Source organism: Marmota flaviventris, chromosome 2 (genome assembly GCF_047511675.1).
Source record: "Marmota flaviventris isolate mMarFla1 chromosome 2, mMarFla1.hap1, whole genome shotgun sequence".
Classification (NCBI taxonomy): Eukaryota; Metazoa; Chordata; class Mammalia; order Rodentia; family Sciuridae; genus Marmota; species Marmota flaviventris.
In genome coordinates this window covers 10,717,119-10,861,297 of record NC_092499.1, presented here as the reverse complement: position 1 = coordinate 10,861,297, position 144,179 = coordinate 10,717,119, and the positions used below count along the sequence as shown (strand labels likewise).

General features: G+C 45.5%; 1 protein-coding gene and 1 long non-coding RNA gene across 8 annotated transcripts; one reads left to right on the top strand and one right to left on the bottom strand.

Moving 5' to 3' along the window:
* Positions 1 to 68,641: 68,641 nt before the first annotated feature.
* Dicer1 (dicer 1, ribonuclease III) lies at positions 68,642 to 139,793 on the bottom strand. 7 transcript variants are annotated; one of them, XM_071607566.1, is made up of 29 exons: positions 139,497 to 139,793; positions 124,050 to 124,115; positions 122,827 to 122,927; positions 115,316 to 115,478; positions 114,317 to 114,447; positions 113,247 to 113,381; positions 112,298 to 112,458; positions 109,475 to 109,643; positions 107,035 to 107,507; positions 100,195 to 100,327; positions 97,878 to 98,120; positions 95,744 to 95,898; positions 93,856 to 93,988; positions 93,033 to 93,108; positions 92,071 to 92,210; positions 90,391 to 90,570; positions 89,925 to 90,138; positions 89,578 to 89,731; positions 88,193 to 88,375; positions 87,842 to 87,947; positions 87,237 to 87,412; positions 85,081 to 85,861; positions 81,842 to 81,997; positions 81,201 to 81,329; positions 77,955 to 78,867; positions 76,081 to 76,349; positions 73,519 to 73,681; positions 73,356 to 73,431; positions 68,642 to 72,994 (listed from the first exon to the last, which is right to left on the bottom strand). In XM_071607566.1, the coding sequence occupies exons 3-29, from the start codon at positions 122,878 to 122,880 to the stop codon at positions 72,829 to 72,831; spliced, it is 5,832 nt and encodes a 1,943-aa protein (XP_071463667.1). In that variant the 5' UTR covers positions 122,881 to 122,927; positions 124,050 to 124,115; positions 139,497 to 139,793; the 3' UTR covers positions 68,642 to 72,828. The 7 variants fall into 7 exon arrangements, 6 of the variants coding, with proteins under 6 accessions (XP_071463667.1, XP_071463666.1, XP_071463665.1 ...); XM_071607565.1 differs by lacking the exons at positions 122,827 to 122,927; positions 124,050 to 124,115 and adding an exon at positions 116,095 to 116,283; XM_071607564.1 differs by lacking the exons at positions 124,050 to 124,115; positions 139,497 to 139,793 and adding an exon at positions 116,095 to 116,283 and having other exon boundaries at positions 122,827 to 122,910.
* Positions 139,794 to 139,992: 199 nt separating this feature from the next.
* LOC139704662 (uncharacterized) lies at positions 139,993 to 143,965 on the top strand. Its single transcript, XR_011706528.1, has 2 exons — positions 139,993 to 140,449; positions 143,706 to 143,965. It is a non-coding gene; the product is annotated as an uncharacterized lncRNA (long non-coding RNA).
* The last annotated feature ends 214 nt before the right edge of the window (positions 143,966 to 144,179 follow it).

The window sequence follows — 144,179 nt, the reverse complement described above, 5'->3', positions numbered from 1 at the left end:
AAGACATGGTGGGGGATCCTGAGATCTGGGAAGAAACTGGAACAACGTCAGCTCTTTGTGTTATTAACAATCGCCTGTGTCCCCGCACAGGGACACAAGGAATTTGAAGACACTCAGAACTGCAGAAGCACTGAGGGAGGTGCAGAAGACTCGTTCTGTGGGCCGCCCTGGGTGCCGGGCCGGCTGAGCAGAGCGCTGCGTCCTGCCCTGAGTTCCTGACAGGAGGTCTGTGTGTGGCCTGAGAGTTTGGCTTTGCCAACATGCTCCAGTGATGGCCCAGGGACCACCTTTTAAAAACCCTTCAAATCAGTAGTTTCACCATGTGTTGAAAATTGTTGGGGCACCTTTAAAAATTATACCCTTGTCTGGACTCCCGCCCCAAAGATTCTGATTTTTTAAAAATCAACATTAAAAGAAAGCTCCTCAGGTGATCCTCGTGTACCTCTGAGGACTGAGAAGCACCGTGTTACAGATCCACAAGTGCCCCCTGGGATTTCTCTGCCCGAAGACATTTACTACAAAATCCCTTTGATTCTTCAGCGTCTATAATGGATTGTACTCCACAGTGTTTGGGGTGGGTGGTAGGTTTTCCCCACAATCCCCAGAATCTCAGGAAGTATTGGTTTCATTGAAATTACCCCAGTGCTTCCTGGCAATTCTTTGATGATAGGTTTGTCCAGGTCAACAGCAGGGGTAAGAGCGCGTGGGGCGGGGAGGGGACACGGAGCGCAGCTGTGCTGGTACTGGGAGCCGAGCTGCGCTGGGCGGGGTTGGGGGGGTGTCATCACAGCCCCCACCACGGGGAAGGCTGGGGAGCCCTTGTCTGACAGTGACACAGTGAGACTCAGAAGGGACCTTCTCAGTGACAGCAGCCGACCTGGAGGCAGCCGATACACAGCCAGGACCCTGTGGCCCCAGTCATTTCTCAGGGCTGCCGTGACACCTGACCACACACTTGGCATCGTAAAAAGACCCCTATTCTCACAGCCCCGGAGGCCAGAAGCTCAAGATCAGGGTGGCAGCAGGCCACACTCCTTCAGAGGGTGCCAGGGGAGGGTCCTTCCTGCCTCTTCCAGCTTCCCAGGGCTCCTGTGGCCCTGGGCTCATGGTGCATCACTCCGTGCTCTCCCTCCGCGGTCACTGGGCCTCCTGTGTGCCCGTCTTCTCTCCTGTGTCTTATAAGGACACTTGTCATTGGATTCAGGACTCAACCCAGTAACCCAAGATGACCCTGTCTTGATATTTTAAATTCAACCACATCAGCAAAGACCCTTTTCCCCAATAAGATCCCATTCGCAGGATCCAGGGGCGAGGAGATGGACATTTATTTGGGGCACCACGTCACCTGGGTCTACTCCTAGTCTTTGCAGAGAAACAGACTGAACCTTGTTCCGCGGCTCTTTCTGGGTTGTTCTGTGAGTGGAAGAGGACTTCATGCCCCAGATTCCTTGGTCAGGACCACGAGGGGATAAAGAGTAGGGAAACCTGAGGGGGGAGGGGGAGGAGAAGAGGGACTGGAGCAGAAGGAACATGAGGCACGGCTGCCCCAGAACTGAATCCCAGAGCGTCCTGCAGCCTACCCAGTCAGGCCGCCTGCCCTTGACCTGGCTGCCCCTCTCCCTGCTTCCCTCAGCCTCTGCTTCTCCAAACAGCTCTAGCACCACTTCCTCCAGGAAGCCCACCGACTTGCAGGCGCTTCCCCAGGCGGAGGTGGCTGCTCCTTCTCCCACACCCCAGAGTTCCCAATTTGGGGGAACTGCAGGAAGGCAGGGGTCAGGAGACTGCATTCTGCCAAAAGGCCGAGGATGAAACTTGTCAGGTGGCTCTACAGAAATATTCCCCGCCACTGGGTGAGATTGCTGGAGCAGGAGAGAGGCCGTCTCGGCTGGGAGCAATTCAGCTGAAAGGGGCCGAGGAAAGTCTTCCTCCACGCCCCCTGGGTCATGTTTTTTCACATAAGCAGACAGGGTCCCCACAGAACCTGGTCTGTGGCCATATAAATTAGTAACGATGTAAAGCCATGACAATGACACCCGAGGCCAGGTCACGTTGGGCAGGCAAGGCCAGGCCAGCCCAGTCAAGCTTGGGCACAGCGGTCTCCGCCTGTGGTGGGCAGACCCTGAGGCCCCGGGGCCCATGGCTGCCTGCCTGCCTCGCAGCTGTTCCCAGGTGAAGGGAGGTCTGAGCGCCACCCCCAGAACAGCCACCCTTGTCACATGAGTGGTGGCTGGGGAGGAGGATGTCACCAGCAGGACCAGGGCAGGCAGAACAGGGAGTGGGAACCCAAGCTCAGGACCGTCCCCACACAGGGAGCTCCTCAGCAGGATTCCTGTCCCGGGTGGCTCTGGGGTCTGACGTGGGTGGGCCAGGCTAGGTCCCCACGTGTGGCTCTTATGCTGAGGATGACGAGGGCCACTCAGAGCTGAGAAGCACAGGGACATACGTGATCTATGGACGCTCGGGCAAGGTCACATGGCACATGGTATGGAACCAGTAAAAACTGAGACATTTTAATTATGTGAAAAGAAAACTTGGGTCAAAAGAAAACGAGGTGGGGGAATAAAAAGAAATGAATGACCTCAAAACCAAACTGCAAAATCGAGGGAGATTTTGAAGTACATTCACAGAAACCAAAGGTTGAGTGTCTTAATTTGTAAGAAACTTGAACAAATCCACATTCTGAATAGGAACCAGAACAAAGGACATGAACAAGAGTTCACAGAAGAAATGAAAATGATCTTTAGACCTATTAAAAGAAGTCCAAGCTCACTTTTGATATCAGAAACGCACATAAAAATATAGGATTTTTTATCTGCTAAGCTTATAAAAATCAAAAATGACATTTTTATATACATTGATGGGGAGCAAGGATCTCTACCTTTGTGAAGAGTGGCCTGTCAACATGAAGTCCAAGGTCAATGCATGCACCGAGACCAGAACCTGTCCTTGAGGTCCTTGCCCTGTGGCTACTCACAGGCACATGGATTTGTGGGTAGGAAAAGTCCGGAAACAACAAGAAGGAAGAGCAGTTATGGAGAATGGATGTCCAGAACCCATTCAATAAATGGGCAAATGAACTAAGGGACATGTCTCAAAAGAAGAAATTCCAAAGGCCAACAAACCAGTGGGGGGGTGGGGGGAATGTTCAGCATCGTTAGCACTTAGGGGAATGCAGAGCAAAGCACCGCGGAGCTTCCATCTCACAAATCAGAATGGCAGCCATCAGAAATCCAACAATAGTAAACACTGACCAGGAGGCAGGAGAGGAACACTTGTCCACTGTTGGTGGGATCGTAAATTGGTTCCATTAGGATGGAGCTTCCTCAGAAGGCTAGGAATGGAACCACCACCTGACCCAGCTATGCCACCCCTTTATATCCTAAAGAATTCACGTCACCGTACTCTGGGGCTACATGCCTACCCACATTTATAGCAGCACAACTCATGCCTACACGATTACCCAGCACAGTTCACAGGAGCCAAACTATGGAACAGGCCTAGGTGTCCACCACAGACGACGGATAAAGAAAATGTGTGAACACAGCCATAAAGAAGAATGAAATTGTGTCATTTTCAGGAAAATAAATGGAACCTGGGAACATTATGTTCAGTGAAATAAGTCAAACTCAGAAGGTCAAGGGTAATATGTTTTCTCTCATGCATAGAAAGTACAGGAAAAATAAGGAGAGGAGGGGAGCATCTCATGAAAAGAAAAGGGAGCTGAGTAGAGTGAGGGGGTTAGGGGAAGAGGAGGGAGAGGGGGGTAGTCAGGATGAAATTCACCAAGTTTTGTTACATGCCGGTGAAATATGTCACATATGTCGCATTGTTATGTATGATCGTAAGGCACCAATAAGGTTTTTAAAAAGAATACTTATAGATTGAAATGCATACCCCAAAAAGATATATTGAAGCCCTAATCCCCAGAACCTCAGAATGTGACCTCATCTGGAAATACTCATTACAGACATAATGAGTTGGGACAAGACGGAGCAGGATGGGCCCTCGATCCGATAAGTCAGATGTCTGTATTTGAAGAGGCCAAGAGAGGCTGAGAGAATGTCATGGGACAGTAGAGACACATGAGAAAAGATGGCCAGGTGACAACGGAGGCCGATATTGGAGTGATGCAGCTGGAGGTAAGGGACATCAAAAATCCCCAGCCACCACCAGAAGCTAGGAAGAGGTGTGGAATAGACAGTGTGTGGGGTCTCGGGGGAAGCATGCGCCATCTTGGCCTGCCTGAGAGTCTGCTGATGATGTTCCGGCCTCCCAGTTTGAGGTCCTCTGTGGTGAAGTCCTAGGAAACCAACTCAAATACCCACCCGGCCTGAGCATCCTGCTCTGCACGGCCCAGGGGGCGCCTGTCTCCCGATTCCTCTGAGCTTCTGTCCACGCATCTTTGCACCCCACAACGCATCCCGCAGGATTGCATTTAAGGAAATCCATCAATACCTGAAAACCTTTGAAAAAGAGCCCAGAGCAAAGAATGCAACTGTGTGTCGGTGTTACAAAGTGTGAAGAGATACATTTTCAAATAAGAGAGAGTGCCTGAGCATTATAAGAGATCAAGCAATCCTTTAAGGAAAGCTTCAGATCTCTGTGTCCTGACGGGACAAGATCTCGGCAGTGTCTTCAGAGAGAGAAAGTCCCGCAGAGCATGGAGCACAGGCAGCACTGCAGCTTGTGCAGAAATCAAACAGGGATTCTGGACAATGTGCAAGATGGTGCGGAGATCACGGGAACCTCCGGCTGTCTTCAGAACACCTGCGGGGCTCAGGGACAGAAGTGGCCTTATCCGCCTTTCCATACAGTCTGGGTACTCTTCAAATTTTGAATCAGATAGTTGTCTCAATCTTCATAAATTAAATTAATCAGACATTTTAAAGAAAGGCCAGGCTGTCAGTAGTGGGAAGGGAGATCCATCCGGGCTCAGGTAGCACCTGGGATTCAATGTCCATGGGGGGTCTCTTTGGAGATGACCCTGGTTGTGACTCTGGGCAGCGGGCGGGGGCAGGGGCGGACAGGGAAGCAGGAACATGGAGGGAGAGTCCAAAGGAGCTCAGGAAGTGGACTCCAGGGAGGTGGAGGGGAAGGAGACGTCAGGGTGGCTCTGGGGCCCGTGGCCTGGGCCAGCCTGTGGGTGGACACGCCATCTGCCAGGATGGCCGAAGTCTTAGCTGGAACTTCAGTGGCAGAGTCCCGTGGGCTGGGCAGTGGTCACAGTGCACATGACTGCTCTCGAATCTGGAGGCAGGAGGCCAGGAAGACTGTTCCCCTGAGACTGTCTTGTCACTCTGTCCTCAAGTGCTGGACCACGGGAATGAGCTCTCTGGCATCTTTGATCAGGGCATGAATCCGGTTCTTGAGGACATCTTCCTCATGACCCGATCACTTCCCCAAGGTCCACCCCCTGACACCACCACCTGGGGGTAAAGAGTTGAGCATATGAATTGGGGGGATACAAACCTTGAGACCCCGCAGAGGGCAGGATGCAGGAAGTGGATGGGGAAGAGCAAGAAGGCATGTGCTTCAGAAGATGCCGTTAGTTTCTTTATATCCCTGCTTGGTCACTAGGGTTTGCATTTCACTCTGCCGCGTGAGCATGGACCACGGTGGCGTTCCAGAAAGGAAACTCAGTTCAGACAAAACCAGATTTGTCTCCTAGTTCTGTGAGACTGAATAAGTCACTCAACCTCCCTGAACTTCATTATTAAATGAAGTCATACACATAAAGAGAAGGTGTGACTACAGGATGTGACCACCTTAGTGTGACCCCCCCCCAAAAAAAAAAAAAAAACCCAACCCATAAATGGGCTACGGAACTGAACAGACACCTCTCAGAAGAAGTTACACAAGTGATCAACAAATATATGAAAAAATGTTCAACATCTCTACCAATAGAGGAATGCAAACCAAAACTACTCTAAGATTTCATCTTATTCCAGTCAGAATGGCAGCTATCAAGAACATAACCAAATAATAAGTGTTGGCGAAGATGTAGGGGAAAGGTACACTCATACATTGCTGGTGGGAAAGCATGTGGAGATTCCTCAGAAAACTTGGAATGGAACCACCATTTGACCCAGCTATCCCACTCCTTGGCTTATACCCAAAGGACTTAAAAACAGCACACTTCAGGGACACAGCCACATCAGTGTTTATAGCAACTCAGTTCACAAGAGCTAAATCATGGAAGCAAACTAGATGCCCATCAATAGATGAATTGATAAAGAAACCGTAATATATATACACAATAGAGTATTACTCGGCATTAAAAGAGGAAAAAATCACGGCATTTGAAGATAAATGGATGGAGTTGGAGAATATCACGCTAAGGGAAGTTAGCCAATCCAAAACAACTAAAGGCCAAATGTTTTCTCTGATTAGCAAATGCTGATCCATAATGGGGTGAAGCACAGGGAGAATGGAATAATTTTGGATTGGGCAAAGGGGAGGGTGGGGAGGAGAGGGGGGCATGGGGCAGGAAAGATGGTGGAAGGAGGTGGACGTCATTACCCTAGGCACATGTGTGACTGCCTGAATGATGCGACTCTACTTCATATACAAGCAGAGAACTGAAATGTTGTGCTCTATTTGTTTACAATGAATTGAAATGCATTCTGCACTTCAGAATAACTTAGTAGAACTTAGTAGAACAAATTAAAATATGGAAAAAAAAACAACAGTGGTGTGAATTCCAGTGACAACTGTTGCCATAAATATGCGTACAAGTGGATTTTCTTCTGAAGAATTTCACAGGGACGGGTAAGCAGATTTACTTTTAAATCTGCTTTTGTTACAATGAAAATAAAGGCTGGCTTTTGCTTATGTAAAAATAATCCTTTGGTTTCCAAAGAAAGAGACGCTGGAATTTGGGAATTTGTTTAACGTGGGCAGATCCCAGGAGTCTGCATCTGCTCCCAGCACCACCAGGCAGGAAGTAGGACTGTGAATGAGACGCAGGCAGGCACGGTCCCCCCTCAGTCGCACATGGCTGGGCGCCAAACCATCAATAGCAGCCCTGATGGCGGCAGCAGCCCTCTTTCTGGGTGCTGGCCAACGTGCGTACTGTCTGCTGCCCGTGCTAAAGAGCTTTCCAGGTGTCATCATACTGAATTCCAGCTGCCAGATGGGTCCTATAATTCCCAGCTCACAGATGAGAACATTGAGGCTCAGAGAAGTTGATAGACAAATCCAAGGTCATTCAGCCAGACTAGGATTTGAACTCAGTTCTTCCTGTGTTAATTTTTACTTCCTGTGCAGGTGCTGGGCACAACAGCTATAGCCCTGTGGACACTTTGATCTCAACCTTCTGATCTCTAGAACCATGAGAGAATGCACTTCTGTCATGTTTCTAGAGATCTAATGTCACCAACCTGTGACAGCAGCCACAGGACACCCGTACAATCCTCAAATGCAGATTTGGCCAAGTGGCAGGTGTGCCAGTGCCCTGGGTGGTCCCCTCCAGTGCTCCTAGGTAATCTCCAACTGTAGCTCCTGGTACTCTTTGACCTTGGAGATGTTTAGAAGAAAAATCCTTCCATTCTTTGTAAGTGGGTCTTGTTAGCGGCGACTGGTGACATTTAGATTCCTGTTTTATGCCATTTGAAAATGGGCTTCAGCTTTTTTGAGTTTATCCATATTTTATTGGGGTAATAACATTAACAATTTTTAAAAAAATATTCCATGGGATTGGAAAAGTGGTAAAGCAACTCAGAAGACGGAAGCCTGCCACCTCCTCGCACAGACACAGAATTTGATCGTCCCCATTTCTGGTTTTTCCTACTTGGTCTTGACTGACACATATTAAATTTTCCTGTTATTAGGTTGTGATATTTATCCTTGTTTTATTAACAGTTTGTATTCTAAATTTTGATTCCAGTCAAGTTCACCCCATAACACTTTGGGATGATTTGGTTCTCTTTGTAGATTTTAGCCACTCTATCAACTGTAATTTAGCCTCCATAACTTCTTATGGGTTTTCTTGTTTATTTTCTTTCTTACAATTGTCTGAAAAGGAAAACACCTGTCCTTTGAACTTTTTAAACCACACTGTTTTACATTCATCTCATGGTTAAAAGTCTAGAGTTTATTGGGGGGTTTATTTTCTGTATCCAAATTGGGCCTAAACATGAGATTCAGCCCATTTACACTTATTGTTGTAACTGGTATCTTTGTTCTTGTTTCTACTGATTGTTTAATGAGATCCTTCTAAATGAAGCATTCTGCTTTCTTTGGCTTTGATTTTGTTCTTCTGCCTGTGAAGATGGACATTGCAATACCTCCTTCTGGCTGCCACGCTGCGTCCCTGTCACTACAGCTCTACACCTGGGATAAACTCCCTTTTGTTATGCCTACAGCTATTTAATGAACACATACTACATGCCAGGCCCCAGGAGTCAGAGACAAGCAATGTCTCTCCTGCCCAATGGGACTGGAAGGCTGGTAGGGAGGTACAGACCTTGCACTAGCAGTTCCACTGATAATTATGTTAGTACAATTCCAATAACCAGCAGCTGCCTGCAAATATACTGAAGGACAGAAGTTGAAATAATATATAACTGGACTTGCTTATATATACAACCCTCTAAATAATCCAGGTCTCAGCTACTTTCTTCTGTCTAGCTGTGCCACTTTTTGGAAAAGACCAGCGCACCCGGGCCCTCAGAATCACTTGGCCCTCTGCCTCTGTCTGCTGAGTCCATTTCTGCCCCATGCCTGGCCCTGGGCCCCACGCTCTTCTTCACTGGAAAGGGAAAGTTTTTGCTTCATAAAAGCTCAGAACTCATGGAACAACTAGCGAGTGACCCCACACATTCACGGGATCCTTGGCTCTAAAGGGCCTCGGCCTTTTTGGAGGAAGGGAGGACACGAGTGCACAATAGCGAGCCCCATTATCACAGTCCTGAGACCCTCAGCTAACTGCCTCCCCCGGCCAGTCCCATCCTGGACTTTGGTTGCCTTGCTGCAGCCTGGCCCAGGCAGCAGGGGGTTGGTAGTGAAATTCTCTGGGCCTCAGATCTTGCCTGGGACTTGGGGACAGCAGAAGAGGGCATTGGGGCAAGGAGTGGACATTCATAGGGAATGCGACAGCCTGTTCCAGGAGAAATCTGGAAATGCCGAACCCAGATATAAATCAGTTTCTGGGCAGGACTCCACTGAGCCAGTGGTCAGACAGTGGACACCCTGTTGTCTGTGGCATGAGGGTAAGACCGTCTCCAGGGCCCTGCCCAGCTCTGCCACTGTGGCTCTTGATCCTGATTCACCCTGGTGTTCTGGGAACAGACGCTGGGCAGGGCCAACATGGTTTCCCACTGGGATCAGTCACCGCTGCTCAGCCTTTCCCGGGCATTTCTGCCAGTGCTGCCCCCTCAGTGGCCGGGAGAGCCCATCCCACAGGCTGATGGGGGGTAGCATGAGCATGGGTGCAGACCTTTCCGTCCCCATCCTCGCCAGCATCCTTCGGCTACCAAGCTAGGTGGGTCGTCATCCATCTCCGTCTTCAGACAGATCCATCCAGGACTTCAGCCTTGGGATGGGAATTGGAAGGCAGGAAAGAAAAACTTCCACCCACAGTTCCTCAGCCCTGCCTTCCCCCAATATAGCCCCTAACAGGAGGGGCGCCGTTCATAAAGAGAGCGAACTGCCAGCTAAGATTTTCTTTTTCTTTTCACCTTCCATTTTTTTAAATCTGGTGTTTATAATTCCAATTGGTGTAAAATTTCCTGATGGTTAACACATCACATTACCCACACTTTTGAATGAATGACTCATTCCCGAATAATTGACTAGCTTTGTAATTTGGGAAGTAAAATCACATTTACGAGTCCCCCGAGTGGAAGGTCTATATTGACGTGCATAAAAAGTAGATAAATCATAAAAGCAAAATCTGCAAACATTCCCATTAGCCTTTGTCCCAGCACTGAGGCAGGGCCTCTTAAACTCGCCCAGCTGCCTGGAATCACCAGAGTGCTTTAAAATCGAGCCCTGTTTTATCTTGATGGTAAAATTACATGTTGGTTGCTATAATCCTGTCTGTGTCCAATGGACCAGCCATGCTCCGCGCCCCTTTTTCCAGCCTGGCTTCTCATTCCAGCTCAAACCAGGCAGGCCACATTGACTTTGGGCGCTTCGTGACCAAACGTGGAACCCCATCAAGAAGAATCACTCCCCAATTAGGACAGATTTGATTACATGCAGCATCCACAAATAATAAATAGGTACGGTGCCGATTTGAGGTTCGACAAACCCACAACATGATCCTAATGAGACCTGACAAGGGTTTTTTTCTAGTGGTCGGGAGTCAACTATTATTACTGTGTTTTAACTACACACATGCGTGCGTTTTTCTGCATATCTATTTTTAAGGGCAAAAAAGTCCACAAGCAACCAAAGGGCAGATGCGAGCCTGTGCTATTATGTGCAGAACCCTAATTGTGTTTTTATGTGCTGTGGATTTGAAATCTAGAAGTCTTGGGGATTTTAAGCCTCGGGTTCTTTTTCCCACTTTTCCAGAGTACTGTAAATTAGTTTAGTATGCTTGAAAGAATCCCTAATTGTAACTGTTCTTGTTGACATATCAACTTGAGGCCGCCCAGAGCTGGCTTTGGGACTGTTGCCCTTGGTTTTGTAGTTACAGTGCATTTCAAGGGCCTGACAGGTCCGGTGCTAAGATGTTCTGAATTAGATTTGAATTACAACCGCTAAATGCCCTTGTCAAAGATTGTTAGTCCTGACAGTAGCCATGTACCTTGAGCTGACTATCCGAAGCAAGGCCTCCACCTTAAACAAAGACATGCCCCCACGTTTCATTCCGGATTGTCAGAACGTAATTGAGTTAAAAAGAGCAACTACAGCGTCGGAATTGCAATCTTTGCTGCTTCTTTTCGCTTTGAAATAAATCCAGCGGACAATTTTGCAGCACCGTAGGCACCAAACGAGAAGAGCGCCTTTCTACCAAGATGTGAGATTCTCAAGAAATAAAAACCCAAGCTCCGGCCCCGGAGTTCAGGATTAGAATCAGCAAAGGCCTTTTCAAATGCCTTTCGGTTTGGGACCTGGTCTCTCCGGAGTGCAAGAAGTAAAAAGAATCAGCAGACAATCAACCCAGCACAATGCCAGATGAGACGGCCACTCGGCAGACGCTGGTCACCAAAATAAACCAGTGTATTGGGAGCTAGATGGTGGGCAGAAAGGTGAGCTGTCAGAACCGGGCAGCCTGGTGTGAGTCCCCCGCCACTCATCTCTGCAGAGCCTCCCTGGCCTCATCTGTAAACCTGGGGGTGACCGTGCCTGTCCCCCTGGGCATGAATGGCCTTGAAAGCTATGGTAGCTGTGCTGGGACATTCCAGCCAGTGGAACCATTCTCTTTCCTTCCTCAAGAGATTTCCTGCAGCAGGGCTTCATAAAACTGCCATGGGAACTCCCAACAGAGTCCGCAGAGGACAAGGTGTGAGGAGGCTGCAAGGAGGGCGTCCCCCCCAGAAGCCTTAGGGGCCAGGCCGCATGGACATTGGGAAGCCGCCCTCGCCTAGGGGGTGGGAGGGGGATCGTGGAGGCTGCAGAGCGCCTGCTCCATCTAAAAAAAAATCCCCCCATTCAAATTTCAAACACATCATCCAAAATAAACTTTGCTGCTGGAGGATTCAGCCAGGGGCCAACGGTTCGCACCTAGAGGATTTACGCCTCAATACATTTAAGAGAAGGCAGCCGGGAACCGACACAGGGTGCCAAACGGAATGCAGGATGCCCGGCGAAATCTGAATTTCCCAGACGAACAAAGAATTTTGTTTTAGTTTAGATAGGCCCCAAATATTGCATGGGCGTATTTTAAAATTACTCATTGTTTATACGAATTTCAGTTTTGCAAAGTGTCTTTTGTATTATTATGTTTTTTTTAATTTTTCCTGCTAAATCTGGCAGTCCTCATTAGAAAGATCCTGGAACTAGGAATCAGAAACAGACACAGGGCAAAGCCCAGCTCCTTCTTATAACGCATGTCACCTCCCGAAGCCTGAGGTGCCTTGGCTGTGACACCAGCCCTCAGTCCCAGGGGACGGGAGGAGGTGATGAGTCCAGACAGTGCTTCAGGGTGCCGTGAAGTATTCCACTGTGGTCACTGCAGCCCTTGTTCCAGCACTGGCCCGGGCCAGGAAAACACCAAGGGCAAGAGGCTGTTCCGTTACCAAATGGAAAGTGCCCCCCTCCCTCCTCAACAAAAGTACGCAGCGTCTCAACTGCACATGGATTTCTGGGCAGGGATGGAAATAGCAAGTTATCAAATTGCACGGTTGGATTCTTGGACTTGGAACAATGAGCGCAAATCTGGGTAGCTTAACATGAAAAAAAATACCCGGAGAAGACGTTCCAGGGGCTTGTTGGGGGGATCCCCAGCCAGGGCCAAGGGGGTGCGATGAAGGATGAGGCTCCCGGTCCACATCTGGAAAGGCCATCTCCAGCTCCAGGAGAGAAAAGCCCGAGGCACCCGAGGAATGTGTGCCCCGGAGAAAGCGGCGAGCGGGGAGAAGGGCAGGTAGCAGGCAGAGTGGAGGACGACTGAGGTTGGCTGCCTGCACCCGGCCGTGAAGTTGGACCTGGAGGGCAGCCGCCTCTTCTTCTTCAGGCTGCACAAAATCTCTTCCCTACTCTCAAAGAAATACAAGAGAGGAAAATAATAATTTTCGTGGATCAAGCATAGAACCCCCAAAAGCAAAATGTCCTCCTTTTAAAAAAAAAATAAAATCAAAGGCTAAATTGATGAAGTGTGTGTCTGAAATGACCGACTGCACGCCCGTCGGACGAACAGGGCTTTGCAGAGGTAAATGATTTCCTGGGCAGGAGATTGAGGACGCTGGTCTCCAGCCCGTCAGCCCCGGCCATCGAGGCCCAGGTGGGGGAATGAGCTCCACAGGACGCAGGCTGCACCCGGCCTGGCGTCCATTTCCAGTTCCATTAGGAAGCCCTTGGCCCCCAGCAGCCCCTCCTCCCCGGCCCGGCCTGATTCCGAGACAGGCAGAGCAGGGGCTCAGGCTGCTGCAGCTTATGGAACCCTATTTTGACACAGTAATTACAGGCCTCGAACGATGCTTTACATTAGAGTATAAAACACTCATTAAATTAAAATTCTTCCATGAAATCATGAAAATAAACAGTCTGTCCAAACTGGCATCAACAAATTCGCAGGGCGCCTCTGGGTTTTTTCAGGCCCGGCTCCGCTACAGGCCGCGTTCAACCACGAAGTGTGAACGGCTCACATTCCTTTGAAGGCCGCATTCTGCTTCTTTTTAAGATTATTGCTTTAATTGTTTTTACAACTTGTAAGATTTTAAAGCTATTAAGCTTCAAAGTTGGGGAGTGGGAGAACTTGAAATGGGGACCCTGGTGCCATGCCCAGGTTAGAGGTGGGGGAGGTTAGCAATCCCGAGCCCTGGACCCTTCAGGGACAATTAAAATGCAGGGGGACAGAGGAGATGGGTGGTTTCTCCGTGACCCCTTGAGGGACAGAAAATAAACCTCACATTTCAAAGGTCTAGGCAGGAGAAGAGGCACCGTGGTTTCATGGAAAAAAAACAGAAGGCTCAGAGCCAACCAAGCTGGGCATGGACTTGGGAACTGGCTCCCTGGAGTTCGAGTCCCTTCTGCACACAACAGGGACAGATAAGGGCAGTGGCTTCTCCTTATCTGTGGCAGTTACGCTCTATAAAGCTGACACAGACACCAAATTAGCCAATGCTAAGCCACTGCTCCTGGGAGAAATTCGGGGAAGTTTCCTATGAGGTTCTGGTCCCATTTTCATGAACTACTCAAGGCCTAACCTTGTTTTGTGAGTGTCTCCGTTTAAAGGCAGTGCATTGAATGCATGCCCTTGGTTTATTGACCTTGAACTCATGGCAACAGCACTAGAACTCATGCCCAAGCAAAATCGATCTAACATAGGTTATTGTCTCCATGAGGCACATCAGGGCCTCCTTGTTCTTGGTGACACTAGCCAACAATTGGCACTACACGTAGGGGGCGTTAAAAATGGTGAAATCTAGCCAGGCACGGTGGGGCCTGCCTGTAATCCCAGCAACTAAGGGAGGCTGAGGCCGGAGGATCATAAGTTCAAGGTCAGCCTCAACCAACTTATCGAGACCCTAAGCAACAAAAATGCAAAAATAATTTAAAACAGCCACTAAATAGATTGCAATGAATATGTGGAGTCACTTGCAGGGTGAGAACTGAAACAGGAAAGCAGAGTATCATCTTAGGTACTCCCCTGTGTGTGTCCCCTGTATGTGTCTCTGGGTGACGGCAAGAATACCATTGAGGTTACAAATAGCTTTCACCAGGGAGGCAAAGTGACAAATACAGAATTCATGAATAATGAGGATCAAGCAGGCTGTATAAGCACAAAAAAGTAGAAGTGTTTTGGGGGAAAAGTTAACCAAGAACAAAAGGAGCCACTTTACCTTCCAACAGGGTATCAGGAGGAATGGAGATGACAGGCGACATAGTGTGCTTCCTGCTACCCACAGAGGTGGGAGGGAAAGAAGTTGAGACAGAGTTTGATCAAGTTGAAGAAAGACAAATTTTAAGACAAGACACAGGTCTCTAGAAATCGGTCTTCAACACTTTCTTTAGCTCGACATGCTGGTGGACAGAAGACTTTGTCCAAAAGGTGGAGGGAGAGTTCTGGAAAGATAATGAGTACAAGTGAAGATAGTTCAATGTTTCTGGGGTGCTCAGGAAGAGCACAGGGTAGGGGGGATGGCTACAAGGAGGGACAAGGGGCAGCTTCCTCCGGCCCAGCCAGGACAGGTCCCCTGCACAATGTCCCACGTTCTGTGTCAGCCTGGTGCGTCCCAGTGCTACAGCAATCACATTCCTGTGCACAGTCTTCCATGCTGGGTTTTCTTGAAGGAGAAAATGCCAGGTCAAGGGATGGGCCCTGGGAAACGGGCCAGAAAGGAGAGGAGGAGCAGGTAACCTGGAGAATTCAGAGGAAAAGGGGATTGGAGATCACGGAGATCAACAGGAATGTACGCCCTCCACCAAGGCGCTCCAGAGAAATCAGTAGAGAGTACTGAGGAGGGTCCCAGCCCCTGAGGAGGGTCCCAGCCCCTGTGGGGGAGGGCCGCAGGCCATGCATATGGAAAAGCATCACTGGGGACATCTAGGAGGCTGATACACACTGGGCTGCAGGAAAATTCAAGATGACTTTTAGGAAGTGCTCAGAACTCCGGGGGCTCAGCAGTGGGAGTGGCCCAGGCCTTTGCTGCTGAATGAATGGAGACTGCCTTTCCCTCCACCTCGCAGCCAGGATTCTTATTGAAACTGAATGATCCCAAAAGTTCTCGTTAAACAGAGTTGGATCGGGTCCTGGCTCTGTCACAGGCTCGGGAAACACTGCCCAAGCTCTCTGGGTCCTGTTCATGGGTCTGTAAAATGGGAATGATGACGCCTCTCTCTCCTCAGATGGCCACGGCAGGCGACTTAGTCCTGCTGTAACAGGGCCAGACTGTGTCGTTTCTAGCAACAGAAAAGTTCTCTTCACGGTTCTGGAGGCCAGGAAGTCCAAGATGGAGGCCCCAGCGGAGCTGGTGTCTGGGGTGAGCTCACTCTGCCTCATGACGGTGCATTCTTGATGCGTCCTCACATGATGGAAGGGTCGAACAGCCCCTCAGAACTCTTTCCTAAGTGCACTAAAGCCATTCATGAGGGCTCCTTGTCTCAAAGGCCCCATCTACTCACCTGCCAGTACCATCCCTTGGGGGATTAGGTGTCAACAGATGCGTTGGGGAGGACACACACATCTAGCCATAGCAACAGGCAAGGGACACATTGCATACAAGACACCTGACGTGTCCTAGGAGACATGTAGCACATGTCATTTCCCTCTCCTGCACATCTCATCCTCCACTCCTTCTGGGAAATGCCAGGATTTATGGTGTGGCATTAAAAATAGCTTTAAGACTGATTAACTCATTATTATAACTGTTCCGGGAACTCAGAGGTCTAGAGCCGGCTTTCCATCCCATGAGGTCATCAATGGCCAGGGCCCTCTGTTACATCTCCAGCTTTCCTGGTCTCAAAATCAGTTCTCCTCAAAGCAGAAAGCAATCGTTTTCCCAGTAGCCTAGAGCTACAGGCTGCTGTTTACCCCAGCCGCAGGGGATCTGGGAAAGTCATTTTAAACTGAGGACTTTGCTGCCCTGAACAGAATCTGAAGTTCTGTTTGTGAGTAAGAGGAGGAGAACGAGACTGGGTAGGTAATGGTGTCTGTCTGCCAGGAGTTGATACTCTACCAAGAATGTAGCTCTGGGTGCTACTATAAAGAAATACTTCCAAAAGACTTCATGTATAAAATCCTTTATTGCTGAATTACTTTATGATGGTAAAAATTCAAAAACAACTTATGTATCCAGAAACGAGGATGGGTACTAGTCAAGTTATGGGGTGCATGGTACATAGGCACTCTGTGAAATATTATGCAGCCATTAAAAATATTCTTAAGAAGAATACGAGAAATGCTTTATGCTATTATGTTAAGTGAAAAACCAGAATTTAAAGTCATTTCTGCTCATGAATAAAACATGGTAAAATATTTATGCAAATGGAAAAACACCAAAGAGAGCTCACAAAAAAAAATAGTAGCTCTGATGGTGTGGTGGTGGTGGTGTTTATGAACATTTTCTTCTTTATGTCAAAATTTTCTGCAGTGCTCCTAGACGATTTCCTTCCAATAAAAAGCCATACATAAAAATTAAATTATCCCCAAATCAAAGCAGAAAACAGAACCAAATATTTGTCAAAGTCCTGAAGGAGTGATCATTTTCAAAGCTTTGAAGCCCAAAGCAAAATTGCAAAAGAGAAGCCCGGCGAGGTCTGAGGAAGCGAAATGTAAACAGGCAGCGGATCGCAGTCCTTCACCCCCCACTCAACTTAGCTATTGAGATTGTTTTAACAGGAGACGAATTGCTGGCAATGCCATGTGGGAACCCAGGGCCAGCTGGCAGGGGGAACTGGCACGGCTCTTGAGGAAAGAACTTGGCCACGCGTCTCAAGAACCGTGATCAGGATCCCTGGCTTTGGGCTGGTATTGCACCCTGGGGACAGTATGCTGAAGTCACGATTCAACACAAGATAAAGCCTTGTGCAAGCAGATGTCCCTCGCAGCGTTGTTTACTAGAGCCGTTCTCACAAGGCGGCCCCTCCTGTGCCATGGCTTGGGAGAGTGGACCCCACGGAGCTCCTCCGAGTGCTACCGACTCAGCCTTTGGAAGAGATCTCTGTGAAGATCATGCACAAACTGGAAATGCGTTTGCCATAATAATAGTTGCTTAAAAAATAGAATCAACAGGAACACAGAGCAACAACTTATTCAACAACTATTGAGCACCTTCTGTGTACTAGGGATTCACTGACGGTGTTGGGGACACACGGTCATTTAAGGAAAAGTTCTGGGTGCGAGGGGAGGGTGGGAGAAGGCTGAGCTGAACCTCATCCGACAGTGTGACTGTATGTGTGCACACCCAGTGCACTGTGCGAGGTGTGCAGGGGTGTACCAGGGTCATACGAGAATGTCCAAGGTGGAATTAAGGGTGTTTTTTTCCCCTATGTTTAAAGTTTTCTGAATTTTTCTTATATAGCTTTGAAAATAAAATTATTCCAGAATAAGATGATCCTGTTCTCATTCTCTAAGCACGGGAATCCGAAAAAGGGTGTCAGAATCATTAAAAAGGCAAACTTCATCCAAAAGTCGGGCACAGAGCTGCTGGGGATCGGAGGGCGTCGCTGCAGTTAATTTTCACTAAATCCAAAACCCGGAGCAGAGCGTGAAATGCTCCCCACAAACCCTTCCCTGCACGCACCCTGATACCAGAGGTGGTCAACACTAACATCCCACGTGTGTCGTCCCTTTTCTGTGGTAGCTGCTACAACCTGCAGCCGACCCGCGTCCCTCTCCTGCCATCCCACTGAACAGTCAGGCCCTGATGTCCAGCAGGTCAGCGGGGTTTACAGAACCCTCTCCTAGTTTGGCTTTGTCTTCGCATTTCACGGAATCACTGGACAATCAGAACCCCGGATCCCTTCAGGAAGAGACAGATCTGTAAATCACAAGCCTTCAAAGAAACAGCTGAGGACTCGGACTGCATCGGCACCGTCCGGCAAAACGCAAACCCCGAGGAGGTCTGCCTTTCCTACTCAAGTCCTGATTCCATCCGGGGTTTTTTTCATGGTGTGAAGTAGGGACCCATTTCTTTTAGTCCAGTATAAATTGCCATGTATACACCCTACACAGTCTTAATTGCAGTCGCTTGATATTATTAATACCTGCCAGGGAAAATCATAAAATTATACTGGTTCTGTTTCTTTTCCAGGATGGTATATGCCTCCCTCCCTCCCTCCCTCCCTTCCTTCCCTCCTTCCTTTCTTCCTTTTTCCAGAGATTAAACTCAGGAGAACTGAACCACTGAGCCCCATCCCCAGCCCTATTTTGCATTTTATTTAGATACAAGTCTCACTGAGTTGCTCAGCACCTCGCTTTTGCTGAGGCTGGCTTTGAACTTGCGATTCTCCTGCCTCAGCCTCCCAAGCTGCTGGGATTCCAGGTGTGCATCATCATGCCTGGCATATTTGCTGTTCTTTGATCTAGATTTTTTTTGTTTACATATTAAACTTTATGATCAAACTGTCGATTTTCTTCCAAGAGGGAAAGGAAAAAGAGAAACCCCTCTGGGAGAAACGGCTCTGGGGCAATAAATCAACTTGGGAAGAACTAACGGTCACAAGATGCTCTGTCTTCCCGCCCTCAGGGTTGTGTGAGGAGTTTTAATGCCTCTCGATGCGTTTGTACTTTCCTACTGTCTTGAACTATCGGGCTTACTCAACTTCACGGTACCTCGATTCCTATTACTGCTGCAAATGGTGTCTTTTATTGCCTTTTCCATTCATTGCTGATTCACAGAAGCGTAATCAACGTACACACATGCTGTTCTTAAGCCTAGTATGTAATTTGGCTGGGGCCGCCACCCACAGACTGGGCGGTTTAAGCAACAGAAATTTATTTTCTCACAGTTCTAGAAGCTCAAAGTCTAAGATCAAATTGCCCCCAAGTTTGGCAACCCTGTGGGGAGGCCTCTCCGCTGGAATTGCAAGCAGGTGCCTCTTTGCTGTGAGCTTGTGGCCCTTTCTCCGTGCTCAGGAAGAGAGAGAGAGAGAGAGAGAGAGAGAGAGACGGGTCTCTGGGGACTTTCCTCTTCTTATAGCAACACTGGTACTTCTGGGTTAGGACCCCAATCTTATAACAATCTCACTTCACATAATGCTCTCCTCTAAAACCCTATCTCTGAGTATGGTCACATCAGGAGTTAGGGGTTCAACATGTGAAGTAGGGGACCACGTGGAGCCCAACATCTACAAACTTGCTAACTGCCTTATTAACTCTAATAAATCTGCACGGAGATTCTCTTGGATTTTTCCACATGGCTAAGAGTATCCTCCGTAGTAATGATACTTTTGTTTCTTCCTTTGCAATATTTATGCAATTTGTTTACTCTTCTAACTGCATAACTGGGACCTCCAGTTAAATGTAAATAGAAGCAAGGATGGCAGAAGTGTTCGTCTCTTTCCTGACCTGGGGGCGGTGTTAACCTGTCACCACTGAGTGGCATATTTGGTGCAAGCTTTGGGGGGTCCTCTTTTATCCACTGAAGGACTTTCAGAGAGGCTAAGGGATTTTTCTATGAGTTGAATTTAATCAAATACATTTTCTTTAAATATAATAGTCCCCTCCTAGCCACAGGGGAAACACTCCAAGACCCCTCTGGATCCCTGAAAATGTGTACAGTACCAAACCCCATAAATACTATGTTGTTTTGTTATATATACATACCTATGTAATGTTTGAATCATAAATAAGCAAAGCCAGAAATTAACAGCAATAAATGATAGTAAAATACAACTAGAACAATATACTGTAATTAAAGTTCCATGGATATGGATGTTCCCCCCCCCCTCCGTCTCTCAATACCTTATTGTATGGTACCCACAAATCTTGTAATGATGTGAGGTGATACGTGGCTCCCTGATGTGGTGGTATAAATCAAATGACATCCATTGTGGTGTGGTGTTAGGCCACTACTGACATTCTGGCCATCCATCAGAAAGAGGATCCTCTGCTTCAGAGATCCTAGGTCACTACTCTTGCACTTTGGGGCCACTGTTAAGTAAAACAAGGATTACTTGAACACACACTCTACAAAACTGCAACTGTTACTCTGATAACCAAGAAGGCTGAGAGTGATTAATGAGTGGGTAAGGTATACAATGTGGATACCCTGGACAAAAGGTAGATTCATTTTCCAGGTGGGATGGAGCAGGACAACATGAGATTCCTTCATGCTACCCAGGACCACATGTCACTTAAAACCTATCAATTGTTTATTTTGAAATGTTCCACTTAATATTTTGGATCACATTTAATTGCAGGTAACAAACTATGGAAAGCAAAACCATGAGTAAGAGGGAGACTCTAGTATTGAGATGACTATATTATTTGTCTCCTTTAAGGTATTAACCTGCTGAATTTTCCTGATATGTTTTCTGATGTTGATTCTGCCTTGCATATCTGGAATACATCTACTTTAATCATATATATTTCTGGAACTAGTTTGCAAATATTTTGTTTAGGATTTTTGCATTTAAGTTCATGAGTGATAGTTACGTATAATTTTCTAAAATTCAGCAGCGTAAAACAATAAATATTGTTTCAGATTTTTGGTCAGGAATCTGAGCATGGTGGGGTCTGCTCCCATCTGGAGGTTCACCTGGGGGAGATCCACTCCCAGACTCCCTCGCGTGGCCTCTGTGCCTCACTTGGCTGCACACTGGAGGCCTCCGCTTCCTATCAGGTGGCTCTCTCCTTCCTAAGAATATGTCAGCCAGTTCCCCCCACAGCAAGCGAGCCACAAGGGTGGGGGACACATACCCAAGACAGAAGCCCCAGTTTTCTTTTATGATTTAATTTTGGAGATGATGTCCCACTCTTTCTGCTATTTTCCATTGCTAGAAGTGAGCCACTAAATCTAGCCCTCATCCAAGGGGAAGGGAGTCCACTGACCAGTGAATACCAGTGGACGGCATCACCGGGGCCTGTTGAGGCTTCCCAGCACAGGAGGGAAAGAGGATCCCTTGCAACAGCCTCTCCCCACCCCACCCCCCTCCACTAGGCAAGCTCCTCACAGCACCACCCCCACCCTTCTCCCTCCCTTGCTCACAACCCAGAAACAGGAATCCTGGGTTTCAGTGCCTGACAGCATTCACTAGCCATGTGACTCTGGGAAAATCATTGAAACTTACTCTTTGTAAGTGGAAATTATTTTGGTCTTTAGAAGAAAGAAGTTCTCGAACATGACATAACAGTATTAGTTAGCTTTCTGCCACTGTAACAAAACACCAGAGGCAATCAACTTAAGAAGAGAAAAAGGCCATTGAGCTCCAAGTTCTGGAGTTTCAGATCCAAGTTTGAAGGGCCCCTTTGTTTCAGGCCTCTGGAGAGGGCACCAGATGGCAATGGTCAGGAAGCAGAGAGAGGAGAAGACCAGGACCCACAGCCCACTTCAAGGACACTCTCTGTAGTCTAAGGACTCCTCTAAAGCCCACCTCCCAAGGTTCCACTGTGTCACAGTCATGCCACCCTGGGACCAGGGCCTTAACCATGGATGGAGCTCTGGGGGACATCCAAGATCCCGAACACGGCAGTGGGTCTGGAAAGACAGGCAGAGCGCAGGGCTCGCACACGGCCTGCAGCCAGCACGGCCACCCTGCCTGCCCTGTGGTGTCACCTTCCTTCTGCGTCTAATAAAGAACAAAGGTTCCAGAGGCCCCTGTGGCTCAGTCCTTACTCAGCCTTTCGGAGGCAGGCAATGAGGGGCTGCGTTTCCCTCCCTGGGAAGGAGGGACAATCTCCAAGTCCCTGGGAGCCCCTCTTCCAGCGGGAGCCCAGGGGCCTTCCAGCCCTCAGGGAGGTCAGTGCCCAGCAGCTCCAGGGCCGCTCCTGCCCTCTCCTTCCGGCTTCGTGCCCCTGGGACAATGGTGACAAGTGGTGGTGGCAGCTATGGAGTAGAGCGGAGACACCCCAAGTTCGGCCAGAGAGGCCAGCGCGGGATCCCAGCCCGCCGCCCTGGGTGGGAGGCTGATGCAATCTCGGCGGTCGGCAGCGATCTTGGAACCCCTCCCTCCCACCCCAGTCTGCAATTAGGGCTCCTCTGAAGCGGCGCCAGGCGTGGCCGCTGGGTAACTGCGCTCTACCCCAGGCTGCAGATCCCGAGCCCAGCTGCAGATCCCGAGCCCAGCTGCAGATCCCGAGCCCAGCTGCCAGCCTCGTGCAGGGGCAGCCAGCGCGGCGCGAGGCTTCTGGGTTGGCACCAAGCCAATCTGAAACATGCGCACACGGACGTTTCGCCTTGCGCTGCGAGCATGCGCGAACCCCACGCAGTGCAGACCATCTGGAGTTGGAGGGGATGTTCCCGTCCACTCGTCCCTTGGTGGGAACGTCTCTGAGGTCACATAGGGAATGCGTGGGACGTCCGGAACAGAAACTCCCACTCCAAACGGACTCAGCAATTAGAACATGGATGTTCTTATCCAAATAGAGGTTCCTGTAGAGCGGCCTCTGGGTCAGTGAATTTACCTGCTCCATGGTGAAACTGGCTTCTGCCCAGTGTCCACCCAGGGTGCCCGTGTCCATGGCTGGCCTCCCGTGGCCGCCATGGTCTCAGCCACCCTGTGAAGATGTGACAGCAACAGGAGAAAGGGAAAGTGAGTCGCTTTTTCTCAGTATGAAGAGCATCCTCTCCCAGAGGTCCCCCTGCCCAGACCCCTCCTCACGTCTCATTGGGAGAACAGGCCACGTCCACCCTAGATCAGTCAGGCAAGGAAAGCCAGGTTACCGCACTGCTCGGTCCAGCCAGGATCTACCTCTGATTTCTCACCCGCAGAGGAGACACCAGGGGAGAGGCTGGCTTCCGTGTTGACAGCCAGAGCCCGCACCAGGGCAGCCCTGTGCACGAGGGTGTGCCCACTCATTCAGCCGCTTGCTGACCACTTCCTAGGGCCAAGATCTGAACTAGGTAAGAAGCAACGACAGCAGGCTCTTCCCTTCCCAGAGTGGGAGAGGTGGACAGATAAAGCTTCCATTCCAAGGGAGCAGCTGGGGCCATAACTGGGATGGGCTCTGGATGGTGGGGAGCCCACTGGAGGGGCTTCTTGGAGAAGCTGCCTCTAAATGGAGGCTTAAGAAATCTAATTAATAAATCTAGAACGTGGTTGGGAGCATCAGGGAAAGCCAGGAGAGCAGCAGATTCAAAGGCTCAGAGGCCGAGAGGAGAGAATCAAGTGTGAGTGGGCAGTGGCCAGAGTGGGCATGAGACAGGAAGGGTCCTATCATAGAAGGCCTGAGGTGTGGAAGAGGGAGGGGAGAAGGGCTTGACCCTGGGTACAAAGGGATCTCAGAAGGGATTTAAGCCCAGGGAGGATGTATCGAAGAAAGAATTCACTTTCCAAGAAGGAAGAGGTGTCAGAAATGTTTTGTAGAATTGAGTGGCTTGTTTTCTGGGCCCTAAAGCATGAGCAGGAATTTAAAACCAGAGGTATCCCGGAGGTTAAGCCAAGGCAGCAAGGCCAGGAGTGAGCATTGCAAACAGCGAGTGTCCCTGGGGAAGGAGCACCAAGCAGCCAGGGGACCCCGGCAGCTCTGCTGGCCGTGCTGCAGCTCACCAGTGCAGAACAGTGAGCGGGCTGCCTCTGTCCAGCCTGGGCAGCTGGAAGGTGCCTTGGTCAGCAGGAAGGCCATCGTCTCCTGCTTCCCCGTGGCTACCAGGCCCCAGCCACAGAACAGGCCTCACTAGGAAACTGAGGCCAGGACTCTGGATTCCACTTGCCACTAAGCCTGAACCATTGATAGGTGTGGTCAAGGTCCAGTCTGCCAGTCCCCGGCTCCAGCCAGAGGGTGTGGGGCTGTTCCACATGGGATCAGTCAGCACTTTCCCGCTGCAATCATGTGACCTCCCAGCCAGAAGACAGGGTCAGCTCCGCCACACGCAGCAGGCAGACTCTGGGCACTGGACAGGAGCCAGGCCCGGGACCAGGCACCACTGGAGACCTGGAGCTCGGGAGCCAGTCCTGCCTCTGGAAGCTTCCTGTGGGAGAGACTGGGGGGGTACAACACCTCGTGAGCTGCCCATCTGTCTCTGCCCCTGGACAAGACTGCAGGTCCCCAGGGCAGGGACTGAGCCTTCACTGCCCCCTCCGTGCAGTGGTGAGTGCTCCTGAAGCAAAGAGTATCCACGTTGGAATTTAACCAAGAATTCTGCCTAGGTCCTGCGGCCAGTGAGCTGTAGAACAGACGCTCCTTCCTCTCCCCTCCCACCTGTCTTTCCCTCCCCGTCCTTCCTCCCACTCGGTCCCCTCCCATCCTTCTTCTCCACCCCACCTCCCTTATTCTAAGTGTCCCAAATAAGGAAGGCAGGTGTCCTCCAGGAGACCCTAACAGGCCCTGCCCTGCTGACACCCTCCGTCTGGAAGCTCCTGCATGGATCTAGGACCTGGCTGGGGACATGTGCTCATTACCAGTCATCCCCGAGCACCACAAGGTACCGACCGGGGTCAGGGCTCCTGGTCTTCTCCCAGAAATGTACCTGGCCCAGTCCTCCGCAGCCCCAGAGCCCCCCGAGGACGACCCTGTGCCCCTCCCCCAGGCAGCACCCTGTGCAGAGAGGCTGAGCCCCGGACCTGAGCCTGCTCTCCCCTCGCTCTGAGCACTTGCCGTGTGTCACGTGAAGCCACTGAAGCTGAAGACTGTCCCTGCACCCCAGGATCCCACTGCTCCCCTAGAGGAAGATGTAGGCCAGTCGCTGGGCCTCAGCAGCCTCATCTGTGAATGGGCAGAATGAAGCCTGACCGTGCACTCCCCTCCACAGCTGACTGCCCAGCCCAGGTGCCCAGCCCAGGTGCCCAGCCAGCCTGGCAGAGGAGAGAGTGAGGGGGGAATGAAGGAACAGGTGGGGACCGCGGGCGACAGCAAGGCCCATCGTGCGTGAAGGAGGTCTCTTTGCCCCTCTGCCTTGGGTCCTGCCGAGGGCTCAGACCTGGCCGTCACTGCACTGTCCCTGAGGGCTGAGTGTGTTTTCCAGGAAGCTGGACACCAAGGCCCCGGCAAGCCCTTGCTTGTCCTCTCAGTGTCCCAGGGGATGGAAGTTTCCAAAAGTAATTGCTCCTGGGGTGATCCAGCTGTGTCCACCACTGGCTCCTGGAGAGGCCGCGGGTCCTGAACAAGGGGCTGCGCTAGAGTTTAGAGAAGTCATTGAATGTGCAGAGGCAGAGTCTGAGGGCCAGCAGGGAATGGCCGCACTGGGTCCCATCGGGTCCTCTCTGCTGCCTGTACAGCCAGGAGGGTCAGGAGAGGCCCCCGGCCCTGTCTCTTGCCATCAGGCGTCACTTAGAGAAGTTGCCTGGCTTTGGCCTTGGAGGCCTTGGTCCTCTCAGCCACAGGAGGAAGGGCAAGAGTGCACGCCCGTGGAGGCTCAGCGTGACGAAGACGAGGGTGTGCAAGCCGGGGAGTGATGGTCGGTGCCTGCGGGGGCCAGGTTGTCCCCTGGGGTGTCTCCCAAATTGCTCACACGTGTCCTGAGGAGCTCCCAGAGTGGCCCTCTGCATCGATCCTGCCCCCTCTTCTCCCCTCTCAGGACAGGCCATGAACCTTTCAGACCCAGGCCTCAGGCTCTCCCTGACCTCCCACCGGCCTCCAGCCCACCTGCAACCCTGGGAACCTTGTGCGTGTCCACGCCCACCCCCCACCCCCCACTTTCCCGCCACCACAGCTGCCCGGAGTCTTTATCTCCTAACAGCTTTATTGCGATACAGCTCACATCCCGTTCACTCCGAGCATACGGTTCCATGGTGTCTACTGTTTGCAAGGAGGGTAGGAACAGGCCATGATCTAGTTTGGGAACATTATTATCACCTGAAGAAAACACTCCCAACCCATCAGCCACTGCTCCCGTCCCTGTCCCTGTCCCCTCTGCTCGCCAGAGGCAGCCACTAGTCTGCTCTCCACCCTTACGGATTTACCTGCGTGGGGCATTCCTGGGGATGGAGTCAGACTCAGCAGCATCTCGAGGGTCACCCAAGTTGTCACATGCACCCTGCATCACTACTTTTTGTCACCTGACTGTTCTCATCCTATGGACGGGCCACATCTTGGGTGCTCATTTGGCAGTCGGTGGTCATTTCCACTTCTCTAGTTATTGGGAATAATGCTGCTGTCCACATCCAGATGCAGGGTCATGAGCGGACCTGTGCTTTTCCCCTCTTGGACAGATACCTAGGAGCAGAAATGCTGGGACATGGTGGCTCCATGTTTAACCCCTTCAAGAAACAGCAGAAGGGTTCCCAAAGCAGTTGTGCCATCTGACTCTGCCACCCAGCAACACACAGTAGGGATCCACCCTGCTGGGTGTGGAAGGATGACGGGGGCCCTCTTCCAGGGTTTATGGGACACTCGTGGGTCTTGCAGGAATATCCACTGAAATCCTTTGTTTGTTAGTTGACTTCTCTGTCTTTTGTTATAGAGTGTATTTGAACACATCCTTTCATATCCTTTCGACCATCTCTAGATTACGGGTAATACCTAATATAGTGTGAATGCTGTGTAAATAGCTGTTGCACTCTAATGTTTAGGAAAAAATGACAGCAGGAAAAAAAAACCTGTACATGTTCCATACAGATGCAATTTTTTAAAACGTCTTTTATCTGCTGTTGGTTGAACCTGCAGATACAGAACCCAAAGGTGTAGAGAGTCTCCTAAGTATATATCCAATTGGTTCCGGAAAATTCTGACTAATCCATTCGAGCTGGTGTCATCTCAGGAGATTCTTGGATGGCAGGTGCCATCTCAAGGTGCCCTGTGACACCAGGAGTCCAGAGGTTCCTCCAGTAGGCCCGATGACCTCAGCGAGGGTCTCCTTGTCTTTGAGCCCCTTACGGCTGTGCACCAAGGGGGACGAGGAGCCCATCCAGGTTTCCAATCTGTTTCCTTTAAAACCAATGAAGTTTACATTATATAGGAGCCTCTTAAAGACAGCGCTCTTTATCCCGTTGAAATTGAGTCTGTAAATGCAAAACATTTTAAAAAATAGCGAATTGGTATTTGATATTCCTATATTTCAATATTCCTTTGATATTCCAATATGAAACTTAAACTGCTGGGGTTTTATGCATTCTTCGTCTTTCCTTTGATTTGGCCCAACTCGTTGCTTTGAGTAGGTTTGCTTTAATCACTGGACCATGGAGCAGGAGGGAACGTGCATCTTGCTGGGGGAAGGGCTCAGGGAACAGCCATCTGGGCCCAGAAAATGACTGCCTTCTGCGAACCACCGGATCTTCCTGCTGGAACCCGGCTGGAAGGATTTCCAGGCCCACAGGGAGAGGCAGACTCCCAGGGCCTAGCTCCAGAGGGGACACTGGAGCTTCTACCTTAGTTTTCAAAGTCAGAAAAGCAGAAAGAGCAGCTGCAGGGCCCCCGGCAGGTGCCAGAGCCAGGGCCAAGTCCCTGGGACATCTGATGGGCACCTGATCTGGAACTCAGCGGTCCCAAGGGCCTGCCGGGGAAGCGGGGCCACCTGTGGGTGAAAGCTGTCACTGGGTGAGGCAGGCCCTGTCCTGAAGAAAAGCCTCCACAATCGTAGTAATAGTGACAAGGACAGTGTCGGCAATAGTGACAAGGACAAGAGTCATGATGGTGGATGCAAAGGCCACATCGATGAGCTGCTTCCTGTGTCACCACGGTGCTCAGCTCCTTAGAGGGACTATCGTGTTCTACCCTCAACACTCTCTCCATTTGCACCCCCTGGTACTGGGAGGAGGACCCCCTGGCAAACTGGGAGTCCTGTCCTGGCTCCTGCCTTTCTCAATGCCACTTGTCCCCAGGGGTTCCAGCACCACTCAGGGAGAGTCCTTGGGACGGCAACTACCCTGCAATTCCTGGCTAGGAGCAACCCCCACCCACCCCCAGCCACCTGTGAGCCAGGGAATACCCTCAGACGGGGCAGCAGTGCCACCCAGCAGCTGGGGCAGTCCACTGCACTGCAGGTGACCACAGAGATAGCCAAGAAGATATGGCACCAATGGCTACAGAATCTGCTGTGACAGTGTTGGGCCAGTATCTTTATTAACTCCATTTGTCAAAGATGAAGCTGGGGTTCAGCGGGTGACCAGATCTTTGTCCAGCTGGAAAACGACCAAACCTCACAGAGACCAGCTCAGCCTCTCCAAGGAACCTGCTGAATGCCAGGTGAGAGAGACGGATAGTCACACAGTCCTTGTCCTCCAGGGGTCATGCCAGATGCCAGCAGCCACACCCCTGTCCCCAATGTCACCTAGAAGTAAGCACAGAAGTAGCACGGGGAAAAGGGCGGGAAAGCCCCCTGGAAGGGCTGACATGTTTGGGGGAGCAATTTGCTGTACATCACTGTCTTGATATGCAACAGTCCTGCTTGTTAAGGAAAAAATAGAAATCGTCTATACTCCAAATGAGGCACCTCCTGACCCAGAGCACCTCCCTGCCCCTGGTCAATTCACCAGCCGTGGCCTAAGGAGGAGCTGAAGTCCTGCTCCACGTGTCCCCCAGGGAGCCAAGATTGCCACCTTTCTAGGCCCAGGTTGCTCTCAGAGGGATGCTTGCAGCATGAAGGACTGGCATTAGGGACACTGCCCCCCAGCTCTGCCAGGTGTTGGGAGAGCAAGGAGGGCTGTCTCCCGGCCTCCCCTGGGCAGGGAGGGACCCAGGCTCCCTCTTAAGTGCTGCTGCTGGCTGCAGAAGGGCCTCTCTGGAGCTGCGGGAAAGGCAGTGTGACACCTGGTTTCCATCCTCGTTTCCCCCTGACCAGTCCTGAGCTTTCTTCTCACCAAGCCCAACCTCCCCTGGGTTCCCACCTTCCTCCCACAGTCCTTGGAGGCCACGCCATCCCAGCTCCACATCACAGTGGGAGCGCAGGAGAAACCCAGCCCAGCCTCATCTGGGCAAGCAGAGGGGCAACTGGTGCACAGAAGTGGCCCAAGGTGGTCCACCTGCAGGAACAGGCTGGCCCAAGGACCCCAGACACAGGAGGAACATGGCCCTCTGTCTGGACTCTGCCCCCTGGGCAAGCTTACCCCATTCAGGGTCCTCAAAAGCTCTGAACTCAGTCCAGCTCTGCAGCCAACAGAACAGCCTTCTTCTGGAAGGTTCTAGGCAAGGGCCAAAACAGAGCTGTTATTGGCCAAGCCAGGTCACATGTTGACCCCTGCCCTGTGACCATGGCCAGAAGGAGGCTGGCAACTGGTTGGCCAAATGTGGATCACATCCTGGGTCAGTTCCAGGTGACCCCTAGAAACCAAGACCGACAAACAAGTCTTTATGTGACCAAGCTGTGTCGTGAGAGGGTGGGTCCTCAAGAGAAACTCAGTCTGTTGACACCAGGAGGAGGACGACGGTGTGCCAGGTCTCCTTGTGTAAGAAGGTTGTTCTAGCAGGAGGGAAGGCTGTCAGGGCTCTCCGAGGAACAGCACCAACAGGATGCACAGCATACCCTGGAGATAGTGTGGGATTAGTTGCAGACCACTGCCGTAAAGCCAATATCACAATAAAGAAAGTCACATGAATTTTTTGGTTTCTCAGTGCATATAAAAGTTACGTTTGCACCATATTGTAGTCTATTAAGTGTGCAATGGCATTATGTCTAAAACATGTGCAGAGCTTCATCTAAAAGTACTTTATTGCTAGAAAATGCTAACGATCATCTGAGCCTTCCGCAAGTCTTACTTGTTTTGCTGGAGGATTTCTGGCCTGGATGTTGACCGCTACTAACTGATGTGGGATGGTGGCTGCCGAAAGCCAGTGGCTGTGACGATTGAAGACAACAATACATTGGTTGACTCTTCCTTCCATGAAAGATTTCCCTTACAATACTGTTGACAGCGTTCCACCTACAGTACAACTTCTTTCAAAATTAGAGACAATCTTTTCAAACCCTTCCTCTACTTTATCAACCCAGCTAAGGTCTTATCCTAAACCCGCTGCTGTCATTTCGACAGTGCTCACAGCGTCTTTGCCAAGAGTAAATTCCATCTCAAGAGTCGCTTTCTTTGCTCACCCACAGGAAGCAAGTCCTTGTGTGTCCAAGTTGTGTCGTGAGAGGGCAGCGGTTTAGTCACATCTGCAGGCTCACTTCCTGTTCTGGTTCCTTGATGTCCACTGCAACTTCAGTTACTTCCCCCACATAAAGTCTTGAGCCCCTCAGAGTCCAAGTATTTGGAATCAACTTCTTCCAACTCCTGTTCTGTTCACATTTTGTCCTCCTCCCAGGAATCATGCATGCTCCTTGTGGCATCTGGAATGGTGAATCCTTTCCAGAAGGTTGTCAGTCTGCCTTTGTTGTGGGGCAGGTCGCTCAGAAAACACACCAAGTCCCAGTTTTGCCCAAATGGAAGAGGCTTTATTTAGCCAGCCGGCCAGGGTCTGCCCCCGCAGGACCCATAACTGTCTCTGCAAGGAACAGCCCCGAGCCTGAGCATTTTAAGATATTTAAAGGCAAAACCACATCTGGATTGACGTCGCTGCAAGCAAGCAGCTACAGAAGCTGAATTGGGCAGCTAGTGAGACAATGCCATGTCCTTAATAAGATTTTTATCCTCATTCAGCTTTCTCATGGGATTTTCCATCATCCTAATCAGAGAAATGGATCAAAGTGGCCCTAGTCAAATACAGAATTAAAGAATGTCTACTAACATTTAATCAATTATTCCCCAATGAGGTACCTTGCCCAAGAAAAATGGAGACCAAAGAGAACATTTTACGTTGTAGAAGGACTGCTACTTTGTGTTGTTGAGTGTGCTACGCTACGCGATTAGTAATGGGTGCAGAGGCTGGGCATTCCCAGGGGAGAAGAATTTCTTACATAGTGTAGTCTCAGGGTAAGATGGAGTCTGTTTGGTCATTGTCCCTAGAGCCTAGCCCATGACACCTTGCTCAGATCAATCAGAGGAATCACCACCACCTACGACAGCTGTAGCCTTACAAAATTCATTTCTTAAATAACAGGACTTGAGAGTCAAAATCCCCTCCCTGTCCCACAGGAGGCAGAATGGGTGTAGTGTTGACAGGCGCGGAAACAGCACTCATCTCACTGCACGTCTCCATCAGGGCTCTTGGGTGACCAGGTGCCTTGTCGATGGGCAACAACGTTTTGAAAGGAATCTTTTCCTGAGAGTAGGTCTTAACTGTGGGCTTAAGATATTCAGAAACCCATGTTGTAAACAGATGTGCTGTCAGGCAGCCCTGCCGTTCCATTTATGGAGCCCAGGCAGAGAGGTTTAGTGTAATTCTGCAGGGCCCAGGACTTTCAGCATGGCTTCAACTTTAAGCCACCAGCTGCATCAGTCCCGGCAAGAGAGTCACCTGTGCTTTGAAGTTTTGATTTCTCCTCTCCGGCTATGAAAGTCCTACATGACTTCTTCCCACAGGAGGATGTTTCATCTGCTCCGAAAATCTGCTGCTTGGTGGAGATGCCTTCATCAACCGTCTTAGCCAGATCTTCTGGAAACCCGCCGGAGCTTCTGCGTGTCAGCGCCTGCAGGACCCTGTTACAGAGATGGCTTGTTGTCCTTAAACCTAAGGAACCAGCTTCCAACTTATCTTCTGCTGCTTCCTCGCCTCTCTCAGCCCTCCTAGGAGAGAGGAGAGTTGGGGTCTTGCTGGGTGTTAGACTTCAGCTGAAGGGAATGTTGTGGTTGATTTCATTTTCTATCCAGACCACTGAGACGTCACCCACATGGTGACAGCACTGCTCTGCTTTCTTATCATTTGTGTCCACTGGAGGAGCACTTCTAATTTCCTTCAAGAACTTTCCCTTTGCATTCACAGCTTGGCTGATGATTGGGAGCGAGAGGCCTACCTTTGTGGGGGCGGGGGGGCACAGATAGACTTGCTCAACATGGGGTGGCCACAGGCCTTCAATTTATTTTTAAAAATGCAATATCTTCAGAATAAAGTGAGGCAAGCCTATGTGTAGACGTATGAGGGGATTTCCTAGGGGAGTTGGCTCACGTAATCCCTTGAAGTCCCGCCATTTGCATTTTGCAATTGGGAGAACAGGGAAGCCTGTGGTGGAATTTGACCCATGGCCAAAGACCTGAGAACTTGGAGTGGGGTGGAGGGAGGGCATCAGTGTGCCTGAGACCCAGACACTCCAGCTCCTGAGAGCATGAGGAGACAAATGTCCCAGCTTTTCTGTTCTCTCTGGGATCTCAACGGATCATTGATAAGGGAAGCTCTTCCTGACTCTGAGAATCCGAATGCCAGTTTCTTCCAGAGACTCCCTCACAGACTCACCTAGAAACATTGTTTAACCGGCTACCTGGGCACCCCTTAGCTCAGTCAGGTTTCTCATGCTGGATTTGCCATCACCGACGCCCACACTCACTCTTCTCAGGGAGGGAGAGTAGGAACAGAAGAGTAGTGGAGAGATGTGTGTGTGCAGGTGGGGGTGAGTGTCTCTGTGGGTGGCACACAAGGACTTGGTGACACGTGGCACTGAGCATGATCTTGGAGGCCTGTGGGTGTCTGGAGCGAGGGGTCAGTGTGGGCGACAAGCATGGAGAAGAAGGAGCTTGGGAGGGAGGCCTGAGTGGGATGGCAGAGCCTGCCTGCTGAGCAGGTCTGGCCCCCAGGAGAACACACAAGCCAGTCCTGTCACCATCCCTACCTTTTCCTGAGGCCTCCAGGAATCCCTGGGAGGGAGAAGAGCAATGTGGGACCATCCCATCGCCCCTCAGCCAATGGCAAGATGGTCCACATTGCGTCCAGGGCATGAGTGGTTCCAGGGCCAGAGGGCTCAAGGACTGAGCTATGAGCCTGTTCAGGGAGGCACCTGCCTGCTGGCCCTACGTCTCCTGGGACCGAACCCTGGAGAGGAGACGCTCATGGCATGTCCTACGGGGGGACCCTGGCAGCAGAACAGGCCTCTGAGCTCCAGCTGGGTCTGGGCCCAGGGAGTCTTGTCCCTTGCTGCCACTTTCCTAAGCCCAAGCCTCTCCCCTGAGGTCCAGCCCCTGACAGCAAGACAGGTACAGCCCGAAACCCCTCTGGAGCTGGACTCATCCTTGGCTTCTCTTGAAACAGCCCCTCCAGGGCGAGAACTCGAGCCCAGGTCTAGACAAGGTTGGCCCTGGCTGGGGCAGGGGTCCCAGAACCTTGGTCCCCGGGTAGTTCAGGAACAAAGGGTCTACACAGTGTGGTGCCTTCCACGGGAGGGGTGCGCAGTCAGGAAGTGGGGCCCACCGTCCAGGGGTGCGGGACCTGGAGACCTGGGGTCCAGCCCTCTCCTACGTCCACCCTGACTTACTTCTCATAGCCCTGAGCCTGCACTAATATGAAAGTGACATAGAGGGCCAAGGACAACCGCTGTGTTGCTAGCCACTCGGTCAGCTTACCCCTACTGGCTCAAAACCCAGAAAGGACAAGCAGCTGGTCCAGCGTGTAAAACGTGATCTGGAAACAGCGGAAGACACCACCCGGGGAACGGGCAGGACAATGAGGTGACACAGAGGCAAGGGGACAAACCAAGGCCAGGCTGAGGCCCTGGACGTTCTGCTCGTGGGGACAGCAGGCGGTAAGGACAGTCCACACCAGCAGTGCTCCATTCCACCAGGACCGCAATGTGGGGCTGCTCCGCGTGGGGGAGGGGAGCGCCCGCAGCCCGAGCACCGTCCCAGGCCCCCACCCCACAGCCGCCTCACGACCCCAGGCTCTGGTTCGGCAGCTGGGGGCCCTCTGCACCACAGGCTCTTCTCCCTCCGGGTGACAGCGGGCCCAATCAGGGCTGAGGGCAACTCAAGCTCTGCCTGGAAACAAGGCCAGAGTCCCCTTCCTGGGGTTCTCATGGGACACCTGAACGTTCCAAGTAGTGTCCCCTTACCTGCATCCAGGGCCAGGTCCCCACGGTGTCCTATCCCCTGAGGTCCCCAGGTCCCCATGGTGCCAGCCACCCAACACCTGTGATGTCTCATCTGATCCCCTCCATCCCACGAGCTGGCTCTGGGGTCACCACACACCACAGAGGGGGACGCAGGGAGTGACAGTCTGGAACTCAGTCCCACACCAGGCACTGCCACTCTATCACCCATTTGTCACCTTCCTGAAGGGCTGATGAGATAAAGGAGGAGCCGGTCCAGTGTGTCCCCAACCATGGACCCAAGACCAGGACAGCTCACCTGGCGGGCAGCTGTGTCCACACTTCAGAACCTCTGCAAGTAGTGAGTTCATGGTCCTTGGGTCCAACACAGCTGACCTGGGAAGCGCACTGGACGGAACCCCAGGGCAGAAGGCTCCCGTCCACTCCGAACCCTCTGATTCAGTCCAAAGGGTTGCTCCCTCCAAAGAGCCAGGGTCAGGGCTGGGACTGTGGCTCATCAGCAGAGCTCCCCTAGCACGGGCAGGACCTGGGGTTCGATCCTCAGCACCACATAAAAATAAAGGCATTGTGTTGAGTCCATCTACACCTAAAAAATGAATATTAAAAAAAAGAGCCAGGGTCCCCTCCAGGACTGCACACTCCCGCTGGGCTGAGTGATGTCCAGCTGGCGGCTGCCAGTTCTCTGACACCTAGCTGGCTCCTGCTCAGTCACACACAGTGGACTCCTCCACGCCAGGGCCAGGGCCTTGACCACGTGCCTTGGAAAGAATATGTCACCTCCACGTCCTTTGTGGACATGAATTTTCATTTTGTGGTTTGTGTAGTCAGAGGGCAAAATCTGATGTGTAACAAATGCATGAATTCACCAGTAACGGGCCACCAAGAGCTCGCTCCAAGGAAGTTCTATGTCACCAAATAATATCTCCGTCTGATTTCAGAAGCACTGGACAGTCAGGAGAGACCACAGGGGACCCGAAAACCTTCAGGCAGGATCTTTCTGGCCGGTCCAGCCTCATTCACTGTGACTGAGGACATCACGGTGGCAGGGGCTCAGCGGGGCCAGCACAGCCAGCTCTACTCTGTGCAAAGTGCCATCTGTGGGAAGATTTAACAACCACTTTGGAGCAGGGAGAGGGACAGAAAAAAGTGCACGATGCCCAATGTGCACACAGATGGATCGAGTATCCCGACTGGGAAACGCTGGAAAATAGGGGAAGGCAAAGCGCATCCACAACCGAGGAACCGTGGGCGTCTCTGCCCCTCGAGACCCACAGTGTCATCGTTTCCAACCCTTCTCCCTGGGGACTTGCTTTTTAAAACTCCCAGGACCCACATGTAGCATGAGTCATAAATTCTAAAAATGAAAAATGGAACACTCCAGTCCCAACAAACCCAAGAGCCCGGCAGCTCTCTGGGTACCCACCTCCAGACTCTGCTACACACAGCCGACAGGCACCCCCAGCTCCCTGCACGGCCACCCCACGCTTTACGGGATATCCCCTGCCACCCAGCCCTGGCCACATTCCCTGCATGAGAAGATGCTCAAGGAAACTCAAGGAAGGGGAAGAGATCAACAAGTCTACCGAGCACCTCCCCTGTGCCCGGGGCTTGCTAGGTGCTGGCAGAGCAAGGAGATCCCATCCCCACTGCCTGAGATGAGAGGGGTGTGGGGAATCAGGGCTTCTCCATCAGCCACAGTGTGGATGTCACACACACACATGTCCGTTAGGTCCTTGCAATACCTGCGGATCACGACACACCCATTCCACTAGGAGGAAAGAGAGAAACGGGTTGGTGGTGCAGACAGAACCTAAACTCAGCCACTCTCTGCGGGGCCTGTTCCTGCTCTTTCTGGACCCCATGCAGCCCTTTCTCCACAACCCGTGGCTCAGAGAGGGGTCAGCAGGCACAAAACAGCATTGCCAGACCCACCCCAGCCCGGGGCCCCATCCCCCCTGCATGCCCATTAGAACTGCCCCCGGGACCCACCCCTCCCATCTCTGCAATCTGTCCACTCCTCTAAATTGCTGCTGCCAAGACGGTAGGCCAGACCACCAAGGTCATGGTCACAGGAAGCCATCCTGAGTTCCCAGCAAGCTCATCAGCAGCCAGGCTAATCTTTGAGAAACACAAACCAAGAAATGCCCCCTTCCCCCCACTGTTTAAAATGCTTCAGTGGCTTCCACTCCCCTGGAGATAAGATATTCCTCCACAAGGACCCAAATGATTCACCCACCTCCCCGCCTGACCTGACCTGAAGCTCCACACATCTATCCGTCCATCTTTCCAAGGATGCACTTCTCACCAACCTCAGGGCCTTTGCAGATGATGTTCCCTGGCCTGGAATACCATTCCCCTCTGAGCAGTCCTTCTTCCTTGTGCAGGACTGTTGCAACCATTCCATCCAAAGTTACAGTCCTTCCCAGGACCCCACTGTTTCTCTGGAAAGCCTTCACCAAAAGTTAGAGTTGTGTATTTTTCTATTTATTAGTTAAGAGTTTGTCTCCTCCACTAAGCCATGAGCTCATTGGATATCTGGAATTGGGTCTGCTTTGTTTACTGTTGCATTGCTCAGACTGCACCTAGTTGGTGCTACATAAATGCATGGAGGGACTATTTGAATTAATGAATAGGATGGCACTGCTGCTCAGCTTGTCTCCTCGATAGTAGGACAAGGCTGTGTGACATTCCGTATGGCTGTCTCAGCTGGTCTCTCCCCACTGAGTAGAGTTGACAATTTTGGTGGAATTTGGGTTGAAAAAGCTGTGGTAAATCCATGCCATGGGCTACTACTCAGTAATGAAAAGGAACAGACTATTGATCCTTGCAACAACTCGAATGAACTGCAAGAGAGTTATGCCAGGTCAAAGCCAATGTCAGAGGGGTAACAGATTATATGATTCCATGCATCTAAATACATTCTTGAAATGGCCAAATTAGAGAGATAAGCAAAGACAGGCAGTTTCAGGGATCAGGCCAAGGGAGGGCGGGTGTGACTGCAAAGGGCGAGTGTCAGGGCGTCCCTTCCTCTGACGGGCAGTCTGCATCTCAGTGGGGCTGTGGCCATGGGCCCTTCTGCCTGTGGGCATACAGATCTATACATGGGATAAAATGTCATAGAGCTATACACAAAGATGCACCCCTCCAGAAAAAAACAAAACCACACAAATGCATGTAAAAAAACTGGTGAAATCCAAGTAAAGTCTTCAGCGTAGTTAATTACAGGATATAGTGACGGACAGGGCTCTGGTTTTGGTGATACACTGGGGTTACGTAAGATGTCACCACTTGGGGAAGCTGGGTGAAGGGCACTCAGGACCACACTTGGTACTATTTCTGCAACTTCTTGTGAGTCTATAATTATTTCAAAAAAAGAATCCCTGAGCCACCCAGGCTCAGACTCCGTCCCCACCTTCCCTACCTGCATCCTTGGGACACCAGGTGACTTCTCCTCCCGCTGCAGGGTTCCCCACAGTACCAGCCCCAGGTGGCTGCTCCTCCATCAGGACGCCCTTAGCAGATAGTCATTAGCTGGGGACCCGCCCACCTATGCCCACAGGCAGAAGGGCCCATGGCCACAGCCCCACCTCCCTGGCGTGGCTGGGCAATGGTAGAAGTCAGACGCCCACGCCCGGCGCCATGTTTCCCTGGATTCTGAGGGAGGATCAATGTGTTTCCAAGGAACTGGAGGTAAAATAAGGGAAAAATCCTCCTTTGGACGTGATGCCTGTCCTCAAAGAGGCCTGGAGAAGGCCAGCCGGGACTCCAACCTTGGAAACCTTCCTTGCAGACCTATCCCCAATGACAGGGATGTAGAATCTTTAATTGAACCATTTTGGAAAGTTATCCATCAGCGATGCCACAGGACAAGGGCAGAAGAGGCCCTGGTTTGAGTTACGGGTGGAAACTTTGCCAGGGATCACTGTATTCGAGCAGAAGCTGCATGCCCGGGAGCCTGCTTGGGTCTGTGGCTTGGGGATGGGACGGCAAGTCTGGTTTGGGTTCCATCCAAGTTCTGGTGGGGGAAATCAAAAACCAGAAAAGAGCTTGTGGCCACACAGCAAGCAGCAACCGTGTCTAGGCTGAAACGAGCCGGCGTGGGCACGATGTTGTCTTAACCTTGGCCACAGCCACTGTGATTGTCTACCCAGGCAAGGGCTGGAAGAGACAAAGGGGGTCTGAAGTGAATCAGGAAGCTGACTCGGCCCAGCGTAGAGCAAGCCCCAGATGAGGGTCCGTAGGGACCCATCTTGGCTCTGCCCTGGATTCACTGTGCAACCGCAATCAAGGTCCTTTCTCTCTCTGGGCCTCATTTTCCCTGACTTCAACATTTGCTAAGTTCTGAGGTCCCTGTCTGATCTTGACATTCACCGACAGAAGTTTCTCAGCCATGGCACTGTGGACGCTCTGAGCCCACATCCCGGGGGAGCTATGCCCCCAGCGTAGACCAGACACCCTTGTGTCTTTCCACCGTGTCAGAACTTATTGACTCATTGTGATTCGCAAGCTACACCCACTTGCATCGGTTGTAATTCACCAAGTACTCACCTGGCAATCGCAATTTCTTTTTTTCCCTCTTACTTTTCGCACGTCATGCTTGACACAAGCGTTCTATGTCTGTAACAGAAAGACTAAGGAATGGCTAGGGAGGCCACAGGGGCACGGGATGCCGAGAGCAAAGGCCAAGCGCCACCGGTGGTCAGGTAAGGGTGTAACCACACAATGGTCAGGGCAAGTGTCCAGAAGGTGCAATTTCAGTGTGTCAGCCTGAGCTGCGTCATTGTCATGAGCAGGAGAAGCTACGCTGAGCTGAAGCCCAGGGCCGGAGAATCAGAGGTCTGTCTCTGTGGAAGTTTTTCTGAGCAAGTCATGACCAAGTGGCCGGGTCAGTGGGCCACCATGTCCAGTCTCGGTGGGGGTCTCCTCTTCTCATAGCTCTTAGGAGAGGGGGCTGCATCTGGTGGGGTTGATAAGCTTTTGTGTCGGATGTTCCTGATATGATTTGGGATGTCCCCGTGTCCCAGGTGCTCCTGATTTCATTTGATAAGTTGATGGATAGCAATTACTTATCAATTCGTACCTTTGGTTGTGCTGGGCAGGGGTGGTTGTTTACTTGTACTAACGAGGTGTGGACTCATTCTTCCTGGGTACCTGTGCTCAAAATGGAGTAGCTCGTGGCTTTATAGAGCACCTGGGGTCAGGCTCAGCCTGAGACCTGCACTTCCGTTCCTCACCAGCAGCGCCCAGCCTGCTCTCCAGGTAGGGCCTAGGCCTCGGGTTCCTGTGGGTGGGGGAATCCGTGGCTCCAGGCCTGCCACCAGCCCCTTGTGACCCTCCAGGACCCAGCCTGTGGGATACCTGGGTGGGCCCAGTGGGGAGAAGGCTCAGCCCGAGGGTGTGGCTCTCTCTGTCCCCTGCCTGCAGACAGGGCCGGGGACTTTGGAGTCAGCAGCCCTGCGTGTCCTACCTCTGTGTTAACCATTCAGGGACCTTGAGCTGCAGCCCTGGAGCCAGCCTCCCACCTCCACGATGGGGGGATAAGTCACAAACTACCCAGGATGGTGGCCCAGGAAGTCCTCTCTCAGCAGAATGAACCCTTATGAAGGGGCCCTCTCGATGACCACAGGACCTGGCTGGGGCCACTGCTGTCTCTGCTATGCCCTTCTCCTTGGCACTTGCTGGCACAGTGGTGTCCACCCACCACAGTCCTCCACCTCCTTCTTCTCCCTCTTCCTCGGTCCATGCAGGCTCTACGCTGCTATAAACCCAGCAACTGGACAGGGCTACCCCCAGATGGAGGCGCGGTTCACCCTTGTGGCCTGAACTCAGAGGCGGAGTGAGCTTCATGGGGGGCCGTCGATGCAGGACAGCAGTGTTAAAGGGAGCCCCCCTGTCTACGGTTCGAAGACCCCAGTGAGCTGATGTCATGAGGATCCGATAAAATGAGGGAGAGATTTGGATCCCTGAAGCCAGGGCCAGCTGGACGGTACCAGTCAATCCCGGAGTTGGCCGCACACTTGGAGGTCACATCAGCCTCTCTTGCTCAGATATCAGTATATTTATTAACTCCCATAACAGTGCAAATTAACACATTAACCAGCACATAAATGCGAACGTGAGGACTGCTTAGTGTATTTTAATTTGTATGTATCTACAACCTAGATGGTATAATTGTAATTATTAAACAAATCCTTCTAACCAGGACCCAGAGGATGTTTTGAAATTGGGTGACCCTTGGACATAGCTGTTAGGAAGTAAATGACAACCCTGTCTGAGTCCTGAATTGACAGGGGAACCCCCAAACTCTTCCAGCAGCCTGTCCCCAAGAGCCCCTGGCCCTGAGCTAGAGCCGGCCATTCCCCACGTGCACACTGGGCAAGGCCATCGGTGACCTCATCGCCATCACTATCCCTCACTCCAGCCCTTGCCTCCCCGTGCCCTCCCCCTGCGGTCCTCGGCCCCTGTTGCCATGGATGTGTCACCAAATGTTGTGAGTTGCTGAACCATCCTTGGCCACCGTTCCTGAATCTTTAACATCCGTCCACCCTCCATCCCTCTCTCCGCCTTGTTTCTCCGTGGTCCTGGTGGCTGGCACCCCGAGTGCCCTGAGGAACACGTGCTGGGAGACTCCTGGGGATCCTGAGGGGGCTCCACGGAGGGGCTCATGGCCGCCATGCAGGCAGAGGACCGTCGAGTCCACTGGTAGGAAAACAGAATAGAACTTTTAAAGGAGGGGGAGGAATGGGGGGAAGGAACTTTCCCGAGAGCCTGACTCTTCTGTCGGTTACCTCATCTACTCCCGGAACCTGCCAGTGTTTCCAGACCCCATGGTGGAGGTGGGAGGCTGGCTCCAGGGCTGCAGCTCAAGGTCCCTGAATGGTTAACACAGAGGTAGGACATGCAGGGCTGCCGACTCCAAAGTCCCCGGCCCTGTGTGCAAGCAGGGGACAGAGAGAGCCACACCCTCGGGCTGAGCCTTCTCCCCACTGGGGTCCACCCGGTATCCTGCAGGCTGGGTCCTGGAGGGTCACAAGGGGCTGGTTGGTGGCAGGCCTGGCGCTCTGGAGCCCACAGGAACCCCAGGCCTAGGCCCTGCCCCTGTTCCTGCCGGTCCGAGCTGTCGGCTCTCATCAGCGCTGGGCCTCTGACGTACAAAACCCAGGCCCTGCCTCGGGCTGGTGTTGGGTTTCTACGACACAGTAAATCGGTGTGTTTTTATTTCTCCATCTGTAAACATCTCTCCATCTAATACGGTAACTGCTGTTTATACAGAGCTATAAAAACAGAGGTCAGAGCACAATAAGATTATAGTCTTACTTCAATACATCCAACCCATAATAAAATAAAATCTTACAAACGATCCGGAGGACCCGTTTAGGGGTTCTTGAAGAATTAATGTCTGTCATATGTAAGGATTCTATTTGGGCATAATATTTTCCACAGCTGTCAGGACCCATTTAAAAGGCAATATCCTTTTGCTGGCACTTGATTTAGACTCTGTTTATACCATGTGGAGGACTGTTAATTCTGTGATGTCTGACTCAGGGGTGTTTGATTACATGAGGCCACCACCAACAGGGTGACACATGACATGACTGGTGTGAGGTCGGGGAGCAGCCCCCGTCGCTGATGAGGTGTGCCCACAGGGACAAGGCCCGGCCCTGGCAGAAGGGATGTTCTGTTTTCCAGGCTGGTGGCAAGAAGAGCTGAACAGGACGTGGCCAGCCACGTGTGGGGGAGGGGCGGGAAAGTTCCCTTGTCCCCTGAAGCCCTGGCTTCCCCATCAGTTGGTGGAGAACCAGCCGTCCGTCTTGCAGGGTGCGGCCAACTGAACTGGGTCCCCCTGCTATTTGCATGAAGTCCCAACTCCCACTTCCTCAAAGTGTGACTATCCTTGGAGAAAGGACTTTTAAAGAGGTGATTAAGGTAGCATGAGATCACCCAGATGGACCCTCATCCAGTAGGACTGGTGGCCTTATAGGAAGAGGAGACAAGGACTCGGAACGTGCAGGGAAGGCTGTGTGGAGACAGAGGACACCACCTACAAGCCGAGGAAAGGGACTCAGAAGGAGCCCCACCCCTGACACCTTGACATGGGCCATGCAGCCTCCAGAAGTGTCAGAAAATGACACCCCCAGCCTGTGAGTCTTCATTACAGCAGCCAGATGCACAAGGCACAGGAGGTTTCCAGGTCCGGGGACACCATGGCTGATGGTGCTAGGCCCTCGAGTGGCCATGCTCATCTTTGTAGTGGGTGCGCATCTGTCCTTAGAAAGAGCACTTCCTGCTCAGGCCACCGTGGAGCGTGAGATGCTTCTGTTCCATTGAAGCTGATGCCCTTGAGTCCTCTGTCCTTACCCCCTTTAGTGACAATCTCGTCCCATGATGTCCATACCCACCGAGGACTCTGAGATGTTTGACTCCAGCCGAGAGGCCTCCTCACCTTGCTCATCCTCCCCCCGAGGCTCCTCAGACCCCAGGTGACCACGGCTGGCTCCCTCACTCCCTCACCTACTCCTCCATGCCTCATCCTTGAGGGCTTGCCGCCATCTTGGGAGGGGCATATTCTGTGGCTCACACCCACACCCACACCCAGAACATTCAACTGGGTGAACTATCAGCTCCAGCGGCCCACTTGTCCAGAATCCAGCCACGTCCCATTCCCTCCGAGGAGCTCAACCTGACAGAGCCACCACCACCTGTCACCTCCTTACCTCTACCTGGATGCCCTCATTTCCTATGACTGCCGTGACACATGAGCCCAGCCTCAGGGCCTAGACAAGCACACGGTTCTGCAAAGCAGAAGGTCTAGACTAAAATCAGGGCTGGTTTCTTCTGGAAGCTCAAGGACAGAATCCATTTCTTTGCCTTGTCCAGGTTGCCCCATTCCTTGGCTCACAGCCCCTCCCTCTACCTTCAAAGACTGCAGTACAGTGTCTTCCACGCCCACCCCTGATTCCTCCCCTGGTTCAGAGGAACCCAGAGGGCCCAGGGGAGCCTCTCACTCAGCTCCTGAGGCCTTGGAACTCCTCTTCTTCCATCCCTGCCATTCACCCCTCTCTAACTCTCTTCTCACAGAACCTTCTGGTTCTTTCTGGAACACACCAAACATCTCCCACCCTCAGGACCTTGGTCCTTTCCATCCCTCTGCACTCTGCTCCCAGAAACCTTTGCTGCCTGCAGGAACCTGCTGAAATGCCCCTGATTTCAGAGAATCCCTCCCAGATCATCCTGTCTATCTACAATCCCTCCCCATCTCTGTTCTTCCCCATCCCCCCTGGCTGCGTTTTCTGCATGGGCATTATCACTGTCTAACGTGTGTCTTTGCGCACTGTCTGTCTTTCCAGTGAGGGGATAAGCTCTTTGGGAACAGGATGTGATCTGCCTTCTCCCTGGTCCCCCCCAGCTCTGGCTAGCCCAGGGGAGTTGCACTCACTGTCATGGTTGAATAGCGAGGTGTGCACTTTGAGGAATCAGTGATTGAGGACGAAACCTGAGAAAAGTCACTGACGCCGTTCTTGAAGGAGAGAATGTCTACGTTGGAAGACCCTTCAGGATCTCTCTGTCCCACCTAATCCAATTAAGAGCTCCCCACAGAGATCTGCCTGGCAGGTGGCTCACCTCCTCAGGTGGAAGAGCTGAACTTCTCCTACTTCTCTAGGAGTCCCTTGAAAAGGGTAAAGACCAGCCTTCATCTTTTGAGTTCCAGGATTCCAGTAAAGAACCTAATACAGATTGTGTTCTCAATACATGCTTGAAAGATGTATGCATGCACGTGTGGATCAATGGATGGATGGATGGATGGGTGGAAGGGTGGGTGGATGGATGGATGGATAGATGGGTGGGTGGATGGGTTGATGGATGGATGAAAACCAGTGACATGGAGCTCAGCCTCTTTCAAGGCATCCAGTGGTCATTGGAGAGATAGACACAAAGCCCTTCCTTGAGTTGCACTGAAGTCCACTTCCCTGTGTGACAGAACTTCTGTTTCTCTGAGAACTGCCTTCATTCCATTTCCTGTAGATTTGTAGGCAGCAGAAAAGGGCGACAGATCTGTAGGTCTCTCCTCTGCTCTGTTCTGGGCTCCCACCTGCTACTCTGCTAGAACTCTTGCCCACTGGGCTGTAGCCTGTTGGGGGCATTTCCTCTGGATACCACCGGCTATTGACTTCCAGCAAAATGTCCAGGACACCAGGAAACACCTGTTGAAGGAAGACTGAGGTCACAAGGGACAGCACCATCCTACCCCACAGCAGGTCCCCCACCTGATCTGCTGGTTCACCCAGGGGTGACTCCATTCCAAAAGCAACTCCCACAGGTGACCACGGGGAGATGGAGTTTGTGACCCCCTTGAGATAAGCCAAGGTCACGTACTTCATGCCTGTTCTCAGAAGGCTTCAGCAAAAAGTACAGGAATGTTTTTTAACTGTACTAAACACCAGACTCACATCTTCACCTCCTTCCCTCTCAGAAGAAACCAGCAAGACGGCCTCACTGCCCGCTCTGTGGACAGGGGAGATGAAGCTGGGTTGGGACTGGTAACAAGTGCACGGTGCAGAACCAGGATCCCTGCGAGCCCAGAGCAGTTACCTGTGGGGGGGGGGGGCAGGACTGGAGGACACAGCACCGCACACTCTCGTTTCTCTTTGAAGGTCATTGAGTAGCCAAGGCAGGAAGGTCCCTGAAGCTTCTCTAGCACAGAGTGGGAAACTGGCTTGGTCGGAGACGCAAAGGAGAACATGGCAGAAGTGGGCCTGGTCTTGGCATCCTCTCCCCCAGACACCAGCCCTGTTTCCTGCTCTGTTCCTACCTGTCCTGGATCCCCTTTCACCCCCACAGCTCCCTGGCTTGACTCCCCTCCTGGACCATTCTGTGGGCCAGAAGGATCCAGTGAATTTCAGGATGTTCAGTCCTGTGCTCCCACCTCTCCTGCAATCTGCTCCCAAAAGATGAATTACAATTGTTCAGAGAACAGAACCCAACAGGGTGGGTTTTTGTGTGATGTACGAGTGTGTACGCATCGTTTTATTTAATGATTTGGCTCCATCATCACACAGGTTGGTCAGGTCCACAATCTGCAGAGAGGACCCTCAGGCTGGAGACCCAGGGAGTGCTGATGCTGTAGTTCAAGGCTGTCTGCTGCAGAATTTCTTCCTGCTCAGGCCAGTCTTTATTATATGCATGCCTTCAGCTGATTACCTGAGGCCCACCGACAGTGTGGAAGGCGATTCCTCAGAGTCCACCGGTTTACATGTTAATCTCATCCAAGAATCCCCTCTCAGAAACATCCAGAATGATGTTTGACCAAATAAAGGCTCGGGCTCCAGGTCTGCCACTGCTCCATCTGTTACCCACCAGCTTGAGGATCTTGGACGGGTCATCTCGTATGTCTGGGTCACTGATGGAATGGGACAGTGTCCTTGAGAGCTCAGCAGAGTGGCTAGCACAAAAAGGTGTTCAGAAAATGCAGTTCTCCTGCAGCATGTTCCCGTGGCTGCCCGGCTGAGGGCTGCCCTCCACCCTACTTTGACTCGGCCACTGGTCCCTGGGCCTCTCTCGTGTGCCTGGACTTTGCTAGGTCTTCAGCTCCACCCCGTCCCCTCCTTGGGCACAGATGGGCCTCTGCCTCCATCTGGACTCCCTGCCTGATGCTCCGGTCACCATTGCTCCCTGGCAAACCGCCCAGTGCACAGTGAGGGCTTCATCCGTGGTTTTTGTTATTATTATTGGAAGGTGTTCCCAGGGCGCCTGTGCCTGTCCCCCGCGGTCAGCCGGCTGGCTGCAGGGATGGACAGCACACAGCAGCAGCATTCTGCCTGTGAAAACATTGTGGTGCGATTTTCTGACCCGCAAAAATATTTTTACAATGGAAACGCAGGTCTGGCTCGGGGTGGCTCCGTCTCGCTGCTTGTTTAGCCCCTTGGGAAAATAAACAAGAGTGAATTTGTGGACACTCAGGAATGGACTCCAATCACACAAGGCGACACTCTGCACCCCCCACGGCAAGCCCCCCTACACACACCAGGCAGCAGAACCTCAAACCAGGTCGCTGGACCCCAGACTAAATAACCGTCCCGTCGCCCGGCAGGCTGTGGAGTGCAAGGCCCTGCGGTGGGGGGAGCAGCCAGGGTCCAGGGTGCTCTTCTGATCCTCAGGGGAGGTGACAAAGCCCAGAGTGGGAAGGGACCTGCCCGAGAGCACCAGGAAAGAGCCTGTTTGCTGTCTTATGAGTTTGGATGTCTGGTGACGCTTAAGGAGCACAACTAATTCCTGAGGGAAGCCAGACCCACTGCTTTCTAAGGGAGGAAAATGTGGTTTGGGGAGGTCACCCAGTGTTCCTGAGGTCATCAGGTGCTGGCTCCGGAGCCTGGGCCCTTCCCTCTCTCCTTTGGGAAACCCTCTCCCAGCCCTGGCTGGCTGTTTCCCCGTCGGTTTACTTTGTCACTGAGCACATGACTTACCAGAAAACCGTCTCCCAGTGCCACGCTAAGTGGACAGCCATGGCCAGGCCACTACATGTCTGTAGATTGCACTGTCCTCTTTAAGATGGCGGGTCCCTGCAATGGAATGTGACCCAGAAACAAAAGGAACCCACCACCCGTGCACCAACCACATGGACCTCCCAGATGTCACATGGAGTCACAGACGCCAGGCAGAAATCGGAGGGCACCAGTGACCGAGCGTCTTACTGGATGAGGGTGGGGTGCACTTTCAGGTAACTGGCCCCAAGGTCCCGAGGGAGGCTGCCCTGAGTGCCCGGAGAGGTCCACTCACACAGGAGACCACGGGAAACCGTGGTTCTCAGTTATTCCCATCCGTGCCCCCTTGAACTCCCAGGTGTTGAGAACCTTTGGGTGGACGACCCTGGAGACGAAGCTGGGCCTGCCTGGGCCACTCCTGCAGCCCGCGGGGTCCGAGCTCCTGTGTTCAGCCACAGATAAAGGACAGTCTTAATAGCGAGTTCCCCTTGAATACAAAATGCCGCTGACACGGCCACTGTTCCTTGTCATTAGTGGAAAGACACAGCAGTGTGCGCTAGGCACAGGGGACCTGACCTCAGCCTGTGGGGCATGTGACATCTAGAGGGCCCGGAGCACCCCTCAGGTACACAGCATTAGACCTGTAACCAGGGGTGCAGCAGGGCTGAGGGGCAGCAAGGAGCTCTTGGGGAGGCCTGGCCTCATCTGGGGTGCAGGGATGTCTTCCCAAAGGATGAGGCACCTCATGGATGAGGTACCATTGACCAGGAGGCAGAAGGGTCAGGGAAGGCGGCAAATGGGGAACCTCGTGGACAAAGTCCTGAGAAGGCTCTGTGCATGGATGAGGTGAGAGGAGGCGGGGTGAGGGGAGCAGGGGTGAGGGGAGGGGGGGTGAGAGGAGGCAGGAGGAAATGCTGACCAAGAGGATGGAGGGGGTGGACCTTCATCAGTCCTAAGACGTGCACTCCTGGTGACCAGCTGGTGGAGGGTGGCAGAGATTCAGCATGGTGCCCGTGCTTCTGCAGAGCACCTGCATGGAGATGAGTTTGAAGACCCCCACGACCCTGCATGTCCCCTCTCTCTTATTAACACCCAATGCCAGCATTTACAGAACCCAGCTCCTGTCCAAATCCTGGCCAGGCACAGAGGCGCTGGAGAAGCAAGTCCAGTCTCAGCCAGCGAAACTCTGCAGGAACGAGCGTCTCGGTCACCCCCAGGGGCTTGGTACGAAGCTGTGGGCGGCTGATGCAGCAATCCTCGCCCACCCTGGAGCAGCGAGGGGCAATGCGCACTCTTCTCTGGAGACGTGGGCATCTGTGCTGCCCGCCTCCGTCACAGACCACCCGGCGACGTAGATTTACTGTAGCCTGAGCCCCCCTCAAAGGCAGGAACTCTGCTTCCTCTCCTAGTCCATCCTCAGCTGTCCCGAGAGCCCCACTCAGTTGCCATCTATGTGCTCGTGACCACATCTCTGGGCCCCCAGTGTGTCCACCATGGTTTGGAGACATAGAGGCATCTGAGGCCAATAAGGTCAACCCAGAGGAGCTCCTGGGCCCTGAGTCAGGGAGACTCACTGAAAGTGCCACGGAGTGGGCAGGTGGACGTGCCCGGGGGGCGCTAGGGTGTCTGTGGGTCTGTTCGGGGAGAGTCCTGGAGGGAGGTGCTGGAGGAACAGGTGCTGGCCAAGGCCCATGTCACTCATTTCATGGGGCTGCTTGTGACAAAGAAGCACAAATCGATGAACTTAAAACAGTGGAAATCCATTATTTCACAACTCTGGAATCTGGAAGTCAAAATCGACGGCAGGACCACGCTCCCTCTGAATCTCAGCGAAGACTCCTCCCTCGCCTCTTCCAGTCCCGCTGGCTCTGCCCAAGCTCTGTCCCCATCTGACCAGGGCCTTCTCCTCTCTGTGAGTCACCGTGTCTTCATGTGGCCTTCAATAAGGACACCTGTCACTGGATGGGGGATCCATTTGGGTCAGTATGACCTTATCTCAGTGGCATCTACAATGACCCTATTCCAAATAAGGACACATTTACAGACTTCTGGGGTCGGGGCTTCAGCATATCTTTTATGGGGACAAGATCCAGCTCACAATAGAGGAACCCCAACCCGGGGGCCCAGGAGCTCCGCTGCTGCCCTCAAGACAGCCTCCCCACGAGTCCAACCCCCGCGGGCTCCTGCCATCTCCCGACCAGCTTGGGCCTGCACTCCCCGTGGCCCCTCGGGACCCTCCAACAGTGAATTCCCTGCCTGTAAACTCTGGCCCATGGGCTGTAAACTGTTTGTAAGGTTTTAAATAAACACTCGCAACCCCTCTGAAGTCTGATGACTCACTCACCCGGGGCTTTGGCACTTCTCAGCAGACCCCACAGCCCCAGTCCCCAAAAACAAACCCGTGGGCAGAGCCACCCACAGAGGCCAGTGAGGAGGGTTCCCATGGCAGTAGCCCAAACCAAGGCACGCTGCGACCCTGCCAGAGTCGGGCCCGGGGTGGGGACATAACCCGGGAAACGGGAGGGGCATTTTCCTCTTCTCCCCTTGCTTCCTGCCCTGCACGGGAAGGGGGACCTTGGGGACCTTCCCTTGGTTCGACTCTGCGGGGAGAGTTCAGTGAACAGCCTTCGGCCCCTCAGCTGAGCTGAGCTGAGCACAGGTCCTTCCCTTGCCATTTGGAATTCAGGTACCTCAGTTTCCCTGTCAAAAAGATGGATGCGACTTGTCTCCTAGTAGCATCTTGATATCACTTGATAGCCAGGGTCACAAGCTGAGGGAAAAGTGTAACCCTCAGATTTTAAATGCGTTTAAATAGTGACCAATATATCACAGGGGCCATATCATCAAAATCTGAATTTCAGGCTTTCCCCGACACATTATTTCAGGCAGTGGGGAGCAGGCATTGCCTTCTGGGGGCCCGTGAGTGGCAGGGCTGGTGGCTCCTGGTCCTGGGCTGAGGGCCACTCGTGTACACCCTCACCCTGCTGCTGCCATAGTGAAGAGGAAGGCAAGAGATCTTCAAGTCCTGCAGCCCACCAAGTGGGACAGCGAGAGATCCAGGAGTAAAAAGGAAGGCACGGCCTTCACTATCAGCCTCCATCTCACAGCCCCTGCCCAGCCCGGCCTTTGTGGGGAGACCACCTGAGTTTTGCCTATGTGGTTTTAGTCTCAGCATTGCGTTTCCAGAAGGCTCCACCAAAAAGCACCCATAAAACTGGACGTTGGCCTTGCGGTGTGAGCAAGGGCTCCAGACACGCTTGGGAGCTGGACCGCGGCCTCAGCCTGGTTGCGCGGCCTCTCCCAGATCCGCTCTCATCCTCCAAGAGTGCCTGCTGCACAGAGGAAGCGAGCCGTCAGGAGAACCCAAAGCGGGAGAGATGGTCGGCACGCTGACCGGAGCCATTCTTGTTGTGGTGGTTGTTTCTCTGGCTGAGGCTGGTGGAGGGCTTCTGTTTCCCTCTCGGTAGGTTGAGCAGAGGAGGCAAGACCCCAGAAATGCCAGCAGGGGGATGGGGAAATGAGACAGGAAAACAACTGGCCACGTCACCGTCCCCACTCTGCTGGGGAGCCCCGGGGACAGGCAGCATCCAGCCCCACCTCCATCGGCAAGGCTTGAGCTGCCGTATTGATACCCCAAATCCTGCAGCTCATTGGTTGAAGCCCGCTGCCAGGGGCTGGCGACCCCCTGGCCCTTCTGACCAGGAGAGCAGTGGGCAGAGGGGCTTCTGCTGCCAGAGAAAGCTGTCAGCAGGAAAGCCCAGAGTGGCACCAGGAGCACAGCGGTCGTCCCTGAGGTCGGGACAGAGCACCGGGAGTGACCGCAGGTCTGCGCTTCTCCTCCGCGTAGTGCCATCTGTCCATGTTTGATTAACTGGAAAGTGTGTTGGACTCGCCCTTCCCACCAGGAACTGGGCAAAACTCATAATGTGCAGAAGTCCCTCACGTTTCCCATGTCCCTTGCGTCCCCTGGATCTCTACTGGACAGGAACACCTGAGTTAGCCCCGCCCCTGTTTGTGAAAACTGGACAGGCCATGCCTTCTGGGGGCCTCCCGCCAACCTGGCACACTGGACAGTATTATCCCCAAGGCAGGATGAGGCCTGGGTGTTACGGGGCTTGCTGACGACGGTTAGGAAGGGAAACCCCCTGGACGGTGGCCTTTTGGCACCAGAGACCATGCAGGCTACCCAGTGGCTCCCCTAAGTATCGTGTTCAGGGAATTCGCCCAAGGGGTCAGGGGTCTCCTGGGAGGGAGGGAGGGGCTGAAGCCAGAGTTGTCATTTAGAAAGATCTTGGGGTGGCTGAGCAGGGCGGGGACGGGAGCAGGGCAGGAGAACGTGGGGGTCCACTTTGTGGCTGGGCTGGGCGGGGAGGAGCCCTCACCAGAGCTTGGATGGGGGAAGAAGTGGCCAGGCCGGGGCTCCCTGGGCAGGGGCGAGGGAGGGTGGGGAGGCGACTGCTCTTGGCTTCTGGTCTGGGCGCTTGGCTACACGGTGGTGCCTTTACTCAGACAGGAAGCAGAGGAGGTGGAGGGGCGTGGACTGGCTGTGGAGATGGTCAGTTAGTTCTCCATGGGTTGGTGTTGAGGGTCACAGAAGGGGAGATGTCCAGGTGACGGACAGTTGAATAGGTCTGGGAGAGAGAAAGACTGGATGGGAGACTTAGACCAGGAGTCATGGGAGTAGAGGAGATGGCCCCTGGAGAACGGGAGGGGTAAACCAGGGTCAGGCAGAGGGTGAGCCAGGGTGGGAGACCAAGCTGTGGTCACTGAGACGGAGGGCGACCTGAGAGAGAGGAGGTAGGGCCGAGATCCCGGGGAATGCTGCTCAGTGCTTGCTCTCAGAGTGTATTCTAGACCCGAGAAATGCCTGCAGGCCTCGCAGGTCCCGAGGGCTTTGCAGTTTGCAAAGTTCTACCCCAAACAGGGGCCGTTTGACCCTCAGAAGAGGCGTACAGAGCAGAGCAGAGGCTGCAGGCCCAAACCCCAGCTTCAGAGCCTGGGAAGCGGGGTGGATTGGATTTGTAGGTTCTTTCTAGAGTAACTTTTCGGGCTTTAATCGTGCCCAAGAGTTGGGCCCTTCCCCGGCTCACCTGGGGGCCAAACAGGGCAACTAATTGGTGCCCTGGGGTTAAGCACTTTCCCAGAGCCCTGCTCGGCACCCCTCCCACGGCCTCTCCCCCTACACCCCAGGCTGGTCCTTCGCACCTAGAGGGACATTTATGTGTGAGAGCTGATTGGTTTTTGACAAATCCAGCTTGGCCTCTTTTTAGCACCTACTCATCCCCCAGGGGCTGGAAACCTGATATTTAATGATGTGCTCCAGACCCTTTGGGGGTGGGGCGGTGATTGTGTGGAGAAGCCCTGTTGGAGGAGGCGGCCGCTCAATGGGATTCGCAGGTGAGCGCTCTGGGGGCTGGGAAAGCAGGTGCTGTGGGCGCATGCAGGGCCACACCAGTGACTCAGTTCCACCAGGCAAGGGGACTCTTCCTCCCCCACCCAGAGGGACAGCTTCCCAGTCCAGAGATGAGAGACACTGTCGGGAGAGGTCCCTTTTGACTCACGACTGAACACACCTTTCCCCTCTGCCTGTGGCCCCAACTCGCCTGCTTTCCTTTCTTTCTTACATCCTTTGTATCCTTTCTTAGAACCTCAGAGGAAGAAGGAGACTGAAGTTTCACCTCTTAGTTTTAGAAATGAAGAAACTAAGACCCAGTGAAGATAAAAGACTTATCCAAGGTCACACAGTGAGTTGAACTAATCATTAAAATCCTCGCCATATTCACCCATCACCATGACCACCACCACCACCAACACCACCATCTTCATCACCATCATCACCATCTTCATCACCACCACCGCTTCATCAACACCACCATCAACACCATCACCATCTTCATCACCATCACCACCACCACTTCATCAATACCACTATCAACACTACCACCATATTCATTACCATCACCACCACCATCATTTTGATCATCACTACCACCACCAACACCATTACCATCAACACCACCAACACCAACACCACCACCATCTTCATTATCACCACCACCACCAACACCATTACCATCAACACCACCAACACCAACACCTTCATTATGACAATCACCACCACCACTATCAACACCATTACCATCTTCACCACCACCATCTTCATCACCATCTCCACCACCTTCATTATGACCATCACTACCACCATCATCAACACCACCACCATCTTCATCATCACCATCTTCATCACCATCATCATCATCTTCATCATCACTACCATGTCCATTACCATCACCACCGTGTTCGTCACCATCACTACCACCATCGTTATTCTCACCACCATCTTCATCACCATCACCACTGTGTTCGGTCAGCTTTTCGTGGTCATAACAAATACATAAGAAAACACCGACTCGGAGGAGGAAGGCTTGTGTGGCTCACAGTTGGGGAAGTTCAGATGTTTCCATCTGTGGTCACAGGCTCCATTCCTCGACCCTGAGGCAAGACAAAACATCATGGGAGAAGGGTGTGGCAAGGGAAAGCTGTTCCGCTCGCGGTGGCCAGGAGGGCACCTGCTTCCTTCAGCCAGGTCCCGTGTCCCACAGTATCCACTGCCCCCCAGCATCCCATTTAGCTCTCCGTGGATCAATCCACTGATGAGGTTGGAGCCCTCGGAACACCGTCCTGGGGCGCAGGCACGGTCCCCTTTGTGGGGAGAAGGAAACTGGTTCAAAGGTCAGAGAGGATTTCCATTGTGCTGAGGGCACACTGGGGTTTCCACACCAGCCCTGCTCAAGGCCAGAGCCCCGCTCGCCCCTCTGTCACGTGGCCTCTACCTCCTGTCCTCCACTCCAGCCAACCCACTGATCTCAGCAACACAAGAACTGAGGGTCGGTGGGTACGGAGCCATGGACGGTGCCGGTCCTGTGTGTCCAGAGGAAAGGCAAACAGGGTTCCAGAGAGAAGAGCCAGGAAGGAGAGACAGAGCCAGGTGACAGCCATGTTGGTCCAGCAGAGAACCCAGGCAAGGAAGTGGGCAGGGGAGTGGGCCTGGAGGAAGGGAGTGGAGGGGGCTGTCCGCGTGGGTGGGGGCTTGGTGTGCTCTGAGCTGTGTTTTTGTGCAAAAATTCTGGTAGTTGCCCAGGACAGGAATGGAAGGAGAGGGAGGAAGAAGATGGAAAAACCATGTAAGACTGTGAGACAGGCCCTGGTGGGACAGAGGAAGGGCAGGGTTTGCACATATGGTGGTAAGGGCCGTGGGAAGAACCGTCCCTGAGGGAGAAGGAGAAAGCAGCCTGTGTCAGTCAATTTTCCATAGCTGTAACAAAGCACCTGAGAAAATCAACTTAAAGGAAGAAAGGTTTATTTTGGCTCATGGTTTCAGAGGTTTCCACCTGGGGTCACTCCGCCTGTCACTTTGGGCCTTGGGTAAGGCAGCACTTCAGGGTGGGGAGTGAGTGGTGGGCGGAGCTGCTCCCCTCACAGTGGCCAGGAAACAGAAAGAAAGGGATGGGGGGCACAGAGAGAAAGGGGCCCAGCAAGATTTACCCCTCAGGAACACACCCCCGGTGACGGGCTTCCTCCAGGGGACCCGCCTCCTGCAGTTTCCACCACTAGCTGGGGACCAAGTCCTCACACACGAGCCTTGGGGAACGTTCTGGATCCGAGCTATAGTGGGACCTCAAGCTGCAGAGATGCAGAAAAGCAGAGGAAACTGCGGGCCTACTGTGTGGGTGCCGGCGGGGTCAGCGACAGGGCTGAAGTGTGGCTTCGATGCAGTCCACACACCTGTCATTCATTCATTCCATAAATGATGTGCTGAAAATTTGTTTCAGGCTCTGGACCAGATGGAAGAGGTGACAAAGGGGACTTTGGACAGCCCATGTGCCACAGAATACCTGCTGCAGCAGCAGGAGACCACGGAATCCTCACCTTCTCCTTCCTCCCAGAAGGGACCCAGGGGCCCCCACGCCATCCCCACTGCTCCCTCCAGGCTTGACTCGAGGTCCCTGATGTGAGCCCCACCTCCCTTCCACTCTGATGGAACCTCGCAGGGCTCCTCCCTGTGGTCTCGGATACGGTTCTTCCCGCTGTGGGGCTGTTTGCCATTGTGCGTCACCTCCCAAACTGGACAGGGGTCGCCTCCCTGGCAGGAACCTCCAACCCCACCCAGTGCAGCCACCGTAGGGGTCTTGCAAGCCAAAAAGAGAGTCTGAAGTAGCATGCTGAGCTACCCTAGAAAAGGACCCGAGAGAAAAGTCATCACGAAAGGGTTCCATATTTCTATTTAAAAAATTAAAGAAATGAAAAACAAGTCAAAGCAACCCAGCTTCTCAGAGCTGGGGACGAAGCCCGTTCCTGGGGACCAATGCCAGCATTTTGATTCTCATTCATTCACCAGGCTGTGGCTACCCTGAGCCAGGCAGAGATGAATCTGGCCCAGAACCGCCCCCCCAGCAGCTCCCATGGGCTCCAGGAACGTCAAACATAAGGCTGGCAGAGCGTGCCAGGTGCACTCCTCAGTGTGGAGGCCCAGCCTCGAGCACCGCACAGGGCCAGCCAGGCACAAGGAGGAGGCTTTTCTTCAGAGCAGAGGCAGAGAGGTTGAAGCCAGGCCCTTGCTGGATGGGCTCATTGGAGTGGAAGGCGTCGGCCAACCTGTTCATAACCTGTGGACCCGGCAAGGCCATTAGGCCGATCAGACCCTGGGGCTTGCCAACTGTGCTCCAGGGCAGCAGACCTTGGTGACATTACCAGTCCTGGTGCCCAGGGGACTTTCCTGAGCGCTGCCTGAAACCGCCAGCCCCCGCCAGGGCCCCAGCTCCACCTCTCTTTCAAGGTGACCCCTGATTCTTCCTCCCCAGCTCCATCAGAATTCCCTCCCTCCCCTCAAACTTTGGGCCATCTTTGGGACTGGCCTTGGGATACAGGGTTCCAACTGGTCATTTGGGAATCCGAGTACTTCTTTGTCCCTTTGGGGCTGGTAGTGCTGTTTGAGGGAACAGAGAGAGGACCTGGAAAAAGACCTGGAGGAGGTGACCAAACTGGGTCAGGAGTTTGCAAGATGAAGGAAGGAGGAGGAAGGGACGGTCAGGCAGAGGGAGCATCGTGGGCTCCGGGTCGGAGGCACGAAAATCCTTGGCATATGCGGATAAAGGGGAAAAGTTAGGTGAGGCAGAAGTGTGGGGTGCACAGGGGGAGCCCTGGGTGTGGAAGAGCACACAGAGTTCCCAGGTGCTGATCAGGCTGGACTGTCCATCTAGTGCCCAAGAAGGTGGACACAATGCGTCCCAGGCCCCAGCACAGAGCGCACATCAGGGGACCCAGCAAGCGATGGCTGCCCAACCGCCTGGTGGGGAGGACTATGCCTTCAGCCTGCCCCATTCCCCCAAAACAATAGCCTCCTCTGAAGAGTCTCTAACCCACCCCAAGAGTGGGGCGCTTTCCGGCTGCACCCTGCTTAGCCCTCCGTCCTCCCAGGGCTGCGAGCCTGAGATCCTATCGGCCGTCGTCTTTATTTTTCATTCATTCACTCACTGATCATTATCCTCCAAACCTCTGACGCTCAGACAGGCCGTCCATTTAATTTTGTAAAACTAAACATCACGCTGGGTTCTCTCAGGATGCACTCTGAGCGTGATGTGTTCTGCGGAATGTTTTTTGAGAGCAATGAAAAATCTAATTTTTGCCCCCCAGTCTCAAGATGTGTCAAACATAATTTATGCCTGGACATAATTCATCCCTCAAGATAAATATTGAAACCCAAGAGAGGAGAGACGGCTGCAGCATTTCCAGGGGCAGGGGAGGTAGGAGAGGGGGTCTCCCTCCTGATCCCACCACCGAAGGGGTGCAAGAGTGTAAACGGAACGAAAGTCAAGTAGCTAACCCCAGGTCTGGACTGGGTCTCCTTCTAGAAGGCCTGCAGATTTTTTTTTTTTTTTTTTTTTACAGGCCTCTTTTGTGTCTGTTGGACTGTTGCTCTGTCTTGAATAAAGTCTCCTGCAATACAAGTCCTCGGTTAAAGTCACCTGCTGGTCTTTGTCAGCTGAGCTTGACGCTGTCAAATAGTGCAGAGCTCCTTAAGCCAATACAAGTCATTAAGGAGGAGGAGAATGGAGATCCGACAGGGCGGACGGGAGCCATACATAATCAATTGATATCTTCCTCTGCCGGAGGCGGGGTCCCGGGGAGCCCCGCTCCCCACCCGCCTCATCCGCTGGGGCCTCCACCCCTGGATCCAATTAGGCTGCGGCTCAGCGGGTCTGAGGTTGCATTGAAAGGCCATCAGTAGGAGAGCCCATTAATAACTCGCCAGAGCCCTGTGTATTGTAATTGTCAGGCTGCAATTTACAGTAATCCTCCAATGCAAAAGCCTAAATCGCTGCAGCTGATTGGAAATTCATACGCCCATTTGCAAGAGAAAAACACAAGCTGCGTGGGTTAAAAGGCCAGAGCGTGCAAGTGTGTGTGTTGAGTGACAGACATTTTAGTACTAGCCTGGGACTATATTTTAAAAGGTCACTGAAAACTCTTGGCTTGGGCCCTCTGACAAACAATGAACGTTCCCTATATTTATTTGCCATCTCTTTGTTTTTACAGCAAGCAGAATAAATGAGTTAAATGACGTTGTGCGGGCCTGCACATTGTCAGCACAGGTTATAAGTCATTATTAAACTCCATCAAATCAAACCAAACCCGGTCAAGGCAATGAGACTAAAAGTTATTTGCATTCCTTCTGTCATAAAAAATCATATCCCCCTTTCTCAAGACTTTCGTTTCTTTATTAAATGCAGCCACAAGAGTATTTCAGGTCTGGCAATATAAGCTCAGGAAAACCTTCTCGGTATAACTCAGTGTAACAGCTTAGACCCGATTCCACTAAAAAGTCCCAGCTGAACATATCTGGGCACTCAATCAAGACATACATATTACTTTTAAATAAGATTAACCTCTATATTTTGCTGCTTAAGTTAAAACTTTTCATGTCATTCTCTACTTTTATATAAACTCCAACATAATTCTGTTTTAGCAAAATACTTCAAACAAATTAAAAACCTCAAGTAGAACGTGTCCTTCGCAGAGACTTTCTTAATGGCAACGCAACACGTTGGCTGACACTAACACACTTTTAAATAAGATGGATTTCCCCTACACTTCCCTGCGTTTGTAATTAGGGCAGTTGCAACCCAGGCCTTGTTACAGCGGCAAAAGCAGTTATCTGTGTTCCAGAAACTGCTTGACCAATAGCTCACCCGCGACCCGCAACATCTGTTTAAAAAATCGCTGCTTGTTCCCTATCTGTCTGCGATTGGGCTCCCCATCGATGGTGAAACTGGAAGCGATCGGCGGGGAAATCATGGGGGAGGATGAGGAGAGAGGAAGGAGGAGGACTCGAGGGGGGGGGCCCTGAGTGGCACTCATGGTGAACTGTGGTGTCTTCCTGGTCCTGAAGAATGCTGGAGTGGGGGATGAGCAAGACAAGTGGGCAGCGCCTCTACTCCTAACCCCAAGAAAGATGTCTGTGGTCATTATTGAGCGTGGGGATTTGGAAGGGCCACCTCTATGAAAGGGGAACTAGGAGGGACTTCAGCACCCATTCACTGGGCTCTCTCTCGGATTGAAGGAAAGAACAGATGATCCGTCCGTGGTGTCCCCCCCTCCCACAGCCAGTTGTATTTGCTGTGTCTTGAGGCAGAAGCAGAAGTACACTGGTGACAATCCCACATCTTATTCTCTCATCTCATCTCTTCACCAGGGCGCCCTATCATAACTCACGAGGAGGCACTCAAAGACCCCAGGGCACTGTGCAGATGGCACCAGTGGCTTTCCAGCCTCGTGCCAGATTTCTACCCCTTTACCTCATCAAGGGTGATGATAGCCCTTGATGAGGGCTGTCATGTAATAGGCATCAAAAGAGAAGCTCAAAGAGGTTAAGGTCACTTGGTGGTGTGGCAGGTCCCTGACTCCTGCTCCTTGGTGTGCTTGCCTTGCTAATACCCACCTGGGTGTGGGCAGGGCCTGGGAATGTGAAGAATGTTCTTGCTGTGATCAGACTACCTTATTCAGCAAAGGTGAAAGGGTTTTGTATATGTGATTAAGGTCCCTAATCAGTAGACTGCATTTAGGGGAGTGGGGGTTTGCAGATGTGATTAAGGTCCCTAATCAGTAGACTGCATTTAGGGGAGTGGGAGTTTTCCAAGTGGGTTGACCTGAGCCAAGCTACGCCGACTCCAAGCCCCAGTGTGAGACAATGAACATGGGATTTGGGCCACTAAATGTGGTGGCTTGTTACAGGGCAATAGAAAACAAATACTCATGGCCAGGAACAAAGCCAGGGCCCTGGCTACCAAATAGGCTTGTCCTACATTCACACATGGACACTTTTCAACCCTGTGTGTGGACTTCTTTCAAACACTGAAGTCCAAGCATCAAATGGAAGCTTGCTTTTGTTGTTTTTACCCGTTCTTTTTTTTTTTTTTAATCTTAAAAGATATTTATCTGCTCAATCTTGATTTGGCGATCACTGTATTAACTAAGAGCTTCCTTATAATATAAATACATTTCTTTTTCAAAGGCCCAGTACGGCAGCACACTTGGCACCAAAAAAAAAAAAAAAAATTCTCTTGTTAAGCTCATAAACATTAGCACCTTAGGAGAAAAGCCAAACCTTTAAAAACACCTGGCTAAATATTTCATAAATACAACACACAGCCAATTCCTACAGTGGATTCACTAGATTTACAACCATCAAACTATATTAAACTTACAATATCACGATTTATCCCCTATTAAATGGAGTCTCGTTTTAGTAATATCTCACATTTGATCCGGAAGGACCTCAAACACCTTCTACCCTTCACCAGGGCGCCCTATCATAACTCACGAGGAGGCACTCAAAGACCCCATTGTAACCCTGCCACCTCCAGGACAGCTCACCTACCCAGGGCAGGTGATGGCTGGAACGCAGGGACTGCTGTACAGAATTCAGAAATGGCACCACGGTCCAGACCCTGGCAGACCAGAGAGTCGCGCACCGTGAGGTGGTCCCCACGGGTTTCAGCCCCAGTGATTTTCTTTTCCATTATTTGGAACCTGGGCTTCCAGTGCACTTGGCAAACTCTCACGGTGAGCAGAACCCCAGGCTGCAGCAGTTTTCAAACATTGACTTTTGGTGGCAGAGCTGCTTCTCCCAATATATTGTGGGAAAAAAAGAGAGGACAGCAGCCATCCCCCAACAGCCCTCCCTCTGGACATGGCTGTGTCCACTTCACACAGCTGGGGACCCTGTTTCCATCAGCAGTCCCCGACCTGGGCTATGCATTAGGCTCATAGGGAGACTCCTTTGAAACCAGATGCCCAGGTCCCCCCCAGAGGTTCTGATCGTGTGGGGGTTCCCTGGTGTGACCAAACACCATCTGACACTTGAGGAACCTGAGACTCCAAGAGGGAAAATGATCTGCTTAAGAAAATAGTTTTAAACGACAACCTAGAAAAACACAGCCCGTCCTCAGGTTTGCAGGGATGTCATTATCCACGTTGAAACTGTAACCTGGGGCTAAAATGTGTGAGTTAATTTTGAAGATTTATAGTGATCACATACACGTCTTAAATAATTCCTCAAAAATATTCAGGGCTTTATGATATGAGTAAAAACCATAAATGACATCTTAAGAGCTTCCCCAGATCCATCATTTAAAGAATAATGCAGCCTACTAAAGAGACACAAATGGCCATTATACCACTAACCATGACAACGGGAGCAAGATACTCTGTAAGAACTCCTATTTACCCCTCAAAACCCAGCTGAAATCTCACCCCTTCTGTAAATGTTTTCTCAATATTCCAGACGCCTTCTCTGTGCCCTGGTGGGTTCTTGCTTATCAAAGGTGAAACAGGATCGAAATTTAGTGACACACGATTGTTCCCAGCCCTAAATGTGGGGTCCACAATTCACACCTTTACTCATCTGTGGATGGAAATGGCAGTAGTACCTATTTACACAAAGCAAAGCCGAGTGCTTAGTACAGTAAGCACTTGATATGTGGGATCTTTCATTGCTATTGTACAGTAAGCACTTGATATGTGTTATCTATCATTATTATTTAAACTCGGCTGCAAGTTTTATTGCCTCCGTAGCAGATATGGTTCTCTGAAAGCTAGGGGTTTTTCTTGATGTAAGGTCTGTCTCCCCACCCCTTCCCATCCTGCTGGAATTTAAACATCTATGTCTATCGGACCAAAAGGCATTGACCCCACAGTGCCCAGAAGTGAGTTGACCATATTGGGCACTGAATTGAGTCATGAGTGGATGAAGGAAGCGAGGGTTCAGCAGAAGAGCAAGTCCAGCCCCGATTCACACCTCCATTTCTTGTGCATTCACGATTCAGGTGCTTGTGGCTCTGAGTATCATCATCTGTGGGCGGATCCCCGGCCGGCTCCATTCTGCAGATGAGGAGACTGAACCACGAGCAGTCCAGGTTTGGCCAGCATGTCTAGGCCAGCCTTCCCCCAGGCACAGGGCCCAGTCCCCACTGGCCAGTGTCCTTCAGGATCCCTGGCACCAGAGGGTTTAAGGCCAGCTGTCCTGGGGGCACGTTGGACACTGCAGATGCCCAGGCAGGCTCAGAGGCTGGTTGGTGCCTCCCTCTGTCAGTGTGGCTGGTACCAGTCCCCAAGGGCTCCAGGGCACTGATGTGACAGTACAGAGCCTACAGGGCAGGATGGGAGTCAGGGAGCAAGGCCTAGGGGAAAAGCAGAGCTGCCGTTCACAAGAGCTTTTCACAATGATGACGCAGCACCCAGGGGCTTGGTGTGGCCTGCCCTCCTCCTGCGGATGTCACTGCCTGGAACCAGGGGCATCACACAATGCCCAGCGCTGGCGCCACGCAGAGGGTGGAGAGAGGTGCCTGGCAGCCTGTTGCAGTCAGCTTTCCTCACGGTGACCAAAGGACCAGACAAGAGCAATGTAGAGGCATGAGTTTCAGTCCGTGGTTGGCGACCCCATTGCTCTGGACCCGAGTGAGACAGGGCATGCTGGTGGGAGGGCGTGGGGGAGGAAGGCAGCTCGGGACACGGCAACACGAAGCAGAGAGCGCTCCACTCACCAGGGACGAAATATAAAGCCCCCAAGGCATGCCCCAGCCCCTGCCTGCTTCTCCAGCCACCCTACCTGCCTTCAGTGTCGCCCAGTTAGTCCATCGTATCCGCAGGTAGTTCACGGGTTAGGCCACAGCTCTCACCTCGAACCTTTTCCCTTTGGAAAATTCTTGCATTGCCGCACACACGAGCTTCTAGGGACACCTCGTCTCTAGACCGTTATGCAATCAAAGCAAAAGGGGAAATATCAGCTACAGGATGCAGCACCATGTGAACCAGCTGCTCAGGAAAGACACGGGCGTTTCTAGACATTGCTCCACTATGTCCGACTGCCAGGGAGCCCGGCTTCCTCCCGACCGCCACACGCCAATACTCAGAAGAGGCCCGGGGCCTGCTCCTCTTGGTGACTTTTTTTTTTTTTAACTTCTAAAATTGTCCCACTTTGCTGGTAGCCCTGCCACTCCTGGTCCCCAGGAATCACACGAGCAGAGGCAGATGGAGGACAGCAGAGCGATGGGAGACGGATGTTGACGAAGGTTCTGCTGCAGTCTAGCTACCTTAGGCACTGGGAACACGTGGTGGGTGGGACATGTCCTTTGCAACGCGGTGGCTCGGACATGTGAAGAACTCTGTGTGCTGTGCTGAGCGGGCTGAGCACCTGTAGAGGGGACAGCAGGCTGAGGAGGGCTGGGTGTGGGGAGAGGGAGGTCTGGGAGGAGTCGAAGGCAGAGCAGCACACAGTAGGGCTCCCGGAGAGCTGCGGAACTGTGGGGAAGACAGGGCTCCCATCCCTGGGTGGGCAGGGGCAGTGCCCAGGGGGAGAACTGGACTGTGTTCTTGGGACCTTCAGAGGTCAACGTCTTAAGAAACTCGTTTCACCTAAAACATGCATTTCAGTAGGAGCTTCACTTTGCAGTCGTTTGTTCCAGGCCACATTGAGCCAGGATCCCAAGGACTAGACTCAGCCACCTGAATGGGGAGCCCAAGTGACCCATGGGTTACAAAACCTCCTGCTCCTTCCAGGCCCACTGCAGGAACAGCGACCGCCTTCAGGTGTGACGTGGCCGGTTGGCCAATCACTATGGCCAGGCTAGGTTCCCGGATGCCATCGGTGTGGCCACCTAATGCCCAGGTGCCCTGGCTAGAACATGTCGTGTGTGGCTCAGGACACACCAGGGTGAGCGTACTCCAAAGATGTCTGGCCTGGGAAGTTTGGGAGATGCAGCCGTCTCTGAGACCTATTGTGCCTAGCATAATAAAGGACCCGAGAAGTCCTGCCAAGAGTCCTCTTTAATTTCTGTTTACACAGTTCCTCAAACGGTTAACCGAGAAACATTTTTATTTTTCTTTATTCCATCTGTTGCTCTTCCTGGAATCTACCCAGATCTCCATCCAGTACAGTAAATTCAGGCAGAGAGGGAAGTGAGGACAGGGCCAGTGGAGAGAATCTTAAGGGAAAGGCAATGTTCAAAACCAAATAAACAGTGCCTGTCTAGCTGAGCCCATGGCGACAATCCCAGCGACTCAGGAGGCTGAGGAGGGAGGATCGCAAGTTCGAGGCCAGCCTCAGCAACTTAGCAAGACCCTGCCTCAAAATAAAGATCAGGGTTGGGGGTGTAGCTCAGTGGTAGGGCGCTCCCAGGGGTTTAATGCCCAGAACCTAAACAAACAAAAACAGGGAACATACGATGTTAGTAAGCTATCCAAGATCCATTTCCTTAAAAAGTTGGAAAAAAGGTTGAGAGAGGAAGAGAGCTTGGACAGCACTGCTTCACCACCTGCACCTGCTTGACTAGTCCAGTCACCCATCACCACCCACCACCCACCACCCCCCTGCCCAGCCAGAGGGGCCCGGGAGGACTCCCCAAGCTCATGAAGTGTCCTGCTCACTTTGCAGGGGGAAACGGGCACTCTGGCCACACTTGGCAGCAAGCCCGAGTGTGTGTGTGTGTGTGTGTGTGTGTGTACATGCATGCATATGCACTCACGTGTGTGGGAAAAGCACACACTCTGGAGCCAGCGTCCCTCACTAAGAAAAAGGCTCCAAGCCTTCCCCAGTCACCTGGTCCCCAAAGGATGTTGGGAGAAGCATCCTCAGTCTCGGACCTGTTACGATGACACCTCACAGCTTAACAGAGGTGGCTTTGGGGGATTCTCTTTTTCTTCAAAATAGCGGGACAGTGAAGCAGGACGGGGACACAGGGGAATGTAGAGGTCAGGCAATACCTGCTTCCCTGGCATCAGGCAGAGCAGGGTTTAAAGTGAGGGGTGAGTAGCTTATCTTCCCAAGACTGGCCTGGTGCACACAGTCCTTCCGAGGACACTGGGTGTGTCCCTAACTGCAGGCTGCTGTGAGCTAGGTAAGAAGGAGGGGAGGTTCCAACTCTGGCTCTGACAGGCGACCCTAGGATGCCCCTTCCTTCTTTGGAAGATAGAGAAACCATCTAGGTTATATGTGGAGCCGCCGTGTTCTGGAACTGCCTCCTGTCCAGCCTTGCTAGCAACAGGAAATGTCTCTCGTGCAGACACACATCCATATGTGCGCACCTTTATTTCAAATACTCTTACACAAAGGCAAACGTGCTCTTGTGTCGTGCTCGGTCAGGCCGTCCTGACTCCCTGTTCTCCAGCAGCTGCCCGTTCCATTCTTGTCCCACCAGCTGACCCGAGGACTACAGGGACACAGGCACTGGAGACACTGAGTCCCACCAGGGACCGCACCGTCACCCCTTGTGAATGCATTTAGCCCCAACAACTCCTGGTTCTCATTGTATGGATGAGGGTGTGAAGTGGGGACAGGCAAAGAACCCTGCAAAGCCATCCACACTGGAGGACAGAGGGTGTGACTCCAGACTCCAGTCTGGACCTCTATGATCCACTTCCCTCCAAAGTAACCACTTTGGTAACTGGACTGAGGAGTAAATGGCATAAACGCTGTAAAACATTTAGCACAGACCTGGCACGTGTGCTCGAGCTGAGTTACTCTTGGCTAATAAAAATCAGTTCCACGAATCCTTCTGTTGAGGCCAATTTGTTTTCTGATCTAGGATTTACGGATGGTAATTCATGGCCCTCCTCATATATTATTTAACACATGCAGCGGGGTCCACTTGGAGACAGGTAGATGCACCTTTATGAAATCTATGAGCAGACCCTGGTGGAATGGAGGCTGAATGGGCTCAACTCACTGTAGGTCAGGTTTTGTATCAACTACATTCCAAAAAAGTTGAACTTCAGTACTTCTGGATTTTGCAATTAGAAAGCTATCTTGGCGGCCAAGATGAGCAGTATTGCCGGTATGCACAAGGCAAGGATATTAATCAAGGATATTAATCATGCTTTTGTTTCTAACATACAACTCAAATATCAGGGAGCAGGCTAAATGAGGGCAGTGCCTCCAAATGCTGCAAGTGTGTGAATGTACAAACAGGTAGCCTTCCAACCATGTGGACACATGTGCACATGTACCCTTGTATGTTAGACAGCTTTTGCGTTGCTGTGACCAAAACACCAAGAACTTATAGGAGGCAAGTTTATTTGCGGCTTGCAGTTTCAGAGGCTCCACTGCTCTGGGCCCATGAGAGCAGCATGCCATGGGGAAGGGCCCGTGGAGGACAGCTCTCAGCTCAGGGAGGCCAGGAAGCAAGGGGCAGGGGAAGGAAAGGGAAGATGCACCCTGCGGGGCTCACCTGTGACCCACCTGTCTGCAGTTACCACTCAAACCAGGATGGACTGAAGAGGTTACAGCTCTCATAATCTAATTATTTTACCTCTGATTGTTCCTGTGTTGACACAGGAGCTTCTGGGCCACAATTCACATCCAAACCATAACATGTTGTATTTACACACGCCAAAACTGTATTCTGAAGATCGGTGCACTTCGTATCACCGTTTCTCTTCAATTGTAAGGAAAAAAGGTGGTTCTGAAATCAAGAGTCCGTAATGTGTTTTTGTTCTAAGGAACGTGGGAGCCCTGCGTGCTGGTTTTAGAATATTTGGAACCACCAAGGTAACTGCTGGCATGAGATAAACTGCTGGCACAGGGGCCACATGAATTTTGGTCCTACAGTACTGTAAGGTTCCTTGTTTTGCGGTTCGGCTTAGATAAATGGGTTAGACAACTGAATGGTTTTCTCCAGCCTGAGCCAGGGGCTGGGTCCTGGATCTACCCCACGTATAGATAAGAGCAGCCTTGGAAGAGGATGAGGTGGCTTGATGTGATGCATGCCACAGCTGTGCTAGTGTGGTGGGCCACCTTCCCTTAAACACGGGTTGTCCTGTCTGAGATGGGTAGGTGGGGTGGGGGCCTGAACCACAGGCAAGAGCGGGGCTCAGACCTTCCCACCAAAGGCCTGTGTTCTCTGCTCCCCAGGCTCCAGTTTTGAGTACCACCCCTGCTGTGGTAGAGCAGAAGGCACTGAAGCCTGCAGCAACTTGCCCAAGGCTGCAAGCTGCAAGGAGCAGGCCACAGATGCAGGAAGAGCAACTGTCACACCTACAACCAGCTCTATTCCAGGAGGAGCTGGTATATACCAGGATATGGCCACAAGCCTGGGCTGGTGGAGGGAGCAGGTGAGTGGAGGGAAGAGGCGGGCCCTCGCAGGACTGGAGCACAGGGGCTCTCAAGGCCACGAGAGGAGTTCAGGTCTCTGTGGATGTCTACTTTAAACAGAGCACTCCGACTACAGAATGGAAAATAGGCTAGAGAGGGACAAGAGTACACGTGGCGGCGACATGCCCAGGTAAAGACCACACTAGTTCTCACCATGGTGGGGATGGGATTAGGTTGTGCTCAGGAGGCCAAATCAACAGGATTTGCTGATGGTGGACTGGCAAGATGCAGAACAAGAGGGCAGGACAGGAACCAAAGAGCATGCTGGGGAGGCTTCCGGCCGGGGAGCAGAAGGCCTGCTGGCAGCAGAACAAGAGGAAGATCAAAAGGTTCAAAAGGTGGTGCTGGAAAAACTGGATTTTCACATGCAAAAGAATGGAGCTGGCCCTGTCCCTACACCACACACAAAAATGATCTCCAAGTGTCAATGTAGAGCTAAAACATACTGCTAGAAGAAAACAGTGGAAAAGCTTCGTGACACTAGGCTTGGCAATAGTTTCTCAGGACACCAAAAGCACAGGGGAAAAAAAAAGAAAAAACAAAATGATAAGTTGGGTTTCATCAAGATTCAAAATCTTTGTGCATCAAAGACCATTATCAAGAGAGTAAAAGGCTACCAAAGAATGGGAGAAGATATTTGCAAATCATATGTCTGAGAAGGGTTTAACATCTAGAGGATTAAATATCTACAGAAAAATATATATGTAAAGAACTCCAAAAACTCAACCAAAAATGGCTAGCCCAATTCAAAAATGGGTAAAGAACTTAAAATAAACATTTCTCCAAAGAAGAATGGCCAATAAGCACCTTTGAAAATGGAAAGATGTGCACCACCCCTCATCGTTAAGAGAAATGCAAATCAAAACCACAGTAAGATGTCATCTAACACCTACCAGGATGGCTACTACCAAAACACCACAAAAACAACAAAGTGTTAATGAGGATATGAAGAAACTGGAATCCTGACTAGTGGCCCCCGGGAATGTACGGGAAACAGTATGGCAGCTCCCCAGAAAATTAAACACAGAATCACCACATGACCCAGCAAGGCCACACTGTGGTTCTGCACCCTATAGAACTAAAGGCAGGGACTCAACGGGTACATGTACACCTGTGTTCACAGCAGCCGCACTCACTACTGCTGACCAGTGAGAGAAACCCAAGTGTCCAATAGCAAAAGGACAGATCAACAAGGCGTGGGGCCCACACACAGGACGGGCAATGGCCTCAATGGGCAAACGCTGACCCTGTTAAATCGTAGATAAACCCTGAAGACATACGCCGAGTGTCGTAAGCCTGACACAAAAGGACAATCATGTCTATTTCATGTCTATGAAGTTACACTATTGCAGAAAGAATGAGAGTGCGGGCTCGTGGAAAGCGTGGGGTGAGTCCTGGAGGAGGATTGCAGTGCTGATGGTCGTACAGCACCGAGAACTTTCTTTACGCCATGGGACTATTCACTTAAAGGGGTTAAAATGAGATGGTGAGGAAGCATCCTCCTGGCCTGAAGGTCTGCACACAGCTGAGCTGGCTGTGACCTGGGATCCACCTCCATCTAAAACCTGCCTTGCGGTCATGGATCTGCACACACAAAAACATTCCAATTCCATTTTGAATCTTTTCACTCACATCTCGATTTGCAAAGTGATCCCGTGGTGTGGTTGTTAGATATTGCTGGTCCCGGAAGCCACAGAAGGGAATGACTGCTCGTCTCTGGAAGTCACAGTCAACAGTGGCAGAAAGGAGATGAGGCCACGAGGCTCGGCCGGATCATCCAGTGTGTTCTGGGCAGGACCATCCAGTGTGTTCTGGGCAGGAACACCAGCACACACAGGCACGCAGCACTTCCCCAAGTACTTAGGGTTGAACTACATATACTTTCTTCTCCTTTGGTTTAGGGCCACCAGGAGGGATTAGGAAGGGATTAATTTAAACTTGCAAAAGGGAAGACTAAAAATTTTTTTCTCATTCTATAAAACATCTGCCTATCATCTTCCTACAGTCAAGTGATTGCCCCTTCGCGCTTAGATTACTTACCAAGAGGTTGACTCACAAGCTTGAAGTAATAGAATTCTTTCTTAATAGATAATATGGAAAATGTGTCCTAAAAACCTGGAAGCTGAACATTCTGTCCACTGTGCTTCAGAATAACTAATTTCACGTAAGCAATGTGTCAAACATATCACCAATGATCCAGGACCTGGAACACGTTAATCAACTGTGACATAATTTCAGAAAAAACCACACTTGCAAAAAGACAACTGTTACAATATAATTCTGTTGGTAGACAAGAAGCATAATTTGATGAACCAAATTTCCTCCTGTGAAAATATGGACTCTTACATGATTCACCAGGGAATTCAAACATTTTTAAAACATTTCTGCTACCACTATTTAAATGTTATCATCCACATGAAGTAAGTCAAAACTGGAAGGGAAAAAGATAAAAGGACACAAAGTGAACAGACCATAACTTTATTGGAGATTTACTTGGCTACAATTATTACAAAAGAAAACAAAAAACAAACAAAAAAAGGTAATTGTGATCCATAAGGTGCAGACTGCAAATTTCTGCAGCATGATTACTATGAAAGAATTACATCATGTTCCTTAAAAAACAGCTGCAGCATGTGATGTGAAGATTCTATTGTCAATGAAATGATGTATTAGTATTACTTGATTTTAGTCATTTTCCTTTACTCTATTTACAGCAGAAAAGGCAGAGATCTTCCTCCTGTTCATCTTTGCATTTTTGCTATATAACCTGCTGCTGCAGTGAATTTTGAGGGCATCTACAAAATTTAAACTGTCTGTGGTTGACGTCCAAATATGGATAGAAAAAAAAACAAGCAATGATGAAAACATATTTACAAGTTAGTTCTGAAAGCTCATTTTCACCGTTAGTGGACAATACAATGGTCTCAATGCAAATTCCCTAGATATTGCTACTGGCACCTCCAACAACTTTTAAAGTCATTTTACTACTCTTGGTCTTAAACATATCTTTAAAACTTCTCATGTACAATATAAAATAAGAAAATTTATTTGGAAATAATTAAATTTCAGAAAAGCAATCAGTGGCTGGAAAAATATACCTATTTAGATGTGATTAAAAAAACCACACGGGTGGTACACACGGCATGAGCTCCTCCTCCACGGACAACTGTAAACCAGCTACAGACTCAAACGTGACTCGGACACAGGTAAATAAAGACGCCAGTCTCTGCTGGCCTTCGTTTCTGCGGGAAAGGATTAGATGCCCTAACCGAGCAGGATACAGAGTTTTACATTAACAGGGCCTTAAGAGTGTGGTGGGGTGGGCCCGGGTCTTGAATACTCTCTGTATTCTGCGGCCACCACCCACTGCCAGGAAACGACTGGAAGAGCCGACTGCGGGTGAGCAACTGCAGCTGGGAACTGGACACGCAGAGCCAGAGCCGTATCAAGACTCTTGCTCCGCAGGCAGGGCATCGAATCTTTCTGAGGGCAGGCTATTATTATTAAGAAAGTAAAAATAGAAGTATTTTAAGGGATAATTACAGGAGTGTTAGAGGTCATTCTAAACTTAATCATTTCACACATGTAAAAGAAATGTAACAAACATTTTTAAAACATAATTAAGAGTTCAGTTAACAAATCTTTGCAATACTTTCACAAATGGTAAAAAATGCCACAGACGAAAATGACCTATTTAAGTTGTGCAAGTATATGACACATTGCAGGCATTATAATCATCTTTTTCAAATTCAGCAAATCAAAACAGCAGCAAGGCCAAACCACATTTTTCCTCTCAGTTAAGCATATTCTCCTTGAAATGAGGTAAAGCATGTACCAAGTGCAACGCTCATCTGTGCATGAACAGAACAGAGGGGGAAAGCTCTTCAAAACGCAGCATAGTCAGGACTGCAGAAAGTGTATCATGAAAGAAAGGAGACATTTACAGTGAAGGTCCATGCCAACCGACCTGCACACCATCAGGGTTCCTGCAGTGGCTCTGCCGAGCGGCACCTCAGCGGTCCATTATCATGTGCCGGGGACAGCCCCACTCACCAGCCCGTTTCCACGGCATGTTCTGCCCCCATGGCCATTGCAGGGGCAAAAGATGCACACACAGTTTTAAAGTGGGGCAACAGAGTGACTTTTTTCTTAATTGACAGATGCAAAACATGTCAACAAACTAAACTGGGGAAAACTTGACAGCATGAAAACTCAGCAGCACAAAAGCGTTCATAACCATTTAATGTGTCTAAATAATATTGTTCATTTATTTTTTACTTAGTCACCAGGGGATCATAGAATGCTTCAAACTGTTAATATCAGCTCTTTTTTTCCAAAGAAAAAAAAGAGGGGCAGTAATAGTAGTAGCTCATGTTTGCTGTTGATAAAACATTTTGAATAGTAGCAAGAAATTCGTGCCCCTGAGAATGTATGGCCTAATCATATGCGAGTCTGAACTTTTTTTAGTATGATCATAAAATATTTTTCTTAAGGTTACAAAATACATTGAGGCATTTTCAATGAATCATGACTGAAACAATCTGATTTGAAAGCCAAGAAGCCAGAGAACGCCCTAACACTGGGATAAATGCATCAGATTCAATGCAAAGCCCAAAGCTCCTGGCATCAGGTAGTTTATAAATTATCAAGAGAGCCATGATATGACCACAAATCATCCCACAAGTAAAATTCATATCCAGCCTCACCTGTTACCTGTACACTTTCATAGTTATATAATTCAGGAATCGCTTGGTTTTACCTAATATTATCGCACCTAATATATTTTTTTTAAATCAAATAGACATCCAAGGTTTGTACATCAGAATTATTTTTAAAATCAGTCACTTAGATTAATTTGCTCAAAAACTCTAAGAATTTAGATCTCAAATTAAGACAACAAATACACTGGAGAAGCTCAACATCCCCTTCACTTGGGGCTGAGTATGAAGCAGTATGAAAGCTGCTGTGTGTGTGGGCAGAGGTCCTTCTCTGCGAGTGGATGGTGCAGAAAAATATCCAAATGTAATTGAAACGTAAATGCAGCATTACATGAAGCATCGACTTCAAAACGATGTGCTGGAAAATACGAGACACCTCTGCTCAGCTTTCTTGAACTTCAAGCATAATTAATGGGGCAAATTGCAGCAAACTTCTACTGGTATTTTGGTGGGAGCACAAGACTGACCCACAGCTTTAAAAAAGGTAAATTAAGAGGTATTATAGTTACAGTGCAAAAAAAAATTAAAATTTCAAGCATAATACATAAACATAGCACCAAACAGGGGGAAAATGCATGCAAAAGAAAAGAAGAACTGAGGTATTGAAGTGAAGAGTGCCTACAAGTCTAATCAAAGAAACTCTGGCAAATGCCTAAATTTTTTTCCCAAGATGGAAATAATGAGCTAGTTTACCTAAATCAATGACCTAAACCACAGATGTATCAAAGTCACGGCAGACCATCGCCAACGTTCCACTCCCGTGGCACTGCCAGCACAGCTCTGGGGAGAGTGCGTGCCACGCTGGAAAGCACAGCAGGAGACGCAGGAGAGAGGACTATAGCAAGGTGCTCTGTCTGCTTCTGCAACAAACCACCAGCCAGTTATAAAGTCTGCAGCATAGTTCAGGTGTGATATGTCTAAGGGTTATTTCATTAGAGCGACAGCCTACAGGGCAAAATCACTCACCACAAACATTCCCATCACTGGAACTACCTAGCGGGAGGTTTTTAGTAAAACTGGGTATTTAGCCAAAGATCATTTTGATTACGATGTTAAAAAAATTCATATTCTGGTTTTTAAAATGTCTTTGGAATACATGTGACAGGAATTCTAGTGTAATCCTGTAGTAACAACTATACTAGTGAGCTGTAACTGACTCCATCTCAACATCTAATGTATAATAAAACAAAGGGAATGTAAATGGTTTGTTCAGAAATTAAAGAATATTCATGAAAGTTTTAATTTTAAGGCAAGAACCTTTTTTATGCAGGACCACATGGCATCGAAAACTCAAATTTGATTCACCAACATGCCAGCCAATGCTGATCCACAATCCACTCCTTACCATCAAGTGCAACAGCGCCTGGAACTTCACCTTACACAACACAAATGGAAAGAAAAGCCTACACCTGCTCGCTCCTCCTCTCGCCGACTGCATCGCTCCACTCGGGGCAAGGACTCCCGCAAGAGTGGCACTACCACATGCACCGAAGGGTGTTCAGGACGCTATGGAATTCTAGGGGCTGTTTGAGGATTAAGCTCCATGGCCTTCTAACGCTAGGCAAAGCTGACAAACGCAAAAAAAAAAAAAAAAAAAAAAACAGACAGACAAAAAACCGTCAATAATTATTTGAACACTTGCTAAATGTCGTTAAAGCACTCTTGTGATTTAAACAAAGCAGAAGTGAGGAAAGAAGACAAGATTGTGTTTGCGCAAAAAACTAAAACTACAATTAGTTTCAAAAATTTTATACATATGTTAAATGTTTTATTCTGTTATCTATCTTGTTATCAAACTTTAAATTCTGCCTTCCATTCATTCTGCTCAATACCAACTTAAATCATTCTTTTTGATTTAAATATTTTCCCCTTAATTCTGTTATTTTATTTTATTTTGTTGTTGTTGTTGTCTTTAAGTTTAAAAAGGGGCTTCAGCTGTTGGGAACCTGAGGTTGATTTGCTTTGAGGCTTCGGAGGGCTCTTCTTGCTGCTGCAGATTTGGCAATCCTGTAACTTCGGCCAACACCTTTGAATTTCCCCTTTCCTACTACTTCCACAGTGACTCTGACCTTCCCATCGTAAGTTCTCTCAGCCGGGCTGTAAAAAACCCAAACAGCCTGAGTTAGAAGTCAGAAGTATTTATTATCATTGTCAGTCAGCATTCCGTATGCACTGTCAGGCCGATGTCCTGGGTACGAGCTGACACCGAACAAAGGAAACGTGCATTAGGGCTAAACGGGGGCACACCGCCGACAGAGCAGCTGCCGTTTCTGCCTTAATTTAGCTTTGCTTTATAAAAACAAAAAAGAAAAAAAGAGCTGTTTAGTCAGATGAAAATTGGATAATAGCATGCCACGGCATCAGTATTTTTCAAAATCATTGTTTAATGATATTTCAAGAACTTCTCCCTTTGCTCTTAAGGCAGTTAATTATTTTCCACACATATTGTTTTGCTCACCTAAATTTGGCAGTTTCTGGTTCCATTTCAAGCAGTTCTCGCACAGGGGAACGGGGCACATTTGCAGAAAACTTTTCTATAATCAAAATCAAAGAATTATGTGTGTAATATCCTTGAGACATTTTTAAATTTTATTTTTATTTCAACAAAGAATCCATAATACCTATTAGTGGTCGCATCATAGGATAGTACACCTGCCACACCATCTCCAGCGACATTCCACTATCCATATAGATGGCACCAGCAAGTGACTCAAAAATATCCCCCATGGCCTTTGGAACTTCAATATCCTCCTCTTTTTCTTCATCCTCCTCTGATCTCCTAAGCTATAACAGAAAGTGACGTAAGCCAAAGGTTGCAGAGAGGCAGTGCACAGACGCGTTTTCTTTCCTTAGCTAGTACTTCTAACAACGCTAACAATACCAACCATTTATGGATCGCCTGCAACACTGTGATAGATTTTTCCACAAACATCATTTTTAATCTTAAATAAAAATTTAAAAAAGGAGAAAATTCCCTGCCCCATTTAGCATCTACACCCAGCAAAGGAGAAAAAAATTACTTCTAAATTAAAACAAAAACAAGTTTAGCACAAAACTAGAGGTCGATAAGTGTATAAAAAAACCCTTTTTCAAATTCACTCATAATCAAAGAATTGCACACTGAAACAGTCCTCCCCCCAGGAAGGTTGGCGAGGATGAAACAGGACGCTAACGAGGACAGGCTGGGCAGGGTGTGCTCTGCTCTGGGAACAAGAGAACAGGACTTTTATGGCAGATTTTTTTTTTTTTTCTGGAAGATTTTCCCCTCCAGGCTCTCTTTTCATTAAACTACTTAATAAATGTTCATTATAACAGAGTACTTGACAGTATATTCAAATTAACAGGCTAAAATTTTACGTATGTATCAAAAGCCTTTTTAAAAGTTCTAATTCTATGATGCAATTCTGCCTCAAGAATTTTTCTTAAAACACCCATGTTTACTAGAAGTCCTAATTAAAAACTATTAACTATGCAACCATAAAGAACCCTAAATTAGCCATATTTGACTCCACTACTGAAAACCATAATGCCAATCAATACATGGAAAGTCAGCTACAATATATTAAGTGAAAAGAACACTATACATTATTCCATTTTATGTGTTATGCATGTTTATTTTTATACACATTAGCAATAATACATCTCAAAATGTTAATATTAGTTATTTCTGGGGCAGCATAATTAGGCAACTTGAATTAATTAATTAATTTTCTTTGTGTTTACTTATATTTTCTAATTTTTCTAAAATAAACGCACAATATCTGTGAAAGAGAAATAAACAGAGGACACTTAGTCACACAAACTTCTCTATGATGCTGAAAACTAGAAAAACAAGGTGCTTACTGTTCATATGTCATTGTTTTGAAATAGAAAGGAATTTTTGAACTTAGTAAGTTAAATTCTCTCCTTTTATAGCTGAGGAAACAGAGAGAGAGAAAGAGAAACTTCTTTAAGATCAAATATTAAGCTAGAAAAGCCAGACCGTGACATTCCCAATAAGCGTCTGTAACTTCTATACACATTTCTATAAACCAAGGGAAGTCAAAGAACAAACCCTAACAGAACAGTGTGCCCCAATGGCATCAAAAAGAGAACAGAAATCTAATTTAGTGAATTCTTCCACTTTTGAAGTACAATATTCCTAAAGAGTGAGAGGAGCAGGGACACTGGGACCTGGATGAGACAGTTCCTGCCCGGCTGGGCTGCGCCCGCTCTGCATCAGAGCTGGCCCTGCAGGAAGGCCCACAGGAGCCTGCCCACCGCCCTCCCTGCAGGGCGCAGCTGTACAGGCAGCACTTGACGCTCACCCTGTGGCAAGGCTTTAAAAACCTACGTTCACTTTTTTCTCACAAAAAGCAAAAAAAATTCACTACAGCCCAACAGTAGTTTGGAGCAATTAGAAAAGAGAGGAGGTACAAATTAAAACAAGAACAATTAAGACAGCTACAAAGTCCAGAATAAACTCCTATACAATAAGAAAACAAAAGGGATCAGAATGAGAGGAGTAAGGAATGGGAGCGCTCTCCCAGGGCCCTGGGTAGAGGGATGAACCCTGGAGGGTGGGAGGTGGCTGGCAAGGCCTCCGCAGCACCCTCTCCCACAAGGGCTCTGGAGAGCTCACTGTGGGCAAACATCAGAATTCCTTCTATCACCAGAGGACCTCTGGCTGAACCTACCGGAGATGCTTCCCAAATCCCAATGGTTAAAAACTTAGAAGTTTGGTTTTCAGATGAGATTTTCCCATTTCAAGTAAAACTGAATGTATTTGCGATGCTTACCTCAGATATTAGCAAATATTTCAGATGCATTTTAAAAAGAAAAAAGGCATCATAAACCACCCTGAGCTTTCCCCAAGGTCAAGCCTGCTCTGGGGCAGGGGGAGGTGCCCTTCTTTAGTGTGCATAAACATGGGAGCCTGATGAGGGGTGGCTGCCAATCCGCAGCGCCTCCTCTCCACTTCAGTACTGTACAGCCCAGAGTGTGGGCAGTCAAGTCCAAAAGCCCACCTGACCACAGCAAGTCACTTCTCAGTTCTCCCTGAGAACACGTAGCCTGTGGACAGCGCAGCCCTGGCCTTCAGGTGTCCCTCTGGACAGCAATTAAGTCAGAGCTCAAATTACCAAGACTGCTAGTGGGATGGCTTTCTTCAACACTGAATTCAACATATTTTAAATGGCACTGACCTCAGAGTCCATCCCTTGCATCTCGTTCTTCTCAAGCTGAAACTGCACAAAGTCGTCAATGACATGGAAGAGCTCGGGAGAAACAGCTTTAAAGTACTTGTGGTAGTCATACTTCACAGCCAGTGACGCAAAGATGGTGTTGTTGACCAGAGCAGAGCGCAGGTCGGTCAGGACCCCTGGGGAGTGCTGCCGTGGGTCTTCGTAAAGGTGCTTGGTTATGAGGTAGTCCAAAATTGCATCTCCCAGGAATTCTAAGCGCTGGTAACAATCTGCGCGAGGATCCAAGGTGGAACCATCAGCTTGTGCAGCAACATTTACTCTCCTTCCGAATACGTAACTGATGTGAGGTGTGATCCCCAGACCCGTTTTAAAGACGTCTATTTGTATATCTTCCTCAATGAGAAAATTACTTATATCATATCATACTAAAGCCTCTGAAAATTAAATTTTAACAACAATTTAAAGCAAATTTATTATATATATAAATTGGGGTCATAAAATCTTCAAGTGGCCAAAAAAACTAATTTGCTATTTGCCAGGTGATATATCTAACAGGTGCTCACCTTCTTTGCACCTGCTGGCCAGGCAGGAGCTGGGCACCCTCTAGAGTCTCCACACACACTGCCGCTTCAACGACACCAGATCCGACACACACCTGCCACCCCTCATGCTGTGCTGCCACGCTGCGCAGTGTCTCACCCACACTGCAGAAAGTGTGGCTCAGTGACACCACTCTTCACCACTCCTGACAGAAGGAGACCCTCTTCTCAACTGGAACTAGAATGCTGAATCTGACACAAACCAAGAGACTGAGGAAGGAGCTGTGTGCGTGAGCAAAGCACTTGGGCAAGGATGGATGGCTGCTAAAACGTGAAGTTTTCAGTGCCAGCTTACGTCCTGACCTGCTAGCGGTGACTAAAGGAATCCACTCAGCTGCGGGAATGCAGGCAGAGAGACATGAAGTGACCGGTCCCAAAATAGCCATGGAGTCAAGAGCCAAGGGCTGAGTGGGACAGGCTGGCACCCAGGCCTTGTGCCCAGCAGAGTGAGCACAGAGCAAGCACCACTTCTCCCCCCGCTGAGAAAACCATTGACCTACATCAGTCCTCAAGTCCAGAATCAGAGAATGTTTCATACTGTGGTTTTCTATTTTGCATCTCATCTTAATCTACATAGTGTAATCATACAAGCTACAAACTTTATGCTTTGATATTTTGGATTCAAGCATTTATTATTTTCATACAGAAAACAAAATATAAATTTTGTTTCCCAGGCTGAAGCTGAGTTTTGTTTTAATAACTTGTGCTGCTTTCTACTCTCACGGATTAGGAGCCTCTTTGATAGAGGAGGAGGAAAGAGACAATGCAGAGTAGAAAGGTGACGGCAGAACGAGGGCAAGCGCAATGGAACCTTCCTGTGAAAAAGTTTCCTTTAATCTTTTCATCTTCAGATTTTTTAAAAGACCCTAAGACCTTGAGAGAGGGATGTTTTTGTCTACTAAGAACAATAAAAAAGATTTGGAAACACATGCAGAATATATTAATAAATCAAAAGCAGCACTGAGTGGGCATCAGAAAGATACTTGGATAAGATGGGAAAGAACAGCAAAATAGTAGGGCTCAGATTTCCCTAACACTGCAACATCTAGGAGAGCACCCAGAGTGTCACACTCCCAGCTGTCAAAGCTACAAAGCAGTTCTTACTCCCCACAAGACGACGAAAATAAAGGATTCTTTCTGTTCTCGTCTGCTTCCTCTCTGACCAAGCACATTAAGCCCAGGACTGTGCAAGCACAAGCTGTTTTTATAAGGCCCAAACAATGGGACGCACACAGAGGCTCCTCTGCAGGGACAGGGCGCAGGTGGGCTCCTTACCAGTGATAGTGTTGTAGTGGTAGGAGGCATGCGTGAAGGCCTGCAGAAGGTAAGCTTTATTCTTGAATCTGTAGTTGATTTTCTTCTCAAAATTTTCGAACCCTGATATCAGGTGATTCAGGGTTTTGTCTGCATCTGGATGGTCAAACATACACCTTGGGGGGATCTTCAGACAGCCGTACTCCAAGTCCCTCCACGCCGAGGGCCGAGGGCTGGCCGCAGCACAGCTCCCTGAAAGGTTCTTTTGTTGGCTGCTGAAATTCTCCCGGGCAGGGCACAGGCCCTTTTCCCGAGCAGTCCTCTTAATCACCGGGAGCACCTTCAGGCCGAGAGAGCAGAGGAACAGCTGAGCAGCCCGCTCGCCGCAGCTGGTCAGGTAGCAGCCCAGCAGGGCTTCCACGCAGTCAGCTATGCTCTTGTCGGCAATGCACTGCTCCGTGTGCAGGTCGTAGGAAATGGACTGCTTTCCTGTGTCAACGCCACAGTTTTCTTCTGACGGATTCCAGAACCCCACCACAAAGTCATCCTCCTCAACAGCTTTGCTAGGATCCAGATAGCACATGGCATCCCAAGAGCTGTAGTCAAAGTCCTCAAAGTCTGATGAAAATGGCATGCTACCTAACGAGGACTTTTTGGGCATTTTCCACTCATATGCAGAATCAGTGGTTGAGAAAGGAGAAAGAGAAATCTTCTTTACAAAAGCTCCTGAGCCCATCAGCATGTTATCTATGAACTTGATATGCTCCTGATCATACTCCAGGAAATCGTCTTCATACTCGGCTTCCTCCTTCGGAGCCCTCCACATCAGGTCCTCCTCCTCCTCCTCCTCCTCCTCCTCCTCCTCCTCCTCCTCTTCCTCCTCCTCCTCCGAGTCGTCGTCCAGTTTGCCATTAGCCAACATGCAGTCTTTTGTCTGAAACAGGGAATGGGGAGAAGGAGGGGAGTCATAGCTGCTGTTTTTAAAAGGGTTTGAAACTCAATAAAAGCAAGGGTTATGGATAATTTCAAATGACAACCACAAATGCTAAAAGGCAACTTTAAAATCATGACCATTTGTTTTCAATTAACATAAAATAAGTTATTTAATCATATAAACAAAGTAAAACATGTTCTTTGAATGTTCATTTTCTAAGTTTTAAAATGACCTTTATCCAGTATAAAGCTTTAAGTTTAGACTCCTGAACATGGATATAAAGTTAAAATTAATGTCTACACTGCAAAACTTCAACTCTGGCAGGCCACACAAGGCAGGCACTCATCTGCTGATCACAGAGATATCCCACTTGGCTGACAAAAGTTTTAAATCATGGTGAACTAATTTCCAAATTAATAAAATGAAATTCCAATGTAGAAAAGCGTTACCATTTCAATTAAGTAAATGTGTACTACAAAAACAAATGAAATTATTTTTAAAACCTTATAACACTAAAAACATATGCTAGGGTTTTATAATAAAGTTTTTCTCCTGACTTCCACTTCAAATCAAAGCACATTAGCTAGAATGTAGAACCAAACTGCTTTGCTTTCTAACAAATAAAAACGAATGCTGAAATAAGCTATGAATTTGAGAAATTATGTGTTTCCTCTCACTCTGAGCTGCAGTAATCAGAGTAACAGATTATAGCATAACTGACAAAAATAGAAAATTTAGACTAACATGAAACACAACAATCCAATTGCTGTCAAAAAATCTTTGCTAATTCCAATTTCTTTGGCACAAGCTTATTTGTGAATGACAACCTTAATAATAGGCTAGGCTTTTGTAATGATGTAACTTTTTCACAATGCTAGAAAGATGCCAAATTTCTGTTAAGCGTGAAAACAAAACAAAATAACAACAAGTCCACCACTTTCCTTTGGGGAGAAAGGCAGGAAGGCATGATTCAATTTTGATTGTAACAACTTTTCAGAGTACTCTGACAAACATTTGCAAACTGCTAAGCAGTTTTTAAATAGTGCAAAGATTTTCTTTTAAACCAGGTTTGAAAGAGAAACACTTGATTTTGCTGAAAAGAAATAACAGTAAGGCAAGCCGTATATCTAGAACTATATATCCTTCAGTTTTTAAATTAAAAAAAAAAATTTTTTTTGAAGAGTAAGAAAGGGCACCAAAGAAAACTACAGTGGTAGACCTCAAGGAACTACTTCCTGCTAAACCGCTCTATTTTCCAAGGTAATATGAGCTGTTCTTAACTATTGTTTGGTTCTTCAGACAAAATAGGCCAAAATGCAATTTAAAAAATCAGACTGGATAATTTTTTAAAAATTAAAAAAGTCCTTTTGTTTCTTTAATAAGGCATCACAATCAGCTGAAATCAGCAGAACACAAGGACACAAAGGATCAGTTTTTATCACCAACAGTGTGATCCTGGGCAAAGTCCTTTCATGCTTCTGGTATTCAGATTCTTTATCTGAATAATGCGGGGATCGACCTCACAGAAAGTTCTCCAAAAGCACTTCACACCTTGTAAGGGAAACATCAGCGTGAACCCTTTTCTCTGAAAGTTCACGTCACCTCTCTACCTGAGTCACCACCACTCTCTCTTCTTGGAGGCACCTGTGTGCAAAGGTGTCAGCTGACCCCATCTGCCGCAGAGCAGGAGTAAAGGGGGGGGGGGGGGTTGCGGTGGCAAGGCACAAGACCTCAACATGATGCAGGGCCAGTTCCAGTCACACAAACCAAGATGGAGGGCCAGGCTTACGATGCGCTCCAAGAACCAAAGTGCCACACCATCAGAAACCCAAGGAGATTGAGAACCTCCATCTTAAAACAATAAAAACAAAGCTGACATGCCGGTCACCTTTATGCTACAATTTTTAAGAGTCAAATATATTATGAAACAGGGTTTATTTATAAAGACGACAGCTGTTATTGGAAGGTTTTTCATAGCAATGCAACATATTTTCTAAAACTCAATCTATACATTTTCTATTGGTTTTACATATTTCTAAATTAATAACAAACATGATTTTTCTGAAGTAACCTGCATTAAAATATTCTCTTAATGCTTTTCCAAATAAGAATCATTTCTGTAATAAGTCAAACACTACATGAGTTAAAGTAGGCTCAATAAACAGGTATAAACTGAATAGTCACAGAGTAGACTACCTGTAAATACTAACGACATACCTACAACACATGTCCTAGGAAAGGCGTACAGAAATGCTATGCAGAAAATAGAACCTGGAAAACTGTGTGCTCGCCATCAGCCTGAGGGAAAAATGAAGTAACATGAGCCAATTTACCTTTGGTGCAGATAACCTGGGACACGAAGCTGCCTGAAGATGTGTGTGGCTGGAGAGGCCCCAGCGCTCTCCCACTGTCCACTGGGCAGCTGCGTCACAGCGCATAGGCCCCAGCCGCCCTCTGGTGGCCTTCAAGACAAGACAAGGGCAGGCAGCCGTGCTACATGGAGTCTCCTGGAGCACAACTTCAGGATCTCCAGGACAGCACAACCTTTATGTGTGATGATTTCTCCCCCACCCCAGTTCACAAGAACAGAAACAGTCCTGAGAAAATCCTAAGGTGCAAAAGCTAGATCCTACTGAAATCAATCACTCTACACACAGCCTGAAGATCATGGGTCACTGAAAGTCATTTCCTGGAATATAGCTAAGGATTTAGAATAAACTGTAATACATAATAGTAAAGTGAAACTTAACGGGCTGTGATTTTTTTTAAGTCAAAATATAACAAAATCTCCTGCCTTTGGTAAAGGAAGATAAAAATGGAAATTATCCTCCACAGAAAAGATGGTCTACTTAAAAAGAATTAATTTAATATATTAAATATCTGTTGTAAACATACCATGATCAGAAAACAAACAAAAAACAACAAAATTCACCAGCTACCAAAAATAAAATACTTCCAATTACTAAAAACTTACCATTTCATCCTTTTCCCATTTATCTGTGTTACTTTTGTCTTGATTTACCACATAACCAGGAGGAAGCCAATTCACAGGGGGATCAAATATAGACACCACCATGCGGCTGGGCAGTCCCTTCTTTTTGCCAAGGCGATAGAGATTACAGTTGCTGACCTTCAGCAGAAAAAATCATAAGACACTTACCATTAAGATCACTGGGGGAAACTACACAAGGCTTATTAATATATTCTCAGCTAAATGTTCTTTATGTTACTATAACGGGTTACCAATTTTAAGGGCTGCATAGATTTTTCTATGATAGAAAAAAGAGTTTTAAATTCCCAAGTATTCTATAACTTTTAGTATAGTTAGTTAAATATTTCTTTTTTTTTTTATTGGTTGTTCAAAACATTACAAAGCTCATGATGTATCATCTTTCATACATTTGACTCAATTGGGTTATGAACTCCCATTTTTACCCCAAATACAAGTTAAATATTTCTTAATAAAAAAATACACTGTAATTTACATTATATATAACTAATATATATGTAAATATATGTATATAAATGTGGATTCCTTATTAATGAGCCAAAGTTCAAAGTCTTCAAAACAACCTGTTAATATAAAATACAAATTACTAATTATAACTATCAATGTAAGAAAGAATGCATGTCCAAAGGTGCTGTGCAGTACTCACAGCCTTCCCTCCTAGAGCCTACGTACAAATGTGATTTCAACTGTGATGCTCCTTTGTTTGGATGGCCTGCATGACATTTCATTCCATGGTCTGAACATGGAGCAAAGGCAGTGCAAGGCACTCTCTCTGCACATCCTGCTGCGCTTCCCTGCCCACCCTGGTCCAGGCGCCCTTCCCAGAGCCTCTGGCCTCTCCCTAACCTCTCACACCACTTCATTCATCTAGTTCTCACTGGAGACTCGGGTTCAGAACTGTCCACCCCATTTCCATTTTCTAAAAATATCACTGCAGCACTTCCTGAGCCCTTGTGCATGTCACCCCGCTACTATTTAGCCAAGTACCCAATCTTGAAAGGCACTTGGCCAGGCAGCCCTGTGGCAACTGGTCAGAGGGACAAAGCAGTCCCTGCAAGGTGACCGTGGTGGGGGAGGAGACCTGCCTAGGACGGCTGCTGTGTGCCAAGCGCTCTCCTCATCGCCTGAGCCGGAACTGACTCCAATAAAATGTGAGTTGCCCTTTCCACACTCGACTATAAAGCCGCGCATAAAGCGAAGGGGACTCCCAGGAAGGGAAAGCACATTCGAAGCTGACACAAGTGGGTGGCCACATGGAGAAGAGAGAAGGAACTAAAGAAGAACTCAGGGATGAGTTGAAATTCGGGACAGGCAGGAGGCAAAGGGGGAGAAGTGCCGGGAGGAGCAGCAGGGCCAGCCAAGGCACAGGGCTGGGTGGTGAGCACGTGAGGTCCCTGTGGAGTAGCAGGCCACAGCCCAGTGAGGCCCGCCCTCGAGAGTCCTCTGACCTGGCCCTCATCCTGGCTCAGGGAGCGACAGTTATTTCTGTAAGAAATTAGGAGCCAAGGGCTCAGAGCAGACGCAGGGATGGAGTCCTCCCTCCTCCCTCAAAGCGCTCATCCTCAGACTCCCAGATCTTCTTCAGAAATCTCATCTGTCTCAGAGCTTCAACTCCCTCCCCACAGAGGCCTCTGCAGAACCACAGCTGAGTCCCAAATCCCAATGATCGGAGCATTTCCCCTTCATGTCCTACGAGGTCTCGAGGCACAACCCTCCCCACCTCCTACCTCTCTGACCTCCACATGGCTGCTCTCCTCAGCCTCCCGGCTGGCAGAGCTCCCGTCAGGGCATGACCACCCTGTCTCAGCTCATCAGAAGGCAGCAGAGGACAGGAGGCCGTGGTGTGGCCTCCAGCCTCAGACACTCTCCCGACGGTGCTGGGCCAGCAGGGTGACCGGCACCATCCGCCCACACTCCTCAGCACCTGCCTCCTGGAGCCCTGCTGAGGCAACTCCGGGTGGAGCCTTTGGAGAAGCGCTCAGCACAGTGCCTGCCGTGAGAGCACCAGAAACAGCTGAGTGTGACAGCGACAGGCAGGGTCTCCAGACTCTGCCCTTACTTGCAGCGTGAGTCAACCTCTCCTGCCTCCTGTTTATCTATCTATAGAAATGGAAGTACACATCTCTCCAAATTATACTCAGGATTAAATTAGGCTTAGGTATGTTTGTGCATGTGGTGTGTGTGTGTGTGTGTGTGTGTGTGTGTGAGAGAGAGAGAGAGAGAGAGAGATGCACACACAAAGTGGCCTCAGCAGTGCCTGGTGGTGGCTGAGGTGCCATTTCTTCCCTCCCCAGCCTCAGCTGCTCCCTCTCCCAGAATTCCAGCCTGCCCGCCCTGCTGTTCGGCCTGCTCTGGCTCTGCTGTTTAAGCCACGCTGCGTCCCAGAGACCACTCACGTTAAGAACTATCAGTTCACTATCGTCCTGGTCCCTCGCTTCACCCCCGACTAAGGCCCTCAGCTGGCGCGCCCTGCGCCTCCTCCACACCTCCCTCAGCTCTCCCACTCTTGGACTGTGCCGGCTGCACCTGCCGAGCGCTGGCTCCTCTGCCGTCACTGGTGCTGGTCACACGTGCACATGCCTCTTCTTCCAACTCACGAGTGGCCTTCCTTTGAGAGCCGAGGGTCACCAGCTCACTTTCTTTGTCACCACTTAACAGTCTGCGCGAGCCGCCCTGCACCCACTCTTGTCTGAAGCACACACACTTCCCCGGGGTCACGGAGCCTCACAGCAACTCTGATGTGACTCCTTACACCAAACAGGGACTGAGTGGCTCTGGGACGCCTGTGACTCTGTCCCCCACACAGCTCCCCGAAGCCTGTGTCCTACTCAAGTGTACACCCCCGTTTGCCCACACACGCCCTCCCACCCAAAGGCTTCCCATGCCTGGGGTGAAGTGCCAGCCCGGGGTTCTGTGATCCCTCTGTCTCCCTTGGGATCTAGGACTTAGACTTGCACCAACAGGTTTACCTGAACTGAATTTCTATGAATAAACAAAGCATACAAACATCAGTTGACCCCTGAACCCGAGTGTCGACAGCATGGAGCACTCGTGTCACCTGGCGAGAACCCACAGGCTTCACCTGGCCCTTGTGGAACGAAGGAGCGCAGCGCTTGGCGGACTGTCCCGAGGTCACACCACCCTGCAAACTACCAGCAGGCCCCTGAAGAGCCTGCCGCTCAACCCAGAGAACCACAGCTTACCTTTTTGCTTCTCATGTACGAAAGGCGGCCCTCGTGAGCATCAGGGTAAGTGCAAAACAGATACGTGGTGATGGCGTGCTTTAGAAAGGAGTCGCCAAGCATTTCAAGCCGCTCCAGGTTAAACCCATCACTGGCATTTGACAAAGTTAGAGCCTGAAGAATGAGTCCAGGATTGGGGCCAAGAGTCCTCGAGGAGTACCCAACAGAAGGGCTCTGCTCAGCACCCCTCCTGTCCATAAGCGCTCGAACGGTGTCTGTCGTACCGGGCATCGCGGCCATCACGGGATTTCCTTCTGAGGTAGATTTGTTAGCATTTCCATCAAGGTATTTATTACTCAGTAGAGTACATTCATCGCTGGGCTTGGGCTGGTTCTCATAATTGTATAAATTCTGAATGGGATATGAGGTAGTTGGTTGTACAGGTATTTCCTGCTTGTAGTAATTCAGCTGATTTCCTTGGCAAAAGTCTCTGTTAGCTAAGTCGTAACTGCCATTGGCAAGGTTTTTATTGTAAGAAAGACCATTAACTGCTGTCAGATCTGTTGAAACCTCAATCTGAAGCTTACTCGGCGACTCGCTGAGTAATGCTCTACAGTTCACAGACATTTGGTCGTGGTTTTCTAAGGAGGTTCTATTAGCACCTGGATGTGCAGCATTTTCAGGGACTACAATTGTGCTGTGCTTACAGTAATTATCATTTTCAGCCGTAGAGGAGTTAGAAATTGAGATGAAAGATTTGCTGTCAATAGATTTTTTCCACCCGAAGTCTAAATTAGGGTATCTGCAAAGACATTTTCATAACTTCTTCAGATCCCTCAAAAGGGCTAGCTAAGAACACAGCAATTTCAATTTAAAAAACTAATAGTAAAGAACAAAATAAAGACACTCCTCTACTTTTAGAGAGAAACAAGTTTCCAAGCTAGAAATCAACATCACTTGACACCCCACACAAAGTCAGTTATAAAGTGGGATTGGTTTCACTTGGCTGCCCTCTGCCCTGCCCGAGCACAGTGCAATGACTGAGGCACATGGCACAGCCTAAAGGTGGCCATTAGGACTTGGTACCCAGGTTCTCTGGTTAACTAGGTGAGCGGTTTACACAACTCTGTGGCTCAGTTTCTGTACCTGGAAATGCAGCTCAGGATTCCTGCCTCACAGGATGGCCCTTGGATTAAATGAGCTAATATAGGCTGCCTCATTTAAACACGTATTTAACGCTGTAGCAGGTACTCAATCAACAGAGCTGCGATTGTCAATGTTATATTTTTTAAAGATATATTTTTAGGGCTGGGGTTGTGGCTCAGCAGTAGAGCGCTCTCCTAGCACATGTGAGGCCCTGGGTTTAATCCTCAGCACAACCTAAAAATAAATAAATAAAGGTATTATGTCCAACTATAGCTAAAAAAATCAATATTTTAAAAATATATCTATTTTTAGTTGTAGATGGGCACAATACCTTTTTTTAAAAAATTATTTATTTATTTTTAGGTGGTGCTGAGGATCAGACCCAGTGCCTCACATGTGATAGGCAAGTGTTCTACCACTGAGCTTCAACTTCAGCCCCATTAATGTTGTATTTTTAAAGTTATTTCAATCCCTAGAATTGGACTATTGGATAACCAAAATTAATTTCAGTGGTTAAACCAAAAATTTCCTTAGGGTGCAGAGACTTTACTAATGGGGGAAAAAAAATAATGAACACAAAGAATACTGAGGTAGAGGTAGACCTTTTTTTTTTTTTTTTTTTTGTGGATTGAACCCAGGGCCTTGTACATGTGAGGCAAGCACTCTACCAAGGGAGCTATATCCCCAGCCCAGGGTAACTGCTTTTTAATATACAGGGTTTTCTTCCAAAGAGGAAGCTGTCCTAAAGACCTGTTTTCACTCACTTCCATGTCAGCACTGAGGGACGAGTAAGCACCTCTGCTTCTGGGCTCCCCTCCCTCTGTAACTTGGTAAGAACAGAGGACTTAATAACCTAATGTGCCAATTTTCACTTGCAAGTCCAACAAGACATTTTTTAAATGTGTTAGACATCCATGTTTTGCCTTTACTTTTTAAAGAAATATTTTATATAAAATTAAATTTAAATTAATTCCATTCTCACAAATAGGACTTCACGACCCATTTTTTCCTGGCCAACAGTACAGGCATACCTAAAATCCGCAGGAAGTGATCGGACTCCCACGCCAGCATCACTGGCTGTCTGGGCTCTTAGCTCCTCTGCAGTCAAAAGGCAGTGAAGGCGATAAAGTATACTGGGGAGACAGACTGCTTTTCTCCACAGCGATGCTGGAATTGGATGTATAGCACAGAGTTCTGGAACCAGTATCTTTGGAATAAGGAAAAAAGGTGAATAGATAAATAAAAAGCACACACGGGCGCCTGGCACATACACAAAATGTTTTTAAAGTAAATTAAAAGACCAATTTCACTAATGGATGAAGATGAAAATTACAAATGCTAATAAGATCTAATTTCACATATATTTTTTAAATAATTCTTTAAGCCTAAATGGAATTTGACCTAAGATTCATGAGCATGACTGCGTGATACAGCATGGACTAATGACAAAAGCAGAATGCTCAATCCTTACTGAAGAAGATATTCAAGTAAAATTCAATATATAATACTGATTAGAACAAAACAAAATCTAAGGTAGAGTGACTTGCCCCCAATTTGCAAATCACTCAGTGAACCTGATGATGTAAAACTGAAACTTATCTTCAAACACAGTGACGACACCAGCAACAACCAGTACCTGTTTATTCTGCAGACTCTCCCACTTGGCTTTTCTCTTCTCAGCACTGCTGAGAGGAAGAGCTTTCCCCTTCTGATTCAAATGTCGAGGTGTCAGAAGATTAAGTCTATAAAAATTTCAAAACAATTTTGTCAAACAAAAGTAAGTATGCTTTCACAGTGGTTTTCCAACTTCAGCGTACTCACTTAACCACAGACTCCTGAATCATACTCCCAGGTATGCCTGGGTGCAGAGGGGTCCTGATTTCAGAGTCTATGGGTAGGCCAGGGGCACAGGGAACCTCCACATGTGAACCCGACCTCCAAAATGAAACCCTCCAGTGCAATCTGACGTCACTTACGGAGCTCTCACCTGGAAGATGTGTGGTCCACATCCAGCAGTGGCTGGTTGAGATTGGTCAGGTCAAGGTTATACTTAGTTTTATAATATTCTGCAAAAGTTTCATACTCAGGGGAAGGAAATTTACTGAGTGGGGTAAGATCAGTGTACACATCAGCTACGTAAAATCGATGAGGCTGATCAAAATTGCGGTATCTGAAAAGAAAAACAATTACTTTTCTGTTTAAATCAACTTTTGTCAAGACACAACTGTTTTAATTAGAAACACAAATTATGATTAAGAATTCAAAAGGTTAAAAAGAAATGAAAACATTAATTCCAAAGGATGTATTTCAACTGAACAGGAAACAATATATTTTTTTAGATGTTGATGGATCTTTATTTTATTCATTTATTTATATGTGGTGCTGAGAATCGAACCCAGTGCCTCACCCATGCTAGGCAAGCACTCTACCACTGAGCCACAACCCCAGGCCCTAAAAAATCTATTTTTATCAATTAAAAACTGACTCTCTGCTCTCTCCCATTTTGTTATTTTTGTTCTTAATATCTACACTTTGATAATACATGAATGATATATGGTATCTTTGAGAATCTATTTCATCAATATAATCAAAAGAGAAAGCTTACAAAAACTTACAACTAAGTGAATGTTGGTTTCTTGTTTGTTTGTGGTACTGGGGAATGAGCCCTCATTTTTACTTTTCATTTTGAGACAAGGTCCCACTAAGTTGCTGAGGCTGGCCTAGAACTTGCAATCCTCCTGCATCAGCCTCCTGAGTTACTGGGATTATAGGGTGTGTACTCACATGCTCAGGTTAATGAATACTTTGAATATCACTAATGCTAACTGTGAGATATCTGCCACATAAAATGAGTTACTATTTCACCCATGACAGTGATAGACTGGTGATAACTGTCATTTAAAACATGGCTTTCAAGGCACACAACCCCTCCCCCCAAAAAAAATCAAACAAAGATTAAATTATACAAGTACTCTAATTTTTTGAAAAGTTCCTACATTTGATTTTATTGTCCCAAAAGTTCATCCTTAAATTTTCACAAAATAAGAAAAAAATATTCTGACTTCTTATCTTCACTGAGCTTACATAACATTTATATAACTTATATAAATTTTAAGAAGCAAAACTATTATATGTGATCAAATTATATAAGACTTTAGGGAATTAAAAGGATAGAGGCTTTAGGAAGAAAGACAATCAACATTATTTAGATGTTCTGACCCTCATAAGTAAAATCTCTTTACTGACAATGCTTAGGTTTCTGTAAAGCAAGTAGCCCAGAGAAAACAGCCCCTTCTACCGTGAAGGGTCATGCAGCCCCACTGCCGAGTTCACGAAGCACCACACTGCTTTCCCTCCCGCTTACGCACCTACCTTGGAATGATAACTGCATCTTGATAATCTTCTAATTTAAAAACAAAGGGAGTTTCTTTTGAATACTTTGTGCTGGGAATGCCTATGCGCGCTTCAGATTTCTCAATATCTTCCATGAATTTAAAATCAATGTCCAAAGTGCTGGAGTCATTAACTTAGGAAAGAAAATAGACTCTTTAGCTTATTAAAATATAACACAGATAAGATTCTTTCTGACTTGAGCTGTGTACTAACATGTACCTAATGTAGAATCATCAAAGTGAGAGACTGCTATAGTATATCTGATTAACTAATTATCAGCAAAACTTTCTTTCTGTGGCTACACTTCAAGCCTGGGCCCTTCTTACCAACGTTAAGAGGTAGAACACAGTATGCTGAATCAGCGTCTGTAGGTTTAAATTCTAGTGCAGGTTTTTCAAGCCGAAGAATATGTGAAAATATATACTGGTGAAGCCTTGTAATCAACTCGAGCATCTGCAGAGACAACGTGAATCCAGACTTCTTCAACTCAATGGATATGGTGACCTCTCCAGAGCGTGTGTACACAGGAAAGTGTGGAATCTTAGCAAAAAGAAAACAAAAGCACCCTTCAAAGTCAATAAGTCTTTACCCCAATATAGTTAACTTGAGAAGAAAATGATGCCTTCTATCAGCAGGAGAGATACCCCAGTCTTGAGAGATACCCCACTCTTTAAATGTTAAATATGCTGAGTTAACGAAGACACTTACTACTAATTTTCCTTTCCCTATTTCTTTTTTAAAAAAGCAAAATCTAAGATATTTTCAACCCGACAGTCATGATAGAAGGTCTACCTGAGGTATGGGTTTGGCTGTCAGTATCCCAAAGCATCGTGTGGTGTCTTCGGGGGGATAGAGCTTCCGCCTTCTGAAGTTAAGTTCATCAGGTAACGGAGTAGTTAAGACCATTCCTATCACATACAGGTAACAGGGCTGCTCGGGTTTGGGATAACTATCCCTTAAACACTCTGGAATCTAGAGTTGGAAACAAAAATTGAGTATCATGCACAAGTATAAATAGCCTCTATTCTAGGTGTTGGCAAAAAAATTCTTCCTAGCATACTAGGGTTGGGACGCAGTTCAGTGGTAGTGAGCTTTATGCGTGAGGCCATGGGTTCCATCCCAGTAACACAACAGGGAGCAAAAGAGGGAGGGAAGGAGAAAGGGAGAAAGGAAGGAGGAATCAAGAATCACTGCAATATCACCACTAATGTACTACATTAGATCAATTGTATTTTTTAAAAGAATCTTCAGTCATATTTTGATATACTGCATAATTCCTTAAACGTTTTTCTATGCATAAACATATATAGACATATACACACTCCTATTTTTCAATACAAATAAAGTCACACAACAGACTGTGAGCATGCGTGTGTGTCTGTGTGTAAAATAATCTGATTTATCCCCAGTTAAGACATGAGAGTATTTTTCAATGAATCACCACAATCATTTTAATGGCTATCTCATTATGAGAGTGAGCCATAATTAAATCATCTCAATTGTTCCTAGGCTTTCACTATAAATACAGCCTACAGACTAGGGTCCCGCAGTTTCTGAGATAATGACAAATCACTGCATCTATAGTTAAAAGGTACAGAAATGCTGGACAAGGGACAGCAGAAGTCTGTTCAACAGTTCACAAGGCAGTACTGCGCTCTCAAAACACTCATCATCTGTGGGATCCGCCATATGAAATAGTCCAACAGGAAGACTCAGCATGAAGGAAAGGAGCTTTCACAAAAGTGGATAAAGCTCATGAGTTTTACAAAACCAATATGGCTGTGAATCTTGAAAATGCTTAGTTGGGTATACATTTGTTAAAAGTGAAACTAAATAAAACCTGTAAAAGCAAAAGAACCATACATTTAGATTAAGATAAAAGTATACAGCAAAATTTTGCTTTTGTTTGAAGTTCTTATGACATAAAAATATAAGTATTTTAAAAATAAATACTTTAGCAAGTATGGCTATACCCAGAAGTCAGACTCGGAGGTTTTAGTGTGTGAATCTGCCAAATGTCACAGACCAGGCGACAGTCCACAGAAACCACCTGTTCTGACCCCAGAGGCCCACACCTGACCTCCTGGCAGAGACCATGCTCCCACCCTGTGCACTTTTCGCCTGCCCACTGCCTCACACACACCTCTTGTCTCAGTGCCAGCGGCAAGCAGGGCAAGACTCACACCATAAGGGAGAACCCAATGGTGTCTCTGACTAAAATAAACTCATTCTAATGAGTCCAAGAATCCTTTTGAGGAAAAAACAATAACCCAAAATGAATAAAACAAACAATATCTAAAGTGAAACAAGCTAATCTGAGAGAAGTTATGAATCGGAGAAATGAGCTGATATCCACTAAGTGGGTCAAATCACAAGACTGGAAAAACAAGCACGCAGAGAAATTTAGAGTTGATACAACAGGAAATCAAGTCAGAAAGGCCAAATTTTTATTCAGTTCTAACCAATACTAACTGCTTTTGGGTAGCACTGCCTTCGTTTTGTGGAACCTGGTCTTCCTGGAACACTGGTTTCTTCTTCATCGTGTAAATCAAGCTCTTCCTCATATTTAACAGTTTCTTTTCCAACTGGCATCAAATGTTCATCCAGTTCACCTGAGAAAACAAAAAAGAGAGTTAATATAAACAACCCAGGTTTTGCTGACTGGTTAGTAAATAACCTAAAACCTATGCTAAGAAGTCAGTGAAAAAGCAGTGAGAACTAAAGCACTTCTACCTTTAACAAGGTCAAAGCAACCAGAGGTGAGACGTCAGGCAGTCCACTTTGACATCCACAGACTCAATATGAGCAGAACTGCAAATTCTAAGTCTCAAAACTAAAAACATCTAAGGCTGGATCGTAGCTCAGTGATAGAGGCTCACCTAACATGCAAAAGGCCCGGGGTCCCAATCCCCTTCACTGGGGGAACAAAAATGAACGGGAAAATAGCACATATCGCTTCTAAACAAAAGGCCACAGAGAACAAGTCTTCCCATTTAAAAACAAAATAATTAAACTCAACACAGTAAAGATGAATATGAGAGACTAGCCTCTCTCTCCCTCTCCCTCCTTTTCTGCCTCTCCCTCCCCTCCCCCCTCCCCCCTCCTCTCTGGCGCACATACACACACACACACACACACACACCCCTACACCTCTACACACAACCCTAACCCTAACTTTTATGTCCTTAACAGGAGTCAGAAAAGGAAGCAAATAAGTAGCATTTGTTCACAGCTAGGCTGTGGAGAGCTCCCGTGACGCGACGCGGCAGGCTTTCCAGTTATATTTGCATTTATATCCATAAAAGCTCACCAAGAGCACCATGTTCACAGCTCTACAAACTCCCCAGAAACGTGTCAAGTCCTGATGTACTTCTTTTTTACAATGTTTAAAACTTATTTTTATTTACATATGTTTTTCAAACATGTTTACTTACCAATTTTGTGCAGTTTTTCACAGCAAATGAGAGCTACGACTCTTTCAGCCAATCGCACACAGCTCATTGGTGGGCCCTAGAAATGACAAAAAACTTTTCCACTGCATATGCCTGAGGCCATATTATCACCAGCACATGAAACACTATGAAATCTCTGCCCCAGGATCTTTAAAGTTCAATTTACCAGAAAAAAAATTCTTCATATTTAAAAATACCACTATGCTTTTAAATATCCTAATCTCCATACTTGAAATGTTCATCTTTAAAAACTCTGCCCGAGAAAAACTAAGTCCTAACTATTTTAATAAATTTCATTAAGATTTTAAAGTACCTAATTTTACTCATCTATAAAAATACAGATACACTGGGATATAACACAGATTAGCAGTACTCAGCAGCTTTCTATGTACAATATAAAGCCATCATCTTGCAGTATCTGCAAATGAATGCTGGGATAACAGATTTACAAAAGGCAGATTTCTGAGCTAACAAGATAACTAGAGTAGCTCAGCTACATGTAATGAGTTCTGTGTCACGGTGAGTCTCGAGGTCACAAATGAATGATTCAGTCAGAAGTGTCTGCACAGTAGACCTCAGGGAACTGCAGAGGTCCCCAGTACAATTCTAAGAGTCCGTACACTGTACAGTCTATTCAAAATCTGAATAATCTGAATATGTAGCTGACTGCAGAAGAGAATTGAGTCTACTTTTCAAAGAAGACTTTAAAGCCAAATGTATAACTTGTATGTTTTAGAGAAGCTAGGAAAAAAATCCACTAATGACATACTTTAAAAGACACAATCCTTTATTTTTTTTAACTTACAACAATGGAGGCTCGAAGAGGTGAGTTGATTGGCAGGTAAAGAGTTGAATAAAATGTACCATCAGGCAACTCTCGGGTTCTACATTTGGGAGCTAGATGAGTAAACGGATCACTTGGTAATCTAGCACAGTATCTGTGAACAAAAAGAAATAATAAAGCTGAATATACAATGAAAAATAGAAAAACTTGTACTGATATTCACAATTGAATTTTGATTTCTCATGTCCCTCTTTCTGTTCACCGGATTGGCATTTCCATGTGAAGTATGTACTTCATTGCTTCAAACTTTCAATAAGATACAACTGAGAACTTGAAATTGATGTGTGCAACTAGGGAACTACACTTTTTGTGTGTGTGGGTGAGTTACTGAGGACTAAACCCAGGAGTGTTTACCCACTGAGTCACATCATTCAGCACTTTATTTTGAGATGAGGGTTAGGGGGCTCTCACTAAATTGATTAGGGCCTCAAACTTATGATCCTCCTGCCTTACTTAGCCTCCTGAGTCACTGGAATTACAAGCATGTGCCACCACATCCAGCTGGGAAAAGTTTTAATCTTACTTTAATTTAAACTGAACCTTGAATTTAAATAGCCATATGTGTCTAGTGTGACCATTTTGCACAGCACACAAAGCATTCTTCTGAATCTGTGAACAGGAAATATTGCCAGTGTTTGCTCCTTAGTAATCTTACATTCGCCAGCAACTATTAGGATGTAAGGAAGACATCAAAAAAAGGACACAGATAGCCTGACGTAAGAAGAGCATCAAAGCAAGAAGAGTGACAGAGCAGCCCAGGAAGCCAGGCCCAATTAAGGAGGGTGCTGGAATGACACCAGCCCTGAGAAGGTACAAAGTGGGCGGTCAGGGCACACCACGGAGTGCGGAGACTGGCTCCAGGCAGGCTGACAGAGCACATAAATGTTTATGTTTGAGGACCACAAAACCAGACTCCTCACCATCAGAGAAGGGAGGTACAAAGACAAGAAGAAATCTAGAACAAATCCTTTAGTGTCACATGAAAGTAGACGTACCAAAAGATAGGTGATCAGAAACAGAAGTAAATGGAGGCGTCAACATGTATTTGAACACAAACAGATATGAACATGTACATAATGTAAACAGGCAAAACAGCCCTGTCCACTAAAAAGTCTGGCAACATTAACACCCTAGTGTCAATGAACACACTTATGGTCCAGATCTTGATTTCTACACACAACTCATTCTCCACTAAAAGAAGCCAGGGCCCATGGAAACCAGCCACAGGATCAGGGTTGGGGCAGGAATCTATTCCACTTGAGACTAGAACATCTTGTGCCAGAAAAGGAGGAAGCATTCAAGAACAATGGTGACATGTTTAAAGACAGAGAAGCTAGCTTGAAAGATTCCCGTTGGCCAAATTGGAATTTTTGACATCAAAATTTATTTTACCTCTGAATAAAATTTGTCCTGATATATATCTAGGTATGTATCTGTCTTTCTTAATTCTTAGACATGATATCAGCTCAGGACAAAGTAAATTAGAATATATTCAAAAATATAAATTTATTAATAATCTTGCTTAATCACTAATGAAGTCAACATTAGCCAACATTTATAGGACAAAACAACAAATCTCAAGATTTAGAAAAAATCATCACATCTAATAAAATTATCTAATTAAAAGAAGCATGTTATCATGTCAACCTTATCAATGACTATTGCGTATTTATTACAATCCTGCTTTTGCATGAAAAAAACAACTTTTCTGACATCAAAATACTATAACTCATAATTGAAGACTGATGATTTCAAAATGTAAAAAAAAAAATAAAAATCATACTTAACAGGCTGAGACTTAAGTCTTGCAATACTCACACGTTTCCACACAAATGACCTGACTCCATACCTATTGATGTGTCCAATGGCTGTGTTGATTGTTACCCGGGGACCCCCATCATCAGGCCTCAACACATACGGTGGGAAAACGTCGTCATCATCCACAACAGGATCAACGTCAGCCTCACCAGTATCAACAGACTTGGAACATTTGTTTCTCAAAATCTGACATTCAAAAACAGAACTGAGATAAGAACAAATGTCTTCTCTGACGTATGCAAGTTGTCTTCCTCAATACCCACAAAGCTCTGTTAATGGGACATATCCATCTCTCCTAAACATATTTCAAAACTCTTTAAGTCACCTACTAAAGAGAACTCTTGTGCAGAATCCATCCCAGCTCTAATCATATGGAGACACATGCCACACAGTATCAGGTCTCATGCACACATGACCACCAGTGTTGCACAAATGCATATGCATTCCTCACCTCTCTCCACAACTTACGAACAGTAACTACCTTGTACCCTCCCCACATCCTTCCCCAATGATCCCTATGAACATTTTCATTGGTATTTTTTTTTCTTCCGGCTCCTTAATCTAAGGTAACACTATTCTCTCTAGTGCCCCCAGCCTTATTGTGAATTAGCACCTGCATATTAGAGAAAACATTCAGCCTTTAGTTTTTGGGGACTGGCTTATTTCATTTAGCATGATATTCTCCAACTCCATTTATTTACTGGCAAATGCCATAATTTCATTCTTCTTCAAAGCGGAGTAATATTCCATTGGATGGATACACACACACACACACACCCACACACACCCACACACACTTTTTCTCTATCCACTCATCTATTGAAGGACACCTAGGTTGGTTCCATGAGTTGGCTATTGTGAATTGAGCTGCTATAAACATTGACATGGCTGCATTTTAAGTCCTTTGGGTGTAAAGTGAGGAGTGGGATAGCTGGATCAAATGGTGGTTCCATTCCAAGTTTTCTAAAGAATCTCCATACTGCTTTCCATAGTGGTTGTACCAATCTGCAGTCCCACCAGCAGTGTATGAGTATACCATTTTCCCCACATCTTTGCCAACATTTATCATTGTCTGTATTCTTGATGACTGCCATTCTGACAGGAGTGAGATGAAATCTTAGTATAGTTTTGATTTGCATTTCTCTAATTGCTAGAGATGTTGAACACTTTTTCATATATTTCTTGATCAATTGTATTTCATCTTCTGTGAAGTGTCTGTTCAGTTCCTTAGCCCATTTACTGACTGGGTTATTTGGTTTTTTGGTGTTAAGTTTTTTGAGTTCTTTATATATCCCAGAGATTAACGCTTTATCAGCGGTGCATATGGTAAAGATTTTCTCCCAATCTGTAAGCTCTCTCCTCACGTTATTGTTTGTTTCCTTTGCTGAGAAAAAGCTTTTTAATTTGAATGCATCCCATTTATTGATTCTTGATTTTACTTTTTGCACTTCAGAACTCTTGTTAGGAAGTCAGATCCTAGGCTGACATGGTAAAGATCTGGGCCTACTTTTTCTTCTATTAGGCACAAGGTCTCTGTTCTAGTGCCTAAGTCTTTGATCCACTTTGAGTTGATTTTAGTGCAGGGTGAGAGATAGAGGTTTAATTTCATTTTGCTACATATGGGTTTCCAGTTTTGCCAGCACCATTTGTTGAATAGGCTATCTTTTCTCCAGTACATGTTTTTGGCACCTTTGTCTAGTATGACATAACCATATTTATGTAGGTTTATCTCTGTGTGCTCTATTCTGTATCACTGGTCTACAAGTCTATTTTGGTGCCAATACCATGATGTTTTTGGTACTATAGCTCTGTAGTACACCTTAAGGTCTGGTATTGTGATGCCCCCCTGATTCGCTTTTTTTGCTAAGGAGATTGCTTTAGCTATTTTGGGTCTCTTATTTTTCCAAATAAATTTTACGACTGCCTTTTCTATTTCTATGAAGAACGTCATTGGGATTTTAATAGGAATTGCATTAAATCTGTATAATAATTTTCACTGGTATTTTATTGTGAACTTCCAAACACATCACAAAATACTAATGGGTCTTTGTAATAGATATTCTAAAATTTCTTGTAATACATGCATTGCAACCCCTTGATCACACTATTCTCTGTGGATAAGTCATTTTTATCTAGAAGACACCACATTAAGTTTTTGACCTTACCTTTTCAATTGCTTTGTAGGTTTTCAGGTCTTCTTCAAAACTTTTTCTTTTGTCTGTATCTGCTAACATAATGTAATTAGAGATCGGTGCCCTTGCTCTTCCTTTAGATTGAACATAGGATCGATACTCTGTGGGCAAATCAAAACGAACCACCAAGTTGCATTTTGGAATATCAACACCCTCTTCTACAATACTTGTTGCAATAAGCAGGTTTGTCTCATGTGCTCGAAATTTCCTAAGTACCTGAAAAAAATCCGCCAAGAAAAGCAATTCTAAGAAATTTTCTCAAGAAAACAATATAATAACAATAATTAATAATGTCCGTGTCTGACATACATGCTGGGCAGCCTAAGTAAGATAAGTTAAGAGCATCACAGAAACCCATATGCATGGCTACATGGACACAGAAACTTTAATGACAGGAGTTTTCAACTGAAAATGACTGGAAAATCAAAATGCCTTTCTACTTTTGAGAAGTACCCATGTCACAAATCATAGCAAGCAAGTCTTCAAGTTGAAAGGGCTGACTTCTTTATTGACAAGTAGGTCTACCAAACTAAGTGACCAAATGAAACCACTTCTAGAGTCCTCTAGCTATTCTGATTCTGCATGCTGACACTTCATGTCTGTGAGACCAGTGCTAACATCCCACTGTGTGACAAATGAAACGGGGGCACTACCTCCAATATCAAAACTGCATCACTGAAATCGCTAATCCACTTAAAATTAAAAGTTGCAAGCAGAGCATTGCTTACCTTCTAGCACGTTTGGAAATTTCCCATTTAAAAAGTCAGAATTGATTAAAATAAAATGAAAGCTTTCTCATGTGAGATTTAAAATCTTATCACTCCCCAGTCTAGGGTAAGTGAAATAACAACGTAGTTGGTTTTGAGACAGTCACATCTATTTGTCTCGTTGTGGACTCCCTGAGCCCTGAATACTATCAAAAAGCTGTGATAAAAATGCCTTTAACCATTTATACACAATGGAGTATTACGCAGCACTAAAAAACGACAAAATCATGGAATTTGCAGGGAAATGGATGGCATTAGAGCAGATTATGCTAAGTGAAGCTAGCCAATCCTTAAAAAACAAATGCCAAATGTCTTCTTTGATATAAGGAGAGCAACTAAGAACAGAGCAGGGAGGAAGAGCAGGAGGAAAAGACTAACATTAAACAGAGACAAGTGGTGGGAGGGAAAGGGAGAGAGAAGGGAAATTGTATGGAAATGGAAGGAGACCCTCATTGTTACACAAAATTACATATAAGAGTTTGTGATGGGAAAGGGGAAAAAAAAAAAACAAGGGAGAGAATTGAATAACAGCAGATGGGGTAGAGAGGGAAGATGGGAGGGGAGGGGAGGGGGATAGTAGGGGATAGGAAAGGTAGCAGAATACAACAGTCACTAATATGGCATTATGTAAAAATGTGGATGTGTAACCGATGTGATTCTGCAACTTGTATTTGGGGTAAAAATGGGAGTTCATAACCCACTTGAATCAAATGTATGAAAGATGATATGTCATGAGCTTTGTAATGTTTTGAACAACCAATAAAAAAAAAAGAAAGAGAAAAATTAAAAAAATAAAAATGCCTTTAACAACAGTTAGTCTGCTAAGTTTAACTTAAATAAGAACTTTAAATACAAGGTTTTTCTTATAAGCCTGAATATTGTATTAACTTTCAGAATCTTTATAATGCTGTCTTCTATATTCAACCTTTAAAAGCACAACAAATTTTAAACTAAAATCTACAAAATATAGTATTATTTTTCAAAGTATTCAACCAAGGCAGGACTCCAAATGGAAAAAAAAAAGGGGGGGGGAAGGCTGGGGTTGTAGTTCAAAGGTACAGAGCTTGCCTAGCATGCATGAGGCAGTGGGTTTGATCCTCAGCACCACATAGAAATATAAAAAAATTGTGTCCACCTACAACTAAAAAATAAATATTTAAAAAAAGAAAACATTTTCTAGGAAAAGATTTCAGGTGCTGCTTCCTAGCTATATGGAGCCAAGGGGAGTTAGGGTTATCCAGGCTTTATTCTTTCTGTGAGATGCAGCTGTGACATCAATCTAATAAAGGAAAATGAACTGGTTGACAACAATGAAGAGACTAAATTGAATTACCAGACGGCTATTCTATATACCACCATAGAGCACCTCACAGGGGACAGCTGTTCTATAAATAAACAAGTATCCTCTATTACAGAGAAAAAGAAATTGCTGGAGAACTCTGAAGAAAGGAGTTGCTACAGCAAAGTTTGTCTGTATTATGTTCTGAAAATTGCTATCGTACGGCTATTTTGATTTAAGTTACCTCTTCCTGTTTTCTGAACTCTGCTTCCATCTGTTTGTTTCGAGGCTGATTCTTTCCAATGCCATGTCCAGTTATAAAGTTGCTGCTGATATAAGCCAGCTCTGGATCCTGTTTGCCAGCTTCCTTTATCAATCTAAGAAAATTATACACATTTGGAAGTTAAACACTGCTGAGGGAAAAACATTCAAGCTTTTGTTTTTAAGGTCTCCTTTAAACTAGAAATACATGTCCAGTATTTTTTGCCAACATACCAGACAACAGTATTGTTTTTTTTTTTTATTTCTACCTTGCTTCAACAGAAATCACTGCCACACACGTCTGTGGACCAAGTACTTACAATGCCGTGCCTGAGGCTGACTTCCGCTGACAAATGAAACGGGGGCACTACCTCCAAGTTTTGATTGGTGAGGATGACAGAACAGGAACTTGGTCCAGAGTAGGCCCAGAGCAGTTAGAGAGAGACACAGCTCCTTGCACATTTTGGTTTCAGAACTAGACTTCTGAGGAAAGACACACTTGCTACATGACGGGCTTTGGCAGCCGCCATGCTCCTTCCTCTGTGACAGTGCTCACACAGAACAAGGACTGCCAAGCTTGACACCAAGCAGAGGGACTCAGACCCCTTTCCATGTGGCAAAAGAATTCTATCCACATGTGGAAAACGACAGTTGCTTCTTTTCATCTTCCCCAACACCCTGCATCTCTAGGAGCAGAGCTCTTGGGACAGAAATGCCTGGCCATCTCAATCCCAACACCTTCTGATCCCCAGACAGCTGACCGGCATCCGCACAGCCTTTAGTACAGCAATGCCATGGAGTTCCCACCCTCCTCTCTTGAAAGAGACCCCTGAGCTGTGATCCCCTTCCTGCCTGGCCCTCTGTATTAACCTGGAATGCCAATAACCTAGAGCTGGCCTTCTGGCTAAGACATGGAAAGAGCTACAGGACAGGATCATATTACATGGGCACCAAAGGTTAACAGTTAGTGCTGCCATTACAGCTATTTTGGAAATACCCACATTCAGAAACTCAGCACACAAGATAAATGGTTCCACACCTGAGTTAAGTGATTCCACATGGATCCTCTGAAGTCATACATAGTATAAATTCCTAATAGAAAATTGCATTTTTAAGTCAGATCTTTTTTGTTTTGTTTTGAAATATGTGAAAGAGGTTAACATCAAAGAGTGGAAAGAACTGAGTGGCCATCCAGAGGACCTCCACCCACAACCAGCAGAACACTGTGTGTCCAGGTGGCTCAAGCATCTGCTCCATAGTCCAAGGGCTTAAAATGTCCAGAACCTGAGACTTCTTTATTGTATTCCAAGGTCCTTCATTTAATTATTTTATTATAACTATGATGCCAGTAACAGAGAACAGAATTACATGCAAACAAATAGCATTCCCAAAAGTCTAAAATCTGAAATAATCATCTTAGAAATAACATGTAGACCCAAATTTTACTTTATATAAATAAGCATCATTTTGAACATGGTAGGGGTTTTTAAAATGCATTTAAAGGTACTCTAAATTAGGCAAAGAATATACCTGGCCAAATTTCTCAATCGGGTACACTTCAATTATCTGAAAAATAGAAACACTAACATAATGAATTTCCCCTTAATGACACCCATGTCAATACTACAGAGAAAAGACAACACCCACATTAATAAAAACATCTTGGAAGCAATAATTAAATCTCACACACCTATGCTATAACATTAAGAAAAGAAAATGATTTCTCTACTGGATGAATTTAAGGAATGGCCAACCATGTCCCAAGATAAAGCCAAAGGCTACAAGGGAAACAAGTGTCCACAGTCCTCAGGGAGATTTTATAAAGACTAACAAACTACCTAGAGACTTCGTGGTGCTGGGCGTAGTGGTGCACACCTTTAAGCCCTGCAATTGGAAGGCTGAGAAAGGATGACTGCAAGTTCCAGGCCAGCCCAGGCAACTTAGCAGGACCCTGTCTCAAAAAAATAAATAAATAAATAAAGGGTTGGGGATAGGGCTTAGAGGTAGAGCACCCTGGGTTAATCCCTAGTACCAAAAAAAAAAAGAGTCAGTTGATTTTCTTGTTATCATGGACTGGGTCAGAGAAAATAGTGTTTTGATTTTTCAACTGAGTTTATATGAATTGTTCCACAAACATGCTGCTTGATAAACTATACTGTTCTCTGGTGCTCAGTGCTTCTCACACTATAAAGAGTGGAGAATCAGGTTTTCAAAAATTCTCCAATCCAGAGACTAATCTTTTTGAAAAGTTCTGTAAAAAATGCACTAATTAAGAAAATAAAATTGCCAGGTGTGGTAGCACATGCCTGCAATCCCACCATCTCAGGAGGCTGAGGCAGGAGGATCACAAGTTCAAAGCCAGCCTCAGCAATTTAGCGAGGCCCTACGCCACTCAGTGAGACCCTGTCTCTAAATAAAATATAAAACAGGGCTGGGGATGTGGCTCAGCGGTTAAGCACCTCTGGGTTCAATCCCCAGTACCAAAAAAAAAGAAAGAAAACTTAAAAAAACATTAAAATTAAAACGCCTATTTTATTATATTTAGAAGACATAAAATTACCATAACACTGCTTTTTTTTTTCCCCATGTTTATTCTTGACTTCTTGATGCAACTCTGGGCAGAGGAAGACCGTGCTGTATTCACATACGACACCTCCCCCCATTAGACTGGAGTCAGTATGAACCCAAGCAGAAAATATGTAAACAAAAACTAGTAGATTACTTTTAAAAACATGTAGCACAGGCAACTACAAAAGAAAAACTTTTTTCAAAAATACCTGAAATTTCTACCATGTACTTGAAGTACATCATAAATAAAACCACTAGGAGAATCCTTTACTGCTTATATTTTCTTGTTAGCGTGAGAAAACCAAATACATTTCTCTATGATCTTATGAAAAACAAAAACCAAACCCATACAAAAAACCTATCCCTCTCATTGACAGCCACAGAACATCATACTGATGCTACATTCCCCAAATGTGTCCATAAAAAACTTAAGAACTAATATCACTATGTGACAGGGATATAACAGCTTTTTTATATACACTGTCTTTTATTAACAAACCAATAAAAAAGGTAAGTATTAGTACTATAAAAGATAAAAAAAATTTCATAAAATATACCTCTGAAAGGCAGGCAGAAATAAAAGGGTCACAGTCCTTTTGGCAAAATGGGCAGGAAAAACAAGAGCTTTGCATTTTTATATTTAACAAACACACCCACATATGAAGTAACCCATAAACCCCTACTAAGGTAAAAAGAGTAATGAAGCATCTTATTACCAAACAAGGAAACACTCAAAAACACAAAAGGATAAATGTATGTTAAAGGGACACAGGAGCTCAATGAACTCCCGATGGCTAAAGCTGCACTAGTGTGTGCAGCAAAACCAGTAACCGTATGAATTAGAACCTGAAGTCTAAGATAAACATGGGTCCATGCTGATAAAAAATACATGTTCTATGAACCGCTTGGAGGTACTCCTCGAGACTGGCCACGCTCGTGAAAAACAAGGGAAGACAGGGAAACTGCAAACAGACCAGGGGACACTGGGGAGATGCGACAATAATGCATATGACACCTGGGATTAAAAAGAGAATGGGAGTAGAAAAAAGCCTAATGTTTAGTAAGGACCAAGGCGCCATGTTAGTTTTCTGTTACAACAAATGGTGACATGTTGACAACGGGAGAAGCTAAGTCTGGGGATGAACATGGGAACACTGTGTACCGTCTTTCCAACTTTTCCATAGATCTAAAACTATTCCAAAACAAAACTAAACAAAAAATTAGGAAAAAAGTGTGGAGGGGTAGAGACAGGATGTGAATTACTTGGGTTTGTTCAATGCCAATATCTCACAATACTAGTAAATCACAGGATGAAAAAAACAACACTTGGTGACCAATCGGGAACCATTTTCTGCCACTTGATATCTGTTAATTTGGGCAGGATCACAAACTGAGTCTTGGTTTCTTCATCTATAAAATGGTTAAGAACACCTATCTACCTTCCTTCCTCATGGTGTGCTGTAAAAAAAAAAAAAAATTAAGAATACTTAAAAGTAACCTATAGAACCCTATATATGCTAAAAGGAAAGCCATAAACATGGGGTGAGCACATACCTCCACTACACCCAAAGCAGCTGAGAACGAGCTTTCCCATCAGAAGAACCGAAAACTAGATGGGCACAGAAAGAGCTTACACTCCCATGAAACCAGCCACCGAAAGAGGGTTTTCCTCCCATTAAACTGATGGAAGGAAAGAATCTGGATTTCAGGAAGTTTTTCTAAGCTTATTAAAAAGCTTACTGAAACAAGACTTCTATTGTACATTTAATTAGCTGCCCATAAAGTCAACCCTCAGACTGCTCTTGATTCATCCTATAACACTAAATTCCAGCCGCATTTTATGAAAGCTGATCACAATTAATCTGATCCTTAAAGTCAATAGGAAGTAACTGATTGATTCTGGATAAACCTTTCCAGGCTAATATTCCTGCAATGAAAACTGACACAGCTCTACATGAAAACAACATGCAGATCGAGCCCCTACCCCCCACCACACAAGGCAGATGTAGGGGACCATATAGAAATGGGAGAAGGAAAATAAACTCGCATCATTCTTCTTTCCAAGCCCCAGAAAATGACCCTAGAAATGCCTTTTTCCCATTCTAAGAAATAATCCCTAGTCAGTCCTGTGCAGGTCTCCTGGCCATCTTCCCACTGGGAAGCACTGGTTTCCAGTGTTGTGGGGCCCAGGGGCATGATGATTGTACAAAGAAATGGAAACTAGGAGTTGGGATATTAGGATTCTAGAATTGTCCTGCCACTAACTAGCAATTTAATGTAGAGCAAATCACTTTTCCTCCTGGGGCACTTTCTCTTTTTTATAAAAATAAGTGGGCTGGATTAGATAGTCAACGAGGTCCCTTTCCAACCTTAAACTTCTGATTTAAAGGTAATTCAGTACCTGGAGTTATTTTATTTCATATTCATCAGAAAGTTCAGGCTCAATTGACTACAAAAATTACCAGACTGAAAACTGCCAGACGACTACCCTCGAGTCCAATTTCTCGTTACTCAAAAAAATTTAAAACCCCCAAACATTCAGAAGCAGTTAAAAAAAAAAAAAAAATCCCAAATTACCTCAGGAAACAAAGCTTAATTTTTCCTCAGAGATCACCACCTGCAGAAAAGGCTCTTAAGAGATCAACTCTAGACAATTAATAGATTGCATAGAAAAGCTGATTGTCTTAAGTACAAAATATGGACCATTTTTTGGCCGAAAATAATATACTATCCATCCACAAACTAAAAGGACTACATGTTAGGTGACCATTTAGCACAAATTTAAGTATAGTTCTTTGGCTGGTCTATACTCAGGAAAAACTAGCCTTTATTGAAGAAGGGGAAGGAGTTGGAATCCATAACCTAAAATGCAGGTTCACTGTCTCCTTTGCTAATATTCTCAGAATCCTTCCAAACATTATTCTCTTCTAACTCAGAAGATTTTAACCCATAGTTGACAATCCAATTCATACTGCAAATCTAGTTCTCAGCTTTTCCACTGCCTCGTTGAAAGCACAACTCACAACTATTTAGCACGCTGAATAAACAGTCTTGCCTCAGCTCCCACACCACAGCAGTCAACCCAGAATATTCCTGTGACCTCAAAAAGGGTTGGGACTTTCCCCTATCAAGCAAGCAATTCTGCAGCAGCAGACATCAGGGGGATACTCTCTAGTTTAATTTAATTCTGACACTATCTACCTGGGTATGGTCAGATCCTATAGGTTGTAAGGCAAAGCCCCTAAGCCTACTCCAGAACTTCAGATGCCAACCAAAGCCCCTGGTGGTTTTATCCCAGATGGCTTCTCGTGCTAGAGTGACCCAAAGAAGTCAGGAACGCTCCGGTTTACCAGTTTAGTACAAAGAACTCTGACAGGAGAGGAGATGCCCCGGAGGAAGCCTATGGTAGAAGGCAGACCTCCATCCCTCTCCAGGCTTGCTACTCCAGGAGTCTGCATGTGTCCAGCTATCCTGACGCTCTCAAGACCCTGTCCCTTGGTGTTTTTACGGAGACTTCATTACAGAGGCATGAACTGACTAAATCACTGGCTGTTGGTGACCAACTCAGGTTCAGTCCCTCCTCCTCCCTGCAGGTTAGGGGTAGGAGTAAAAGTCCCACGCCTCTAATTTTGCCAGTTTTTCCAGGGATCAGCCCCATCCTAAAGCTATTAAGGGGCTGGCAGCCCTAAATCACATCATTAGCATACAAAGAGACTTACATATCACCGTGAAGATTCTAAGGATTTTAAAGAGCTGTACGCCAGGAAATAAGAACAAGACTAAAAAGCTATTTCAACATATCACACTAAGGAAAAAATTCACATTAAAAAAGCCACAATACTCAGATAAAATTTATCCTAAAATCCCTTGAAGGAGAAAGCTTGATGTGAAATGCTTAACACAATGGCTAATATTTAATTAAAGGTGAATAAATATCTGAATTGAATCTAACAATCAAATACAAAACAAGGAATACTTTACTGAAATATTACTTAATCTATTTCCCTATTTTAAATCAGAACAGATTAACATCCTTGAAGACAAAACTCTTAGTCATGTCAAATGGCCTTAAAAGACAGCAATCGTGTTTACAGATATCGCCTCTGCAATGCCAGCAGTGTGACAAGTGAACAACTTGTTGACAAAGGTCACCTAGATACCACTCAGCTGGCTCTGGAGCCATTTCAGCTGGGGCCTCACAAGGCGAAAAGGTGCTTTGTTCTACCTGGAAGCAAAGGTTAACCTAGAGGTTTACCTGTTTAGGACAACTGCTGTGTATCTTCTTTCCACAAAAATAATTCCACATAAAATATTGGTAAATGGAGAAGGAAAATTTGTCTCTGGCTTCTCTTTTTCTTCAATTTCTTCATCCTCATCCTCATCCTCAGAATCACTCCAAGACACATAATTGTCCTGGTTCCTGTTGTTGTACCACTCGACACTTTCAAACTGCTGCCGCTCATATGGTTTATATTTGCGCAAGATTTCGAGCAGTTTTATTACTTTAGGAGTCACAAATCTCAGGTCAAGCGAGGCAGGTGAGAAGTGCTCTTCACACAGTGCATGGATTTTCCTCAGAAAAGTGTCTGTAAACAATAGGAACTTCCTGTGCAGCTCCTCTTGCTCATGTTTGATGTACTTCTGAAGTTCCCTCACCATCATGCCAGCTACTTTATCTGCACACCAGGGTCCCAGAACTACCAATACTGCACGACAGTCTGACAGAATCTACCAAAAAAAAAAAAAAAAAGAAAATGCTAGGCGATATATCATGGCAGCATTTTTACCTGGGTTTAATTGGGACTTAAATCATCCTCAAATGCCCTTCAAAATCAATTTATCGCACCAATATAAATACTGAGGTTAACCCCTTAACTCGGGGCGGGGGGGGGGGGGACAGACCAATGGTCTTCTTAGGTTCTGCTATTTCATGTATCTATGCACAGAACCATCTAGGCATAACATAAAGAGAGAAGATGCAACCATACCAAGTTAATGAAACCTACAAAAACTTAACTTTAGATCTGTGAAATTAGTTAGGACTACAATTGAGTCATTTATTTCTTGCCAAATTATGCAGAACTATGTAGTAGAGCAATTTTTCCATCAGCAACTTTTGCTCTTCAAGAAGTAAGTAGCAAAACAATTTTCCTTGAATTTTATCTATGTACACCATTCCTTGGTCTTATATAAATATTCCATTACAATGAATATTAAACAGAGTAAGATTATGGGTGAATTTTGGCTAGCCGATAGCCCAGTACTTCTGGTTGTAAAGGGGAAACTGTTCCAAACTCACTGTACAACTGTTCTCTGGTATTATTTCAATGAAAATACCACCACAACTGCAGAGTTCCTTATCTTTAAAATCCCAGCTAAATCTAGAGTATGATCTTGGAATCTGCCCAGAGTGCCATGCCTCACAACTCCAGCTCAGAGTCCTTACAGCTAGGCTATCACGGAGGAACTGTTAGTTCTACACACCAAGCACAAGACATGCTGAACTGAACATAGACTTAGCAAGAATTCAAAAATTTTTTAAAAATCTGGGTATCAGCACAGCGGTACATGCCTGGAACTCTAGCTACTCAGGAGGCTGAGGCAGGAGGATCACAAGTTCAAGGCCATCCTGGGCAACTTAATGAGACCCTGTCTCCTAAGAAAAAATAAAAAGGATTGGGGTATAGCTTTGTGATAGAGCACCTCTGGGATGAATCTCCAGTACCAAAAAAACAAAAAAACAAACAACAACAACCAACCAAACAAACAAACAAACACCACGAAAAAGTCAGCATGAGAGAAAGTACAACCCATATTCAATACAATACCAATATCCAAAAATGGCTGCCAACTCTTAGGACAGTGGTCCTCAAACTTCAATGCATCAGGATCACTGGTGGGCTGGTCAAAATCAAAACTCGGTTTTGGGGATCAGATCTAGGTTGATTAAGCAGGTGGAGGGGGGGCACAACTTGCATTTCTAACAAGCTAGGGAATGGGATATTAGTATCACCCACGTGGAGCTCATTAAGACCACCTCCCTAAAGGCTCTCTCTCAAGCTGTACTACTCAGCACTCAGGATGACAGGCTTATGTCCAGTCGGACACCAGGAAACAGTGGGAGAATTCCTATGTTCAAGGGTTGGAGCAGGAACTAACTCACTTGAACAAAAACAAAACAAAACAAAAAATTGGGCTCACTCCTTTCACTTAAATAACCATGCTTTGGAATCTACCTCATCCCTTCAATCAGGGAGGATCAGGCTTAAAAATATACATATCTGGCCAGATGCAGAGGTACAAGCCTTTAATCCCAGCTTCTCAGGTTAAGGCAGAAGGATGGAGTTAGGGACCAGCATGGACAACCCAGCAAAAACCTGTCTTTTTGAAAGACCTGTCTTCATATAAAGTAAGAAGGTCTGGGGAATTGTAGCTTAGCAGCAGAACACTTGCCCAGCATGTGTGAGGCCCTGGGTTCAATCCTCAGTACCACAGAAAGTTAATAAGTAAGTATAAGTAAGTAAATAACTATCAGGTAAACTCAATCTTCAATTCAACATGACATGTTCAATGAAAAATGTCCAAGGAGATGAGACTTTAAAATATATAGAAAGCAGCCTCTTGTTTCTAAGAAGCATATCTTCATTTCAATATTATAAACAGAAGTTTTTACATTATACTTTGTATTTGCTTACCTGTTTAGAAATTAAAGTAGAATCTCTTTCTTTTGAATGTACAGATATATTACAGTCATTGATAAAATTAAGTGCTTCCTCTAATTCCATCAGCAGTCTTTCATAAAGCCCACTTCTGTCAATAAATGGTCCACAATCTACCACAATCTCACATGGCTGAGAAGTATACCTTTAAGATCAGAAACAGGTTGTCAATGTCACAATAAAAAAAAAAAAAAAAACCTTAAAAACTTTTTCTAAAACAAGGACAAGAGTATAGATATTAAGAGATATTCTAAAATGTTGGCAATGATATAAGTCTATAGGTAGCTGTTTTAGTATTTTTCTGTATTACTCAATTTCTCCACAGAAAATGTGTAACATTATTTGCAAACTGGTAGGTCATTGTTTATAATACATTTTCCAAAGGAAGGGAAGAGGAGGGAAAAAGAGAACACAAACCAGGCATCTACTACAATGTGAGCCTTATGCCAGAACCTGTCCTAACCTTCATTTTAATCCTCACACAGGATTATGAAGGAAATGAGAGTTCAAAGGCACTCAGTGTTTCTACCAAAACTCAGGATGGCCTTCCTCTGAAAGACTCTTTCATTCAGGCCCCACACTCTTCCCCAAACACCCGCTGCTTCATTTTTAAAAACCAGTAGGACATTACACATCTAACTAGTTTCAGTTTGTATCTCCACGTGGGCCAGAGGCCGACTCACGGAGAGCCTTCAGAGTGGCACTAGGAAGTGCCTTTTATCTGTACCACGTTGGCCTGTTAAGGTCACAAGGAACAATGGCATAAGGCTGGTGTTCAAAGAACTCTGTGGATAGACTTCATTATCATCCCAGGTTTTTCTGGTTTTGTTTTGGGGATTAGATTCCATCATTTGTTCCCTTAGTTATCAGCCAGAATAAGGAACAAAAAATGTTCAAAGTACTCATGAACTCAGAACAATTCCTTTTCAGAAGTTGAAACAGAAAAGGGGGGATAAGTCAACGAGGGAAGTTTCTGAAATTAACATTTCCAAAAGTCAATTTTAATTTTTAATGTAGCCTCATAAAGGAACCCCCTCCTGGCCCCCAGTTTTCACTCATTTCTGATTTCTTTGGCTCTGTCCTGCCTTTCATAAACTATGAATGGCATGATATCCTATCAGCACACACAATTGTTTCACTTCAGAAAGACACAGTAAAGACATATTTAAATACTATACTCTTCACTTAACCAAAATCAGAATGTATACTTAACTAAAGTTTGAAAAAATAGGTAAATTAAAAACCACAAACATTCAAAAATGGCTGCAAACTCCTAGAATCACTTAGTAGCTATTACTTAAATGCTCTAATAGGCTCCTTCTCCCAAAAACTTCCACTACACCAGGCCAAGCAAAAAAATTCAGGTCTGAGAAAAGCACACTTTTTCTTTTTTTAATATATTGGTTTTTTTAGGTGTAGATGGACACAACACAATGCCTTTATTTTTATGTGGTGCTGAGGATCGAACCCAGGTCCCGCCCGTGCTGGGCGAGCGCTCCGACGAGGAGCCACAATCCCAGCCCCAGCCTTTTACTTCTAATCATAGCTCACACTCAGGAAACTCAAAAACAGAAGAGCCTAAAGGCCACAGGTTTGTATTTCATACGGCATTTGGATACATCAGCCCAAGATCCAAACTGTTATCTCTCCCTCTTACTCTACAGAGAAATTCCCAAATCTCCACTAAATGCCAGGCACACTACAATGTGACAGTGAGTGTAATGTAAAATGGCACTGACGTGATCATTGAAGAATCCCATGAAACCACTGTCAGTGCCATTTTACACTACAGGGAAGTGACCAGCCTGAGATCGCACAGCTTACAATTAGTGGAGCAAGAAATCAAACCCATGTCAGACTCAAATCCATAACCAGAGAAATCAGTCTTTTTTTATTTATCATAACTACCCTAAAAATCACCAGTTGGGCGGACATGATGGCAAACACCTGTAATCCCAGTGACTTGGGAAACTGAGGCAGGAGAATAGCAAGTTTGAGGCCAGCCTCAGGAAATTAATGAGGCTCTAAGTGACTGATTGAGACCCTGTCTCAAAATTAAAAATTCTTAAAAAGGTCTGGGGATGTGATGTGGTTCAGTGGTAAAGTGCCCCTCAGTTCAATCACCGGTACCAAAAAACAAAATCACCACTTGGTAATCTACTTAGGCTTGTTTAAAACTTTATGAACTGCATTAGTTATAATTACCTAAAAACCCATTTCCCTACTAATTTATATATGTTTTCTTCCACCAATTTAAGCACATCATTAAGGTTGTGTGTGTGCATTCCTGTGTGTAGATTACTGAAACTCAAAATAGTAACCTCCTCAAGGAGACAACCCTACAAATCAGAAACCCTACATTTCTCAGAAATCTGCAAATCATTTTAAAAACAAAAGGGTGTTTCCAAATATTTTAAAGTATATTGCTCAATTCTCTCAAAAAATTAATGTTCTTTCAAAGCATCCTGTGAGACTCAAGGTCAGAACAACAAAGCACAGCAACAGAGGAGAACCTGTTTTGCTGCCCAGTCTTTAGTGGCCCCAGGGCGGGGAAGGCCTGATGCTCATGCAACGTCCTCTCTCAATGCAGATGCGCCTCCACCTGCTGCTCTCTGGGCTAATAAGGTGAGTTTCTGGAACTGGCAAGTACTTACAAAGAACGCTTAGTCTGTCTCACTACTTTTAACAGCTGCCTGTTGGCAGACACAGGTGCTGTCCACCAGGCATTACAAAGGATACTAAGGGCTTACTATTAGACATAACTAGTCTTCTAAAGCCAAGCCAATTAGAAGTGCTTACCTGTCTAAGACCACCAGGTCAGTGGCAGTTTCAGCATTACTCTTAAGGATTTTCTCCAGTTTCTGAATCTTTTCTTCTAATTCCTCTGGATCACATTTCCCATTTAAAATGGAAGCAGTTAGTCCCAAAATTCGAGGACATGATGGACAATTTTCACAGAGCTAACATAATAAAAGATACTAACAATAAAGACTTCATTTTGCAAGGCCATGACCAGAGACACTGTCATATGAAAACATCAAAATCACTGAAGAAGACCCTTATGGGTTCACAAAACACATATATGATGGTGTGAGGAGGAAGGAAAGGAAAAAGAGAGAGAGAGAGAGAGAGAGATAAGTGTCACAGTAGAATGGATAGAGAATAGTGATGGGAGGGGAGGGGAGGAGGGGGGGCAGCAGAATACAACTGACACTAGGATTGCTGTATGTATACACATGGATGTATAACCAATGTGATCCTGCAATCTGTACACGTGGAAAAATGAGAATTCATACCCTATTTGAATCAAATGTATGATGTCAAGATCATTGTATTGTCTTGAGCAATTAATAAAAAAAATTGAAAGAGAAAAAAAATAATAAATAAATACCAAAAACCAAAAAAGAAAAAAAAATCACTGACAAATACTAAAAAACAATTTGTCAGTGGAAACATCAATATACCAAGAACAGCAAAATTATAGAATTACTGTGGTGTGTTTAAAAGATCTGTTTTTTCAAAAAGTATATTAGATATGCTACAAGATTATTATATGTAATTCATTTGCAGTATAATGTTTAAAACATTATAGATTTATAAAAACATTAATAATCAGTCATTCATTCACTGGAACCAAGTTCTCCATATTGTTAACTAGTATTATTAGCTTTTATACCTAAAAGTAAAGCTGCATATACTCAAGTTTTATCAGGAATTGTGAGGACTGATAAAAAGTCTAAAAATTTACCTTCATAATTTCTCGATAGGGGTGATCCAGAATGGCAAGATGACACTCATCAAACACCAACAAGTTAATGTCCGACAGTGATAAGAAGCCATTTTTCAAAACATTCAAGGCGACATAGCAAGTCATAATGAGAACCTAAAATAAAATTGATATTAATACATCAATATGCCATTTACCTGCTTGGATATACTTATGAGATCAGATCACAGAGCCATTGCATTATATGTGAGGAATAAGAAATTTTTTAGTTGAAAATTAGAACAAAAATTCTAAATGTATAGAATTTCATGCATTGGAACCAAAAAGTAAATTAGGAAAAAAAGGGCAAAAAATTATGAGAAAAACCTCCTGATAAGAGACCTTCAGGTGTTTTAAGGTTCCTATAGCCATATCCTCACTGATAAAATCTGTCAATTTAGTTAAATCATAGAAACATTTCACATGGCTTCTAAGTTTCCCCCCACAGAACTGATAAGTTTGTCTGGAAGTCCGAATGTCTGTTCATAGTCTACAGTTCTGTGGACCGTAGGGCTTTATTTATAAGGCTTTAGTCCAATATGTGAGATAAAAGTATGCAATGGGCTGTTTAAAGTTAGTTAGGAAGCATCTCTTAATCACTCTATGTCACCAGTGTCACACACAAAAGGCCCTCAGAATAGGCTGGCTACTTGACAAAGCATGGACCTCAGAGGGAGTATCCATCAAAGATCCAAAGCCCTCAACCAAAAAATTTCTCCAGTCAATACATTTAACTAAAGAGCAGTCTCCTGAAAGCAGGTTATCTGCAAGTCAGAAACAGGTCACTCGAACTTGTGTGTTTCAAGTAAGTACAAGTCAAGGAAAGCAGTTTCTTTTCTACATATTAAAAGCAACACAAATTAGTAATTTGGTTTCTTTTCAGATGAGCCTTACAATGAAAGAAAGAGCCCAAGGGCTGGTCCCTAGGCTGAGAAGAAGCAGGAAAGTGAAATTTTCAAACCTAATTCAGACAATCAAGGCTACAGGTCATCTTATAAACCAAGTCAAGTACTTGTAGGATTTATAAAATGAAATTTCTCTACAAGTCTTACCTGGTGCTTAGTAAACTCTTGGTTCCATCTCTCTTTTGTCCAAGACGCATTTACTTCTAGGTTTGAGTATTCCCCAACCTTGAGATCGGAATGAGTTCTGACAGCTGATACTTGTTGAGCAACCTGGTTTGCTGAGTACAAATACAACACTCCATGTAAGTATAAGAAACTTTGCTTCATTGGCTTTCTGGTCTACTAATGATTGAGACAGTCACAGAAACACTCATGGTCATCCATCACACTTAGCCACCAGTTTTTAAACAGCCCAATTCATAATCACAGTGTCAAAATCCCCTCCAACAGGCACTTAGCAAGACTCACCACCTGGCCCTCTGCCACTCACTCCAGGGGCCCTTACACCACCTTGCTTCGTTTTGGTAGATTCCCTCCAACCTCAGACTTTTCCTTCCAGGCTGGAGTGGCAACCACTTTAGATCCACCCCTTCTGCCCTCAACAACACTGGGCATTTTCACCAAGAAATAAGACAGTCTCATGTGTACTCAGAACAGAGCTATGCTGACAGCCTCAAAAGCAAGGATGAGGAGTGGCAGTGGTCCTTCAGGAGTCTATTAGCTTAGATGCATACTTGATAATTTTAATTTTGATATATAATCTCAAACATATAAAACCAGTATTTTAAACTCATACTGAGTATCTAAGAGCATATAACTTTCTTCCTATAACTGGGCATAGCCAAATCACAAATCAAAAAGATATCCAAGCATCTTTTAACATATTTTGTGAAGCTAAAACATAAAGGATGAAAATTACTATAACAAATTATGTTCCAAAAGCTAATTCGTTCAAAAGATATACAACAATAAAACAAATCAGAGAAATACTATAAAGAAAATATTTCTGCTAGCAGAGCTTCAATAAGCACATTTGTCAAACTCTCTTCACCTTCAATACCTTAACATCCACAGAGATACTCTGCTTTAACATAAAACTCTCTTCCAATCTCTTCCACACCATTTGATAAAATAAATTTTTATTACCAGAGTTGACCAAGAATACGGTCCTTTTTCCATTTCTGTTGAAGTCTCCCCTGATCTGATAGGACAGCTCTTTAGTGAGTAGTACTGCAATAAATGTCTTCCCTGAGCCAGTGTTCAAACAGACGATGGTATTATGATCCAGAGCTGCTTCAAGCAGTTCAACCTAGAAATATGGTGGAAAACAAGATTATACATTTCCTAACCTAAGGACAAAATTTAGAAAATTAGGTTTTTAAATTAGGAAAGTTCAGCATTTTCTAAAATCTTCCTCTAGTATTTTTCCCCAAAATAAACTTTCTACACCTTTATACAAGAATAACAGAGGAATAAAATGCCTGCAATACATAACTGTGCTGTATAAATAGATGCTGAAATGGCATTTAATTTAAGAACTATTTTTGCACAGACTACTTCGGTAGAATAATACAACTGACTAAACTCACAGTAACTGTGCTTCTGCCCATGCACAACTGAGCACTAGGAAACCAACCTCAGCTCCTGCCCAGCTCATTAGGAGAGACACGCCCAAATGGACATTAAGGAACAGTGAGGTTATGGGGGTATGTGGGGATGAGGAATTTCATAAATAGAACAAATCAATTACCCAGCAGACGTTAGAAAAGAAAAGGACTATTAAGAACAAAAGTGTTTCAAATGAGAAAATTAATCAGAAGAGGGAGGCTAGAAAGGGTAAATGAGTTTTATAAGTTGTGTCAACTATATGCTAATTTATTCCATTTTAGTGAAAAATGCTCCAGTATTAGTGTTTTCATTAGTACCTGATATTTTCTTGGCGTATAAATGTTATCATGAATTGCTTCTTGTTGCCATGGCAGTCCAAAGAAAGGACCCATTGGTGAGGAAGCAGGGGTCATGAGCTGCAGGCCTGCCATGCTGAGGGGTTGCAAAGCAGGGCTTTTCATTCATCCAGTGTTTCTTTCATTGCATTTTTGTCCTAGCACAGCTTACTACAAAAGGGAAAAAGAATACCATTACACAACCATGCAGGGTTAAAACAAAAGAAAGCATGGAAACAAGAGAAACATCAGAATATCACTCCTAGGGGCCATTTCAAACTCTTCCTAGAATTGTTTTAGTTTTCTCTTGATCTAAGAAGATCGTTTTAAAAGTCAAGCATTCTATATGTGACCCAGCAAACCTCTACTGAGAAACTTTTCTAAAAGAATGAATCAGACTTCTGCACAGTTGTAAGTACTTGAACAGGTGTTGCTGCATTATTACTTAAAACAAGAAATAACTTTAATCAATTCATTGAAAATTAGCTGAATGAATTATGGTGTAGCTACCTGTATTCTAATTCTTAAATCCATTAAGATTATTGTATTACTGAAATAGAACATACTACCCCTTTAAAAGAAAATATGCACAGCATAATGCCTTATTAAAGATACTTGTATATATAACATATGTAAATATATACAAATACATTATCAGTAAATCTCTATGATGTTATTGATAAGATAACGACACAATATAAGGGAAGGACTTAATACTGTGCCCACACCACAGAAGAGATTACAACACCTCATCCAATGATGTCATTTTATCAAAAGGCCATGAATGCAGATGTTCACTCAATTGACAATATACCACACTACAGAACTGACCGATGATTTAGATATGTATCTTTAAAACTAAATATACCCCAGATAAATTAAAATAAAGAATGCCATTCTGTGAAATGAAAATTTTTTCAAGTTACCTAAGCACTCTTGCATATCTCATAGTTTTTACACAAATTTCATTATGCAAAATGATAAAGTAAAAATTGAGTCTTTTTTTTACAGAAGGCTAGGGTTTCAAATCTGTGTGAGAAAGTTCATCAATAGGCAGGACTGACTTGCCCCTTAGATGGGTATGTCCTCCCTTACCCTGCTTAAGGGTTCATTGCTGTCATTCTGAAACTGAAAGAAGAATCCAGATCTTCTTTCTCTGACAAACAAAACCTGTGACTCTTCTTAACATGTTAAATTTATAACCAGGGTACAAAAATGTGATTAAGTTGTTGTACCTAATCCAACAAGAAGCCTCAAGTATAGTTTCTTTCATGCCTAGGCACAATACCAAATTCTGATTGACAAAAATTCAACATCCAGGGCTGGGGCTGTGGCTCAGTGGTAGAGCACTTGCCTAGCATGTGTGAGGCCCTGGGTTCAATTCTCAGCACCATATTAAAAAAATAAATAAATAAAGGTATTGTGTTCAACTATAACTAAAAAAACATATATATATATATATATATATATATATATATATATATATATACACACACACACACACACACACACATATATATATATATAAATATAAATAAAAATTCAACATCCAGCCAGTACAAAGTGCCATCTCAAGGATGTGGCTTGGGATACCTCATGCTGCAGACCACAACAGGGCAGGGCAGGGCCTGCAGAGCACAGGGGTCTCACCATCTTTCTCAGAGGAAGGTGCAGGCACAGTAAGAGCGCTTCGAGAGGCATTAACAAGCAGCTATATTCCCCGGATCAACAAAACTATGTTCCTTATGAGAAGTAATCTGCTCACTAGCTGCTGAACCAAAGCCCCAACAGTCACTGCTTCTGCCCCACACCTGGCATCTACTTCTTCAAACCCCTCAGGCCCTCGAGACATACAGTTCAACTCTTTTCTCAGCAACAGAGGCTAAGAATCCCATGCAGAAGTCTAGTTCACCTAACTCCCAGAGACCAACATGTCACTCTGAAGGTCCCAGACTAAGGCAGGTGCCACCTTCCACCCCCTCATCCCCACCATGTCCTCTGATACCTCTCTATCCTTCACGACTGCAGCTGCACCCTATCCAGGGCTGTGTGCCCATTAATGCCTGACACCTCACTTTTCACTCCACAACACTAAGCCAGGTCTGTGGAGGACATGGTGGGATGTGTCAGAGAAGAGCCCAAGCTTGGTGAGGGAAGATAAAAGGAAGCAGAAAAGAGGGTGGTGCCACAGTGCCGACCACTCTCCCATTCCCTCCCAATCCAAACACCAAGTGCATCCAGGAGCCAGCTGTGTCCCCTCGACTCTACGGTACCCTTTCTTCTCATATAGACATCATATAACAATGATATATAACTCCAGAAAAATAGTCAACAAGTGTGAGTAATGTTGTTTTATAAAGGGGAAAGAGACTATATTCTTCAATAATGTCAATGCCAAAAAAGAAAGAAAAACTAAGAAAATGTTGGGATGAAAGAAAGCTCTAAGAGGCATAGATAACTAACTGCTGAAATACCTAAAACACGGGATCTCACACTGAAGGAGAACAGTACCATAAAGAACTTTCTTTTACAGTTGAAATTGCTTAAAGATGAAGAGTGTGATACGTTGGAAGAGTGTTTTGATATAGTTAACTGTTTATGATCAAACTAATTAACCCATCCATCTCTTCGTATAGTTACCATTTTGGGGGTAAGAATACCTAAAAGTACTCTCTCAGCAAATTCTAGTGTAAACGCATATAGTATTATTAACTACAGTCCTCACCTTGTACTTAACATTTCTAGAACTTAGTCATTCTACAAAACTAAAACTTTGTATCTTCTGATTGATACCATCCTTTCCCCCCAGCACCCTAGTAACCATCATTCTCTTCTCTGCTTCTAAGAAGCCTACTAAAATCCTCCATTTCAAGAGAGATCATGCAGCATTTGTCTTGCTGAGCCTGGCTTAGTTTACTTAGCATACGGTCCTCCATGTTCACCTGTTTTATTGCAAATGGCAGGATGTTCTTCTTTTTCAGGGATAAATATTCGTGCGTGTGTGTGTGTGTGTGTATTCCCACTCATTTGCTGACAGACACTTAGGTTGTTTCAATATCTTGGCTACTGTGAATATGTTGCAATCAACCTTTAAGTGCAGGGATCTCAGAGGTATTCCTTTCTTTCATTCATTAAGGACATTATTGAATCCATTTAAAATCTTGTAGATAACAGCAATGTTAAAATTCCTGATGCTGATAACTGCACTGTAGTTCCTTATTCTTAGGAAACCCATATCAAGTATTTAGGGGTAAAGGACCATGATGTATGGAACTTGTTCTCAAATGATTCAGAAAAAGAACGTACATGTAGACAGATAAGTACAGGCAGAAAGCAAACGAGGCCAAATGGGTAAAGCACATACTGTCCTGTTGTTATTCTTGCAGCATAAACCTCTTTCTTCATTTTTTGAATAATATGCCTGTGTACGTGTGTGCACACGTTTGTCTGTTGACAAATGCAAGTTGTGGCTTCAATTTTGTGAATGATACTGCCACAAAAGCCAAACAAAGGGTGATAATCTCTTAGTAATTCTTATCTTGCTCATACAGGATATTACCAAGTCCCTTCTTAAATTCTGTTGTGTAATATGAACAAATACTTCACTCCTTTATGTAGCCAAAGGCACAGTTACAGTGGATCCTGGAGCTGCATCTCGCATGCCCACTGTGTACTTCCTCCACAGGTACAGTCCCTGGCTCTGTGCTGTCTCAGGCAAGCAGTAGCTCACTGATGTCACCAAAGATCCAGTTTCTTATTTTTCTGCTCTCATCCAGACCAATCCACAGGCACAAGACTCTTCCTTGGCCAGAGAAACTGGGTAATGCTAAGCCACTGACAAAAAGTTTAGGATTTTTATTTGATGGTTGAGAAGAAATTCATTCTTTCCCTATGAACATAGTTTAAGAAATTATAACTGTCTATCTGCTGCAGAAATCACCCTACACCCTAGAAAAGGGTCATGAAGCCAACACTGCAGAAGACAAAAATAAAGAAACTGGGTCCCTGGTAGTATCAGTGAAGTGCCCAGTCTAACAACGGCCTTTTCAATTACATGTGCCAGAAAATTTCCTTCCTACCCAGGCTAGCCAGAGTTGAATTTTCTGTGATTCACGAACAAAAGTAAACCAAATGATAATCTAAACCACTATTATAGTGATTTATAAAAGGTCTAGGTAGGAAAAATAATAATAGGAATAAATGGAATAGAAAAGAAGGGAGGGAGGCAGGGAGGAAAGGGTAAAGGTAAGTCAGCGGCCAGACAAAAAAGAAGAGCCAGATCAGAAACAGACTGCAGCCACATCACAGGAAGGCTGATAGGCTTTGTTTGTAAGACAGAAACCACTAGTCTAGCACCACTTACACCAAGAAACTGGAAGGAATTCCATCTAGAAGCTTCTGAGAGTTTTGAAACTTAGAATTTCTCTTCTAGTTTGTTCTTATGAATTTTGGGAGGTTTTTTTTTTTTTCCTATTATCAGTAAATCTTTTTTTAAACTGAAAATGAGCAAATGCTTGTTTCAAAAACGAACTGGTGGGAAATGTGGTCAGTCTTCCCTCTGCAGTGAGTCAAGGAAGGAAACAGATCTTGTTTGAAAACAATATAGTAAAGTCACAAAGGAAAGCAGGCAGGCCAGAGAAGCTGGGCCGAGACCAGCAGAGCAGACTCAACTCCCGTTGAAAAGCAAGCCCTCCACCTCCACTGTTCCTCATGCCAGTGTGACCTCAAGACTCCAACTCACCCATAAGTGACAATCCTGTTCCTATAAACCAACAGGTAAAGAGTCTGGAAAAGAAGGAGATGCATGAGGACTCACTGTTCAGCCTATGTATTCCTGGAATCTCAAAAAGCAGAAAACTGTTTTGTTTTGTTTTAGTTAGAAAACAGAACATTTCTCATAACTTTCCCCACCCACGATTTGCACAGAATTTGGGGAAAAGGACAGGTGATTAGTTTCTAAGAAGCAATTTGAAAATAAAAGTGACAAAACCATTAAACAACAATGAAATGAAAGCATTTGTCAGCAGCTGGGCTCTACATAAAGGAAAGGTCAAACCAGATGGCAATAAAGAGGGCTAGGGTTGGGGCTCAGGGGTAGAGCGCTCGCTCACCTACTGAGTGTGAGGCACTAAGTTTGCTTCTCAACAACACATGTAAATTAATTAATTAACTAAATAAAAGTCCATCGACAACTAAAAAAAATATATTTTAAAAAAGATGTCAATGAAGAAATGAAACATATAACTTTGAAAACACAAGAATTCTATCAGCTTTCAGGGGAAAAATCTTGCAAGTGGTAATACAAACTGTTATATCAGAAGAGAATTTATAGAAAAGACACTTGATGTAAAATGGGAAATTAATCAAAGCACATCCATCTATGATATCTGGTCCCAAAAAACACTCTGGATATCACTGTATCCTACTCACCGCTGCCTGGCCTCTGACACCTTTACCCTCTCACTTGGATCATTTCCAGCTTACAATGCTGCTTACGCTTCCCTGTCAGTCACCAACCATTTCCACAACCCAAGTAATCTCTATAGGCTAAATGTCTAATGCTCCCCGACTGCCCAAAACTTGTTTTAAAACTACAGAAATATATAAACAATCCACCTCCGATTCACATGTATAACTGAGTGAAATGGTTAAGTGCAGAAATTGTAGTCTTATTTTTATTGTGACCCACTGCCTGAACCATACTCAGGACGTGGCAAAACAACAGTGCAAGTTTTCAGGACAGAAATGATGTAGCCTGAGTGACATAAAAATGTTCCAACAGCTTCTACTCATCTGCCGTTTATAATGTGCGCATCCCATACACTCATAGAAACACTTACACACCTCCCTCTTCTACTGGAATACGTGCTCTACAAGAACAAGATGCGTCTCACTTTTTGTACCTCTTAAATTTCCTGCTGTAATGTTCCACATATACATTTAAATAAGTGTTTTTACAAGTTGAGTCAGAGATTCATGAATGTCCATATGATAGAGAACAGAATCATGGATAGTTCAATATATATTTTTATTTGATTTGGATAAGCCCACCTACCCCATACCTACTAGCTGACAGGTGAGTGTAGGAAAGAGGATTTACAAGGAAATGAAGATAGCAGTGTAAGCCTTCTGATTATATTTTCCAAAAGGTCCTTATATTTAAATTAATTTTCATTCATTTTATATATAGTGGCTGGCTCCAGTAATGGGCTATTTAGGGAAATTAAATATAAGTTTAAAAACGTAACAGATTATCTAATAATGTAAAAACAGAAAACCTGTAATTTTGCCAATTATTACTTTTTTTGGCATGTTTAAGCAGATTTTTTTTTTTTTAAACTTGGCCTAATTAAAAGCCCCAAGTCCCTGTTGGTAAGTAAAAGTTCTACAGTTTCACAGATGAACTATTTTGTTCACATTTTGTTTCACAGATTAACTACTTTGGCAAAGGCAAAAGAATAACTCCAAGTGACTGTTTTTCAACTATAGGTTTTAAATTTATAGTCAAGTAACTTATACTTATGAAATTGGTGAGGCTGTTTCACTGTGTCTATGTATTATTAATTTAGACATAACTTGGTACAATTGGGGTATAGCTCAGGGACAGAGCACACAAGGCCCTAGGTTCAACTCCCAGCATCACAAAAAAAATAATAACAGAACACAAGAACGAACTCTTTCCTTCTTTCCACATATGACGCATCATAGATTTACCGTTTTAATGTTTGAGATCTCTGTGTTGCTGCTGTCTGAACTGCATTTTGACATTGTGATAGCAGTTTATTGGAAAATCACAGCATGCCCACGCTTCTGCTCTAAAAATAAATGCAAAAATAGCCAAGTGTAAGAGTCCTGTAAACTGAACATGCATGAGAGTCCTGCTGATAAAGAGCTGAATAAAAGGCCCATATTTTGTATTAAAATTTAAATTAAAAATATTTGAGTTATTTTAGGTTATGAAGTCTTATCTTACAACAAAGAACAAGAGAATGAGCTCTAACAACACTATACCTAACTTCAAGAAACTCTGGAGTATTGGGTGGGGAGTGAAGGGACTTAAAGAAAAGATCAAGGAAAGATTTCAAAATGAATACCAGGAAATCAAAGCTAAGTAAATTTTAAAGATTATGCTTTATAGATTACAGAAAAGTGAAAACGTAATTATGCATTGTTTCCTAAATTCACATACACAAAAGAAATAAACAGCAGGTGGCACAGGCCTCTAATTCTGGCTCAGGGGGCTGAGGCAGGAAAATCGCAAGTTCAAAGCCAGCCTCAGCAATTTAAGAAACCTTATCTCAAAATAAAAAACAGAAAGGGCTGGGAATGTAGCCTAGTGGTTACATCCCTGAGTTCAATCCCAGGTACCAAAAAAGAAAAGCAAAAGAAATAAAGAAGGTCACCAGAAGAGGCACTTGGCTGATAAATTGACATGACCTAGTATTAAGTCTGTACTACAAGTGTAAATTCAAACAATTTTCCTTTCCCAAAGCAAAATTAAAAACACAAACTCAAAGAACAATTATATTCACACTATAAGCTCTTTTATAAAATTAGTTTATAAACAAAAGAGTTCAAGAATACAGTTAATAATGTTAATATTGAGGAGAAGTTTAAATTTGGGGTGCCTCTCCTAAATAAGAGTATAGATTAAAAAACTAAGAAGGCATAAAGCATCAGTAAGAAATATTTAATCAGTAAACCAGTAAACATTGGTTTTGGTAAGATATTACACCAAATTTTATTCATGCAAATGAGCTTACTGTGATGGGTGGATCCCCTGGCAGTGCTCTGTCTTTACTCATCTGTTTCCAACCCTTCAAGACATTCATGGGGAGACTGAACCTCCTCATTTCATTCACTTTTTTTTTTTTTTGGCTAAGATGTTAACAAAGCAGATGGGGATAACCTTACTACTTTAGTGTATACATATTTACCTCAAAATGCTGATTCTAAGTTCTTTCAGAGATTCCAAGTCTGTATTAATTCATACCCTAGGTAACCTAAAAGCAATCAGAAAAAATATTTTAGAAGAGACAACTCATATTTAAAAATCAACTTTAAGAAATTGATTATTAACAAATTGCTACTTAACCAAATTTTCATATTCAATTTATCAGAATCAGATCCCTCATAAATCTACTTATCTACTGGAAGACTAGAAGATGTCTGAAAGAGCTGCCCTCTAAAATTAATATTATGTACTTTACAACTAGGGGAAAAAAACCTTGTTAGTACAACCCAATTTGATATAAGGGAGAACTCTTGGCATTAAGTAACATTCCCCCCAGTAAAATTTCACTTTAAAAATACTTAACACACATTATGGTAAATCAGTACTATGCTTTAATGATCATTTCTTCCTATCTTCTGTATGTCAGAGTCTGTCCTAACACCACCTCATTTTTAATTCCATTCTGTACTGCCACCTAGTAAGAGGCAAAAAATATACACACCAACACAGCCTAATGTGTCACCCTCTAGATATCATTTGATTCTGCTAATTTATCCAAATTATTTTCCTAGACAATTCCATATACCCAATAGAAAGAAATATGACAAGTATAACGGTGACTTATTTTATGTTGATAATACCAAGCCAACAGGTCATTTTCTAGTTTTAATTGATGACCACGACTTAAATAATAAACCTGCAAAGTTCTGCTTCATGGAGTCCTTTAAGATAACTCTGAAACAGACAGATCACATTCCAGACACCTGGTCAAGTTTTAGTACAAACCAACAGACTTTACTCACATTAGCATCTAAAGGCAGCAAGTAGTAGGCTGCATCCTTTCAAAGACTAGTAAGGAGAGGCAACCACCTGAAAGCATCCAGACCTTCCTGGTATGAATTTTCAAAACTGATTACAGAAATTTCCAATTCATTCATCCCACTATGTGTCACAGATCCCAATATTACTAACTTTATAATTACTATCAGATTTCATTCCTACACTCAAGTTCAAATGAACAACTTCCTTAAAGTCCCATGGTACACAAGACAGGAAAAGCACATTCTAATATGAATACTGTGGCATTAACATAATGCCAAAAGCACTCCATCAGCATACAAGAAAACTAAAAAATATCTGAAGGACTTTAAGTTCCTAGCAACAAAAGCTCTGTGGGGGAGCCAACAAGGCATTGCTTTAACTGTGACTGCCTAAGTCCTTAAAGGCACCTGTGGGTGTAGACTGCAAGGCAAGAGGGTCACACACAAATTCAATTCTCCCTGCTGGAAAGGAAGGGTATGAAACTTTTCTCCCTTTGTCAGAATTTCATCCTCTTTCCCACCAGGTGCATGGACATCTAAGCTTCCTATCTCAACAGCAGCATGTTTCCTGGAGAACCTAAGAGCATCTCTGAAATGCAATCATCAAGGAAGACAACACCAATTTCCCAGTTTTTTTCCCAGTTATAATTTCCAAATTATAAAACCTACTCATAAAGACATGAGAAAATTAGAGATTTTATCTTGAAAATGTGGACATAATGCATAATAAACACTGAAAAATTAAAGGAAAAGTACAATGCAAACAACACTGAAAGACCTTTGGAAGGCCTTCAAGGGAGGACCATGTACACATGACTGCAGGTGGGCCCTGGCATGGGAACTGTGGTCACCTTCTGAACTCTGGGCAGTTGGAACAGATTAAGATTAGAGACACACAGCAAGAGGTTACAGGACTCTTATGAATTTTTTAATAAGTATATACATTCCTTTTTTCATCTTCTATTAGTCACACAGGCCTTCTGACACAGCACCTGTTCTCAACTCCAATAGAAGTCCCTCCACAAAAAAATTTTTATTGCCTTGTGATATATCAACGCTCTTTGCTCAACGTAAGTTCCGTAAATTCCCGCTTTGCTTGCCTTCCTCAAAACATTGATTCCCAGCCACCTGAATCTGTCTCCTGGATTGCAGTTCCTAAGACCATGAAGAAAGCCCTTTTTACTTTCATGGTTAAAGTTTGCATTTCTCGACACCACTTAGCTACAGAAAGGTCAGATTTCTGTTTGTCTTCTGCCTGGAATGGGAACCACAGTCTGACTTAATGCTATTCAGTAAAAAAAACAATTTTTTCTTCTACCTTTGGGAAAATATTTCCAGGGGTTCGAAGTTTTTTGAATTATATTTTCACAACATTGGCTTTTTAAGTGACTACACATTAATAGCCAGAGCATCAACTTGACTTAGGAAGTTAGCTGAAGACTCCAGGAGAAGTAGGGGATCAGTGGGAGTGGTTTTCAAACAGCTTGGGTCCTTCTGTGTGGGGGTGCATTTTAGTGTAATGCATTATTTGCTCATTTAGCTCCATCTTCGTTTTTTGAATTTCCTCTCCCCAGTGTAGTAGGCAGCATATTGTAGAGTTTCTCTAGTACGTCCAAGAAACAGATTGTTGTTACTTGGTATGAATATTTGAAAACTGGGCTGTGATTTAGGAGGCACTAAGACCCCAGGGATGTACAAAGCATATTTTTTTTAATATCTTTCATTTAAAAATCATCTGAATGCTAGCAAAAGATTCTGTGCCCAGGAAGACCAAGGTGAACATTGAGATGACACTATCCCTTAAGGTTGTGTCCTTGCCTATAAAACAGAAATGTCTATTATAAAGATGATATGAGATCTTGAACTTGGTAAGGAGAAAATAAAGGACTTGGAACATGGAAAATGCTCCCAAAACAGTAGCTTTTAAAAAAGCACTCCTCTATCTCTATCTAGAATCACTGTTTATAAACAATTCTTAAACCCTTAAAATGTTAAGGAACTCCTTAAAGAAAACCTAAAATGTTTCATGAATCCTAAGATTCAGCAAAGAAAATGCACTCTGCTATATATTTTAAATCATACAAGACTTTTACGGTACTTTCAACCATCAACTCCCACGGGGAATTGACACATGCCACCCTCATATACGCTGTGCTTTGGCAGACCCATTATTTTGAGCTGAAGGCAATTAAGAGCCAACAGATTAAAAAAAAAAATTTCTTTGCCCTCCTTCGCCCCTTCTACCAAAAACTAAGGCATACATTCCCCCATTTCCCTAAAGTAGCAGACAGAGAGGGCCCCAACACTGGTCTGTATAAATAAATCTTACTAAATGACCCCCATCTACCACCAGCTTTCTCCGGTACTTCCCAGGCCCCTCTCCACACTCAGCAGCCCTAGAAGACCACACCCTCTTTTCTGATCACACCATATCACCCACTCAAGGAAGATGTAGCATGTAAATATCTGAGCCAAGGTATTTCTTTGGGAGTTTCACTTCTATTTCTGAAGCCAGGTGCACACAAAACTAGCAATTGCATCAATAAAATTTTTAATTTTTAATTTTATTTTTAATTTCTTTTTCCTGTTAATTTATCTTTTGTCAGTTTAATTCAAAGACCTTATGTATCAAACCTAAGAGGGTAGAAGAAAGGTTTTCCTCCTCTATGTTCCCAATTACCTAGTCTATGTGAAATTTGCATTACAATGAAATTTCTTAAAAATCATGAAATATGGTACATAATATGAAAAAAAGTTAAACACCTTTGTATCTACTAGTTCTTTTTTAAAGCAAAAACAAAAACTAGTACGTGCCACTTAGTAGCAGGGCAGACATCACTAAAAATACTTAACTAAACTTTTTTAGGCAATGAAATATTACAGACATGGGCAAAAAATCCTAACAATCAAATAGATATATTTTCTGTTTATTTGCTTACAATACAAGTGCTACACTGAACCACAGCCCAGCCCTTTAAACCTTTTTATATTTTTTTGAGACAGGGTCTCACTAAGTTGCTCTAAAACTTACAATCCTCCTGCTTCAGCCCCTAGTGTCCCTGAATTATAGGCCTGTACCATCACACACCTGACTCAAAATGGACAAATTTTGAAAATGTAAAATATAAGATAAAAATTTTAGATATCTAAAATATCCACAATATATGAGATAAGTTAAGGGTGTGTCAAGTATTATTTAGTGAATATACAATATGAGAAGACCAAGCTCAAATCAAAGATTAGGAGACTTAACAGGAAAGAAATTAGATAATAACTTCAAGAATTTAAACATTAGTGGGGCTGGGGATGTGGCTCAAGTGGTAGCGCGCTCGCCTGGCATGCGTGCCTGGCATGCGTGTGGCCCGGGTTCGATCCTCAGCACCACATACAAACAAAGATGTTGTGTCCGCCGAAAGCTAAAAAATAAATATTAAAAAATTCTCTCTAAAAAAAATAAAAATAAAAATGCTTCTGTCTTTAAAAAAAAAGAATTTAAACATTAGTACCTTTAAATAATTAATACACAAGAGAAATACTTAAATTTTTGCTTTTAATTGCCCATATCATTATAAAAAATCCTTACTATTATGCTAGCCTATAGTATTACCACAGGCAGGAAAAAACTTCAGACAGAAATACTCCCTTTACCATTACCATTTATAATAGCAAAGAAACACACACACACACACACACACACACGTATACACACCCCAGTTTATTAAAAAAGAACAGGGCATTGTTTGGAAAACCATGGTTCACTGTACATGGTGCAACTCAATTCAACCATTAAAAATGATGACAGTTTATGATGAACAAAAAGCCTACATTATGACAAACAAAAAACCCACTTTTATCTAGAAAAAATTAATGATTTTGTCTTAGTTAAAAAACAAAGAAAGGAGAAGTGAGGAGAGGAGGAAGAAAGAAAATTCACCCCCAAATTTCTGCATTTTAAAATTCCCTACAATTTGAATATGTATTATTTGTAGATCTGGAGAACAGACTTTCATGCTGAGGATGATGAGTGTGAAGACAATAGCTTAGAAAGATTATTCTGATTTATATAATCTTAAGAAATTTTAGGTAACAAAAAATTCCTCCCCTAAATTTACCACTAAATGTGGTAAAATTTACTCCAGCATCTAATTTAAACCACAGATTCCAAGTCCTTTCCATGCACTTCTCTATGAACCAAACAAATTTCTGGGTTTTTCTAAATCTGTAACATAAATATATCATGTTTAGATTTCAACATAATCATGCCTAAAATTAGATTTGTCCAAAACTGATGCTGAGCACAGGTCAAATACCATTTTAACAAATTCCATCCATCAAAATCTCCCATATGAAACACATCATCGAGGCTGCCAGCCAATGGCCCACTTATTGGGAGTACTTCTCAGAAAGATGACATTCCAACACCAAAGCTGCAGATACCCACCAGGCCCTCCCTCATACCCAGTGACACTTCCCCTGCAGTTCTACTTCAAGGGACATCGAGTTCATACACTACTAACTTTCACGGTGAGTTTTAAGGTTAATACTTGATTCCAAGTTTCTGTACTTTATTCTTAAGTGCTCAAATTTTATTCAATTCATGCCTATCCTACTTTTTACACCAAAGAAAGATCTTCATGAGGAAAAAGGAGCTACAATTTTCTATAGGTTAAGACGTACTGAGAATATAAGGGGACTGGGAGCTCGGGGTGGAGCACTTACCTAGCATGCAGGAGGCTGCAGTGGGTTCAACCCCAGCACTGTGTAAGAAGAAGAAGAAGAAAGACAGCTTAACTTGAACACTTGAATACTAAAGAGAGACCAATCCTGAGACAAAATGAACCTAAGAGACAATGAATATAATGGAAAATTGAATAAATATGAGACAGGAAGAATTCTAGGCAAGGGATAAAGCACTGTTATGGTCTGGATGTGAGGTGTCCCCCAAAAGCTCACATGTGAGACAGTGCAAGAGGTTCAAAGGAGAAATGACTGGATTGTGACAGCCTTAACCCAATCAGTAAATGAATCCCCTGATGAGGATTAACTGAGTGGTAACTGAAGGCAGGTAGGGTGTGGCTGGAGGGAGTGGTTCATTGGGAGCATGGCTATGGGGTAACATTTGTATCTGGCGAGTGGAGTCTCTCTCTCTCAGCTTCCTGATAACCATGTGAGCTGCTTCCCTCTGCCACACTCTTCTTTCATGATGTTCAGCCTCACCTTGAGCCCCAAAGAATGCAGCCCGCCTTCTATGGACTAAGACCTCTGAAATCGTGAGCCCTCAAATAAACCTTTCCTCCTTTAAAAATGTTCTGGTCAAATCTTAGTCACAGCAGCGAAAAAGCTGATTAAAACAAGCACTACACCACAGCTTCTGTGAACACCACCTCACCCCATTACAAGTAAGTACCAACAGATGACCCCTGCTCCCTGGCCTCATGTTCATGTACCCAATGCCCAGGCTTTCCCTAAAATCCTCCATCTCTTGACTCCACATGTGGGCGATTTGTACCACCCAAACCAGGGCTTCATTACACCTACTGCTCCATGCAGTAGTATTATTGCCATCATCCCCCAAACTGTTAAAATATCTGTAAAGTACAATAACCTCATACTTCACTTATACTCATACTATTATATACTCTTGGATTGTTTGATTTTCATCTTTTGGTAAATTCATCATGAGAATATAGTTTAGACTGCAGGGGAGGAACTATTCACAAATACAGTGTCATTGATTAATTCTAAGTTGAGAATAAGCTTTATTGTTCTAACCTTAACATCTATTGAGTTAACACATCTTTTTGTAGTTCAAACACAAAAATTCAATTTAAATACCTGTTACTTAAAAAAAAACTTTAAAGAACCTGCTGAGAGCCACAGCCAGTTGGGATGGCACCAGAAGGAGTGGTTAAGAGGTGACACCAGCAAGCCATTAAGGTGATGATAATTAAGTTATAATTGCTGTGACTGGATGATGCTGGATTGGGACAGGCTGTGTTTTGAGTTGTTTATGGACCCCTGCTGTCCGGCAACAGGGTGGCTCCGGAATCAGCTCCAGGAATAGGGTGGTTCCTGCTGCCTCAGGCGCCCGCCACTTTGGAGTTCCCTTTGAGTTAGAGTGAGAGTGAGAGAGAGAGAGAGAGAGAGAGAGAGAGAGAGAGAGAGGGCACAGAGCCCAGTGGAGAGCTGGGAGAGTTCCCGGGGAGTATTCCTGGAGTGCTGGTAGAGTTCAGGCAATAAAGCTTCCTGTTTGACAAGTGCTTTGTGGTGGCTAGGTGATTTGTGCCCAGCCAGACTGCGGCAAGAACCCAAATTATTTTAACAAGTCAATGTCTCTATCCTTGGCACCCAAGCCCAAAGAAGGGCTAGCTAGAAACTGTCAAAGCTAGCGACACAGCAACTTATACAATGATTAACTTTGACATCATCCAGCCATGCCCACTCTAGTACTTCTAGGTAACTCCTAAACACTACAAAATTCTCTTCCACATTAATGCAAAGTACTCTGATTCTAATCTTGAAGATGTTTCAAAAACAATTTAGTTCTTAAAAGTAATAGGTATAACTGGGAAAACCCTAAGGCTCAAACAATATTTCTCAACTTTAATTTTTCATTTTAGAAACTGTATTTTGTTAGGTTTAAAACTCAGGCAAAACGCTATTCAATTTCAACTAATAAATGTAACAGGAATGAAAGAAAAATCACCATTGCATAGTAATTTTTAATCATCACATTAGTAACTAAGGTAAGAATCATTAATGAATGTCAAAACCATTGGGTGAAGATACAAAAGACTATTTACTTAGTCTGAAATTATCTCTGCACAGATTACCTACTAATTACAATAAAAACTAGTACTTTTTTTTTTTATAGTGGAAAAACCTGAAAACCTCACAGATACTAATATAATCCAACTAACAAAGTTAAGATTACCAATATGAGGACAAACTGACAACATGAATCTCATGTGCAAACATGGATCTAAACATGAGGAAACATAAAAACCAAATGTGAAGTTCATTTTACAAAACAAATGGCTCACATTCTTTAAAAATGTCAGCATCATAAAAGTCAAAAGTTGGGAAACTTCCAGATTAAAAGAACACAGAGACTTGACAATTAAATAAAAGATACAATCCTGGATTGAATATACATAACAATTCATCTCTCTAGTGAGATTATCAAAAGATGATCACCATAAAGTAGGTTCAGCATGGTGCCATAGAACAGGCCGACTTATAGCAACTACAAGTAGTGTGTATCCTCATAGAACATGGATAACACAGGAAGAACTTTGCCAGAGCGTCTGTGGCTTAGACAAGATGTAGATTGCATACATGAATGTATGAGTGTGTATATTTTATATTTTTTAGTTTTACATATTTTATCTATAATACATTATACACTGAAAGACGTACTTTAACAACAAACTATGCTAAAGAAGATTTAATTATATATCTCCCTACTCTTGACCAAAGTATGGTCTTGACTCACATAACAAACAAAAAATATTTCTGGAATCCTTCTAATGTTCAGCAACAAAAACACTAAAGGTTCACAAAGACTAAGTGATAGCTACAGCCTTTGTAAAAACAGTATTCTCCCTCAGAAGTCTGTCATATGTCAATGGAAACTTTCTTTTATAAACAGATCCCAAAAGGAAAGCACTGTTTGGCAATGTCTTCACATATTTTATTGAAGAAAGGCTGGAAAATAAAATCCATATATTACATAGGCAAGGAAGAATTATTCCTCTTAAGACACTAGCAGAATTCAAAAATTTCAGCTTTCTTTAACTCCAGTTCAATGTTAATTTTCTTTTGGATACTGCATTAAAATGCCAATTTACATTGTTCTGTTATTTGTCCACATATTTTTATCAAAAGAATTCTGCATTGGACTGAAAGTACAATATGTTTGGTCTAAGATTAATACATTATTTGAGTTTATAATATGTAACAGGTACATATATTTAGCATTTGCTTTTTTCTCTCCCTTTTTAACATCTAGCTATACAATATGCATGATCCTGAAAAAAAAAATGGGTAATGTCAGTACTGTTACATACAAAATGTAATAAGCTTTTAAAATTAAAGTGCAAGGTCCCCATCAGATAGGATTCTCCAAGGCTTCCTTGCTCTTTGCTATAATGATCAGATGGAAAGTTTCAAAGAGTTTCTGTCAGATTCTGCCTCCTTAGCAAACATTTACTAAGATGAATCAAATCTGGACTTAGAAGAAAACGCATGTCTCTGAGAGGATCTGCTATCCCATCCAAGGCTTTATCTAGCTTTCAAGCTGTTCTTCCCAAGGGTTTTCATCTCACATTTTCTGTCTGAACAGCTGACAATTCCATTCCTTCAATTGCTATCAACACACCTTAATGCCTGGCAGAGACAATCTCTCCATGTCTGGTGCTTAGTCTAGATTCTCAAGTCTGAAATGGAGATGTCCCTGAATTATATAGGCATTTCGAAAATTGCTAACTATGGAATATTTTAGTACATTTTCTCATTATACTTGTGAGAAAACTAAAACTGAGTCTAGAAAGCCCAAGCTGACTTGCTTTTAACCACAAAGTGAGTCAGAGGTAGAGCCCACCTAGAACAAAACACAGATTTCTTTTTACACTGTTCATTCAGTTCTATGGATCACATCTGCCTCAATTATCTGTTCCCAAAATTAACCTATTATTTGTATATGTGTGGCCATAGTCAAATCATCTGGATGGAGGCACTGTACCTCCCATAATTTTACATAAAACTATGAATATGTATAGGCATATTTTTCTGGGGATAATTTCATGTCCTCCAACAAATCAGGAGTCTCCAAAGCCTAAGAACTACTGTCTACATCAAGTATATATGACACACACACACACACAAACACATATATATAAAGCCTAAGCTAGTAAGCTGGTATAGTCTCATGGATACATTTATTCATGTGTAACAGATAAATAATGGGCTATTCCAGGTACATTAGAGACATTTAAAGCATAATTAGACTTGGTATCAATATTATAGAGCTCCAACTAGAACAGCTAAACCAGTATGGAGAAGCCTCAGAGATAACTTGTCAGAGCAAACACTTTTCTCAAGACCTCTTTTCCTTTTCATCTTCCATTACAAAGCTAGACATGCATTTCGTCATTAATAATTTTGAGCTGTGATATAATCCAATCACATTAAGAATGGAGAAAAATTTTTTCTGAAGCACACATTTAAATAAAAAACACTTCACCTAAATTGTATCAAATGCAAGTCACATGTCAGGACTGGGCAGAGAGCTTTTGCTTAGGAACCTGAACAAGTAGATACTTTACAGATGAGGAAGCTGCAACTCAGGCTGCTATCTGCCCAAAGCTCCTCAGCCATAAACTATAAGAACAGGGATTATGGTGACACATGCCTGTAATCCCAGAGGCACAGGAGGCTGAAACAGGAGAATCACATATTCAAAGACAGCCCAAGCAACAGCCAGGCACTCAGTGAGACCCCGTCTCTAAATAAAATATTTTAGAAGGACTGGGGATGTGCCTCAGTGGTTAAGCATCCCTTTTAACATTTAATTTTGCAAAACAGAAAAAGCGTAAAAGATCACTAAGATTACAGCTACCTTGAGTGACTGCTATACAGCAGAAATGTAAAAGGAGGGGGAGGTCACAGGCTCATGGCAATCTTGCCCTTCCAGCCACTCCCAAGGGAAGGAAGACAGAAATCTTGAAATCTCAGAATATCTTTAACACATTAGATAAGTCTATTACTGCTCTAAACCCTTCTTGCATTATTTAAGTATAGAATGCATTTTTAAAAAATTTTATACTTATATTTATACTTATACATATATTTTAGTTGTCGATGGGTCTTTTTTATTTTTATTTATTTATTTATTGTGCTAAGAATCGAACCCAGTGCCTCAAATATGTCAGGCAAGCACCACTGAACCACAATTCTAGACCTCATTTTAAAAAATTCTGAACTGGTTAATGACCCTATTTTTTAATCCCCAAGATTTTTTAATGTGTTTTTTTAAATCTCTATTACATACAGTGAGCTGTCACTTAAAAAAAAAAAAAAAAAGGAATTTAGCCTCTTTCAACAATGAAAAAGTTTAGAATACCAATAGAACTCCAAATACCAATTTTCTTCCATGATTCTTGATACCACAACATTACTATGCATGCAGTCACATGCAACTCACAAGTGGGGAAGGAGCACTAGTACTCTTTGTCCAGACTCAGAACAGTAATAATCTTATTGAAAGCCTTAACATGAAGCAGTATTACTCTCCACAAGACCGGCTTGGTTGGTTGGTTGGCTGCTTTTGTGGTCCTAGGGACTGAATCCAGGTCCTCCAGCACACTAGGCAAACATTGTACTTGTGAACCTCACACCCAGCCCTTTTTATTTTGAGACAGGGTCTCACTAAATTGCCCAGGCTGCCCTCAAACTCAGGATCCTCCTGCCTCAGCCTTCCAAGTAGCTGGGATTACAGGTGTGTGCCACTAGGCCTGGCCATGAAACTATTTCAGCTTCTAAAAATGTGAAAAAATATTATAAACTAATTTAGTCACTTAGCAAAACTGGGCACCTCTTACAGGCCAGATACTGTCTGGCAATGAATATGAATGAGATACTTAATGCTCACTATTTTACAAACCTTAACAGCCAAGAGCATTAATGTCAATATGAGCATCAAAAACTAAAAGTATGAGGCCAAACTGAAGCCTGTCCTGTCTTATTTCTAGTAACAGACATATTGACATCCTTAGACAAGGTTTTGAGGCATCTTTTGAGTCATTTATAGTGGTATCGCTGAGTGTTAATTCATCGGCAACTTTAGATAAATATGAAAGCCATTTTGGACTCAGAATTTATTTTAACACAGGCTTTCTTACATGACTAAAAACTTCAATTTCATTAGCTACATCTCAAAAGCAAAGCTTCTCTCTCAGTATTCAGTTATTAATGGGGTAAACACCACCATATAAGCAGGTCTACTTTTTAGACAATACACATTCCCAAAGCCCAGCTGAAAATCACTATTGGGAAAATCTTGACTGCCTGTATGGTCCAGAAAAGAGTTCATTCTTGAATAGATTTTTATTTGACATCCATTAAAAGCATAAATAAGGCAAGTGACATTTAAGAGACACTACCTGAAAGACCAATGAGTTAAATCACTAGATTCATGTACACCTGTCTTATTCAGGCTTTTCCATCATGCCTAAGACTTTTATCCAGTTTACAATGGCATGTGAAAAATTTTTCTCTATCATCCATAAAATGTGAAACATTTTTCCATAGCCAAACAATTATATGAGAGAAAGGCCCACTTCTCCTGCCTAATTGGTATACTTTCTCTTTCTAAACAATGCCAATTATAATTAGTCCTAGTTCCTCTTTCACTTTGGCAAATTAAAATTAAAAAGACAACTTTAGTTATCTTTCACCTAATTCTCTCCCTCCACACTAATCCCCATGGCTCTTTACCAATATTTTCATAACTCTCTACAACAGCTATTATTGTAAAAATATATTAAATTTTTTTCTCAAAGTAGACAGATTATAAATTGTTAAATAAATAGCTGTCTCTCCACAAATGTTCTAATACATGAGTCTCCTTAGAAAAAAATTAGCTAAGAACTTAAAATCAACTTTTAACATGTAAAGGATTTAGTAAAAATCAAAGTCTCAGAAAATAAATTCTACAAAGTCCAAGCTCCATAGGCTAAGAAGGTAGAACACCAAGGAAATAACACCGAGAAGACTGCAGTTTCTACTGCACATGTGTTGCTTTCACACCACCTTAAAGCTGAAAAACTATAAGTGAAACCAGCATAAGCTGGGGATCATCTGTGCATCCACGAAACACCATCCAGTCCTAAAAGAGAGGTGCGCCTGGCAGTCACCATGAGGAATGAACCCTGAAGGCACCATGCTAAGTGAAACCAGCCAGACACAAAGGACAGCTACCGCAGGAGTCCACTTCTATGAGGTTCCTAGGGTGGGCAGATTCAGAGAAGGAGAGTTGAAAGGTGGCGTAGAGGAGGGCAGCATGTGGGGTTAGTGTTTAAATGGCTACAGAATTTAAGATGGGGAAGATGAATGGTGGAAAGAATTGCAAAACAATGTGAATGCACTGAATGCAGCTGAACTGTCCACTCAAAAAGGCTGCAACTGTAAATGTGATGTGTATTTTACCACATTAAAAGGAAAAAAGAAACAATCTGAAATATTCAGACAAGCAGAGGTCATCTGAACATTCAAGGTTAGACAGAGCTTCATTCACTCCACAGGATTTACTACCTAGTGTGCAGATTTTCTCCCCTAAAACCCAGCTGGTACAATATATTGCAAAGGAAACGTGAAACATCTCTGAAATCAAAAACAGTGATTCAGTCCTGGCTGTGCCTCAGCTAGATTAACAACTCACAACAACAATCACTAAGCATTAGTTTTCCTACCTATAAAATAAGGATAATATTGAGTTTGTATTAGGATTACAGCAAAAATTAAATGAGAATATATGCAAAGAACTGGACACATCTTGACCTATAATGAGGAGGTACTTAATAAATGTTTCCCATAACTCTGCCACAAATTAGCATGTGAAAGTCACAAGTGAATGAATGTCTATGAAATATCTGTTTTCTCAAATGAAACAAACATCTTACATGTTGGTCAGTGGCAAGAATTAAACACCTCAATGCTCTGAAAGTTATTTTCCCTAGAAATCAGTACTGCATGTATTCCTGATTATATAACATCACAAAATCACTATCAAATAAGAATCATGAGTCACACCAAAATGTCTCTTAAAACTAAGCCAAAAAAGCTCAACAACAGCAAAGCAACCTAGCTATACAACTCATACAGAGCCACAGGCATAATACTCAGAACCAAAACTTTAATGATGAGATGGTGGCATAGACAGTAAAGAATATCCTTATTATACCAACTGCAAGAAGAGGCCTTTATCCTGAAATGAAAATTGAGTAATTCATCTTTTCTTAAATCAGCATGTGTGCCATGAGTAAATCAAAGCCACAGCTATGCCACATTATCAATGTTTATAATAAATAAAAAGCAATCTTTAGTGTTTTTATCTATGTACACGATTTATAAAATAAGTTCTAAAATAGGCTTTGAAATAATTATATGTGTATGTGTATTGCATGTATTACATATAACATACACATGCCACAGGTGGCTTCAAAAAAGACGCTTTACAAAATATACTAATGATTCCAGAATCCAGTTCCCAAAGATATTAATATCAAGTTATGATTTGCTAAAGGGCTTATCCAGAATTCAGGTTTTCATAAATTATTTGAGCTCTTAGCCTCGATAGATATTTGATATTTATACTAATAAATTTTTAACCCGGATGTTCTTTTGCAGGGGAGGGGTGTAGAAGGGATTGAACTCAGGGGCACTCAACCACTGAGCCACATCCCCAGACCTATTCTGCATTTTATTCAGAGACAGGATCTCACTGAAGCGCCTCTCTATTGCTGAGGCTGACTTTGAACTTGAGATCCTCCTGACTCGGCCTCCTGAGCCCCTGGGATTACAGGCGTGCACCACCGCACCTGGCTAGGTAAACTTTTCTTAAAGAACATCTTTAAAACACATTTCCCAAGTTGATTAACTCCTAATTTGAGGCCTGCACTGCTGAGTATGCTGCACTTGAAAACAACCTCCGGCAAGATAACTGACAATCGGGATGGTAAAGATTTAGAAAACTGAGAGAGAAGCACAGATTCCGAAGTCATACCTCCTGCTCAGCAGACGTCTTCAAACCTGATCTTCAGACCTAACACGCACCATGTGCACCGGGAACTTATCCCTTCAACCACAACTTTCCTCACAAAAGCAATCGGTGACCACTGCAGAGCAAGGCCTCCAGCTCATGGGTTTTCGCAAGTCTTCGGGGGACTGCCTCTGACCTGCAGCAGGGCCACCTGGGCAGCTCGGCTTTCCTAGACAACCCACATAACCCTGACAGCTAACCTGAAACACACAGATTTCCCCCGAAATTGAAAACCCTGAAGCTCCTTCGCAGATCCAGGCATCCTGGCACAAAACACATCCAAGGGGAGGGGCAAAAGATGGCCTCGGCCACCCGCCCCCTGGGGCCAGACCAGGTCCCTGGGCAGTAAACACACACGGCCCTCCTCTGGAGAACAGGCTCGCGCTCTCCCGACGGTACCACGCCCCGGCCTTGCCCACCCCCCGCCCGCCCTCCGAAGGCGTCCCCCGGGCCGGCCGCGGTCCCAGCAGGCCCGGCCGCCGCGCCCGCGTGGACCCCTCGGGCCAGCTCGCCGCCTCGGGGTGTGGGACGCGACCTGTCAAAAGCCCGGGGCGGGGGCGCGCGGGAGGCGCGGGCGGCCGCACCCCGCGGCTGACGCGGCAGCAGGGACCGGGTGGGCGCGCGCGGGCAGGGCCGGCCGGGAGCGGGGAGGCTGCGGCCAGCAGGCCGCCATCTGCCGGCGCGGCCCAGGCCCTGGGCGCCCACGCGGGCCTCGCGCGGAGGCGGGACGCGGCCGGGCGGAGCCGCCCCCGCCCCGGACACAAAGCGGCCCCGCGGGAGCCCGCCTCACCTGCAGCACGGGGCGCCGCGGGCCTTCCAGAACCATCGGACCCCGCTCCGGCGCGCGCGTCACAGCCCAGGCCTCCCGGTGCCGCCCGGCGCCGCCGCCGCCGCCGCCATTTCCTGCCGCTCGCCGTCGCCTCGTCGCCGCTGTCAGGTTACTCCATTCACCTGGGCCTGGAGCAGCTTGCGCCGCGCCGCGCCGCGCCTCGACCCCTCCCGCCGGCGCCTGCGGAGACTGCGCAGCGCCCGGCTCGCCCGCAGCCCGCGCACGGCCCGCGGCAACGGCGCACAGCCGCTTGCAGAATCCCACCCGCGCCGCGCCGCCGCTCCGCGCCCCCACGCTCCGCTCGCCCCGCGGCGGCATGAGAGCGAGCCTGTGATTGGGCAGAGCGCGGCGGTGAAAGGTTAATCCCGGCCCCCCAGCCACTCAGGAGCTGGGACACAGCGGGCGCGGGCCGGGAGGCCGAGGCGGTCTTGGCGGCTCAGCGCTGGGACTCGAGCGGCGTCGCGCAGACCGCGGCCCGGCGTCCTGGCTGCTCTCCCGCAGCCGAATGCCGGCTTGGCCCGATGGACTCGCCAGTCTCCACGTCGGCACCGTCTGGCGCCCACCGCCCTTCGGCGCGGCCCTTCCCCGCGGTCGTAATTGTTCTCCGCCGAGCCGGCGCCCTGGCTGCCCCTCCGGGTTCCCAAGGACCTTCCCAGTCGCCCGCCCCCCGCGTTACTGGTGCGGGGGCCTCCGCCCTGGGAAAGTCACTCTCCCAGAACCGGGGTAGCCGGATCGAGAGAAGTAGGCGGTGGCCCCAGTTACGCACACCTCCCGTTTGCAGGGGTTGGACCCGCGGCACACTGGTGGGTTAAGGATCGGTGGACCTGCGGGAAGTGGCTGAAACAAAACCGGCTTAGTGTATCCCGAAGTGTAGGCCTCTCTTCCCGAAGACCCCGGTAGACGGCTGGGCCCAGGTGAGGTATGGTAGCAGCAGGTGGGCTTGCTCACGCACTTGGTGGCACCGGCGGCACCTGGCGGGGGCCGCACAGGTCAGGGCCCTGCGCCCCTCCGTGCCCCGTGTAGCCGCTGAGCCCTTCAGACAGCGTGAAGGTCTGTGTTCTTTACCGGAAAGGAGTGTAAATAAAACATCTAATAATTTTGTGTTGTGACACATTGGAACGGTACTATTTTTGATATATTGGGATAAATCTAGTTTTATTTGTTTTAATATTCTGATGTGAGTACTATTCAAAATTTTGGTATTACCTGCTGGAATTACGTTGTTATTGGAGAGATTGGTCTGGGTTTACACGCCTGGACCTTGGTGGGTGCTGGAATTGCTCCCCATTTAAACACGTTAAGAAACAGAATAACTTCCAACATGCCCCAGCTAATAAGTGGGCTTTGGAGCTGATGGGCTTGATCTCTACTGTGCTGAAATTTTGATCATGTATTTATCATAAATTGGCTTGAAGGTTCACTGAACATGGAATCATCATGGACAAAATTAAGAAGTAATGGGAATGCTTTTGACAGATCTGCATATTCAAAAAAATGATATTTCTTATATGCCAAGCACTTTGGGAATAGATTTCCCCAGTAAATATGTAAAGGGTGTTTGGACATAATCTTTTTTGAGCAGAATGGCCTCTCAGTGTAGGTGTACACTGGCAGTGGAAACTCATGGGCATCCTCCTTCCTGTGTCCTTTTATAATCTGTCTTTTCCGTTAGCAAGATTTTCATTGTTGTGCATACATATAATTCATTTATCAAAAAAGGGCTGGGGCTGTAGCTCAGTGGTAGAGCACCCGCCTTACACCTCTGAGGCGCTGGGCTCTATCCTCAGTACCACACAAAAAAATAAATAAATAAAGATATTGTATCTATCTAAACAACAACAACAAAAAATTACTCAGATCATCTTACATTTAAAAAAAAAAAAAGCATCTAAAAAAAAGATGGATTTGGGCCATAATACTGAAAGACCCAATTCTCAAATGCCATAATCCCAGATGTTGGAAAAATCCCAAAAATATCATTCTGGAAAAAATTTTGAAAAAATTTTTAAGACATTTATACTTTTAAACAGGCTTTATTTGATACAGCCTTATTTTTACACAGTAAAATAGGCAACAGTAACATTTTTGTAAGCATCAACTCTCAGGATTAATAACAGTCACTGCAAAAGCAGTTATGAGCATATGAACTATGTTCACAAATGGACCAAAAAGGGAAATATACAAATGCATATTGCTGTAGTTGGAAATGTGTGCACCCAGCTTATTAAAACTGAAGACATCTCAACTTTAGTGATAGATAACCTAAATCTTGTGATAAGACCAGTCAAAAACCACAGTGGGTCATCTCCACATGTGCAGTTGCCCTAAGAGCCAAATAAGAAACTTGATTTTCACAAATGCAGCTATAGGGAAAGGATCTTCCCTTCCACTCAAACACTCATCTCCTCTGGAAACACCCTCCTCTGTGCATCCAGAGTAATGCTTTACTAGGTTCTAGGTTTTCATTCCACCCAACTTGATACAACTTTCCTGCATACAATCAAGATGCATCAATCTCTTCCCCAGAATTCATCTTTCTAACCTCTTCCAAAGCCTTTTTTTTTTTTTTCTTTTCTTCAGTGGGTCTTAAGTGTTCTGGATTTCAACATTCAAAATTTTTAATCTCTGGGCATTGTGAATTTGGGAAGTTTAGGGATTTTAATCTTCAGAGATTATAGCACTTGGTATTGTATCTTTCCAGAATTACAATCAGTACCAATGAAAAATACACAGTGAAAAAAAGTCTGTCCACTTCACTTGTTCTCATGCCCCCAAAAGACAATATTATATCTTGCTCATTCTTCAGAAATTTTATTCATACAAGGATAATTATTTATTCTTTGTGTTCCTCATTTATAAAAATGCCAGTATGCCATGTACATTGACTACATTTGCTTTTTTTATTAATATATCCAGAAGATATGTCTGTAGTAATATATACAGAGCTCCTAGCTGTTTTCTCCAGGCCCCCCCATAATATTTTATTGCAGAGATATGCCATAATTTAAGAATTCTGTTTTAATGGACATGTAAATTTTCAGACTGTTGTAATTAAACATTGATCCATTTGGGATTGATTCGGTATATGAGATGATGAATGGTTCAAAATTAATTTTTTTCCAAATGCCTACACAATTGCCCATTAATTGTTGATTTGTTGAATAGTTCACTTCTGGACTTGGTATCTGTTATAGTGCCCTATCTTTTCATGCTCCAGTTGCTGTTTTTTTCTAAATCTGGAGATATAAAATACAAAATCTTGTAAGGGGTAGTGTTTCACACTTTGTTTGGATCATTAGAAATCTTATAGCTGATACTTCAGACCACATTAACCAACAGTACAATGCCTCGTGGCATGCATTTCCTGTGGGCTAATTTTTTTTCCCTTAGAAATCCATGAGTCCACACTGATATTTTTTAAATAAATAAATGAGAAGCTTTTCCTTAAGATAGAACGCATTAATAAATTTAGAATAATGGAATTATAAAATCACAATTTTGCAATCGTCAGACAAGAAATATCAGTGTTTGCCAAATCTAGTGGGTAAAAGTTGGACAAGGAATGAGATAATTTACATAGGTTCAAAGCATCTCCCATGAAATTCTTATTTAACAAATGAGAACTTTACAAAAAAGAAATCTGATAGATACCTACCTTATTCAAGTAGTTAACTGGCATGTGAGAGAAGTAGCCATACCCCATTAGTGTCAAATCCTCCAGTTTGTCAACTCAGAAATTTTTAAGTGACATGTTGGTAATAATCCACCTATTACATGGGGTTTGTTGGGAGAAACTTACGGAAAGTGATGCAATGCATACTGTCCCCTGAACTTTCATTACCCAGCATAGGCTGAGTATAGATGTGTGTGCATCATGGCCACAGTTCCAGCAGAAATAGGGTTTGCCTCAGCCAGCAGCCAGATGCAACAGACAGTCACAACCCAGGAGAGAATGTGAGCCCTACTCCTACCATATTGTGTTACATAATTATATGTTAACCTAAGTAAGGTTTAAGGAATTCCTAGTTTCTCTAAGTAACAAGAAATGTGTCAAGGGAAATCATATGTACCATAGTAGTTCTAGAAACTAGGCATACTAAGGGCCAAGATCTTCCCACAGAGAGCCCTGGGAAGAGCCTTGCCCACCAACAAGGTCTTGTCCCTCCACAGACCTGATTGGTCCAATTGGTCCAGTTTCAGCCAGACTCAGTTCTGCTACCAAAGATGGAAGGATATGGGCCTCCAGGATCTTCCTGATATGTCTACTGTCATTAATGTCACCAGTGATGGAACAAATCATCATGAGCATCATCACGTCTGTAGTATTTCTGCCAAAAATGAATATTCTGGATATTACCACATGGAAACGCAAGAAAGACCCAAATTGCAGAATAGTTGTTTGGGTTTTTTTTAAGGACTATAATTGCCAGTGTTTTAAGATAAGATCTAAACTGAATGAAAGACTGAAGATTCATAACAACCAAGTGAAATGTGTTACTCCTGGCTCAGGTCTTTCTGCCCTAAATAGTAGTATGATATAGATAGCAAAAATGAATGGGCTTTCTAGGTGATGGGCATGGGGGAGTTCTTTACACTTTCTTGCCACTTCTGTGTTTGGAATTATTTTCAAATAAAACATGAAAA

Excerpts from the sequence above, each read along its gene's own strand:
- Dicer1 (XM_071607565.1), bottom strand. The coding sequence starts at position 116,238 with ATGAAAAGCCCTGCTTTGCAACCCCTCAGCATGGCAGGCCTGCAGCTC. Across the intron at positions 114,448-115,315 it reads CGTATTCTTGGTCAACTCTG|CAAACCAGGTTGCTCAACAA; the intron begins GTAATAAAAATT and ends ATTTGTACTCAG. Across the intron at positions 73,432-73,518 it reads TATGATGCGACCACTAATAG|AAAAGTTTTCTGCAAATGTG; the intron begins GTATTATGGATT and ends TTTTGATTATAG.